This window comes from Rhinolophus hipposideros, assembly GCF_964194185.1.
Source record: "Rhinolophus hipposideros genome assembly, chromosome: 5".
In the NCBI taxonomy this organism is placed as follows: domain Eukaryota; kingdom Metazoa; phylum Chordata; class Mammalia; order Chiroptera; family Rhinolophidae; genus Rhinolophus; species Rhinolophus hipposideros.
The window spans coordinates 86,618,031-86,762,209 of record NC_138051.1 but is presented as its reverse complement, the minus strand read 5'-3'; positions in this window follow the sequence as shown (position 1 = coordinate 86,762,209).

Below are 144,179 nucleotides of genomic sequence, written 5' to 3'. Positions count from 1 at the left end.
TATGCATTTTCATTTTGCACTGGGGTCTGCAAATTACGCAGCTGGCCCCAAATATTCCTTACCCTCTCCTCACCTCCATCTATACTGAAGTATTTGGGGATTCTCAAATATACTACCTTTGCACATTGGTGGTATTTTTTTTTTAACCTGTAATAGTTTTATCCCACTTGAATATCTGGAAAAGTCTCATTCACTTTTAACATAGTGCAATCATAAATTTCTCTCTGATAAATCTACACACCCCACCTGCATTCCCCCAATTAGATTTAGATATTCCCTCGTGTTGCTTCAAGATGATCAGTGGATACTTCTGTCTGGCATTTAGCATATTGAGTTTTAGGTTCAGGCCATCCCTTTTATTTTGAAGGGCAAGGCCCATTTTATTATAATCCCAGAATCTAGTACATGCTGCTCAGATAATAAATATTTGTTGAAAACAAACATTTATCCTGAATTATAATAATTCATATTATTTATAGTATCTCAGTATTACATTGAATAACTTTTCCGTAATATATGGCTCCCAGTAAAAATTTTGAATAGCTATTAAGTCTATTTAATGTGAAATACAATTTCTTGAGAGTGGTATTTTTCCATTCTCATTTCAAGAACATTTCATGAACACACACACACTCACACACACGCAGATACATACTCAAATATAAACAGTGGGAAGGTTAAATACTTGGCCTTGTTGATGGCAAGTAGAGAAAATTAGCCAATTCTTGCATTGTTTTTGTTCATTTTATTTTAAACTTAACTGTCTATTAGCTTAAAAAATCACTAGCCCGCAATAATGTGTGTAAATTTAGACAAGTGACTTACATGATACTAAGGAGAAACTTGCAAAATGAGTTTTGAATTCATTTGGTGTTTTTTGTATTGGTTTTACTTCACATGAGCTACTCTGTCTTTAACACTTACATACAAGCATCAGCCCTGTTTTAAATTTACAACTATATGGTACTTGAATTCATGCTTTTTAGACATATGATTTCCAAACTTCAGCTATCTGAGGAACGCAGTCACAAGTTTTGCCATGTGTTTGTACCACCTATATGTTTAGCTATTTAATGTGTTATAATATATAAAAAAATTGTCTTACTGTTAATGCATTTATTTAAAAAGAAACACATGTAAGATACCCAAAGAGGAAAACCTGTAATGCTTCCCAGAAATCAGAAGAGTAAATATAACTTCAATGTAATCATAATGATGTGATACATTTAAAAATAACAAAATGCAAATAAGATAAATAAGATGAAATGTAATTAATTGTTTCAAAAGGAAAAAAAAGAAAAAGGCATACCTGATAACAAAGTCCTGAATAAGGAGGACTTTTTGTAATCAGTCTCCACTGGAGATAATCAGTTCAACATTGTTTAATTTAACAAATGATGTGGTTCTCCATCAGTTAATCCACCAGTATTCTTGAAGCCCCTGCTTGCCAGATCCTGTTCTCATCATCATAAAGTAATTCTGCTTTTCAGTTTTGAGACTCACAAACATGCAAAACTCCAAGTCATTTGTGGATATGGATTTGTATGGCAGAGACAAAGTTCTGGGATCTCCACTCACCTTTCTTTCCAAAGCACATAGCCAGGTTTATTCAGCAGCTTCCCATACAGTCAGGCTTGGCCCAGCTCCCTGAATTCGGGGAAGTCAAATGTGGCCAAAATGATATAGACTGATTTTAGGCCTGCCTTGCTATTAGAAATATCTTGAATGTCCCTCCAGATCTCTCTCAAAAAAATTTAGAGGCCATCTGTTTCAGAAACAGTAGCTGAAGCTGGAAGAGTGCAAGAGAGCTGCCCAAACTGTGGCAGGAGCAAGAAATAAATCTTTGTTGTGACAAGCCAATGAGATTTTAAGGTTTATTTATTACTGCAGCCTATCCTGGGCTATTCTAATGGAGGCAGAAAGGCAAATAATATTTCAAAGCCTTCTCTGATAAGGATAGATTCTGGCAATTAATTCACAATCAAAATGACATAAGTGAATGTTGTTCAACAAACTTCGCTTCAAAAAAGCATTTGAAACGTTTGCCAGAATATATTCTTATGAGTGCCAAACTATTAATGCTGCCATATAATGGGAAAATGTTTTTTACTTGCTAACCACATCCATAGGTTTTTAAAAATTCATATGGAAATCATTAATCATGTTTTCAAGTGTGTATTCATAATATCTTGAAAATATTCAGATGAGACAATAATACTTTTTTTTTTTTTAGGCAATAGAGGTTCTTTTGAAATTTTTTTAAACTGAATAAATGACTGAGATTAACATATATATATTCATGAGGACCTGGGCTTATTTTGTCTAAGTAATGACGAAATAATAATGATAACTCCAGTTTATTCAGCCACACACTTTTCAATGCTTTACCACAGCCAATTATTTGATTCTCATAGTAACTTTATAAGGTAGGCAGTATTATTTATCCCATTATACAACTGAAAAATGCTGATTCTTATTACGTGGATTGTAAGTCAAGGAGCCCCGTCCAGAGCTGCACTCTTGGCATACCTCTTCAGACCCAGTGGGTGCTGAATCTGCTTCTGGAGGCAGAGATCACCAGCGGTTCCTGGAGTTAGTCCCTGCACTAACTCTCACTGTAAAATTGACCCATTCAACATGTTTCTGATCTCATGTGTTTGGTTGTAAGGTATGGCCTCCACTCACTTGCCTTCAGCAAATTAACAAGAGTTAATCCTTTGCTAAATAAAAATCACCCTCATGAGGTTATTGGATTATTCTTCATTTATTGTGTATGGAGGTTTTTCAACCAGTTCTAATGATGCCACATATCCTAGGTGATCTCAGAGACACTGGCCTCTTAAGCTGGCAGACTCTGCTGTTGAAAGCACAGTTTCTAGGAGGCCAACAGTAAATGATCGATCTCTTTTCTCAAAACATCCTAGAATGCACCTCTAAACTCAGAGAAATTTGCTGTTTTACAAACATGTGCCATTGACAATAGGAGTAATCATGGTAAACCCTCGGAAGTGTAGATGTAGAAGTAAAATATAAGAGCAAAAGTCACATCTCTACTATGAAAAACTGGGCATAATTCTATGTAATTGTCAAACATTAAATTTTTATATTTAAATAAATAATAGAATTACCTCTGTCTTTATAAAAATCAAATGTATAAAAGTGAAAACAGCAAATAATAAAATAATCTCCAATCATAACCCTGTCACCAAAAATAGGTAGCCAATGTTGCTACAACAATATTGCTAATATTGTGGCTATGCAACAAATATAGTACATTAATGATATCATTTTATACATTTATTTATACTGTTTTCAAGTGTTTTTTTTTTCTGGTGAAAAATTCTCAGAAGCACCCACCAAGGCAGCATGTATAGATTTGCTTTATCTTTTTAAAAGACTGTTTGGAATTTCATTGCATTGACACATGTAATATATTAAACCTATTCCATATTAATCAACTGTTGTCCCCAGGTTTAGGCGATCACCAAAAAAATGCTTCAGTGAATACATTTTTATTTACTTCTTTGGGATTTTATACCAGAATATATCAAGAATGAATCCTTTCAAGTGGAACTTCTTGGCAAAAGAGAATGTATCTTTTACATTTTGACAGATACTGCCAAAACAGACTATAATTTTACATTCAGCCAAATTAATTTTACCGGTGTCTCATGCCAGTGATTCTGCCTTTGGTGTATTCATGTAGGCAGCTAGCTGTGAATGGAAGAATTTGCTGAGTCAATTGATATAAATTTGCAACCAAAGGCAGGCCTGTGATATCTGACATCAACGGCATTATCACAATGTAAATGAAAGAATTTAAAGACCCCAGGAGCCATGAATATTAGGCTTATCTATTCTGTGCATGTTGTCCATGGACCTTTGACTATGTTATGGTATGTTTCTCTTCTGTCTCATTGTTATAAGCAATTGCCAAACTTCTGTCACACTGGAATTGACAATTTTGATATTTCTTTCTCAGCCAGGAATCTTAGTGGGGAATATGGCAACTCAGTGGCAACCTCCAAAGGTTTGAGAGAAATCAAAACTGTCCTGGTCAGGAAGAGACAGTTCACTGGCAGATGCAAGTGGATGATCATTTACCATCAGAAGAGGAAAGACCAGTAAATCATCTTGATTTAAGGAGTATCTAGACATGCAGAGATTTCTGGTACTTCCATATGTACTACAGTTTTATCGAGGGGAAAAAATATACTAAATAGGACTGTCCACTAAAGATTTAAGTTTAAGATTTTGTTATTGCCGATTTTTTGTTTGTTTAATTGCAAAAGCAAGATTTGGAAATAAGTCCTCTTATTGACACCAGCTTGTTAGTCATTGCATCTGATAGTTTCTAGACATGAGGTAATTTCTCATCCCCAAACCCTTGAATATAAGGAATTGTGGGTAATCATGAAAGCAATGGCCTACCATCTTACAAGAACATCACATGAAACTTTCTGGTCGCCTTTTTTAGTATGACCTGTAGCTTTTTATCTTGATGTCTGTTCTTCAAAGGAAGAAAAATAAACCAACTAGTAATGCTTGGGACAATGTAATTCCTGTGTTCAGAAACAATGGTAACCTATCTGAGATCAGATTTAATTTACAAATGAAGTTCTTGTTATAAATGGGTTTTGGTCCAAGTTCATCTGACATAGGTTATTTCTCCAGTTATCATTATAATTCCTGGTATTGGTTCTTATGGACAAAGGGTCAAGTATAAAACTTGGAAGCCTGTGTACCTCCACCCTACCCCAATTAGGTCAAAGATCATCCTGAAAAAAGTGAAAGTGTTAGTATCATCACAATAGACTTCCCCTATCTTGCTGAAGCAAAATACTGTTGGATTCTTAAGAATGATGTTGGATTACTGTAAGCCAACCAGACAGTGACTCCAGTTGCAGATGATGTTTCTGATATAATTAGTATTTTACAGAATATTAACATATCACCGTGAATTTGGAATGCAATTACTGATTTGATTTTTAAATTTTTTCACTCCATTGTTTTCAGATTCTAAGAGGTAAGTTTCTTTTATAGCTGGGGCCAGAATAAGTACTTCATTCTTGACCTTGGTTGTTAAACCAACCTGCATTTTTGAGGTAAGTCTCATTTGCTCATGATGAATAAATCTTGCCATATGTTACTGGATTTTGTTGGTTAATTTTTGTTCGGGAGTTCTGTGTAAAAACAAAAACACAAGATATATTGGTTTGTAGTGTCCTTTTCTTTTGATATTTGGATATCAGGGTAATACTAGTCTGGTTTGGATATCAGGGTAATACTACTGGTTTGGATATCAGGGTAATACTAGTCTCATAAAAATGAATTGGGAACTTGTTCTTCTCTTGTGAAAGGTTGGCATTAGTCTTTGAATGTTTGGTGCAATTCATCAATGAACACATCTGGCCTGGGTTCTTCTGTATTTTGAATTACTCATTTGACCTCCTTATTTGCTATATGTTTATTCAGATTTTCTATTTATTATTGAGTAAGTTTTGGTTATTTGTATCTTTCTAGGAACTTATCTATTTTATCCAAATTATCTAATTTGTTGGCATATGGATTTTAATTGTACTCCCTTAAAATCACTTTTATTTCTGTGAAGTTGGTAATGTTGTCTCTTTCATTCTTTGTTTTAGTAATTTGAGTCTTCTCTCTTTTTTCCATTCGGACAACTGGCTAAAGATTTCCCAATTTTTTTGATCTTTCTAAAGATCCAACCCTTGGTTCATTGATTTCCACTACTATTTTTCTAATCTCAATTTTGTTTAGTTCTGTTCTATTTTTTATTATTTTCTTCTTTCTGCTTTCTTTGGTTTAGTTTAATGGTTGTTTTTTTTCTTTTCTTTGTTTTTTTTCTCTTTTTTCAATAGTTAGGTTATTATTGATTTGAGATATTTCTTCTTTTTTAATTTAGGTGCTTACAGCTACAAATTTCCATCTAAACTCTGCTTTCGCTGCATCCTGTAAGTTTTGATATGTTGTATCTTTATTTTTATCCATCTCAAAATATTTTCTAATTTCCCTTGTAATTTATCATAACTTTGACCCATTTGTTATATAGCAATGTGTTAGTTTATTTCCACATTTTTGTGAATTATACAAATATCCTTCTGCTATTGATTTCTCCTTTAATTCCATGTGGTTGAGAACATACTTTGTATAATTTCAATCCTTTTAAATTCATTGAGACTTGTCTTATGGCCTAATATATGATTTATCCTAAAGAATGTTTCATGTGTGCTTGAGAAGAATGTGTATTCCGCTGCAGTTGGGAGAAGGTCCATTGATATCTGCATTGTCTAATAATATGTTAAATTCTTCTGCTTCATTGATTATCTTCCACACAGTTCTACCCATTAATTTGATCTCTAACTATTATCTTGAATTTTCCATCTCTCCTTTTAATTCTGTCAGTTTTGTTTCATGCATTTTTGATCTCTATTGTTAGAGAGGAAATTTATTATTTCGTCCCCTATAACGTATTTCTTGCAGATATCCACACTGCTCTCTCACCTTTATTTCTTTTAGACTTCTATGCAAATATCATGTTAGTGGGAGAATTTTTCATGGTTAGCTTTACACTAGGTGAAAATAACCATGACCCCAGTCACCAAGCATATGCAACTGCTTTATTTTATCTCACCTTTTATCTATAGCACTCACATCTTTCTCACATGTAATCATTTTTATTCTTTGTCCACTATCTTAACTTGTAATTCATCAAGGAATTTCTTTAGTTCATTTCTTAATTTCTGGCTCTTAGCCAATGCTTAGCTTGTAGTCGGTGCTCATTAAATATTTGTTGAATAAATTGAACAAATGAACTAGAGCAGTGATTAGCATATTTTTCTCTAAAGAGCCAGATAATCAATATTGTATGTTTTTGGGTCATACCTTCTCTGTTGCAACTACTGAATACTGCCAATGTATTTTGAAAGCAGCCATTGATGCTATGAGAACAAATGAACATGGCTGTGTTCCAATAAAACTTTGTTTATAAAAACAAGCGATGGGAAGGATTTGGACCACTGGCTGGAGTTTGCCAACCCATGCACTAGAGGAGAAAATTACAGGAAAAATCTCAGTGACTGACAGTGACTTTAGGAAATACACTATGGAATAGCACTATAGGCATTGTCTGTGGGTGACTATTATATTTTATAATGGAAGGTGTGGTTACATTGTATTCGAACCTACCAGCACTGGATTATGTTGGGCAATAAAAATTTTGGTCGGATGTCACAAGAATATGGGCATCTATGTGTAGCACACATGGATTTATTTTTTATTCTACAAATGTTTATTGATTACCTATCTGCTTGGCTCTTTCTTAGTGGGAAACATATATTAGACATATTGGATTACAGTGTGTTACATAAGCTTTCGGGTATGTATTTCTTCCATGTTCTCTGTTCAGAAAATTTGCTCATTCCATAGTTTGGGCAATGGTTCATGTCATCTTGCTTCCCTGGCAGTAACTTGTTAGATCATGAGGAATGAATACTGGCCAACAACCCACCACATGAAAGATTCGACTTAAAAAGATGAGCTGAGCCAGAATGTTTACTCTTAAGCAATTGGAACTTGGAGGCTTAGAGATCAGGGAGAAATGGAATTGGAGTCTCTGAGTCATTTTCAGCAGTGGACAGCTAGAGTGAAGGTTTGTCAACTACTGGGAGGTTCGTAGAGCTGGTTTCCTCCAGAACCACACTGACGTCCCAGCTTTATCTATGTCTCAGTCTAAGTTTTTAAAATTAAATCTTTAAGCTTCCCTTGATTAAACTATACTAAACTAAAACACTTCTCAGACTGAACTTTATTATCTGGAATAGCTTGTATTTATAATTTTAGTGCAAAATTCAAGCCATGTCTATATCTGAGCATGTTCTGTTACTTTCTAACTTCTTGTTGTTACTCATTTGTTTATTTTCAGCATGTGGCAAGTGACAGAAGAATTTACTTGAAATCACTTATTTTAATTCAGAGGGTTTATTCTTTTCAGGTGTTTTCTTCCTCCCCAGAAATGTAAGTAATGTTGTTTCTCAAAAGAAAAATTCAGTGTCTAAAATGGTTATTTCATGGAAGAACATTTTGTTTCAATGTCATTTCCATACATAAAGAAGATATAAGATGAGAAATTATACCTCAATATCAATGCACAATTAAAGGTGGCTTGGAACATTTGGGGGTCTATTAAAACAGTTGAAAGAAAAAAAAATAGATAATTAAATGTTAACATTTGACAATAGCGCTTTAGCTCATTTAATGAGACAGACAGAGAGAGAAAGAGAGAGAGAGAGAGAGAGAGATAGAGAGAGAGAATTAAAACATTCAGCAATATTTCTATTTCTTTGAACCAATCTGTTATTGTAAATTACTTCCTGAATTCCTCCCTACCCATCCATCGGATCTTATTCTCAAAATTGTTTTCAGGTTTCTCAGTCTCTTTCCTGTACAAAGAGCCTTTTATACAGCCCTAAAAACAAAATATAATACTATTTTGCACTTGACATTATGACAATGTTTCTGTTTATATATACGTGTGTGTATATGCATATGTGTTTATGGACATAGGTATGTGGGTATTCATGCATGCCAATATACATTTAAATACAAGAGCATCGATACACAGTTTAATAGTTTCGTTGTAGAAGAAAATTTTGGATTATTTGCATTGTTTTGTTAATTAATGAGTGTTTCTAATTTCAGACACAACATGGGGCCAGCTAAATGAACTAGGGGAAGATTAGTAGGGAAGATGAAAACAGTAAGAGGGAGCTAAATTATATAAGGCTCTGTAAGTCATAGTTTGGGTTGATTTTTACTCTGAGATTGGTTTCAAGCAGAGGAGTGACAAATTCTTTTTAAGAGGATCAGTCTGGCTGCCATGTTGAAATGGTTTAAAGGTTCAAGGTTGGAGGCTGTTATAATCATCCAGGTATGAGATCATGGTGGTTTGGGTCACAGCAGTTGTAGTGGGAGGTTGTTAGAAGTAGTTAGATTTGTGGCATGTTTTGCAAGCCAAACCAGTGAGATTTGCAAATGTGTCATGTGAGAGAAAAAAGAATTTTCCTTTTTTTTTTAATATGTCCCTCCAGTGTATCTTCCTGCATGTACATGTAGACACAGTGAATTACCCAATTTATTTTATGAAGTGTATCATGCTATATAGTCTGATGTGGGCATTTATGTATTCATTTCATTTCAGAATATGTTTGGTGCCCTTCTCATGTCTGCATATAGAATGTACAGTCTCTATGTAACGTATCCCTGATAATGAACCTTTGAGTGGTTTTTGCCTTTTGCTATTAAACCCTTGGTTCCATGATTAGCCTGACAAATTAGTCATTTCTGTATGTGTCAGATAAATCCTCTGTAGTAGGATTGCTGGGTCAAAGCATAAATATATTTGTTATCTGAAGAATTAATTCTCAAAATCAATATTTGGAAAAGCTTTTTGAAATGCTGCTATTCTCTTCCACTTAAAAAAAAATTCTCTCTCTATGATCTGTGTACTTGAGTGGTTTAGGATTGTTTGTATGTTTACTCTGAAGAAGCTCAAAGAAAACATTTTGGAGGTCAACCTCAGAAATGTGCAGATCATTATGGTTGAATTATTTTATATTTACTTTTTTCCTTATCTTTCTTTATATTTCTATAATATTTTCATTTTATTGAGTGCTGTTCTGTTAAAAGCTTGTATAACAAAATTATGGACTCCAACTGTTAGCCAGCCTGGATGTGAATATGAGTTCCATTTATCTGTGACCTTGGGGAATTTACTCAAATTCTCTATTACCTGTTTCCTCGTTGGTAAAATGTGAATAATAACCATCTCATCTCATTGGGTAGTTATGAGGTTAAATAATTTAAAAAATATAAAAGCATTTAGAGCAATACTTGACAACACAATGAATACTACTCAAGTGCTGAATAGTTTTAGAATTCACTTCATCAATTTTGTAAAAAGATGTAAATACAATAAGAATCATACTACTTTGTTTATACATATCCAGCATTTATCTAAATAGGAGAGTACATACAAATAAACTAAAATTAATTAGATTTGATTTCTTTAATTTATACACAATTTCCTTACATGCAGAGTATTCTAAATATATCAAATTGGGAGCCAAAAAAAGTTTTTGGAAGATGTCCTGACTGTAATGAGACAACTAGATAGTAACTACTTTCAGATACCGAGGTAAAACCCATTGTAGGCTTAACAAATTTAAAAAGAAAAAGGGAAATATATATTTATATAATTGCATTAGATAATTATTAAAAGTTTCTTAACAGTAATTTTCATATTTTTAAAGTAAATATACATATGGATTTGATATTGCTATGTTCTGGCTCATGCAAACATTTCCAAACATGATAAGAAACACAAAGATTATTATGGATATTTTAAAAAGTTGACAAAGAATCAATTTCATTTTTTAAAAATAGAACAAACCTCCCTCTAAAAATGGTTTAAGAGACTCCCATTATTTCAAAAATTAAAAGGACAGAAGAACCAGCAGTCAATATAGGAGATACCAGCTAGGGTGTGGAATGAACGAAAGGGTTTCTGGGAGTGAATAATGTTATGGTGATTGATCAGAGTCCTTCTTACATGAGTGTCTTCAGTTCATGGAATTTCTTTTAGATGAACGCTCATGATAGGTGATCATTTAAAATTTTCATTTTTAAAGAGTAAAATAAAAGACTTAGCATATGTTAACACATGCCCTTGAGAGAGCTAAACATTCCTCAGAGGGGCGTCAGGATTCATACTGGGCAATGGATTCGGAATCTTTCAGGTGGTGATTTATGACTTATCATCCCAGCTTTGAGCAGAGCAACTTCGTATTTACCTGTTTAATATTTCAGGGTTCTGAATGTATTTTGGTACAATAAAGATAACTGTGTCAGGTTTCTAGGACTGTTATAACAAAGTCACACAAATGGATGGCTTAAAACAACAGACATGTATTTTTTTCCCAGTTCTGGAAGCTGGGAGTCTACAATGAAGGTGTCAGTAAGACCCTGGTCCTTCTGAAGGCTCTGAAGCCTTGTGGATGCAGCATATCAGTCTCTGCCTCTGTTGTCGTGTGACATTCTCCCCCTTGTGTGTCTCTGTATGTTTCTAAATGTCCCTTTTCTTATAAGACCATTAGTTATATTGGACTAAGGACCCACTCAAATCTGGTATGACCTCATCGTCACTTGATTACATCCTCAAAGACCCTATTTCAAATAAAGTCTCATACATCAGTACTGGGTGTCAGAACTTAAACATATCTTTCTGGGGAACATGATTCAATCCATAACAGTACCCAAGGCTAAAAGAAGCTTTTAAACACACTGGATTAGAGAATGCAAACCCCATAGAATTCTGAGGGATTTCTATCCAGTGTGAATAGAAACATTGCCTTGGTATGACTGAGTGTGCCTTAGTCCTGTGGCCCATTGAATAATAAAGTTGCCTTAGAACATGTTTCACTGAGGTGCAAAATCTGATTGATGTCTTCCCCAAGGGGGGGAAAATGTTAAGCTGTGCTTAACATCCTGTTAAGCTGTGCTTAACAGGTCTTGTGATGATGAAGAAATGCACTTGATCAGAGTTCTCCAAGAAGTGAGGGCTGATTGGAGGTCTCCTTTCCCCCAAGAACCTCCCTTCTCTGCCAGACTGAGTATCTTATTCCTTCTGTCTGGGCATGTAACTGGACTCGGTCTGCCATCTCCTGCTAGATTCACCCCTAAAGTTGTAGAAATCCGTGTTTTTCCCACAGCAAGATGAGCCAAATGCTTTGCTAGCTAAGTTGAGACCTGGTTAAGCAACACACTTGTGATTTATGTATAAATCAACAATGTCTTTCTGTTCGCAGCTTATCCTTTTCGTGTGGTTTAATATTTCAGCGCTATACAGAGGATTATAGATTTCATTTCGTCTGTTGAACCACATATTCATTTTCATATATTAGACCACAAATGACTGGAAAACAGTGTCTAACTGACAGGTAGCCATTGATGTGAAATCCAGTAGCAAGTGTTAGGCTCTCACACCTTACCCTTGAAAAGGCTTTTGAAATAAAATGAAAATTCATCATTCAGAATTAAATGTTTTATGCTGCTGGGAGCTAATTACCACACGCATCTCAGAAGTGTGTGCTTATCTCTCTTCCAGGCCACTTGTCTTAAACTGTAGGCTGCAGGTTCTACAATTTGTGCTAAACCCTCCAGTTGCCAAGTGGGATAAGGGCTGTTGGCACAAATTGTAATCTCCGGAGACTCTAGTTTGCTCCAGGTGAGTGGAAATGCACCTGCTCCTTGCCAGCCCTGGCAGGATTTATTCATACTGGAGTGGGATTAACAGATGTCAACTCTGACATCTACCTGAGAGAAGAGAGTGGTGCATCATCAAAACAAATGCAAAAATCCGGAGGCTGTTTTGTCCAAAAGTAGCCCTGGAGAAAAGAAAGTTGACCACTGCTGTGCTAGATTCAATTTTTAAGTCAAGCTTCTTGAGGAATACTAAGATGAGCTTGGCAAAGCCCAATCACTCGTCTCCTCATTTGTCCACCCTACCCTTTGTACACTGTCACTTCTTAATCTGGGCAAGTCATGGACTGATGGTTTTTGCCTCTTGAGTCTACAGCAGATACGAGTATAGCACCTTAACATCCAAGTTGTTTCTTGTGAAGGAAGCCATATATTGTCTCTCTGGAATACTTGGTTTTGCCCCTTCAGTTCCCAGAGAGCCCATTTTTCTGACTGCACATCCACCATCCTCTTTAATAACTGTGTACTTCTGTGTTGCACTCTGCTATCTGGCATCTGATCTATTATGTACCTCACCCTAGGCTTACCCTTGACTTGACCTTGCACGCTGTGCTTTGTTTTCATCTCTTGCTCTTAACAACCCACCATCTAGCTTTCATATCAACCCTAAAATGTTCATGTTTCCATTGACCCAACTCCACCTGCCCACTGATTTCTCAGCTTTTCTCCCATTCTTTCATTATCCACTAACTGAAGGAACTCAAATACCTGGGACTTGTGCTGCTATGCCTGCATCGCTTCATACATTGTAGACATTGCTGATCTTTCCCCTCCATTATTCCTTTCTGACATGACCTGAGCCATGGAATCCTAACACACTTTTGCAGGCACTCGCTGCCAGATGATCAGAGTTGGCATTTGAGATAGGAGCAGTTTACTGTCCCTGCCCTTGTCTGGGCTTGTAGCCAGGCTCCAGGTCCTCGCCCTAGGTCCTTAAGTGCTTAGCCCTGAATGAGTTACTGCTCAATAAATATTGGTTAAATGAGTAATACAATGAACGGATGGAAAAAGACCAGAATTCTGGGACCAGTTATGGAAACTGCAATGCTAGAATTCACAGTGCAGTTCCAGTACTAACTTCTGTAGGGCCTTGAAAAAGTTCCCAAACTCGGTGAATTTATCTGTAAAATGGGCTTAATATTAATAGTGCCCTTTGTAGGACTTTGTAGGACTATTGTGAAAGAAAACCAAATGATATCTGTAAAGTTCTGAGCCCAGTGCCTGGCATTTTATACATGCTTAGTATGTACTGGTCATTATTATTGTTATTTTTATCAATTAACTGCTATATTCACTAAAACTTATCTTTTTGCAGGGTTTCTATTCAATTTGAATCTGATTTATTTTTAATGTTTTCTTTTCTATTTCTTTAAGCATAAGAAATAATGTGTTTGCAGAGTTTACAATTTTGTCTCATTCTAGAGGGGCCAATTTGTAAGGTCATTTAAATGCTCAGCTAAGAGGAAACCCCCCAAATCAAGAAAGGCAAGTTTTTCATTTCAAATGAACTTGATCTTATCCAAAGAAAGTGTTTGTATATAGATATATTTATATGAAAGGTATGGTGAATGCTATCAGTTAATTATTTGAAATCATTTGATGCCCAGGGCTATTTATAAAAAGTGTTATTATATAAGCATATATAACTATGCAAGCATATTTCTGATGCAAGTATATGTTTTGCGATATGTAGTTACAGAGTTCCCTTTCCTCTTTGTTTGGAATTTAACTCTCCAAATGTGTCAACCAGAGGATGATGGGAAACCCTACAGTATACATGGCTTTGATATCACCTCTTGTTGAACTCTCCTAGCGATCAGACCCATGTGCCGAATTATGAATCAAGAGATATTTTGCCAAGATAATGGAATTGTATATATTGACCACTGAGCTGGTAGTTTTATGTAAAATACAAATGGCTCTTTATGCAAAGAGGATAGATGCAGTATCAGACGAAAGGAACATACAACCAAACCAATGTCTTTGGCTCCTCCAGCTGTTTCTATCATCAGTATAAAAACGGAATCTCTTATTTAGGAGATTATTGGTATGTTATGTTGCTACGTGTCAGAAGAGTAGTGTTAATCATACCACTCAAAAGGCCAAAGATGGACTTTTGCCCAACTGAACCCTGTTTAATTTTGATGATTCAGTTATTTCTAAAAGTAGTGAGACTAACAAAAATTCTTGAAGTTGATGTGCCTTTATTAACGAATATATAGAATTCACTGTAGTGATTATTTTGCCTACATTTTGAATTTCTATTTCTTCCCTCCCTGCTTTTCATAGGGATCAAACACATAAGGAAGGAGAAAACAATGATATTCTCTTACAACATACTTGCTTGTCAAAGTAGAATATTTTCAAGTATTCATTTGCGTTTTAAGATTTGCCTGATGAGTCTTTCACTATGGAGTTTCTAATGCTAATTTTTCTCTCAAAATTTAGTCTATGGTTGGACATGTTAAGTATCAGATCATTATTCCTATTTATATTCCACCCCTTCTTAGAGACAGATACAATTTACCAGATTGAATATTTCCTTTTCTTCTTTGCAGATTCCATAATACAAATATTGCGTACACATTTTTGAGCCTGGGGAAACATTCTCTTTAAGGGAAAATTGCTCTTTGGTACTAATTGCAAATAAATGATTTGCCAAAAAATCTATCTAGAGAAATAAAGGAATAATTTAAATGACCTGAAACCTCAGGCTCGACTATTAGCTTCTATGAAATAAAAAGGAAGGGGAAGTTATGTTCTATAGGGAATAGAGTTACAACATGCAATTTCAGTGCTAAATGTAATAGGAATTAGTATGATGAAAACAACAAGATACTAATAGAAATATGTATGCCTTGGGGTTGCCATTATGACATCAACATATTCCTGTCAATTACTTGGGTTATAGCTGTAATGTATTTTCTGTGAACTGAATGTAACTGGTTAAACGTGGTTATACGAACACTTCAGTACAGATAAATTCAGTGAATTAAGGTTTTACCTGTTTGAGATAAACATATCTGAGTTCACAAGACTAATTCTATTGGTAAAATCTGAACAATTTTCTAAACAGCCATGTTTTATCTATCTAGGTATAAGAAATAAATTTGGAAATTCCTAGAAAATTGACTAAATTTATATTTTTTCTCCAGGAACTGACAAAGTGTAAATCTCTAATCAATGTCACTGGTGAACACGTTTCCATTGTATTTGATCCAAATGGTTATGGATTTATGCATTGAAATAAAATGTTCCCACTCAATGACAGACTAAAGATGCATAGTTTCTTGGATGATTAATTTAATCAAAAACTCATTTAATATAGCTGTTCAGACAATATGGAAAAAGCTTGGCATCATCCCATAAACCACATCCCAGATGAGTCTAAATGAAAAACAAAATGATCCGGAAATTACTTAAGTGGATATTTTCCCACCGGAGATTTTGAGCAAATATAAAACTATCTACAAGTTTCCTAAACCTTTCTTCACTTCACTGGTTTGCAAGACTAAAGAGGCCCTCTACTCTGTTCCTAACCAATGTTCATCAAAGGAACAATATTCATAGATCATGAAATACTTTCCAGTGCATCTAGGCATTTCTGCTCTCACTGTTAGGTTGTGTATTTACCAAGGGACATTTATTAATTTAATTAACATCGATTGCACATATTATGTACCAAGAACTATTTTGGGTTCTGAGAATGCAATAGTTAAACAAACAAACAAACAAACAAACAAACAGAAACAGATTTAAAAAATACTCTTGTCTTCATGACAGATTCTATTTGGAGGATAGACAGACATAATAATAACAATTTGTAAATATAAAAGATACAGTAATTTAGATGATGCCAGTATTTACTGCTGCCTAACAAATCACTATAGACTTGTTTCAAACAACAATAATTTTATTTGTTTATGATTTTTATGGGTTAGAAATTTGGATGGGTTCAGTGGGTGGTTCTTCTGCTATAGTCATTTAATGGCTCACCTAGAGCTATATGATATAAGATGGACTTAAGTCACATGTCTTGTATTTGGTGCTGGCTATCACTACCTCTGGTCCAGGGGACCTTATTTTGAAAAGCTTGCCTATGTTTCATGAGACTCATCAACCAGGGGTCTAAGGTAGATTTCTTCGCATGATGAACCCAGGGCAGTACTCTAGGAGAGTAAAAGGAAAGCTTTGAAGCCCTTTGAGGCATAGCCTTGAAGATTCCACCATGTCACCTCTACAACTTTCTTTTGGTCAGAGAAAGTCATAAGGCTAGCTCAGATTCAAGAAACTGAGAAATAGAACCTCTCTTTTGATGAGAAAAAAAAAATGTCCCTTCAAAGAACCAATAGTCATTCTTGGCCCTTTATCCAGCAGCAACACTATCTTCTTTGGCAATCAGGGTCGATTGCCCACACCAATAGCAAAATATCTTTCTGTGCCTGCAGGACCCTTGGAAATAGGAACCCAAATGTTCAGGTATAGTGTTAATTTCAAGTTTAGTGGGACATTTACTGTGTCCGATAGGGAAAGCGTCATGGAAATGCGTTCATCTAACCCATCCTCTTGCTTCCTAGACCTGAAAGTTCTAATTATGGGGACTAAGCAACATTACTGGGCACTAGTGATGTGTATACAGTGCATTGTGGAGGATATGCGCTATTCCTATAGAATGCCCTCCAGGAGCTGATGCCTTCATTGAGCCTTTCATAGGACATTTGACTGTTCCACTGAGCTGTTTGTTTCTAGTTGATGGGACAGAAGATAAGACCAGTGGTATCCATGGAAGAGAATAAAATTCATGCATTTCATAATTTTCTAAAATTTCCCATAAAGGTCACTGGGGCATATATCATAATAGAGCTTCATGATCCCCCTAGGTAAGAAATCACGATACCTGGACTCTTTCCCCATTCTTTCACCAACTGTCTCCATAATCTTAAGAAAGTGATGGCATCTCTGTTCTAAGATTCTTCATCTATAATTTGGAGAGGTCGACTTATAATCACTAAAATCTCTTCCAACCATAAAATCAGATGATTTTAGGCTTATCAAACACAATATGTATAAATATTATTGAGCATCTATATTGTTCCAGAAATTATACTGATGACTTACATGCATTTTGTTATTGAATCCCAAAAGTCTGTGAGTCTTTGAGATAGATTGTCGTGTTAATGTACAGATAAGAATATTGAGAAACAAATATTTGATTACATGGCCCAGGTCACCTAATTAAATAATTGTTGAGCCAGGATTTTAGCTCAAATTTGGCTTCAAAAACCATATTCTTAATTACAGTGCTATACTAACTCAAGATTTCTGAACAATGCTATTGTTAATAATAAAATAATATTTCTTTGTATATAAAAAGAAATTGCTTAATAATATTTGTCACTATAGTTACATGTGAGGAAAGAAAAGTAAAAAAAAAAAATTGTAGTTAAATAAGAAAGCCTTTACAGTTGGAATTTAGCATGATTCAATTTTTTGTTCTTAATGACTTTTGGAGAGGTAATTCTACTTCCTTTATATGTATGAATGAATATAGCTATTTTTTTCTCCTTTTTAGGTCTGTATTTATCATAATATGGAAACACAGTTATATTTATGATGCGTTACTCTTCTAGCAGACTATAATTCTCTCTTTGAGCACAAAAGATTATTCTGAAAACTAATGTTCTAACTTTACCTGCTTGGAATGAATTTATGCATATACAAAGTGTACCAAAAAATGTATATACATTTTAAGAAAGGTAAAGCTGCATTAATTGTACTGCTCAATATATATGGATAACAAAAGATGAATACAAGTCACGTTTGACTTCTGCAATTACAAGATGTGGTCAAAGTGGTTACCATCAACATCCAGACACTTCTGATTACGGTGAACTATTGCTTGAGCACAGATAACATCTCTTAAAATGTGTATACATTTTTTTGACAACCCTGGTGTTTGTACTGTAAGCTGTAAGACTCTAGAAGTTAAGTCTGATGACCCCTTTTCCAGTAACATTCTCACGTTTTCAGTTTATAACACAAATAGGCCCTCATGAATCCTCCCCACCCCCCCACCACACACACACACATACAAATATTTCTCTTCTAAGAATCGGTAGCCACAACACCCTGTCTGAGTCATAAAGAAACAGCCATGCTCATATATCCTATAGATAATTTATCTTATACTCTCAGCTTCCAAGACAGTCCCAGTTATTCTTTCATTAATATCATCTACTTTGGTTATTTTTAAAATCTATCTTATCTTATGATATACTACTTAGAATTTAGTATCCCTGAATACCATTTTATTATTTCCTTCATGTTCCTAACTTCCTCAGAGCCATTTCTATAACAGATATTTTTCTGATATGAATTATGTCCCAGCCTCTCCCAATTTAATATTATCAAAAATTTCATTAACATGCTATATGCACCGTCTTACAGATCATTAGCACCAAACCTGAAGGAATCCACTGGATATTTCTCCCAGAAGGCTCTAATGCCTATTAATCATTATCCTTTACTTATGATCATTAAGTTCATTTTTAATTCAAGTGACTACATTATTCCCTGGGACAATTTGAACAGAATTTACAAGGAAATCTGCAGAAGCCTTGTCCTCCCAAGGTCTTAAAATATATTTTAAAGAATCGTTATAAATATCTTATACTGTTCTGATATATTGCCTAGCAGACCAGTTGTAAATCCCTTGACATGTATTAAAGATACTCTACAATTGCTTCTCCCTCCTTCTTTCCTTCCTCCCCCTTTCCTTCCTTCCTTCCTTCCTTCTTTCCTTCCTTCCTTCTTTCCTTCCTTCCTTCCTTCCTTCCTTCCTTCCTTCCTTCCTTCCTTCCTTCCTTCCTTCCTTCCTTCCCTCCTTCTTTCCTTCCTCCTTCCCTCCCTCCCTCCCTCCCTCCCTTTTTTCTCTCTCCCTCCCTCCTTTCCTCCCTTGTTTCCTTCCTTCATTCCTTCCTTCCTGCCCTCCTGCCTTCCCTCCCTCCCTTTTTTCTCTCTCCCTCCCTCCTTTCCTCCCTTGTTTCCTTCCTTCATTCCTTCCTTCCTGCCCTCCTGCCTTCCCTCCCTCCCTTCCTTCTCTCTCTCTCTCTCTCTCTCTCTCTCTCTCTCTCTCTCTCTCTCTCTCTCTCTCCTTTTTTTAATTTTGGCAATTTTGGCATTTATATTTTAAACTAAGATTCACCAAACGCCCACCCAATATACATTCACTTCTCTTGAGCAATAGCAGTGTCTCTGACAATTTCCTATCACGTTGTCTCACTCTGAAAATTGCTGGCCAGTTTTTCTCACCAGGAATACTTTCTTCCATACTTTTAGCCAGTGCTTTTCTTTCTCCTTTTTATTTACCTGGGTTATGAGTATGTGCCCTTCCATTTTTGCACCTCGTCCCCCTCCCACACACACACAAATTCATTCCTTCAGAGCAATAAAAATATGGTCTTTTCACTTATCATTTTACTACCTGCTATAATGCCAAACACCCAGACAACAAATTCTTGGGCGTAGTCACTATTTCAGTTACATTTAGCAGAGTCAGTATTTGTATTACTTATGTGGTTTTGTTATTAATGATAAACATATGTGTTCCCAATGCGATGCATGGTGTCATGTGCTTTGCAGTTCTACATTGAATCCTTGCTCAACAGGCTAAACAATTTGTGATTTTGTGTAATTGTTTAACTTGTCTCAGCTTTATTTACCTCAGCAATATATTCATGATTATACAATTGACTCGGTATTATAATGAGGATTAATGGAGATAATATCAATAAATAACCTGTTTTCTTTAATAGCGTGATCAGTTTTTAAAATTACATTACCTATTTTTTCCCTCCTTTCAGGCATAGCCCACTCTTGCTGTCATTTTGTTTTGTTTTCTGAATCTGCTGTGAACAATGGGCCACCTGTTTATATTCCTATATACCATTCAAATCTGACTGACATTTCAAACAACCATTAAGCCTGGCTTTGAATTCTTACTAGGCTATTTTCTAGTTGCATGATTTGGGGTAAATAACATCTCAGATGACAGTTTCATCCTATAAAGGGGAAAAATACTAGTAATACCCATCTCAAAGGGTTGTGCTGAAGTGTAAAGGAGAAAATGAATAGCCAGTTTGTAGCACGGTGCCTGGAATAGAGCATGGATTCAATCATGTCAGGACAAGTCACTGGGGCAATGAGATAGAACATGAAGATCATTTATAGACTTTGGTCTTCAGTCCTGGATTCCTTTCTCCTTTCCTCTGAGACTTGATTTTCCTCAGAGTGGAGGGACAAAAACTAAATGTATGAACTGCTTTTGTTTTTCTATGAAACGGTTGACACATACATAACTTAGCTCCTTGTATTTCTAAACAGAAATGAAATGTGCACTTGATGAGAGGGACACTCCAATGTCAATCAGCATTACACCTTCTTTATCCTTCCACTGCCAGCCTTTGACCTACCACACACCAGCAAGGTACTTCATTTAACTCTTTGACGACTTAACCTGAGAGTAAATAATGCTACATGTTTTAAAATCCACCCAGTCTACAATTTGCCTTAATTGTATAGAAACACAACTTAAAGATTCACATAAACTATTTTTTTGACACCAAGTAAAGGCAGCTTAAAAAAAAGTTTTCAGTTAAGTAGAGTGATCCCTTGGATAACTAAATTTATACTTTGAGATGTCACTTTTCTAAGGACTTGAGTCTGGGGTCATTTTCTCTTGGTCTTCCATCCCTGTGGGCCTTATGGATTATATTCTTTTTCTACAAAGTAATTCATCTCCCTCCTCTAACTCAGAATATAATCAGTAACAGTGTAATTATCTTTTTTATTATTTGGCACTTATCTAAGATTGTATTATTACAGATTGCAAACAATTCAAAGCAAGAGGCACATATTTGATAATGTTTAGGACAGCAGGGTGTTATTCTGTTTAAATCCTTTTTAACATAAATAACTAAACAAATGATCCCTAATCGTGATAACTAAGGAGCTCAGTGAAATCCCACAGTATGCAGAGGCATTTACAGTTAATTTGATCTATAAACATTTGCAAAATATGCAAAATTGTGTTTAGTAATACAAATAATAAAGTCTTCCCAATTTTAGTTCTGCATTCAGCCACATTCAATGTTTATAATTCAATGTGAGCCCAGCAGTGTGTTAGGTTAATGGATACACAGCTGTTCCCCGGCCTTGAGGAATTTGCAACTTGTTTGCTGGTTCATTCATTTATTTTTGTCAGTCAAAGTCAATCAAGAAACATTGAGAGACTGACAGCTACAGTTCCGGGTGAGTAGTTCTTGTGCTGGTGAAGAAGGACATGCTGATCCCTTAAACTTGAAAATGAGTGTTTTTATATGAATGTAGCATGGGGAATGGTGTGACAAAGAGGTAGCATTTGCCCCTATATCTATGGCAGCATTCTAAGGTGGGGGTCACCTTGAATCCTTTTCCATGAAGGGTGCTTTGTTTTGCTGAGCCCTTGGGTATTAAACCTTGGGTTCCACAATAACTGCCGTGAAAAAGACAAGTTGCTTTGAATAATACAGTAAGAAGAACAAGGATTTCCCACGGGCAATCTGCAAGGAAGGGAATGCGGGATGGCTGGATATGAAAGGAAGACAGAGCTAAAGGAGATATCAACACCGTAGCAGGCTGAGCGCTGCTCAACAAGAACTCTCTTCACGACTCTCTCAGAGTCATCATAAATACATTCATACATACGTACGTACATACATACATACATACATACATACATACAAACTCACAAACACATAGTGGGATTCAATGTAGTTGAAAACTGACCAAAAGCTCAATTCCTAATCTGAGATGGCACACAGCAAAATTTGCAAAAGCAGACCAAAAAGAGCTACAGCTAAGAAGAGAGAACCTGGTGAAGATTTGGCCTCCTGAGACCAAGCATGTATTTGGAGGGGGGATTATGGACTTCCACAGGCTAAATCTTTGGAATTTGGATCAAGACCAATTTCTAGATGTTAAAGGGTCAAACATTCCTCCCTTCTTCTCCTCAGTGGAACTCTTAGAGTATACACAACACACACACACACACACACACACACACACACACACACACGTATATAGATATATTCATACATACATATATTTCTATATATAAGTTTCTATATATGCATATATAGTATATATTATATGTATTCTATGTATATTTTCTATATTCTAAAACAATTCAAAAATTATTATATGAAAATTGTAAAATTGTGACAAAGGAAAATGGGAGATTTATCAAGAAATGTTTCCCAGATGTAGTGGCCTTGAAAAACGAATAAGATTTAGCCATGAGAAATTTATCAATTTTTAAAAAGGACATTCTAAGTGGCAAAAATAGTGTGAACAAAAGCTATAGTGTTCCCCTGTGAGAAAGCACTATAAAGTTTCACTAGAGGAATTTATCTTGCTCCCAGGAGGGGCTGGCCTTGGTTTTAGGCAACTCTTTGCATATTAGACCAACAGATCCTTTCCACCACCCCAATTTTCTTTAATAATTTCAAGATTAAAAGAATTTTAGGATTGGGATGTGAGTGAGCTGTCAATCGTTTGCAGCTGCTTGGAATACAGGAGAGTCTGGACTTAACTAAAGAATAACTCAGTGTGTGTTGTTTGAGTGAAAAGAGTTTTATATCAGCCAGAGAATCTCCAAAACTTCAGTACGCTGTGTCTGTAGCATGAATTTCCCCTCCTCTACCTAATTATGCAGGTGTAGTATAAACAGTGTTGAGAATATCCGAACTTAGTACCAAATAGGACCCAAAATAAGTTGCATTCTTATCAGGAGGTGTTACAAAGTAATCTAGAATTAACATCTTCATCACGTTTTTCATAAGATTCTATGCAAATGTGATGCTACTCTCACACTGTGGATAATAAACATATACGGTAATGTGTTCATAGCTGGTATAAGCTGAATATACAGGTTGAAGAAGGTTCACTAAATTTACATTAATCAATAATCTATTGTTAAATGAAAGTATTATTATTTTGAGTATATTTACAACTCTGAAATTAACAAAGTAGGCTAACACTGAAATATTACCGTAACAGACGCTATGCTAAACATTGTCATTGTATTTCTCCTAATTCTACCATTCTAGCCCATTTTTCTGTTAAGATAAGAAAAATAAAATACTAAAATAGTACCATTTGTATTAGTAGATAACATTTTTTGAACTCTTAACAATATAAACTTTTCAAGCATTTTATCATTTATTTTTTAACTAACTTTATGAGGTAAGATTTATTATTACCCCCATTTTTAGATGAGTAAATAAGAAATAGAAAGATCAATGAACTTGCTCCAGATCACCTGTGTACTTAAGTGATGGAGCAGAACTGAAACCTAGGTAAACTGATTTCAGAACCCATACTTTGGTCAGCAAACATTTTCTATTAATGGTCAGATAGCACATAGTTCAGTTTTATATGCCAGACAGTCTCTGTCACAACTCAATTCAGATATTGTAGCACAAAAGCAGTGGATGATACATAAAATCCATATATTTTTTACAGGTATGGCTGTGTTTCAATAAAACTTTATTTATAAAAACAAATGGTGGGCCAGATTTGGCTCATGGACTGTAGTTTTTCAGCCTCTATTCTATAATTGTAATAGTACATGCTGATATGTGGAGCCATTTAATGTAAATCCTAAATTGCATTATAACACTTTAACAAAATATTTTTTAATATAGTAGAAGGACAGCATGAGCCTCTCTCAACCACTATACTGTACAGCAACAACTACTTTTCCTTAGGAAGTATGTTTTTCAATCACAGCTCAAATATTAGGAATACAATATGAGAAATCTTATTTGTAAACCAGATCCATATAACACCCAGCTCACTTTTGGATTTCTAAGCAGTTTCTTCCATGTGTTTGCTAAAAAGTATAACACTGTTTTTTTTGCTCTTTTCTTTTGTGGTACTTATCAAAATTGTAGTTAAATTACTGTTTAGTTAGTTGCCTGATGAGATATACTTTCCATGAGGGAAAAGACTTTGTTTCATCATAACATTGTCACCTGGGCATACTATTGTACCTTGTCTATGGTAGGCACTCATCTTTTTTTGTTGTTGTTGTTCAACTTAATCATGTATGGACTTAGAGAAACTTGAGTTGAATTCCAATTTCTCTACTTCTTAGCTAAATCATTTTAGGTAACTCTTGATCAATTTCAGTTTTTTGTTTTCTTACCTCAAAGATGTTAGAGATAATATTTTTATTTGACATACTGTTAAGGATTAAACAAGATACATTTAATATGAATGCTTGTAAACCATAACACAATATACACATAATTTATTTTTCTAATTGAACATTTTTTTTCAAGATTGTATTTTAAATGGGGCTTGAAATAATAAACAAACTACTACTTGGTGATTGATACACTTGCATTATAAATGTCTCCAAGTGCATTTTTTTCCTGGTATATTTTCATTCTTTTTTAGACTAAGATGATATTAGAATCAGCTTTTTGCAAGTTGTGCTTTTCACTACATGTTTGGGCCTTGTCTGCTTTTCCAATCATCTATATTCTGCAGGCTCTGGGTGATAATCATTTTATAGATATAGGATATTATCCATTTTTAACTGATTGCCCACTTCAGCAGAGTAACCATTTAAGAATCTGCTAACGATGTCCTTTGATGGTTTTTACAGACACAGCGCCACATATGATGCATCTGCAATGTGTAAATATCTGAGATTCTTTTTAATTGTGAGAAGAGATTGTCCAAAAGAATCAAGAAAAGCACAAAAGTGAAATCAGTGTCATATAAAAGGTACAAATTAACATCAAGCAACATAATTACCTTGCAATTTCAACCCATCAAATATATGTAGATAATATGCTTCTCTAATGTGAGTACAGAGTTATTTCTGAAAGCAGATGCTTCCTATTGCTGTCTGGGATATGTCTGTGTGTGCCTGAGCCTGACTTTTGTGGCAGTCTAAATAAAGTAAAACTCTCTCCTAAAAAGCACGGGCAGAATATCCACAGACTATTAATCTTCATTCATTCTTATTTTCTAGGCAGTACATATGCCACTTGCTACATCTACTAGAGATCTTTCCAACTTTTTTCCTCTTTTTCCTTCTCATCCAGCTTAATTTTCATCCTGCCTTGAATCATTATATTTGACAGACACAGTTATCTATCCATGCAAAGGTTCAAAGTTGTCAATATCAGTTAATATTTCACGACATTGAACATGTGACTAGGTATTATAAATGCACTAAGAGATAGGGCTCATCTTAACTCATTATTAGCAGCCCTAATTTGATGTGTCTCTTTTTTTCTTGACTCTCTGGCTCTTTTCTTTTCTCAGGCACTTTTTTTTTTTTTCAGGCACTTTTTAACTTCTGCTTTTTTCCCCTTAGTTCTCAACTTCATTAATTCATTACTTTGCTTAACACCTGTATCATCATTTTAATTTCTCCCTCCCGACTTTTATTAACTCTTTGCCTATTTAATGCTGAAAGAGTTGGAGGAGCAAAATTTGGTTAAAATGATTTTACCTGCATATCTGCAAAGAAAACTAGTTGTTCACTTTTTTATTATTATTATTTTTATTTTTTATTTTTTTTATTTTTTTAGTTATTCATTTTCAATCAGTTGTTTTGAAACCATGGAAACACATTTGTTTTTTCCTTGGGGATGGAGGCAAAGGGCATAACATTTGACTTCAAATCCCCTTACTCTTTCACATAATACCCTTTCTGTTTTGGGTTTAAAATCCTTTTTCACGTTCCCCCCCCCCCCCCCGTTAATCAGTAGCCTCTAAAAGTTAAGGTATGAGAGTTTTACTTAAATGTAGTGGTTATGAACCCTCAATTCAATACTGAAATATATTGCTGATATTCAGGGTCGGTGCAGAAGTTGCTAAGAATGACTGTCAAACTTTCTGACAAATTGCAGAACAGCTATTCCTATGCCATGATCCTTTGGAACTCATCCACTAGCGCAGTAATTGCTGTGAAAGAAGACAGTGTTACAGCAATCAAAACAGTAAATTGTAGAATTAAGAGACACTTCAGATTCCCCAAGTCCCCCCGAGCCTCATATTACTTTTTTGATTGTTTCTTGAAAGGGCAGTTATAAGATGAGGGAAATAACTTTTGACATTATAAATACAGAATAGGAGATGTGTGAGTATGCTGTTTTACCCCCTTTATCTTTTCTTGAGCTATTTTGTAGTTTAGAAATGTATTTATTATGTTCTGAGTTTGTAGTGTGCTGTTCCAATTTCTGTTTTATTTCGGAACACTACCCAGTCACTAAGATGCTATCAAATGTAGACTTCTGAAGTTCCCACTTCAATGTATTAATTAGGGACAAAACTCTCAGCTATTTGACAAAATAGGCTTTACTCTAAATGAATTCACTCAAAATTGTAAAAATAAAACCAGATTATTTAGAGTCTAGATTCTAGTTTTAGTGAAGTAAATTGGCAAGTTCTGGTAATACTGAAATAGCATATTGTAAGTGGGAAGCTTTAATGTTTGGGAAAATTTATGTAGCTTTTTTTATTAGAATCTTTTCTGAATAGGGGGACACTGCCCTTGAATATCCATAACAGGATAATGCTCAGTATTTTCATCCAACTAAAATTATTTTATCTTAGTCACTAATCTGTCTACCCTCCCCAATTATCTTTTTATATTTGTCCACTCACATACCATTTATTTTTCATTTGCTAAAGGAATAACATATACTAAAAAAGGCCTTTGGTTCCTACTCAATGTTTGGCAGGTTTACTGACATGCTTCTCAGAAATTACAGTCATATTTTTATCTTTCTCTTCTTCATCCGCTTCGTTGTCTTTAGCCTCAAGTTTGGATTTTAATAAAGGGGAAAAAAACGTACCCATTTCTTCTCTCCATTCCTAATCAAGGTGCCACCCTAATCAAGGAACTTGTCATCTCATGAGGCCATAAAGATGATCCATAAAGTTTTTCCCAGGCAGAGAAACTATCACAAACAAAGCCCCTGATTCGTGTAGAGACAAGTGGAGATTTAAGCTTATGTTTGAAAAGCAATGGCTAATGTGGTGTTGAAACTCATGGGATACACTAAAGAGATAGAAAATTCTTGGTCTTTAAGAGCCTGAATGGTTGCATTCCCTTTATTATGACAGCTCGGTTTACTCTAACTAATATAAATATCTACCTCAAAGTCTAGAAGAGTGATTTGCATGTAGTAAGAGCTCAATAAATAAATGCTTCCATTATTATAATTTCTGTAAACTCAAATGTCACCCACTGACAGCTGAAGGGAATGAAATGTTTTCTGCTTTATGGATGTGGGAAAACAAGATCCTGTTGAGATGCTGACTTCCAAGGGAGCTAGACTTTTAAGATAAGTGACGCACAGCAGCATTGCAACTCAAAGGGCTGTCGCTTCACATTTGTACCTCAAAATATGCAAAATTTCACAGATATGAAGCCTGAGCATGCCAAGGATCTATGATGATTGATTTTACACTTTAAAGCCACATGCCTTGCCTCTAGACTCAGTGCAAAGCCTGGTGATTGGGACAGTTAGTTTTTGGGTAAATATACTCAACCATATTCTCCTGAGTTTTACTTTATATGTTGCCAAGAGCCCATTATTCCAATTCTTAGTTTAAGCTTGGACTAGAAATCAAAATCTGATTCTCCAAAAACATCTGTTTAGCCAGTTGTTCACTAACCTTATAGTCAGTATTCTTCCAGAGTGAAGCTGAAATATCTCCTTGCTCTTATGACACCGAGATTGCTGCCTAAGGCTTCATAATCCCCTGTGATGCTTCCAAATTTATCAATGTATTCACTTTTTCATCATTCATTGATTCACTTGTGAATTATTAATTGAACCCATTATTTTTTGAGCCTCAAAGATATGCTGGCATTGTGCTAAGAGCCAGGTAAGACTGGAGAATAAAATTGGCCACGGTTCCCTTCCTAGCAGGGGCGTTTTCTTTCAGATGTGTTGAAGCAGGGCCTCAGACACCTGTAATCCCATCAAGTTGTGATTAAGGTAATTTGGGTCTCCATATCTACTTTCATGTTTATTACCCACAGGCAGAAATTATACACCATTCAGCATTTTGTAGAACCAGCTCAATATTTAACGTGTGTGTGTGTGTGTGTGTGTGTGTGTGTGTGTATAGCTATATATGTCTTAATGGTGATGACGTTATTTTCATTTACTTTCCTCTCAATGATTAAGTCCTTAATGATTTTCTATTATAAACATATAAAATATTCATAAATAAAATGGAGGGAATAACATGACTGATTATACTCTGCATGAGAGGAAAAGAAAAAAATATATCCTTGACCAAAATATGTAAAAATAGTTCAATCAAAAATTTGACTTTTTTTAGACCAATGGAATAGAATTGAGAACCCAGAAATAAAACCACATAAATATGGACAGATAATTTTTGACAAAGAAGCTAAAAACATACAATGGAGGAAAGACAGCCTCTTCAATAAATGGTGCTGGCAGAATTGGATAGTCACATGCAAAAGAATGAAACTGGACTGCTATCTGTCACCATGTACCAAAATTAATTCAAAATGGATCAAAGACTTAAGCATAAGACCTGACACAATAAACTGCATAGAAGAAAACATAGGTACTAAACTTATGGACTTTGGGTTCAAAGAGCATTTTATGAGTTTGACTCCAAAGGCAATGGAAGTAAAAGCTAAAATAAACAAATGGGACTATATGAAACTTAAAAGTTTCTGCACAGCAAAAGAAACCATCGACAAAATAAAGAGGCAACCGACTGAATGGGAGAAGATTTTTGCAAACAATGCCTCAGATAAGGGTCTAATATCCAAAACATACAAGGAACTCATGAAACTCAACAACAAAAAAACAAACAACCCAATTGAAAAATGGGCAGAGGACCTGAAGAGACATTTCTCCAAAAAGGACTTACAAATGGCAAATAGACATATAAAAAAATGCTCAACATCACTAATCATCAGAGAAATGCAAATAAAAACCACAATGAGATATCACCTCACCCCAGTCAGAATGGCTATCATCAACAAGACAAATAATAACAAGTGTTGGAGAGGCTGTGGAGAAAAAGGAACCCTCATACACTGTTGGTGGGAATGCAGACTGGTGCAGACGCTATGGAAGGCAGTGTGGAGGTTCCTCAAAAAATTACAAATAGAATTATCATATGACCCAGAAATCCCTCTCCTGGGTATCTACCCAAAGAATTTGAAATCATTTATACATAAAAACACGTGTGCTCCAATGTTCATTGCAGCTTTGTTTACGGTGGCCAAGATATGGAAACAACCAAAATGCCCTTCGATAGATGAATGGATAAAGAAGTTTTGGTATATCTACACAATGGAATACTATTCGGCATTAAGGAAAGATGATACAGGAACATTTGTGACAACATGGATGGATCTTGAGAGTATAATGCTAAGCGAAATAAGTCAGACAGAAAAAGCAGAGAATCCTATGATTTCACTGATACGTAGTATATAAACCAAAAACAACAAAAAAACAAGACAAACAAATGAGAAACAAAAACTCATAGACACAGACAATAGTTTAGTGGTTACCAGAGAGTAAAGTTGGTGGGGGGAGGGAGATGAGGGTAAAGGGGATCAAATATATGGTGATGGAAGGAGAACTGACTCTGGGTGGTGAACACACAATGGGATTTATAGATGATGTAATACAGAATTGTACACCTGAAATTATGTAATTTCATTAATAATTGTCACCCGAATAAATTAAAAAAAAAGAAAAAAAGAAAAACAATTGGGAACTCACACAAAAAAAAATTGACTTTTTTTCACTAAAAACAAATCATTACATTGCTCTGCATGAAGTTATATAGAAATTCAATTCATTTATTATTAAGCTGTAAAATGGCCAGGGCATCTATCTATCCCAACAATTTTGATTTAAATTTTAGCAATAATTTCAGGATTTTTATCCAGTAGTTGATACTTTGTCCCAATCTATGGCTCTATGTTGCATTCTATGATGCTAAAAAATGTTCTCTTATGGCCTATGTTTAGTTATTTTTCCTTTTATTGTGATATTTGATCAAATGGCTATCCAACTTAGATTCCTGTCAAGACAGAAGGCAGGAAGAACCAACTTTAAATGAAATATCAAGATGTTTTTTTTAGAAATCTCAACATCAAATATTTAGAGCACTTTTTTGAACTGTTTTACATGCTGCATTGCAAAGCTTAATCATATCTATTTTCTTGATTTGGGAATTAATCTATCATTTTTAACTTAGAATTAGTCTACCCTTGACTGTTCACACCAAATGAAGGTGAAACAATAGCAGAGGCAGCTTTGTCAGTCAAAAGATCGTGTAGAACAGTCTCCATCTCGACTGAAAACCAGTGGTTCCTAACCTAGTTTATTCTCAAAACTATCTGTAAATTTTTCTAAACATATAGATGCATTTGTATAAAGAATCAGAACCTCCAGTTGTTGGTCTTAGAATTTTGATAAAACTACTGGCGTAGTATTTTCTTCTTCTTCTCCTTCTCCTCTTTCTCCTCCTCCTTCTCCTTCTCTTTCTCCTTCTCCTTCAATCACCTTCAACCTTTAGTTTTGGAATGGCACTATTTTTCTTCAAAACTATTCCACAAACACAATCCTGTCCATCCAATGGGAGTTGACTTCTCCTTTGACCTCAACTCTTTAGACACATTTGACTAGTCTAAGCAGAGGCAACCAGCTAAACCTATACCAAATTAGTCCAAGAGTCTTCAACTGACTCAAATTTGGCCAATTCGAGGCCTTTTCCATAATATTTCAAACCAGGGTATGAAAAAACTATGTCCTCCACTGATAGCAGAAGCTGTGAGTAAGGATGTGAAGCTCAGTAATAGTTGTGGCTCTGTGTTTGTAATAATTTACTAGGGCTGTCTACCAAAACACCACAAACTGAATGACTTAAAAAACACATTTATTTTCTCACAGTTCTGGAGGTTTGAAGTCCTAGATCATGATGTCAGCACTACTGGTTTCTTCTCTCCCCTTGGCTTTAGATGGCTGTCTTCTCCCTATATCCTTACATGCCCTTCCCTCTGTATGTCTATGTCCAAATTTCCCTCCTTATGAGGACATCAGTCATATATTGTATTTTGTCCCACTCTAATGACCTAATTTAACTTAATTACCTTTTTAAAGACCCTATGTCCAAATACAGCCACCTTCTGAGGTAGTAGGTATTAGAACTGCAACTTATGAATTGGGGGTCGGGGGTATGCAATTCCGCCTATAACATCTGTACCCTGCCTCTCTCTCCAAATTAGGTTAAAAAACATCAGCCGACAAGTTTGGTCAATTCAAGGCCTCTTCCAGGATATTTGACACTGCAACATGACAGAGTATATTCTCCACTGATAGCAGAAGTTTGGATGGGGATATGAGGTTCAAGAGGTGTTTTGGCTTGGTATTTCCCTCTATGAAGTGGAAGCCTGACTCCACTGACAGACATGTAAGCTGACAGTCAGATAAGAGAATAGATCAAAAATGGATGGAGGAATAATCTCAGAAGTGTTCAAGTCATTGGCTGTCTTTGTTCTTGAATAGAAACTACATCTATCATCTTTTGTAGTTCTGTTTCACGTCCTTTGTCTGGATATATTGAGCCAATAAATTTCAATCTGTCCAAACTACTTTGAGTTTAATTCTAATAATTTACGTAGATGATTCAGATGTTCCTCAAGATTTTGGTGTCACTGTTCTAAACCAACTTGGTCCCTGTCACTAAAGAAAAATGTCAGATGCCATATCTAACTGAATTCCAAATTTTGATTTCTCCTTTGTAGTTCTCTTGCACATCTTTTTTCACAAATCAAGTCTTATATGCCTGAAAGTTTCAGCTTGGAAATTAACCTCTAGAGTAAATGCCAACCTGTGGAAGATATTTAACGAGTTTCCCCCATTCCCCACTCCTATCCCACCCCTAGTATGTAAGCAAATTACTCTTGCTGTTTTTCTAACCCTAACTCAGTTTGGTTCTATATCATCATCCTATATAAAGTAATCTAACCCTTTAAGTAACTTGAATTCCACTTTGATTTGTGGAACTGAGTTATTGCACTATTGATTTGCCTAATGCCCATTTTCATCCTCAGTTATATCCCTATTTTTTTTCTCTAACCTTTGCCCTCCACATTTGCCCTGAGAACTTTTTACTGAGCTCCCATCCGTGTTTGTAATCACCTACGTATCAACTGACAATGTAGTTGACTACCTGCCTAGTTGACTTGTGAAACTAGTTGAAATCACCTATCTTGTTCTCTCAATTCCATTTTGAAAAGCCTCAAGTAGCACCTGCCATAAAATTCTAGAAGTCTCTCTTCTTCCGTTATGTTGTGAAAACTTTTCTTGGACTCAAAGTACTGACTGGCTTTAACCCATTTCTAAGACTCTCCTTCTGCCTCCAGGCATTAGAGGGTTGCCCCTCACCCCTAAGCTAATGGGTGTTTCCAATAGTAGGTACAACTGTTTTATCTCTCTTCCTTTTTGAGAATAACTGGCTATGCATTTTTAAATTCTCAGATGTAACTGTGCTGAAATAATAAAAGACAGGAGACAAACTTTCATGGTGGAGAAAATTGTCTCTCCTTGAATTCAACTGAAAGCAAAAAACATCTCGATAAAGTTGCTGGGAAGGTGTTGAGGTATCAGTAATTTACAATGTGATGCTCTTTTATCCCATTGTTAAAAATATCAAATTTATAAGATCTCATGTTGTTTAGACAATACAAAATCGGATGTGGAAATGTGTTGACAATTATTTTTAAAGAGAGCAAGAGTTAAAATAAAAGCAACAATGATGGTTTATTTTGTGGTCTGTTTAAGGTTGTCATCTGTGGGTAGCCTGGAAATAGAGCTTTCATCCCACATCAAGAAGCTTTTTTAGCTTCATGCTTATAGGGATCTCCGTTTGCCTGCAGTCTCTCAGTCTTCTCATTACAGCGAATCTTGGTTCTAGTAGCTGAAGACCTATTAGGGAAACAACAGTAACTGTCCAGAGCAGAGTACCCCAATTTACTGTGCCAGACCTGATCCTCTTAAAGAAAAGAGTCGAATTTTTGTTGCATATTCTTTTTTTTTCTTATGGGTCCATTAATACAATTATAGGCACCCAAAGTTACACAGTCCCTTTACTCTAGATGTTCACAGATATGTGGGGAAGACATCTAACAAGATGGTAATTAAATCAGACAGAGTACTTACTGACTGCAGATATTGCCCTGAAGACTGAGCCTCACTCTGTCTTTATCGGGTACAAGGGGAGAGGTTATGGATGTTACAGTGTCCTAGATTTCTCAGAGCAGGTTAAGCCTAACAGCATGAGTGTAAGGATGACACATAAAGGACAGTGGGTGACATAAAGTATTCCAAGGAAAAGCAATTACATGGCTAACTGCCAACACCTGATTCAGGATGGTTTGTTCAAGAAATCACGAGCAGAGACTTTTTGCTGAGGATGAAAGTATGAGGCATGGAGGTGCTTTGAAGTGGGTTGAGGTTAAGTTATAAGAGATAAACCTGGAGATAAGACTTGGAATGGAACAAAAAGATCAGATCATGAAGAACTTTGTTGGGACTTAGAATTTACCCATAAAGCAGTTATGGACTAGTGAGGGAACTTAAGCAATGAAGTGAGAACTCTTCAGGTGTCTTTTTTAAATCACTGTGGGGAGCTCAGTGAGTATAGTAAGCCTCCAGCTGATGACAAGTAGTCCAAGCAAACTGTTAATTCAAGTTAAACCACCAAAAATATAAATTAAATATCATGCAAATAATGGAACAAAAGCTTCCATGGTGGTTTTACCTTAAAAAAAATAAATGAAAGTAACATTACCCAAATAAGTTTATTTTGTCTTAGGCTAAACCACATTCAGGTTTTATTTTTAAGCTACGTGGTAATTCTTACGAACAAACACTATATATCATAATACTTTTTTCTTATGAAATTACGTGATAACATATTTTGGGTCCTGGAATTTACATTTAACTTTAATATCATTAACTTCAAAAGGGTCAAACTTATAAATATATTGGAGAGTTTTTTGTTGTTTTTTTTTCCAAGAAAGTTGTCTTAATTTCTTGATATTCCCACCATTTTTATCCTAATTAATTATATCTTCCAATATTGCTAAATGGCTTAAGTTTTCCAATTCTCATTTGAGATGGCTTTATGTATGATTTGCAGACCCCCTGCTTGGCCACACAAAACCTATTGTTGAATTAGGAAAAAAAGGGAAAGAAAAAAGAAAAGCACCCCTTTCTAAAGACAAAATTTCCATAACAAATGCACAACTATGATAACCAAATGGAGAATGCCATCCAAACAGTTGTGCCATAACTGCCTAACCCTTGTGATTGCCTTAGTATTTGCGATCTTCTCCAACAACATTTTCATCTACTCTATTAAATCGCTCTTCTTTTGTAAGATAAGCAAGATAATGTTGTAATGAATTTCCATAGCCAGATGTTTGCAACATGGAAAAAATGAACTCTTCAGAGAAGACAATCTGAAGTATAGAAAGAGACATTGGTTTTAAGCAGATAATAAAACTGAGGAGAAATACATTTGGTAAGTGGTGACCAATTCATGCCTTCTAATGACAACTGTTGCTTCTCTACACAACCTCTTAAATATGAGGAGTTAGAGAGTGTACACTTATATATTAAAGATGGTCTGAGATAAGAAAAAAGGGAATGCTGAAAAAAATGCACAAAATAATATATGTGGAATATACAACCCATATGAGTTGTTTATTTGCTGGATCCAATAAATAGCTTCACTTTCCTTTGGCCAACTTTGAATTAATTGTTAAATAAGGAGAAAGAATAACAGCCTAATTATAATGCAATTACAGAGAAAGGCTAAGATGAAAGATACAGCTTTGTGTGAAAACTAACCTAACCTGAGAATAGGCAAACTGGCCACTGGGCCAGAGGAAGCCAATGTCCCCACACTGAGGATCTTCCCTGGTACAATATATGCCATGAAGCAGCAGGGAACAACCACTCCCTGTGGATGTCCTGCTCTCATGAAGACACAGGAGCTTCACAATTCATTGAGAGAGAGAGTGAGCAAGAAGAAGAGAAAATTCAGGCAGATGAAGATCAAATCAAAACATCACCTTATACAGCTGCTTATACAGCTGTTACTAGGTATGTCAGAACAAGTACCGGCAAACACTATTCTGCATTACTTCCATTTCCCTGACTGTCAAAGCAAATCTGCATAGCCTCACTCTTACCCTCCCAGAAGGTAACTCAGTCTGAATCAGGCCAAGAGAATAGTGAACAATGATTAAGGTCCATTTCAAGGGCATGTGACCCATGCATTTGCATAGGGCTGCTACAGTCAGAGGGCTCTGACTTGAAATTTAATGATCCATGGCCACAGCCTTGAAATTCTTAATTATTTCATCTTAGAATATGTGCCTGGTTCACCTATAGACCATCTGTTGCTCTCCCTCCACTTCCTTGAGGAAAGGTTTGATTCTTGGGTCCCTGGCACTCCAATTCATCTGGCCTTCCCTTCCTCACACCTGCCCAACCCCTTACTCCCTCTACTTCCCCAAACTCACCCTTTGGGAGCCTGGATTTAGGCACAGGGAGGGAAGGTCTGGCAGCCTCTCTCATCTTGGGATGGGGCGTGGTAATGGCCATCTTGCTGAGGTCTGGGAGTGTGGAGCCAGAGCCTAGAGGTCGGGTGGTGGGGGCACAATCCTCTTACTCATTCCTGATTCTGGCATGGAGTATGTCCCAATATGGAGCCTACAACCACTTGGTGGTCACACCTTGATATACTTTGGAAAGGCAGGTGACAGGCCTTGGGAAGGGGAGATTCACTATACTTCCTCCGCACTGACTCAACAATCCTGTAGTTGAGGGGAGGGGAGCTGTGTGTATCATGGTGTCACAGGGCAGGGCCAGGCCCCTGGGAACCTGTGAGGGTATCCACTGACCCCATCGGTGTCCCAGGACCTGAGGCAGTGCGACATTAAATAGCAGATAAAAGATACCACCACAGGTTCAGAGAAAGGACCATGGGAGGAAAACATTTTATTACGTGGTACTTTTAAGGGCACTATTTTTTTTTTCCTTTTCTTTAAACAAAAGGTCCTACCTATTCATTTTAAACTTGGTCATGCAAATAATGTACAGACACTTGTAATATCCAAGATGGGTCAAACCACACATTCCTTGTTCCTTCTGTGATTCACCGATTCAGGTAGCCATTGAATGCTTGCTGAGGATGCAGAGAAGCCCAGAATATTATTCAGAGGGAGTTTTCTTCACATTCAGTCAGAGTGATGGTGGAAAAGTGTTCCTTTTCACAAGTTATAATTAACCTGCATGCACTACTTCAGGCTGAGAAGATCAGAGCTCTCTTTAGGGACAAAAACTCTCATATGACCAAGCTATTGGACCTCCTTTGTTTCCTTTCTGGTAGGGGAATTTTAACCGCACTATACACGCAATTGTTCCTGTGTTCTAGAGAACTGGGACTGAAGGCTGGGGTAGGGGTGGGAACTCCATGAAGATGCCCTTAGGCCTTGGGATCTGAAAAGATCTTATCCAGAAGGACTTCTATAAAATCTTTGGCAAAGCTTAACCTTGTCTCAGTGGTTGCGTCTGTTTCACACGTAGGGCAGAAAGACAACGATGAATGAAGTTTCTTTTTGTCTAGATCAGCCTCTCTAAGGCAGCATTTGCCAAAGGGGTGACCAGCACCAGCACTGAAGATAATCAGTTAAGCAGCCAACAGAATTCTTCAGTGGATGGTGGGAGGCAGTGAGGTAGGGTGACTGTGGCCTGGCCAGAGATCTAGTATAACAACCAAAGGGCTGAAGCTTTGGGCACAGTCCCTTTTTCTCGTCTATTCTATAATTCTGAGAGGATGTGAGGCATTTGGAGTCACCTGACTTCACTAAGGGAAAGAGGCTGGATTGAGTTTTCAGAGTCTGACCTAAATGAGCATGTCCGAATTTTTGCTTCAGCAGCAGTGGCATGGTTACAAGGATTGAATCAAGCACTGCTGGGGAACTTGGGAATTATCTGGAAAGCAAAAGTCACGGTGGGGAGGAGGGAAGCTGAGAGTATAACATGTAGGGCTTGGAGCTGGAGCAGTTTGGATACTCACATAAGGTGACTCTGGGGCTACTCGAGCCTGCAGTGCACCCATTACTCATTCCTTAGTAATAAACCTGGAATCCAGCACTCTGGTGCTCTCTGGCCTTCTTCCTCTTCTATTGCAAGTGATCAGCCGTATTTCCTCTTTCCTGATTTAACTAGCAGGCCAGCCTTTGGGAAAATGGTGTTAAAGAGAGAAATCTGTAAAATGACGTATCATTTGGTGTGATGTTATGTCTTTTAAGAGGTCTTGGAAACAGCAGCCTATCTGTCCCTCGTGTTTAACTCAATTCTCCAAGCAACAAAGTTTTGGACACAAACCACTAATACTCTTCAAATGGTTCACTCTCAAAAGAGCATTAGGGACTTTATTCCTTGGCCCAACTGAGGAGAGAAAAAATGCCACAGCACTCAGCAGGGCCATTCAACTTTCACCAGCTGAGACAGAGTTAAGCCTTTAGAATTGTTGCCCCCTAAAGGAAAATAAAACACAAGGAGAGGGAATTAAGATGATCTTGCATCATTAAGCAGTCATGTGCATTACTGAGAGATGTTGCTTTCTTATTGGGGCTATTAAGTATCACATTGAATAATGGCTCCAGAGAGCTAAATGCCAGAACAAAGGCAAAAGGAAACATGAAAATATCAGGAATTAAAAAGTCAGAACTGGAAAGAATCGATGTTTCCTGTAATAAACTTGAAAAGTCCTATTCACACTCACATATATGTACATAAAAGGCACATTGAAAGCAGAGGAGAGAATTATCTCTCTTAGAAAATCATTTCTACAATCTAATGATTCTCTCTAGCTTTTATGAACCCTTTTTGTGTTCTGCAATAATTTAGATCAGTGTGTTCAACTTTTATTTTAATCAAATGTAGAGGGGTGTACTCATCATAATAAAACACACTCTGAAGGATTGGTCTTGGAAATTTTTGCACTTAGCTGGGAGTAGATGTTTCCTTTTCAAATTGAAGGGGGTAGGATTGATACATTAAAATGTTTGTAGCATAGCAGAAATGAGAATGGTGCTGACAAAGCAGTACAGTTTGTCAAACGTCTCATGTTTGCATTAGATGAGAACTGGTTCATGTGTTAGGACTTGTGGTGGGTGTGGGTGTGAATTATATATTTTGTTTAAGACGAAAGCTTATTATTTTTTGAAAGCCTATGTCTTGGATTAAGAGCTAGTTCATGGCTCTTTAGTTTAGGGAACGTCCTAATTAGCTAACTTAAGAGGAATGTGTGTATATTAATGTTATTCATCTCTTCCCAAAGACCTTTGGAGACCAGAACACACATATGTGCTAACGCAAAGATGAAAGGGCATTCTATGGAGTACCATATTTTGCCTAAATCATAAGTTAATGACATTGTAAATAGGTTGGAAATTTGGAGAAAAAAATATATATAGTTTGATGAAGTAACACTGAAGATAATTTGATGCCATCAATCAGATAACACTCTGATTACCCAACGGCTACTATTAAGAGGGGTACATAAGACAAACATGTGAGAGACCAGGATCTAACACCTTTACTAAAAACAGGCTTAAAAAGGAACAAATAGTTCAGAAGTCAGTTTGGCAACCTTTATTTATGTTAATTGCAGCCATTAAAGGTCACAAAATACAAGTGTGCTGCATAGGATCACACATATGGTGAAATCTTTGGTCTCAAGGTGCAGTTAGGTCAAGTTGGAGTTTAATTAGTGCTGGGTCGCCTTGGTAGTTCCCCAGGTGAAATCTGAAACTAGCCCCCCATATACGGAAAGCAGGGAGAGACCAAGAAAGAGGCAGATCACTCCAGATTGGGAGGTGGCAGATTTAATAAGCCAGGGAATTTACGTACAGGACTTGGGCGGCCAAGATGAGAAAACCTCCACATTAACCACCACACCTTAAATGTTTATATGGAGGCTTCACCTGGGTTCAGCCATGTATCCAGGCCAAATTGTCTCAGCAACACGTTGCTCTCTCAAGGCTGCATCCTTGAACACAGTTCCCACTGTGAAAATGGTGGGCAGAGCATACACCTAAGTACAGGACAGAGGGGGTCTCCGACTGCCTGTCGCCAGCTCCTCCATGGCTCACCCAGCAATTGCATCCCCATGTCCCCTTCAAACAATTACCTGTCATTTTCTAAACACTTCTGAAGTTTTCTCCTTTTTATCCTGGCCTCACCAACTGATAAAAACTATAACTTTGATGGAGGGGGGAAAGAAATGGGGTCAAGATCACTGCTTCTTGTGATTTAAGGAGAATCTGAAGTCATGTTTATATTTGTACCACAGACTCTTTAAACCTGATGACTTTCAAAGATACACTTCCAGTTTTCCACCTCATGGCTATACCACTATTACTATTACTGCTACGACTAGATAGAAAGAGAGAGGGAGAAAAAAGGGGAGAGAAGAATTAAAACAGTTATTGTTTATACTAGGTGAATCAGAAAGATCCAGATATTTGGGAAAATATCAATTATTCTAGAAAGTAATGTTTAATTCCAAACACAATTAGGCATCAATGGATCTCCCCAAAATCCTCCAAAAAAACTGGAGAATTGAAAAAATACATATATTTTTTTCTCTGTAGGTTGGTTATTCTGTTTAGTTGAAGTTGTAGAAAATCCTTAATATAAAAGAAAGTCCATAAAATACAAAATGTGTTGACAATATGGGGGTCTTACTAGAGAAAACATTTTTGACTATTAAAATGTTATATTCCTAAAAATTAAAAACTGAATGATTGGAGAAATTCCAAATGTCTGAGACATTTTGTGACACAATTTAAAACGTTCTCTTCAGGAGAAAGAGTGACTAGACCATTTTAACTGAGAAATTGTCTAATACTCCATGTATTTGGGTCCATTTCCTAAATAAGGAATTGAAAATACACCCCTGCTATTGTACTCAGAGATGTTCAAATTGTATTGTATAGATTTTTAACTTTAAAATGTTAGTTATATTTCTGATTTACTTGCATCAGAAACGTTTAGTCCCTTTAGCTCAATATAGTCAAATTCCACATCATTAAGGAAATTAAAACAGAGCTTCTGCCTCATTGCACAAATCAAAATATCAGTTCTTAGAGTCAAATTCAGTCTTCTTAATGCTTGGCTTGAATTAATAGATAAATACCTTGTTAACTTTGAGCTCTTTGGCATAGAATTATTTCTACACCCTCAGGTAATTGACAGAAATACTTAAACAAATCTCTTTACCTGAGACAGTTATCTAATTACGTCAAGTGGCGGGCGTCACCTCTTCTGTTGTCTGAGGCCAATTGCCTTCATGTGGCATTTTGGCTGCTTTGTATTACATTCATGTATTTTTCTATTATAACCAACTGGATATTAAGAAAGGCACTGAGGTGTGAGCATGGACAATCACACCTTGAAAGACATGCTGTTCCAGTTTGGGGTGCAAGCTGAGTTGATTTTGAATCATCCAGGGACACAGATCAGGTGTCAAATTTCTGTCTGTGGCCTGTTCTCCATTCCCCTGGGACAGATCAAGTCCCTCACATACTTGGCGAACCATGCAACATTAGAGCTTAGCAAGGAGGAAAAAAGGTCAGTTTTTCCCCCTTTGAATCCAGCTGGCATTCGACATATTCTTTAACACAAGAGGATTGATAGCCCATGCAATTTTAATCTGGGTTAATATGCATTTTTAATCCAGCTGCAGACGCAATTCTTCTTCCTACATATCCAACTCTATAGAATCACTCGCTGCTCAAGTTTTTCCTGCTCATATTTGTTGTGGGAAATAACTATGTTATAAAATGTGCACAAGAATGTTGGCTTTTGAAATTTTTTTCTCCTCTTCTGCATGAACCCAATCCTAAATTTATTAATTCTCTGCACAGTTTACACACACCAGTTTCTTACAAGTGTTGTGAAAGTCTTCCTTGTTTGAAACATAGACAGCTGAGTTACAAAAGTGTTCATCATGAAAAATTTAGACCAGACAGGAATTTTTCCTTATGGGGAAGGCAGAAGTAGCGGTTGTCAGATGTGGCGCTGTAGCCATGTGTCTTCCTAGGGCAAAGCCCCAAGTATGTGTCACAGCTTTGAATAGTACCTATAGCAGAAAAAGTAAAAGAAGCTGTCCATTGAGGCCAGCTTGCCTGGATTTCTAGATCCACTATCTTCACTCAGTGGTACCTGCTTTCCTACCTTTGAATAGTGACCACCTGGTTGCGTTGTTTCCTGAGAGGCAATGACTCTCAGCTGCTACACCCTTCTTATCTCTCATTGGCTTTGTCTGCCTCTCATGTTTGCTCTTGACTTCTGACTTCTAAGGCGCCTCCCTTCAACCCACCCTCCATAGCACTGTTATTCTTAGCCTCTGCCTTAGCTATCTCAATATTTACCATAAGCTCTATTTCTCCCAGTACAGCAGTGGAAGGCATCAGATATTGGCACTGGTTCTCAGTAAATATTCTCCAGTTAATCTGTAGCTCACAGGAGCCTCTACTCATTCCAAACCCTGCTCCCTTAATATGTTAGTATTTGTAATATTTTTTAATTTACTAACATAAATAGTGAGTTTAAACAACATGCCATAGTGGACATCGTAGAGTGCTTGCCTTCAAAGACCATGAAGTTTGTGGGGACAAAGCCAGTAGTGTAGTTTCTAGGCTCTCGACCTCACTTGGAAAGGCGCTTACTCGGGTAGTAAATGGCCATCATCTGTGATTCGATGGCCATCAGCTGTGGCTAGTTGGTTGTCAGCTGTTACTAGTGAGACATTGGCCACTAATATAACTGCTGTGGCTACGCTAGCAGCAAATGGGGGCTAGCAAGAAGATGGTGGCTGGCAAGTGCGGACTGCAGTTAACATGGTAGAGTGCAGGTTGCAGATTACAGAGAAGTGGACAGCAGGTTGCAGATACTGTGGCTCCTGCTTCCTTGTCTCCAACCCAGCCGCCAGCAAGACTATAGTGGTATGACTCCCTTATCTATGGGATAAGGGATATCTATGGGAGTCATTCCTTTTTGGCCTCACCATGTCCTGTGTTCTTATGTGGGGAGCAGGACCAGAGACCCCGCATGACACCCTGCATGACAAAGTTAGAAAAGTTAGAGAAGTGAGAACCGAGATCACCTGCCTCTATGCAACTTACTTTCATCTTCCTGTTTATTGTCTGTGCCATGTTAACTCAACAGAACACCCAGAAGATTCTTGGCCTTTCCCCTTAAGCTGTCACCAACAACGCCCTCCATCTCCTTCTGGGACATTCTCTGCAATTAAGCAAAAATTCTACAATTCCTGTCATTCTTTTATGACATTTATATCAGACTGGAAACTGTTTTGTAGCAAGAGCAATAGGAAGTTTTAGCATTCTGGCCACTGCCTAGTTATGAGTTATTTCTTGACTTTTGGGATATGATTCGAATGAGAATGTCACCGAACAAACATGACTGTGCTTTTGGTCACAGATGAATTTTTCAAAATTAATAAGCTTATTGATTAGATAAGTTCAGATGATGTTGATGTAATGAGAAACAAATAGTATCTTCATTGTTGTCATGTGGGGCGGCTTGCGGGGCCTCTGGTCACACTCCCCACATAAGAACGCAGGATGTGGCTAGGCCAAAAAGGAACACCCACGGAGCCATAAGTAGGGGAGTCATACACTATAGTCTCATTGGAGGCTGGATTCACACGACATACGACCTGCTGTCCACTTTTTCTGCTAACCGACTGACCCCCATTTGCTAGCTGCAAATCCACCTCTCTGCAATCCGCAATCCACATTCCGCCTCTTGCTAGCTCAACCACCATCTTCTTGCTGGCCCCCATTTTCTACTAACGTAGACAGGGCAGTTATATAGTGACCAATGACTCACTGGTTACAACTGACGACCAACTAGCCACAGCTGATGGTCATTTACTACCTGAGCCAACACCTTTCCAGGTGAGGCCGAGAGCCTGGAAACCGCACTTCTGGCTCCGTCCCCACACTTGTTTTTACACAAATATTTTCTGTGGAACGACTCTCAGGATTGCTGTGTGCCATGTCCCATGGAAGCTGGCTCTCCATGAGCTTTACAGATCTGGAAGACAAATTTAGTTTATGTAACTGTCATGCGGGGCATCCGGCAGGGTCTCTGGTCCCGCTCCCCCCATAAGAACACAGGACATGGTGAGGCCAAAAAAAAACACCCACGGAGCCATAGATAGGGGAGTCAAACCAACATATTCTCGCTGGCGGCTGGGCTGGAGACACAGGAAGCAGGATCTACATAATCTGCCTAACAGCAGTCCGTGCTTGCCAGCCACCATCTTCTTGCTAGCCCCCATTTTTCTGCTAACGTAGCCACAGCCATTATATTAGTGGCCAATGGCTTACGGGTTACAGCTGACGGCCAACTAGCCACAGCTGATGGCCATCTGATCACAGTTGATGGCCATTTACTACCCGAGCCAGCACCTTTCTATGTGAGGCTGAGAGCCTGGAAACTGTTTTTTGGGGCATTGTCCCCACAGTAACTCTCCATTGGAACTATTTGTTGTGTGTTTTCTTTCAAGTCAAATACATGGCCAGAGATGAATAAAGAAGCCACAAATTTAGCTATTTCATCTTTAAAAAGAGAAAAGTGAAAAAAGAGCATGGAGGCTGGAAGCTGGCTGGAGCCTGGGACCTGTCACTTAAGTGTGTTACCTGTAAATGCCACCTCCAGAAAACCGATTATGTTTCTGGATTTGAGGTTTTGTGATTAGAAGAGCTAACATATTAAGTCTTCTGACTGACAAAATTATCCAGTATTACTGTGTTTCCCCGAAAATAAGACCCAGCTGGACCATCATCGGCTATAGTGTGTCTTTTGGAGAAAAAATTGATATGACCTGGTATTATATTTATTATATTATATTATACTATCCTATTGTGGGGACGAAACCCCAAAAAGCAGTTTCCAGGCTCTTGGCCTCACATAGAAAGGTGCTGGCTCGGGTAGTAAATGGCCATCAACTGTGATCAGATGGCCATCAGCTGTGGCTAGTTGGCTGTCAGCTGTAACCCATAAGTTATTGGCCACTAATATAATGGCTGTGGCTACACTAGCAGAAAGGAATGGGGGCTAGCAAGAAGATGGTGGCTGGCAAGCGCGGACTGCTGTTAGGCAGATTATGTAGATCCTGCTTCCTGTGTCTCCAGCCCAGCCGCCAGCGAGAATATATTGGTTTGACTCCCCTATCTATGGCTCTGTAGGTGTTCCTTTTTGGCCTCACCATGTCCTGTGTTCTTATGGGGGGAGCAGGAGTGAGACCCCGCTGGACGCCCTGCATGACAAATGGCGCAGCAAGCAGGGTCCCCTGCATGACAACTATATTATATAAGACTCGGTATTATGTTATGTTATATTACATAAGACCTGGTCTTGTATTAAAATAAGACCGAGTCTTAAGTTTTTGCTCCAAAAGATGCATTAGAGCTGATGGTCCGGCTGGGTCTTATTTTGGGGGAAACACGGTATGTGCTAATGTGCCAGTCCCTTGCCGTTGGTTAAAAAACACCACAAAGAGAGCCACTGACGTATTCAAAATAAAATGGAACAATCTACTGCAAATTGCATTCTGTGCTGGAAAGCAAGAGAGAACAATCCCCACCTAAGTGGGACAGTAAGAAGCATGAAACGTCGCGAGAAAAGAGAAAAGCCGTAGGTAGACTCACCTGTGGAAAAGACAGCTTTCCCGAGTGGCAAGGCGGTGGAGGAGGAGGAGTGCTACAGGCACACAGAGTTGTACAGCGGCATAACTAAGTCAGAGAGGGGATGCACTGGCCAGGGCGGTACTGCAGTACCGGGGCGCCTGGCTCCCTGTGTCAACAGACGAGTCAGACACCGCTAACTGCAGGGCAGCCTGTGGCTATGCTCTTTGCTTCAAGAAATTCCTGAAACCCGATTTAATGTGATCAAGAGATTACTCTTCTGAGCAAAGCAGCCTTCATCTCAGGATCACAGGTTGCTGATCTGGGCATAAATGTCAGTTAGCAAACAACTATTTATAAGACTATGACAAGATCCTCACCTCTTGTGTCCACCAAGCTTAAACTGATACCATGCGAAGGTCTGGCTGCCAGCTGCTTGAAAAAGTTAAAAATTGAGAGACAAGGTTGGTGGAAAGAACAGCAGGTTTACTCCGAATGCCAGCATGCTTGGAAGATGGCAGACTCCCATCCAAAGGCCATCTCCCCATTCTGAGATGGGGCAGGTTTTATAGGTACGCAAGAAGAACAATGGAAAGGGGGAGTGGGTCAGGCAGGTCTGAGGGCTGACATCCTTCGTGGGGTCTGGCTGTTTTAATCTAACATTTTCTCCGGATTCTCGACTTGGCCACCAACCATGGCCTGGGGCGTTATGCATCACCAATAAAAACTGCAAGGGAGTTGCAAATTGTATTCCGGTGTCCGGGCACCTGAGAATTAAGAAATTGCTCTTTGCAGGTTAGGATTCTGCTGATTAAATGGATTAACAAGGTAGTATGTGTAGCCTTGAGAAAGAGACCAAAACAGAGTTCTTAAGTCAATCAGTGAGGGGAGAAACAAAGAGAAAACAGCTGACTATTAGGGTAGCTCTACCTGCAAACTAGCTAAGTCTAATTACGTTATTGATTCCAGTTTTCTGTCTTGAAAAATCCACTTTAAACTACTGACACCCAGATTCCCAAACCCCATAAATAGCTGCTGCTGACCTTCCCCTTCTGAGACACAAGTAAAACTCTAAAGACGGTGCTCTTTCTTATTGCACTATGCTAATAACCTTGACTTTGCTTGATCAACAGGTATTCTCGTGGTCCTTTTGCAGGAGTCAGCAGTCTCCAGAAGGATCCAGGTAATTTTCTTAATATGTGGTAAATGCTAAAATAATAAAATAAAAGCATGCTTGGAAGAAATTGGAAGGGGCCCCTGACATAATCTTGGAGAAGGAATAGAAAGAGATCTGGAGATAGTGGTGCTTGCATATCTGTACAATCTGGTGAAGTAAACAAGGAGAGAATGGGGTGGGGGTGGCCTGAGAGGGGGAAAAGGTGTTTAAGAAACGATGAATGACTAGAGCAGTGATTCAGAGACATTAGGAAGCCAGATGGATTTCTGAGACTGTAGAGGCTCAGTGTTGGCTGAGGCACAGAGAGGGGGATAGCAAATGACAGGAAATGAGTGGGACAATTAAGCAGGCCCAGTGACTGGTGGTCTGGTGGCTAGACTTCTTAGAAATATTGAGGTTGAGATGCCACTTAAATTACCAAACAATTTTTGGTCACAACAGTTAAAATAAAAATTTGGGGGCTGGTGGTAGTAATGACTAAAGGGAACAAGAGAATGGTTCTAGGATGAGCTGATAGTTCTTGATCTGTGCTTTGATTATATGGCTACATTCAGTTTATGGAAATTCTCTCAGTGGTACCCTTATGACCCATTATACCCATTACACTTCAACCAGAAATATGAGGAAAGAAAGGAAGAGAGTGTGAGTGAGTGAATGAGTGAGTGAGGGGAAAAAGAGAGAGAATATGAATTATTCCTATCTATAAATAACTTACTGTTTGTAGGCTGATTTAACAAAGTTTTAAAGTTCAGGGGGTGGAAATGCAAGTACTATACGTAAATTCACAATAGTATCGAAATGACTATCTGGAAGAATATTTTTGGCTTTATTTACATTCATGGGACTTTGGAATTTGGGTGCTTGTTTGCAACATTTGATGTTCAAGTAGATTCACTGTAGGCAAAGCATGCTTTAAAAACAAAACAAAATAAAACAACAAAACATGAAATATGTTCACAAAGAGACCTTAGAAAGTGCTTGCCATTTACTAGATTTGGAAAAAAAAAATTGTGTTAAAAATGTATTGCAGTACGTGTAACCTTACAATAGGAAAGAACTATATATACCCTTATAAAAACTAGAAATGATGTCCAAAATTTATTAATGAAAAAGCAAGTGTATTACTTTCCCAGGATTGCTCTAACAAATTACCACAACTAGGTGGTTTAAAAAACCAGAAACCTTTTTTCTCAAAGTTCTGAAGGCTAGAAGTCCAAAATCAATAGGTTGTCTGGGCCATGGACCCTTCTAAGCCTCTAGGGGAGGGTCCTTCCTTGCCTCTTCCTAGCTTCTGGTAGGCCCAGCCATCCTTGGCATTCTCATTCATTGCTCCAGTCTTTGAGTCTGCCATCACATGGCATTCTTTCTGTGTGTCTCTGTATGGGTGACTCTTCACCCCTCACAGTGGTTTAATGCCTGCCCTAATGACCTCTTTTTAACTTGATTATATCATCTGCAAAGATCCTATTTCTGCACAAGGTGACATTCATGGGTATTGTTGATTTGGACTTCAACATTTCATTTTGGGGGCACAATTCAACCCATAACCACAAGTTACAGCAAGATACGTAGTATGAGCCGATTTAGATAAAAATATGTAAACATGGACATATGCATGTGGATAGTGTGGAGCTCTCAGTACTACTGGTAGAAATGTAAAACAGTATAACCACTTTGGAAGATAATTTAGCAGTTTTTTTTTTTTAAAACAGTGAACGTACACCTACCGTATGATCCAGCCATTCCACCCTTAGGAAAGGAGAGCGCATGCACATACAAAAACTTGTACATGAATATTCATATCAGTTTTAGTCCCATAATGGAAATAATCTATATGCCCATATATAGATAAATGGATAAACAAATGTGGTATATCCACACCATGGCATTCTACTCATCAATATAAAAGAATGAACGTGCTACCACATGGATGGATGTCAGAATCATCATGTTGTCACCAGCCAGACTGAAGAGGCTATATATTGTGTGGTTGAATTTATGTACCATTCTAGAAAAGGCAAACAAATCTATAGTAGCAGAAAGCAGATCAGTGGTTGCCTGGAGACCAGCAGAGGACATCACAGAAAGTAGCATGAGACTTTCAGGGCTGATAGGAATATGGTGAAGTTTCCAGAAGTGTTAAGTTATGTCAAAACTTAACAAATGTACACTTTTACTATCTGCATTTTATTGTATGTCTATTGTATTTCACTAATGCTGTAAAAATAATAATAAAAGAGACGACAAGCTACAGAAGAAAATGGAATAATGTGTTCACAGAGGTGATGTTGACATGTCGAAAAACTTGTTATTTGCATGTATGTAACTCCAAACTGTTGGGTTTTCTTAAGGTGCTTGACATTGTAAATCTAGATTGTCTAATTCCTGGCTTCTTTGGCCTTTCTTTAAGTTAGGAATCAAAAGAGGAAAAAAAAAATCTGTCTTAAATTTTTTTTGTTTGTTTGTTTAGTATTTTCCTTGTTTCTGACCAATGAAATATGATGGGAGAAAAATACCAAAAGTTTAGCTTACATGAGAGGTTAAAGAATTTTAACAATATTATCAATAACTTTTTCCTGATTTGCTTCTGTATTATATCTCTTTTGAAGGGAGCTCCAACTTTATTAGAAATGATATAGTGACTGAGAGTGGAATAGCTGGATAGGTAAGGGTTGTATTAGCTTTTCCGATAGCATGGTCCTACTACATCAGGTGGGAAAATTGCCTTGTTTGAAATAATGGCATGAGCAGATTTTGTGTTAAATATCTTATTTGGGTACATCTGCTTACTTAGCGGGATGTCTACAAGAATTATGTTAGATTTTCTAGAAAAGTCTCATCTCACAGGGAGAAAATTAATTCTATTTTACTTTAGTGGGGAAAAACTGAACATCTTAGGATACTTTGGTTGCTCAGTGACAGAAATTCAACTTAGCCAGGCTTAACCAGGAGTGGGATTTACTGGCTCTTGTTGTAAATCAAGGTGAAGTGGGGCTTCAGTGCTCAGACAGTGTCTATTGAAATATAGTAGTATTTAGGCAAAATCTGCATTATTGTATGAAATAGTACTTCATTGTGGTTAGCTAGGAAAGACCTGTAGTGTTAAGTTTTCTTAAAACTTTTAATTCATGATATATTAATTCAAACTTAACCATCTTCTATTACTTTACCTTCAACTTCACGGTATAAAGTAACGACTGTGGTGGGAGAATCACAGCCTGTTTTCTCCCCAGGTTCATCATTTTGGGAGTTTCTGTGCCCATCTTGCTGTAGTGATATTTTGACAAAACTGGGAGCTCCATGCCTGGCATCAGGCTCACTGTGTGCACTGCACCTTGCAGCCATTCTTCTCCAAGGCTTTGGAAAGCTCCCTGCAACCAGAGGTCCTACAACTTTAGGATGTATTGCAGACCATCAGGCGTCTTATGCTCTGTCTACAAGGACACCAGGGGTTAATCTTTCTCTTTATTTCCGGACTATTTCTGAAAGCATTTTCTTCTGTTACCTCCCTTTCTGAGACAATGGCTTACTCTTTTCAAAGACTTTAGGTATTTACAAGGGGAAAAATGTGTATAAGTAGTTTCTACTGTTTTCCTTACAGACAGCTCTGAGGCAAGGGAATATGAAATTGGCTTTCTGGTTGTGATGGATTAGGAGAAAAATGCAAAGTTTAACACAGATAAACAGCTCAAATACAATCTTTTTTTTTTTTTTTTTAACTGGGGACAAATGCAATCTTGCTACTGCATTATTCAGGAATGCAGGAATGTTTATGATAAGAAGTTCAACATTTGCCAACAAAGCATTTGTAAACACGAAAGAGAGCAAACAATTCCTAGTTTGGAAATATCTGTGCTTGCTGTAGAGACTATTTTTTGTTCCAGTCTTGAGATTTAAGCAGAACAAAATATATGTGTTTTAAGACTGTGCATTTAACTCCATACCCTGTTAAAGATGGATTGAAAGAAACGTTGGCAAGTAATTGCTCTGTAAGTCAACAAGCCAATATTTCTCTCCCAGAATAGAATCTGAGCCCTGATAAAATTTATCGCACACCTTGAACCCATTCTGCTTAAAAGTGAGGTAGAACTTAATCAAAGTCTATCTTACTTGATTTATATAAACAAAGAAATGCAGAGAGAATACATGTAAAACTCTTTTTTTTTTTTTTTTTTTTTGCCTAATAGGTAACTCAAGACCAATAGGAGAAAATATGTACTGAGGTGCTTTTAAGGTTTTACTTAAGTTGCTTTTAAAGCTTCTATGAGAAGAACAGAAATTAGAAGTGTTTCTTTCCTATTTCTCAGCAAAATAATGGACTTCATATGAATACAGCCACATCACATACTGGGGACTTGAGACTATTTGAAGGCTAGCACTTAGAAATACGCTGCTCAGCACCCTCACCCTTGGCAAATCAGTTATGTTCTGCTGACATAATTGACCATATCTTCACTATAGTTTTTATCAAGAAAAATAAATATGAACTATTTTCAGGTTGGTTTCTGGGTTTTTCGTTGTTGACTTTGTTAAAATTGTGGGCAGTGATTTTGCTGTCATCCTTTATTTTAATGTTTTCTGTCACCTTGAACAAGTGACAGTCTTTCCACACCACAATTTCTTATCTGTCAGGATGAGGGTGAGATACAGATAGAGTAAATGCATGTAAATGTAAATATAGATGTAAATGTAATACCTTATGGGAAGAAATTATTATCATTATACATTTTTCTAAATTCCCCTATATAAAATGATTTTAAAATGATTTCCCCAATTATTTTAATCATATAAGATGATATTTATTCATTCACTCACTCAAATACTAATTCATTTAATGACTATTTTTGAGTGTTTACCTACTAGGTATGGTGCCAAATACCAGTAATATCACTATAAACAAAATAGAAACAGTCTGACTTTTTTCCATAAAATGGACGATTGTATGTAGAGACATGGGGTGGGGGATGTAGGCACACAGAGGGGTTGTGGAGGGGTGATGGGCCTCAAGCAATTCCATGAATGAAAGATGTAATTCTAAGCTGGAAAAAGGATAGAAAGAGATATCCATAGTATAATGGGAGATATGTTTTGTGTGGCTTGAGAAGTGACATTTAAACAACTCCTGGAAAATGAGTGAGAGTTCAGTGGGTTAAGTGTTGGAGGAGGAACAGTCTAAGCAATGAGCATATATAAAGACCCTGAGATAGGAAAGAGTATAAAGCATTCTAGGATTTGAAAGAATAGAGTTGGAGTTTGGCTTCCAAAGGACAAAAGAGAGGGAGTCACTGAAGAGAGTTAGGCAGACCTGAAGTGCCTACAAATGGCTTTGGATTTTTTCTAACTCCACTGGAAGCCATTCCAATACTTTGAAACAGAATAGAGTAACACGATCCAATCTTCATTTTCAAAAGGGTTACACTGATTGCAATGTGGAAATTGGCCTAGAGGCAGGCGGAGCAAAAGTAAGGTAGCTAGTTGGTTAGTCTACCAATTTCCTGAAGGAAAGGTGGCAGGGATAGAGACTGTTACGGTTAGTTATGTGTGTCAGTTTGGCTAGGCCCAGGCACACTATTATAGATGTTTCTGTGAAGGTATATATGTGTGTGTATATATATATATGTTTAGATGAGATTAATATTTAAATCAGTACAATTTGAGTAAAGCACATTACGCTCCATAATATAGGTAGGTCTCCTTGAATCAGTTAAGGGCCTTAAGAGCAAAAAAGATTGACCTTTCAAGCCAAGGAAGAGGGAATTCTGCCAGCTGAGTGACTTTGGACATGAGCTATATCACCTCTTCCATGGGTTTCCAGGCTTCTGCCCTACTCTACAGGTTTCGGACTTGCCAGCCCCCACAATCAAGTGAGTCAGTTCCTTACAATAAGTCAGTGTCTCTCTCTCTCCCCCTTCTATTCCTTTTTGTTCCTCCCCGCCCTCCTTGGCTCTCTGCCTCTTTTCTTTCTCTCTCTCTCTCTACACACACACACACACGTGCTATTGTTTTAGTTTCTCTGGAGAACGGTGAATACTAATACACAGACCTAATGATAGAGATAAAAAATAGAAACCTTTCTTATTGGAGGTTTCTTATGAGTTAAGATTTGGCGGATTGAATATAGGCGCTTAAGGAAAGTGAGATGCTTCTAACTCTTAGGTTTTTGGCATGAGAAGCTGGATTCGTGGAATTGTCCTTTAAGGATAAAAAAAGAGCACTAGAAATGGTAGGGAAGTGAGGAAAGCAAACCTAGAAATTCAGTTTGAGACATACTCGTACTACATTCCAGACACATATAAGGTTTCCAAAACAGATGGAAGTATGAAGTTGAGTGTTACAGAGACCTAGAGAGAGGTCTTAGTTTGAGAAATCAATTTGGGGTCATCTCCATTGATAAGACGCTTAAAACTGTAAAAGCAGAGGTGGAGGATAAAGAGGAAGGAACAGCACATCCAGGGCTGTTGTGAGATACTAACATTTAGGAGTCTGGTAGATGAGGCAGAGAAAGCAGATAAGATGAAACAGCTCTATTCTTTGATCACCTTTTGAACAAAAAATAAAAAAATAAAAATGAAACAGTGGTCACAGACTCCAATTCACGTCAGGGACAGACAGATGAAGCAACCCGTTACAACAAAGTAGGTGCTTGGCTGCTTTTGCTGTTATTTACCTAGTTTCAGGGCGGACTAAAAGGATTTGATATAACAGAGCAAAAACATGCATGCCCATGAGTCCTGTAGTTTGCTAGCTGTGAATTTGAGACCTCAGCTTTAAGTCAGTGGCAAAGATGTTCTTTTAACTTCTGTTATGAGCTGTGTTCCAAGTTGATTAAAGATAACATGGCATTAGAGTCACAATTAAAGATTAGTTTTTCACACTAAGAGTATTTGAGAGGAAGATGCATTCCATTTTTATTCAATCGTTTCTTTACTTCCATCAAACAATATGGCTTCAAAGAATTTCCCTTTTCCCTCTTACCAACCTTTTGCACATTGATATGCAAATGTGAACTTTCTTCCCAGTTTCTACAGCACATCATACAAGTTAAGGGTATTTATATCCTAATAATGTATGGTGGAATAACCCTGAATACATTTTTGATCTTTGAATTTTAATTATGTCAGTGATATTTACTTTGATGTGAATGTGTTTTTCTCAGAAAGACCAAGGTTTAGAATAAGTAGTCAATTTAGTAAAATAGCCTTTTCATCATTTTTTTATTATTTCTTGAGTTTCCTACAGTGTTCAGCGTATTTCAACTTATGCTTAAGACTCAGGTGGTATGTAGTGATCAAACAGTAATTTGGAAGCAACATTTATACATTTGAACTCGCTCAGTTTTCTGCTTATACACTCATGATGCTACTGAAATGACCACAGCACACTGATGGGATGTGTGTTCTTGTCTTTGTCATCTATTGTTTAACTAATTTATTTATTGAGCCTCCACGATGTGTAGAGTACTATGTCAGATTCTGGGGATATACAAATGAAGACCACATGGCCTTTTCAAGGAAGGGAGCCACAATTTGAGATAATAGTTATAATCCAATGTGAGGTACATATTGTTTATTAAGTGCAGTGGGAACACGGAGCTGGGAGTGTTTAACATAGTTTGGGATGGGGGATGAAAATGGCCCGAGACAATTTGCTTGGGAAGGGGGAAACTGAATCTTCAAATATAACTAAAATATTCTCAGCAAAATGGTCTAGGAAGGGATTTTAGACAAAGGGAGCAAATACTCTATGATGATTAACTGAACTAGAAAATACTACGGCATTTGAACAAGAGAACAAACAATATCATACGATTATTTATGTTACATAAAAATTAGAGAAAACATGTCAGTTTACATATTGTCAAGATTCATATGATAAAGCATTTAGTATTTACTTTTGTGGGTTACTGAGTTGGTTTGTTGAGACAGTTTCGTGGCATGGGCTATACTTTTGGGGAGTTTATAGGATGAGAGACTTACATTAGAAAGATGAATATCAATGCCAGTATATTAAAATGGTCTTGTAGAGGCATAATATAATAGCCTGATTATACGACTTGTATGAAGATTTAAAGATGTCTTTCCTTTGGAAAGTATTATTTTATATTAGAATAAAGGAGTTGGAAATTTTATATGCTTTCTTGATTATATTTGTTAAAAATATGGTATTTGCAAATGTTGATATCTTTGATATACACTTTTCATCTATTATAAATTGGCAAGTTTGGTTCCAAATATATATGTCACTTAATGAGGCTTCTAAAGGGCTAGGTACCTATTAGACCCTGGAAATGCAAAGATAAATGAAGCATTTCTCTATATTTAGAGGCTTACAATCTGATGAGGAGCGCAAATAATCTTGCCTTTATATGAAACAGGAGCAGAGGTAGCATGTGGTACTGTGTGATGAGGGGCAGCAACTAATGCTCACAAAAGCCTGGATCGGCTTCAGGAAATGAGGTCATTTGATCTGAGATTGAAATCTGAGTAGGACATTACCAAGAAAATTCCGGGCACAGCAGGTGTGAAGGTGGGGAGAATGAAGCTAATTTTGATGTCTGCTTATAGTTTGGTATAGCCAAAATGCAGGATATGCCATGGAAGAGCAGGAATGTAACACAGGCCTCAAACCAGATTATGAGAACTTTGTACGCCCTAAATTTGTATAACTACAATAACATCTCGAACATGTTACTATGGTAAAGGTAATAGATACTTTCCATACTAATTTGGTTTTATTTTTGTTTTTAATTATGTAAATTTCAAAGGCCTTTTGTTTATCAGACTTGAGAAAATCAATTTCAGAATAAGACAAGTTAAAAGGGAAATACATTTCTTATTTTAAAGAACAATGCTGATACTAAATACTGTCCTTATTTCTTTAAATTTGAGAAAACGCTTTGCGCATTTACTTTATTGTAACTCTTCACCTTCTCTAATTTTCTACTTCTTGGGATTTATCCAGTATGGGGACCGCTTATAAAGTCACCACAGGGTCACAATACCCTTTGCATTTTTATTCTCCAACATGTATTTAACTGGAACACATTCCGGGGCATCTTGAGATCTTTGGGCTTGTTTGGCAGTGGCTAATGTAGCAGTATACCTGGGAATTCATTTCAGGGAGACTCTTTTTATAACCCCAAACCCAATGAGAAATGGAACCAAGTGTTGTGTTCACATTTGGCAAAGGTCAAAAAATGTAATCATAAATTCCCACATTTGAACAAAATGGTGTCTTTGTACAAGTTTCTTACACATATTCCTTTCAGGAATCTTAGCCTGTGGAGCCTTGAGAGGGGACAGATATCAAAATTATTATAAGCAATTTCCAAAAGTATATGTGTACTAAAATTTGTATGTATATAGTATACATAGGCATGCACACTGTTTTTGCAAATATATAAACATGTATTTCATGATATTGTAATTAATATTATAAAATTACACATCTGTTTCAAAGAACTGTTGATTTCAATACTTTTTAAATCAAAACCCATATTCTTAGGTAACATATGTTAAGATTATGATGATTATTATGTGAGATGGCCCATGAGACATTTTTGACATTAAAAAGGCTACTTAATCTTATAACTTTGAAAAATGATAATTTAAAATTATTTCTATCTTTGGTTGTTAGAATTAGTGATATCCTTTTAAATGTTCTCCTTCATTTGAAAATTTCGTTCTGATGTTTTAGGACTACAACAAATTTGATTTTTCCAAAAATATTGTAAAAAAGACAAAGGCACAGGTAATATTTCTAAGATCTCCTTGAACTTAATGCAATACTGTTAAAGAATGAAGTGATGGGATTGTGGTGATTTTGCTCCCCTAAACTTGTCCTCCATCTGCGCTTTACAAAGCAAAAGAAAAGGCCAGTATGCTCCCTTTTGACCTTTCCACCACCAAACTCAGGGACAGGACCAAGGGTCACCACATAGATATTGTAAAATCTGGAGCAAAACTTGTTCCAACATTATGTACTTGAGAATGTGCTCTAACTGTATCTTTCTTGTGACTTAGAAATTAAAGTTATTCATTCATTTTTGAAAAGTAGGTCTTAAAAATCCTGGCATAGATAACAAGTTCAGAGTACAGCTGCTTGGTCAAATTTTACCCTCTGAAGCAGCAGTCTGGTCATTCAGTTACCCTTCATCATCATGATTACTATACACAGAAGGGGAATGATATTCATGAAGATTTTTCTTTTTATGCAATGTTGACTTTCTTAATAGGAATACAGTGTTAGCATTGGGATAAACTTCATCAAGTCTTAGAAACACCAGAGACCACTCGGCCTTATGTGAGAGTGTGCCAAGACTGAGGACTGCTAAACCCAGCTGTATAAGCTGGAGTCCTTGACCTAGAAGAGCCCAGACTTCTGTGAGTAAATAAACAGGGACATCATGATGCAATCTAGTAAGAGCTGTTCCACAGATATAACAAATTAGGTCAAAATGATCAAAGTGGGTATTGTACTCCCACCACCATTTTTAGAATAATGTAAAGAGCTTTTGAACGAGCCCAAGGAAAAGATGAAATTCTGCACTGGTTTGTAGTTTGTAAAACCAACCTCCTGTTGCAAGGCATCTTCTCTGTTTAGTTAGAAAGCATAGAAATTTTAGTCTCCCATTACCTTCTGACTTCTGATTCTAATGGGCCATATGTTTCCCGATTCTTCTGTAAGTAACTCAATGCTTTGTGTAATTAAGAAGGCATATGCTTCCTGGACGAAATCACTGTTAGATCTCCTTTGCATGGCCGAAACCAACATGGGCCAGGTTGCCATATCAGCTTTTATCTGCTGCCAATACACTTGAAAATTGCTTAATAAAATTCAGAGAAAATTATGATACATCTTACAATTTTCAAGATAACCACATGCATTATTCTAACTTATTCCGATACTCTCTGCTCAGGAGACCTTAGCACCTTTTTACTTTCTACATCTCTCTTCCCACCAACAGGCTTTTATGGTGACAATTTGACCAGATATCAGACAAAGCTACAATTCTCTTAGAATCATTTTACTCTATCCAAAATTTATGTACTCTATAGTAATATTCCAGCTCACTGATTTTTTAAATATCTCACATGGAACTTTTAAAAAAAATTTTATTTAACCTAGTCTCTGCAAAACAAGAACTGTAGGTGTACGGTCAAACAAATGTGAGTCATCTGTTTAATTTTATACATGAAGGGGACAAAAAGTCATATCACTTTTAGTTTCACGTCTTGAGAATTGACTGTCTTAGATCTTAACTCAAAATAGTTACAGAATTGAGTCCCTTATCTTGAGTCCTTTTTCTGCTTCAGGGTGCTGGAAGGATGATCGACTACTCCTTTCCTTTGTTCTGCTCAGCACCGTTTAGAGATAACAGAAAACACTAATTTTACTAAAGTAGTCATGTCAGAGACCCGACTAGGAGTCACATGTTGGGTTTGACACATATCAGAATCCACTATAGGTACTGGGAATTTTGAAATTTAGACACTAAAGTGAAAAGCGAAGTGATGTATGAGTATATGAGATAATTTTTATCTGTTCTATAAGGACATGTGTTAGATTGCAGCAATGACCATTATTATTCTTCACCCCTTCTCATATCTGTGCCTTTGGTAGGTAACTGTAATAACCTTCCACCACAATTGGGGAAAACTTCTCACCTTTTGACTCTGGCCTTGGCCATGTAACTTGGCCCAGTGAAGGAGGAGAAGTAACAGTGTGCCAATTCTGAGCCTAGGTTTCAAGATACATTGCATGTTTCTGACTGAGTTCCTGTGCTTCTGCTATAGCCAGAGAAGGACATTCCTGGCAGTCTGCTATTCTAGGAGAAAGCACAGACATGTGAGCAGAGCCAACCCACAGGTAGATGAGGAACTCACCTGAGATGAGCTGAACTCGATGGACGCCTGAGAAATAGTAGTTGGTTGTTGTATGCTACTGAGTTTTCAGGTGATTTGTTTTGCACCAAAGGGCAGTAGTCTGCATGTGATGTGCCCTAAAGAGAAATCTGCCAGAAGTTGCTGGAAATAACTTTTTTCCACTGCCAGAAGTGGCCGGAAATAACTTTTTATGGATAAAATGGGTAATGTTCAAGATATGTCATTATAATTGTTTGGATCATACCACTCAGATAACCCAGTTAGCTCAGCAAGCTAATACCTTTAGATAGGTCTAGAGATTCATTGTTTCCATGTTGTCTGTACTTCATGTGGGACTATGTCTTTTGACCTTATTCTAGGACTGACTGGATTACAAAACAATTTAAAATAGATAAGTCATCATATGACTTATTTTGTGCCTGATTACTAAGATATGTTTATAACATATATTAGTTATGTTTGGCAGATTTCTAAGACTTGCTTTCACTGTGAAATGTGGAGGCTGTCACTGATGCTTTGCACCAAACGTTTCTGGCTCTTCGTCTCCCATGGCACATGGTGTTCATGGTTAGTAAGTTGTAAGAGTCACTTCCTGACTGAGCATTTAATTGTTGCTACTAGAGCTTCTAGGACTCTTTCCCTTTGCCCTCTGCTATAACCTCTGACAATGTTGGGTCCCCAAGTGAGAAGAACAAGGACACGGTCAGAGCCTCAGGCAACTTCCAGTGGACATAAACCCTTGTTATGTTAACCTCTGAGATTTTTTTCCCCATATTGCCGCATAGCCTAGGCTCACACTCTATTTGGTGACAACAAAGCTATTGAGGAGAGGAGATAGAGTGCTCACCTGTCTCTAATCACCTCGAGTGAATGATAGTAATGGAACCTGACAGTTATTGAATGGGTAATTTGGCAAAAGTGAGGTTGATATATTTCTATACCTGTGACTCAACTATAGCTCCCTTTGCCTAGTTGGAAATACCTATTAAATCTTTTCTGGACTGAAAATCAGCTGATGGGGCTCTAATTCCTTCTCAGTCAGTATGTAGATTGTTTTAAATAAAACGCCTGATTTCCCATGACTGGGCTCTACTCTGAAAATGGGGAGAATATCTGGTTTTAGAAGGCTCCAGGTGGTTGAGGAATAAATCATATATGACATGGAAAAAATATATTTTTTGGAAAGTTAAGATAGTTAAACAAACTTAGGATGTTTTCATTTTAATTTTTCTCTCAGCAAATACTCTGGGCCAGTCCTGGAGAGAGTCTTTGCGCCCCAGCTGGAAACTTCACCAGCTCACAGGAAATGGGGAGTCTCAGAAGCTTTCACCTCCGGGGGGGCTGAGACAGGAGATTGGAGCATTTGCTGAACATATGCATAATGCATTTCAATATGCTTTTCATGTGGGTGATCTCATTTAGTCTTCCCGCAGTACTCAGCCTTAAATACGAGACTTCCTCTGAAGGATTCTTCATAAGCAGTTGAAGGTAACATTAGGCAAACTGGCCAAGACCACACAATGAGAAAAAATTAGCAGAACTTCAACTTCAACCCATTCCTTTTTCTCCAGGGTCATGCCTTCCTTCTGCTACAAGTTGCCTTATGTTCCATCCCCACCAGTACTTTCCCTTAAAACACATGGATGACATACTCTTAGTTCATTTTGGGGTATCATGAGCCTTTTTCCTGGGTGACCAAGTTCAGGTAAGAGGTCACACACAATATGCAGTGGCCCTGCAATTATGTCCCCCAGGAGATATGCACCTTTTCTGATCTCTCCCATTGATCCGCTTGTCTTTCTCATTCTTCAGTTTCTTTTCTTGATGCTTTTCCCCCCTTTTTTTTTCTTTTTTTCTTTATACTTTCTCCATTTAGTACTATTTCTTTAGGGACTTGGTGAGAGGAAAATGAGTTAGGATTAGATCATTGGGTAAGTAAGTGAGGGAAGAATGCTGAAGCATTTTAGCTGTTCTTCTGCTCAACCGAAATGAACTAAACATGATTGATGGTAGCTTTGCATTATTTCCAAAAGCCAAGTGGTTAAAAACCTGATAAATGTCCTTTCTTAAAATGCAATTTAAATAGAGTAGAGTATAGCTTATCTCTTATCTCTTTATACAAATCTGATTGTGAAAGAAAAGAGCAGAAAATGTGTTAGCCTTGTCTCACCCCAGAGAAACCAAGTGGAATTATGCAATACTTCTTACCCTGGATATTCATGAAATATAGACATTTCAAGCTTTGCTATCCAGAGGAAATTTACCACTACTTTACATGAGGATTACATTCAAGTTCAGTTCTCAACACAAACGGTCAGAAGATATGTTTATATTCCTTGGGATGTCTTTTATAGGGAAAAAAAAATTACAACTCAATCCAACTGCTTTAAATTTATGTCAGGAAGTGACAGTAGAAAGTTCTAGGTTTGATTTGATCAGGGCCTCAACAATGTCAGCAAAGATCAAAGTGAGTCTTTTTTCCTTCTTTGTGATTTGATGATTGTCCTCCAGTGTTCAGCTTGGCTGCCTGAGTTCCAGGCATTGCAGCAGGCATGGCAGTGTGCTGCAGCAAGTGAGCCTGTCCTTTGATTTGACTTACATTTTAATAGTGAAGCAGCCTTTCCCAGGAACTGTGTCGGTGAAACCTTGTTGGCCTGTATCACATTCCATGGTCATGCTCAAGCAAAATAGATTGAATCTTGAGGTTAGAATAAGACCACATTCCCTAAGGGAGACATAGGTGAACTCCATCAGACCCTATAAGTAAGAAAGAAGGAAGAATGTCTATAGTATAGATACAAATATGAGGCATGATAAAAAACTATGGTGAATGCTGCTGCTGCGTGCCATCCAACAGAAAGGTAGGGATCTTCAATAAGGGAAGCTGTGTGTCGAAACTTAGTAGCAGTGTGTGACACATTTCAACTTGTTCCGTGCAGTCAGTTGGGCATGAGCTACTGTTGAGAGAAGGTGTCTTTTAAAATGTGCCATAAATCATCCTCCATCATGACAATGCTCCGTGTCACACATTGCTTCTGGTATATGGAAATTTCCAGCAAATAAAAACATTACGGTGTATCCTCATCCACTTTATTCACTGGATCTTGCACCGTGAGACTTCTGGCTCTTCCCCAAAGTCAAAATGACCACGAAAGGTAAGTGTTTTGAATCGGTTCAGGACATCAAGGCAGCCACGACAGCACAACTAAAGACACTCACCAAAGAGGACATTCAGAACCGCTTCAGAAAGTGGCAAGAACGATGGGATAAGTGTGTTAGAACAAAGGAAGAGTATTTTGAGGGGCGATTAATGGCAATGCATCTTTTACTGTTAATAAATTTTGTATTTAAACATTCACCTTTTTTTTCTTTTTTTTTCTTTTTTTTTTTTTTAAATCACACCTTGTATCTCTAGTGGGCATATAACAATGACTACTAGGGCATTTGAATTTGTTTCCATATTCCTGTTGTCATTTCTACTGAAACTCATGGGGGTATATAATGTCATACTTGTTTGCATGAAAAAGAAAAAAAAAAGAGTTGATTCTTATATTGTTAGCTTCCGCAAGCTCATTGAAAGTGGCTTCTTGAATATTAGGAATACGTATAAGAAAATGATTTTGTTTCAGGTGGTAAATTCCTTATATTTCATTCCAACTAATCCTTCTTCATTAACCACATTTCTCGTTTGTTTTTTCTCTCATTATCTATGTTTCCATCTTTAATGTAGAGATAACACCTTGTTCCATTTTGCAGCCCACATATAGCAATATCATCATCATTACATGTTTAACTTGTTCCCAGGTTGGTTAGTCATGGGTATGTATTGCCAAATACAGTATGTTATATAGGGAAGAAATTACTTTGGGCAAGAAGAAGCTTATGCATATGTGTGTATGGTGGTGGGAAATATGTATTGGTAAAGATTCCATTTCCTTAGACTGAAGAACAACATCGAGAAGACGATCAAGTTGCTGCAGGAAACAATGAAAGGAAGGAAATGTTAGTCAAGGGTGAAAGGCACCATATGTCCACCAGTACCTGAGCACAACAGGGAGTCGTCCTAATAGCTGTCTTAATGCACCCCGCTGTGTGTAGGTAGTGAGGACATATGGTATATTTCACCCCGAACTGTGAATTTCCTGAAACAGCTGTAATGTTCTTTTAATGTAGTTTGTGTGGGCCATTTTATATATAAGCAGAGATATTTAAAGCATCCCCCTTTCTCCCACTCACAATAATCAAAGGACATTTGTATGTTTTGAATGTATTGCTTCTATTAGACTTTTCCAAGTTTAAAATGTTACCTGCCCATCCCCTTCCTTTTTCTCTCTTTCTCCATAAATCTATTTTTCTCTCTCCTTTTCTCAGTCCTATTTCTCCATCCTCTTTCTTCAGTAGTTAACAAAGGGCACGATCAAGGAAAGGAAGTAACACTTTTTTCAAGTTGTTTTTAAATTTGACAACTTGCATATCAAAACTGTTTATGTGAATTTTTATTCGAAAAAATGAATAAAGTTTGGATCTCAATTTCAAGTATGGGATTTCAAATATATTATTAAAAGTAGCAAGGCTGTGTTCATTATCTCCTACAGGGTCAGTTTTTTTTCTTAGGGACATTTTGTTTCTCAATTCAGCACAACCAGTACTGATTTTCAACCTATGACTTAGAAAAAGTTTAATGGGATTCTTAGATTCAAACAGTAAACTATATCTCAATTGTGAGAATGAGGAAAAAAAAATTATGAGGGCCGAGTTCGGAGTAAATTATAATAAAAATTATATATGTACTTATAGTCAAGGATATGGATGAAAGATATATTTTCAGAGGGACATGTTTGATGTGAAATTAATTTAGAATAGGTGTAACTACTAAAGAGACATTTACACCTTCCAAAATCAGTGAAGATGATTAATAGCTCAAATAAGACACAAACGACACAATCTTAGAGAACAATTATTTCTCAAGATTCGCTGGGGGAAAAAATAAAAATATATAGCACTCAATAAAGACCCAAATAATTGCTTACTTAATAATGACTGAAAATTTAAAAAGAAACAGCTAGTATGTAATAGACCACAACATTGTGATTTCACATAAGGACAGTTTATTCTACGTTTTGACTTATGATAAATGACAGAATTACCTCATTTTAATGGGATCTGCCTAACTTAAACATACTTAAGTCTATTCTTTGAAAATCAATTTTTCATATTTTTCTTGGTTGTGGAAGTGGGTGATGTGTAGCCATTATTCCTCCTTAATGATTATGAACTGAAATGCACACACAAAAGTGATAGAGCCAGTCGTGATAAACAAGACCACCTGCTCTCATTTCTGAGATCTTGACTTTTGGTAACAAATGGATCTGGATAGGTACAGATTAGGTTAATAATTCTTCCAGGCATTTTGTTGGGTGAAAAAAAGGTTTTTAAGAGCACATTCTATGACCTAACAACATACAAATGTTTTAACATCAGTCACATAGCTTCTCAGAAGTGTAAAATAGCATTAAACTAACTCTACAACCATCAAATGTATGATACGCTATGGCTACAAAAGGTTTACTTTTGTTCAGTTTCTGATAAAAGGATTAGCCAAGTATTAGGTTGGTGCAAAAGTCATTGCTCTTTAAAAGGTTAAACATAATTGCAAAAACTGCAATTATTTTTGCAATTATGGTGCTATATAAACTTGCACCAACCTAATGAAACTAAGCAAAAAAAAATATGATATAGGAGTCTTACTTGAGAAAACATAACATGATTGGCATAAGTATTTCTAAAGGTATGTACAAGGTCTGTATGACAAGAAAATTTCTATATATTCATTAGAATAGGACCAGATTATCAGTATTACTCAGGCCTTTTTCTATTATTTTTCATCTCTTTTAAAGTATCTCTTTTACAGCATTTTATAATTCTTACTTAGCGGTAATGTACATTCTTCTTAATTAGTCCTTGTAGGACATTTTTTCCCCCCAGTTTGCATCAAGCTTCCAGTCACTTACAAATTGACAGTTCTTCGTAAGGAAGAGCAGTAAGGAAGAGCATATGTGGCAAAGTGAAACAGTTTAAGATAGAGGAATGTAACACCTGGCTTCTCAACCCAGCTCTGTCCTGGTTCGCTGCACCGAGGGCCCACCAACTTAGGGTGAATGATTATTTAACTTCTCTAGTCTTAATTACCTTATTTACAAAATGAAAGTGTGCATCTACAGCAGTGCTTCTTCAACTTTAATATGCATACAAATTACCTAGGATCTTAATAAAAATGCAGATTATCACTCAGTAGGTCTGGGATGAGGCCTGTGATTCTGTACTTTTAAAAAAGCTCTCAGGTTATGCTGGCATTGCTGGGTCGTTTGAGCAAAAACACCCATCCCAGTTTCTCACATCCCTTGGCTGCACAATAGAAACACCTAGGGAGATTAAAAAAATATATATATAGCCTGGGTCCTACCTCAGACAATACAATGAAACTCTTGATGTGGGGTCTAGGCATCAATGTTTTTAAAGTTACACAGGTGATGCAAAAACTAAGCCAGATTGGCAGCAACTGTATGAGATGATACCTGATTTCTGTTAAAGTTCTCTGATGACCTTAGTAGAAAAGATATACTTTGTAAAATCATGTGTTCTACTGCAAACTGGAACAACCTGTCAACTACAGGAGATTGGATAAGAAAATGAATAATTTTTCAGATAGTGAATTCACATTCGTGCTATGTGTCTCTCACTGAAAGGAGCAAAACAAGAAAATTGAAAAATGTAATTGAACACCACCAAGAGTACCGCAGGGAGAGTAAGAATCCATTTAAAAAAAAATGGTTTGGCTTGGTGTAGATTGTAATATGAAGCAAGGAAAAGACAAAGGTCAAGGCCACATTTAATTAATCATGGGAAAAGCCACATGTAATTAACAGCTGTGTGGGATAAATATCCCTGTCTGTGTGCTTGTAAAGGTGAAATGAATCTGCTCGAGGGTGGGCCTGTGACCACAGGAGAATGTTCAGTTACTCTTAGTTGCGCTAACCGATCCTTTGGTCCTCTGGGACAAACAACGTACCTAAACCACCATAATTCTAATTACAATCAACTTTACCTCCTGCACCCTCTGCCCAAGCGCAGGATTTAGTTTGCTCCTTGAAGCTTAGCACCTTTTGACATACCCTGGTATGGATTTATTTTGTTTACATTAAAATGTAAGGGCAGACACTTTTGTGGTATTTTCCTTCCTGTATCCATGATTCCTGGAGTAGTGCCTAGCACAAAGTATGCATCTTGGGTGAATATCTGTTGAACAAGTAAATAAATGAAAGAAAGATATTTAGAAGACAATGAACAAAATAGCAAAGAAAGAGGGAGACTAAAGATTGCAATCTCAGTAGATGTAAGGATCCAATGATTCCTACTGGCCAGAGAAATCATTTTATTGGAAAGCTTTTATATGAAAACTTGGCCTGATAAGCTATTGTGTCTTGAATATTTTAAGATGTTTATACCATAATGCTTTCACCAAGTGCCAAAATATAATTAAAAATTCCAAAAAAAAAACCCCTAACATTTTATGAGTAAAATATTTCAAATATCACACTAGGTACTTAAATGATGAAAATCCTTAACTTAATTCAATGGCAGGAATTTATTCTTGCATGTTTGCAAGATGAACCAACAACTTTCAAGCTATGTTTCTTCTGTTTGTTTTTGCTTTGTCTTTCCAGAGAGCTCGATTTTCTGATTAGATAGCCTATCATTTGGGGACACAGTTGATTCCACTATAAAATAATGGCACTCTTATTCTATTTTGAAAAGACTTTACTCTAAATTGATCTTAAATTCTTAGAAGAATTTAAGGTGGCAATATTGAGAATCTAACAGTGAGCCAAAAAGAGTGATACCTTTTCCATGTCCTTGCTTTTGAGTCAGTACCATGGGAATTTTTCTTTGCATGTGATATGGGTATGAAAGAAAACATGTGTGTTCACTGAACATACGTAGGAAAGGTGCAGTCTCGTACAATCCATTGTTCTTTAATGTTATGTGTGACTGAAAACAAAGAAGGTGAAAGGAGACACTGGCAACAGAGGTGTGGTTTACGTTTATTTTCTGGTTTAATGGGATCTTCGATAGCCTAAAGACTTGTTAAATAATGGAGAAGGGTCAACTGAAATGACGATTTCTTGATAGTCTTTATGGATATTCCACTTTACTGGTGCTGTTTTTCTTTCAGTTTCCTTTCCTTTAAAGTATGTACAGGAGGGGAAATATCTATTTAAAGCAGCTCTAGTTAAAGACTCTAAACATTTATGGTTTGTTGTCTGTAATGATATTTTGGAACTTGATTTTGCTAGTGTGTTTAGATAATTACAGGTTCTTTTCTGCTGGGCTATTCCTCCATTCTGATTTTCTCCACTCCCTTCCATATTAACATCTTTTGGTTTCCAAAATCTAAGTCAACAGCAATTATCTTTTCTTTAAGTGGTGCTGAAAACAAACAGTTGAGTTAATACGTGTTAGCTTTAGTTAAAAGATACTTGAATAAAATTATGAATTTTAGGGAAAACATATTATTATTTGTGCTTAATAATGTGGTTGGATCAATGGAACAAGGAGAGGACAGTTTATAAAGAGAGGCCTCTTTCCCCTCCATTAAGTTTAATTGCAAACATTTCAAGCATAATGAATCACTGCTGACCGTAGGCTACCTCATTGTCATTCTGTGGTCATTGTGGCTGCTTGTGGGTGCAAGTTTTATGTCTTCAATGAGTTGTGAGAAGAAAACTGTAAGCCTAATTGTGGATATTGTAGGAGCCCTTTGCAAGTTGCTCATGAAACTGGAAAATGGGGGTAAAAAAGCTAATAACTTTTGAGAAAACTTTGGCTCACTAAAACCTAAAACTTTACTTCATGGAAGTTAAAAAAAATAATAATCCCTTTATTTTGGGTTCTCTGTATTAGTCAGGTAGAACAATTTGAAAAGCCATTTATGAGCAACTTTAAAATGCACTTTGAGAAAACCACCATAACAATATTTTTGAAAATTGTTTTGAAAAGGCTTGGATGTTCAAAGAGCCAAGCAAACAAAAGATGTAAAATTACTCTAGTTGTTGTTAAGCATACAACCAACCAGAATAAAACAAAACTGGCTGCTTTGGGTTGATTGTAGAACGAATACAGACATGGACGCCATTACATAGCAGAGTGTACTAGTCACTAGAAAAGAGAAAGAAAGTCATGGTTACTGGGGACATGCTACCTGAAGCATCATGAACATGCAAACATTTGCTGATAGAAAACATTTTAATAGACATTGACTCGCTAGAGTCAGAAGGAAAAGATGAACAGAGGGGGATCACAATGGTGATATGTCCAGAATAAATTTTCTTCATTAGTAGGTATAATTAAGAATTTTGGTTTGTACCTATTTGGATGAACTTCACTATGGTAAATTCAGTATTTAAATGAAGAAGGAAGGAATAATAGGGGTGGAACAGTGGAACTTATTCCTCTTATCTGATTATGAATAGAAATGACTACTAATTCTATGGTGTACATAAGTACAGCGATCTAATGTCATAGATACACCTAAGACGACAAGAATAGATGTCGTCTTAGATATAAAAATTGAGGTGTAATAGTAACAAAATATATAGGCCAACACACACATACACACACACACACACGCATCCTCTCCGTGTGTGTGTGTATTGCTGTATGTATAGGCATACATATAAATGCAAGAAGAAAAAATGTAAAGTAACAATGTATGGAAAGATTGAAAGTAACTGAAGTGGTTACTTATAAAATGAGAGGTGAGATGGGCCCAGAGAGGGGAACTTTTGTTATGTAACTTTGATTTTGTTTTTTTTTTTTACTTGGAGTCATGTACTGATTTTGTAATTTTCAGCCTAATTATTAAAAGAAAAAAGTTAAATAAAATTAAGCCTTTGAGAGGGAAAGTATAAAGCTAGGGGATTAACATTTCCAAGCTTCAAAGTTAGGTAGGGTGGCCAGAAGTAGCAGATAGAAAAGTCATAAGTTTGAACTTCATAAACATATTCCTTTTTCATGGTCTTTGTATGTGTTTGTTCCCTGACTACCTCCCATGTAGTCACATGGCTTGAGACTCTCCTCACAGGTAATTAATTACAAGGCGAATTCCTTCACTTCATTTTTGTTTCTGACAAAATGTTATTCTTCAGATGGCCGTGACCCCTTTTTCTAAAATATTGCCGGCTTTGCTTCCCTATCGCATTATCCTGGATTGGTTTGCTTTGTAGCAGTTTTCACCGAATCTAACATACATTCACGTATTACGTTAATACGTACTTCTAGCACTGGAACGTAAGCTCAATGAGGGCAGTGCTTTTGGCTTCTTCTCTCCTTACCAGCACATAGTGGTTGCTGCAAACAAATTCATTGGCGAGGAGAAGGAATCATACAGATGATGTCTTCTGAAATGCTGTCCAGGAGCAAAAACCAAGTAGGATGGAACATAAAATAGGATGCCAAACATAATATAACCAACTCTTTTGAAAGTTAACTTGTTCCGCTTTCAAAAACTCTTTATAGTTTATCTTACATTTCACGTCTCTTAGATATATGACTGTGGCTGTTTGTATTCAATGGAGAATTTTCAGTGAAAGATGGGTATAGGCAGGATTATGGCTTAGTATTAAGTCTGGACTGTCTCTCTTCCCAGGAAGGATACTGCTGATGTGTATAGTAGTTCCTAACTTCTCATCTTTTTTACATATGGCTATCACAGAGTGTCTAAAGGAAGAAATACATTAAGCAGTACTTCAGTCATCGTAATGAACTCACATTTTTCTTTTTTCTGATATTTTCTGTTTAATTCATTATTTGCTGGGCATTCTTAATAGCATACAGCAACAAGAACAAACACGCTCATGTGTGGGCTATTTGATTAAAAAAAATCATACTTACAGTGTCTATATCTTATCGGGGAAATATCTTGAGTTTTTTATGCCAAATAAAAATCAATATGAAAGTCTATCTAAGGTTGTTCAAAATTGTAGGTTTTACAGACCCTCTTGTCCTTATACATACTTGGAAATACAGCATGTGCCAGCTTTTAGAGCAAATAGCACCTGCTTTAGATACAATAAATCATCAAGATAAAATTTTTCAGAACTTTAACTAAAATGCAAATATTGGTGAGGCTGATTTACGGTTCTACCTACAGTGCAAGAAAAAATGCAAGATGCTGATTTTTTATTGGTGTCTCCTTGCATATTTTATCAACACTCCAAAAATTAATTTTATTTTTGTTGCTTAATTGAGTAACTAGATTTATCTGTAAAAGATGTATAACATCACTAAAAAGAAACCCCAAGTGAAACAGTGAATTTAAATTGCAAAGTGCTTCAAATAAGTGTGTGAGATATTATTAATGTTATAAAGGCTAGACAGCATAGGAAGATTTTAAAATAACTGAATAAAGAAAGAGAATGAATGTTCAGGTAAATATAAATTTCTGACATTGAGCATTATCTAGGGAAAAAAGTTTAATTTGCTGTAATTTGAATAGTTTCTATTCTGAATGGTACATGTATATGTGTGTGTGTGTGTGTGTATTATTCGCCATGAGAAATACAGTATAATCTTCATGTGGCAGTTTAGAATCTTAGAATCACTCAGGGCATTTTATGACCCCCCCCCCCACATTACCAGTGTTGAAAATGTGTCTAATTATGTGGAATTACTTGTAAGAACACAGATCCCAGAACCCCCCAAATCCTAGCACCCTGGGTTTTAAAAAGTATTTCTGTAATCTCATGTACCCACAATTTTGAGAACTACCATGTAGCTAAATTATAAAAGAGAAAATAATACAATAACTATAATAATTATAGCAATATTAATACTAATATTTAATATTCCAAACATGCTTATTGTGTACCACCATTCTACTCATGTTACTTGTATTAACTCCCTTACTCATCGCAATGACGCTGTGTTCTAGACACTACCCCAAACTCCATTTTACTATTGAAGGAAGTGTAGCACAGAAAAGTTAAGAAATTTGACCAAGTAACACAGTGTGCAAGTGGCAGAGTCTAGTTGGCAATGGAACTAGGGGAGCTTGTTTTCAGAATTCCCCTGTGTCTGATCCATGCCAAACACTGTGGGTCATTGGTGAACACGGCCCAGCCCACTTCCAAAGGGCTTCAAAAAAGTGCAGAGGGAGATAGACAAACACTGAGACTAATGCAAACTTGATTTAGGCATACTATGATCAGGAAGAGAGAACAGTCTTTCCTCTGTTAATCTCTATAGAGAAATCTTTACAGAGAAGGAAATTCAAAAAGTCTGAGTGGACATGGCAGGTAAGATGATAGCAACAATCCAGACAGAACCAGACGTGTCTGCTAAGTCAAGGAACATTAAAGCACAGCACATTTAGGAAGGAGTAGTTTAGTGTGACACAAATAGAGAGTGTAGAATGAGGCCAACTGAAAGGAGCTGAAGCTTGAGAGGTAGACCAGGGAAAATCATGGAGAAATGGGCTTTTACTGGCCAGTCCAGGTCCACAGGCCACAGTTGTACAGATTGTATTCTGCGACAACAGTGCCCTCTTGAGTTGTGCAGGGCAAAGCTAGCATTAATATGGGCAGTGGGGGAGTGGTCCTGAGACAATGTTAATGAGTGGGGTTGATAAGATTGGATTTGCTGTCCGTTTCAACTGCTGCTCTATAAAGCATGCACTGGCAGACCACAATCCACCTAACATATGAGTGAATTTGAGGAGACCTGGTCAAGTATGATGTGCTCTAATGGCAGGGGATATTTTTCAAAATGAACCATTTCAAGGAGTGAAAACAGCCCTCTATTATGAAGTTCAAGGTTCACTGGACTCTTCCCTCAGGTTTCTCAAATATGTTAATACTTTTATAAAGTCATCACTACTGAGGGCAAAGACTCTAGAAAGAAATGTTACCTTCTGGCAGTTTAGCGAGTTAACCAATTTCATGAGTTCTATTATAATCAGGTTCATTAACCTGTTACACATAAGGCCACATTTTTTCCTCAAGGGAAGGCGCTACCCACCTAACCCACTTGGCAGGTTGGGGCAAGGGGTGACTGTGTATAGATAAAAGTGAAATGGAATACATGATGCATCTACATTTGCAAAACTCTGCTATACTGCTGTTCCTTAAAGGGAAATTTTTAAAATTGCATATTCCTGAAATGAGACAGGTTTTGTTAGTAGATTTTGTTTTTTATGGAGACACTTGATTTAGATACAGGATAGCAATGAAATTGTATTTGTTTGTATTAGGAATTATAAACACAGAGGGAAAGTATCAATACCTATGTTTTAAATTACTTTATATTTAGGCTGGAGAACCAGTGAAACCTCTAAGTTTATACTTGAACTTAACCCCTGTTTAGCAATGTAGAGTCAACCTTATAAAAGTAGATTGTAAGAATATCCCGAGTGTTTGGGTGACTGGGCAGAAAAGAACCTCATGAGTTTTAGTGTCAGCTAGTGCAGTGTAAAGTAGTGAAGAATAAAACAGTGAAACTGTATGAACTGCATACAAAAGGCCTCTGAGGTATTGATTCATATCCTTGGCTCATAGTTCAGCTTGTAGCATTTGCCTTGCAACTGCCCAGGCTTTCTTCTCCCCTATATTATCCTTATCTGTCATTGCATAACTTGGGCCAGCACAATGGCTTGAGGGGATCAAGAAATGGCTTTAAATTGAGCAAAATTTTCCGAAGTCATTTTGACTCTATCAATCGCTATGTAAGTGGGCCAACAAAATATAGGACGTTATCAGGAAGGACATTGGAATGCAAATAGAGTATTTTCCTGCTGGCAAGGGATACGTTACACATATACAGAGGGTGCCACCAAAATATATACACGTTTTAAGAAAGGGAAAAAAAAACATTAAAATTATGCTGATGGTAACCACTTTGAGCACCTCTTGTAATTGCACAAGTCAAACGTGACTTGTATTCATCTTTTATTATTGGTATATACTGAGTATTACAATTTTAATATAGTATTTTCTTTTCTTAAAATATGTATACAGTTTTTTGGCATCTTCTGTATACTTGAAATAATGTGTGCAACAGTGCTCTGTGTTTCAAGGGAAAAAAAAGAAAAGACATACCAAGCAAGTGCAGGACACATAAGATGGGGGCCAAGATGCTACACTTTAAATTACAATAAAAAGCACCAGTGAAGGTGAGTTAAAAGTATAAATAAATTCTTGAGGTTGTAAGTGGAAAAAAATATCCTAATAACATTCATATTTATTCTGTGTGGACTTTAAATACATTATATATTTCCTCATTTGCATCTCCCACGAAGCCTGTAAAATAGAGAGTATAATCCTTTCTCTTTATAGGAAAAGGAGTTGAGCCTCAGAGGGATGTCAGAACAGGCCACAGTCAGTGGAAGAGTGAGTTGAACTCAAGGCTGACAAATTTACAGATTTTTAAAAATCAAAACCTGAAAGAAAAAATAAAAATTAAAGCTTATTTTAAATGCAGTGTTTGATATTATGTGTAAACACTAGGGAATGCTAGTCCACATGATGAAGACTACATATGTGTGTGTATAACATATTTATAATATATTCATATATGTATACAAAACATTTTTTATATAGGAAGAAATAGAAATAGGTTTAAAAGCATTTGAAAATTGTATTCAATATCCGCGGCTATAATTTGGTGCTGACTCTGTTTTTACAGCTGCACTTAGGAAGACCCCCTGTTTTCCTGTGGAGCTGACCTTGAGCTCCTCTCGGGGAGACCTGCAAGGCCAGTGTTTTCTAGAACAACCTGCATTGTCTTTGACTTTGAAAACTGAGAATTTTAAGCTATAATTGAAGTTGTGTTTGTGGTAAGATTGATCAAATTGGTCACCCAATATGATCAGAAAGGAAAAGAACATGGGCAAGGTGGTGGAGATAGAATATCCATTAGAAATACCATTAGCTTCACCGCAATTTTTCTAGGAGTATAAGACAATAATTACAATGTAAATATTCCTGATATATGTCAAACTGTTATGGTAATACAGTAATAGGTGTTCAGTGCCTGTATCATTATAGTGATGAGATAGAGCAGAATCAAAGACCTTGAAGAATTTAAACACATATCACCATTTAAAAAAAAAAATATTGAAACATTGTTCTAATCTCTATTACCCCATGAGAGAAAATATTGCTGTAAAAATCCAAATGGTTTTCAATGTACAAGGCTATAGAAAATAATCCCTTGGTAAAGCTTATATTTACATTCTTGGTGAGGGTTTCCTGGGTTGCAAAATTTTGCTTCTTGAGGATGGTAAAGAATGAACACACTGAGAGAACACATTTTACGTTTTGATTGCATAATTGGATCTAATTCGTGTATTTATAAAACTATGTTTGTGAAATAAATAATAAATCATGATGACAGGTAATGCTATCCTTAAACAACTATTTTAAATGTTTAACAAAATGATCAAATCCATCTGCAGCCTTTCTTCTTTATGTGAACTCTAGCAGTTCAGTCAAGCTTTTCAATGTAGAGCAGATTGAGAGACGGAAGGTGACGCATTCAGATGCACGTTATGTCAAGGCACCCAGGTCACACATGTCTGTAGCAATAATTATAATTACATTTAAAAAAAAAAAACCCTTGTTACGTGAAAAGCACTGTGTTAAGTATTTTATATACACTGTGTTATTCAGTTCTCATAGTGGTTCCATAAGGTGATAATATCATTATCTCCATTTTTAGCAGATGAGGGAATTTAGCTTATTATTAAAAATTAAAAATTAATATTAATTAACCACATTAGGCCAAGAGAGGACATAACATTTTCAGGTACCTTATTATAAATCTATGCTCTGAACCATCAGGCTATTGTAATACAGGGATGTCATAAATGAATTAGAAGAAGAAATCCAGTGTCTGAAATAAACAATTAAATCACATTTACTTTTCAAATTAACTGCCAGCTCATTATGTGTATGATGGGATAGGTGAGAATGAGAAGGATTGGTTATTCATATACATTAAGGTATTTTAATCTACATATACAAATAATATAAAAGGGAGTGGAGAGTTTTTACCATATATACTGCTTGAAAAAGCCTCTTAAGGCTCACTTTTAAGTGTACAGATAGAAGGTTATGAATACAGAAAAACTTACAGATAAAGCATAAATATCTCCAGGCAGTCCCATACCAGTGGTCAAGGAAAGGAATAATTGATGTTAGAGAGTTATTTGCAACATTTCAAGAAGACAGCAAATAAATAAATAGAAATTCCATGGAATAAGAATACCTGGTAAAATGATTTTTTTCCTTTGTGTTTATGCGGGTAATAATTAAACTTCTTGCTTGGTGCTGAAAATATCTATAACAGAATAGCTATATGTTATCTATTATCGGTTTATCGATCTGTCTATCATATATTTGGGGATATTTTTCAAGTGATATAAATAAAAATTAGTGTGTGATAAATGCAATTAGAATTTGATCCAATTTATGTAACACCTAGTAAGTAGTTCTATAGTTTCTGCTAAAGTATTTTAAAATACAGTGCACTGATATGCCTAAGGATGATTTATAAAGAACAGAAAGCAGGTTGTTGTAACCACTGATACTTTAGTAGCTGCTGATAAAGTAGCTAGAGTAGAATTAATTCAGGAACAGTTGGCTTTCCTTGGGTATCAGGTGAAGCTGACTGGGCAGATGCTGTCTAATTGCTCTAGGCCTGTTTGTCTCACAGTCTTCTCAGCCAACATACATGTGCCTGGACATGGGCACAAGTGACCCAACCCCTCTTCATTTCTACACTAATGTTGTTCAAACTGCTGAGCACCATGTCGTAGGAAGTTATGCAGTCTGTTTAGGAGGTTTTGTCTGTATTTTTTAAATGAAAGATATATGAAAGAACTGGCACTGCCCGAATGCATCTCATAGACTAAGGGTAATAGTTTTATGAAAACTTTTGTTTGGAACCATAAATGTGTGTTGATGGGTTGAAGTTCGGCAGTGGAGAGATACAGAGACTTGTATATGGGTCATAAAGTAAAATGTATTTCTGACTGAATGGGGACTAAAAAGAAATGAGTAACATTGCCCTAGACCGTCTATCTTTATGAAAAAGCTGATAAAATCTTGCAGTGTAGTCCCCCCTTTAAATTGGAGGTATCCCCAGCCAACTTTTCAGACTATATTTAGGAACTTTCTGTGTCTGTAGATTCCATCCTTACTTTCTATCCTCCTATGATATAAACTTTATTTTGGCACATAGACAGGGGAGCTTTCTAAACTCTCTCTTAATTGACCAGTCCAGCTTTTATGCTGTTTCCAAATTAAATTTGCCCAACTGCACACTTGATTAAGAACTCTAATATTTCTCCATGTAGTCCAGGTTATTTTTAAACTCTTTAATCTGACTTAAAAAAATCTTTAGCCATTGGCCCTTGCCAAAGTTCCCAGCCACATTATTATTATTATTATTATTATTATTATTATTATCATTATTATTATTATTATTACTATTTACAAATAGCTAAGATTCAGCAGAACCAAAACACCGGCTGGACCCATGCTTTGTGAGGGTATTTCACACCTCTGTGTTTAGGCTTGGTTCTGGCCTTGTTTACTGTTTCTTCTTTTCTTTGTTTAAATCGGTAAACCTTCGTTCTGTTCTAGAAGTCTCTATTCATGCATCCTCTCTTCTGTGGGAACTGTATTGACACAGCCCACTCCAGCAACAATGAGATGGTTCATCTTTTCAGACTTCATGATCCTTATGATGTTGTGTTTTCTATTATATCTTATGCAACTTTGTATTCCAACAATGTACTTGTACCATTGTAAGATAATAACACATACTTGTTAAATGAACAAATGTCATGTCTTATGTGTGTGTGTGTGTGTGTATAATTTCCTGGACACATGTATTTGATTGTTGCTCTTTTTTTTTACTAAAGCTGATAAAATATTAATTAACATACCAACACTGTAAAATTGCAAATGAATCTCTACATGATATAATGAAATCATCGTCTAGTAGACATGATGCTTTGTGCCCTGCAAGTAACTACTCGCCTAAGCTGTTCTTGATGAGTTATGATGAGTTACTATGTTAGTCTGCAGAACAGTAAAGCGATATGATTTGTTTGTGTATGTATAAATAGTGGCTGTATGAAGTGTGTTTTGGGGGTTTTAGGGAGAGGAGAGAGAGAAGCAATGCTATAGGAATGACAGTAGAGAACATGGGGGAGAAAGAGATGGTAAAAAGAAGACAAAAGTGTTCTTAATATTTTTTTCACCAATAAGTTTGGTTCAAAGAGTATTGGTGACTACCAGGAAGTATAAAATAAGATTCAAGGCTCAAAAAATTTTTGAATTAGCCATTCACTTTAAAGTGATAGGGTTATAAATACAAACTCAAACTACTTTCAGTTTTTTAAAACAAGCTCAACTGGATGAAAATGAGTGACATGCTTAATTATTCAAATACAAAGAGAATGATTACCTAAGATAAATTAAAATTTTGACTTATTATTTTATAGAATTGTACTAATTTTCCTTATGGAATAGTAATTTGCTTTACCCTTTAAATATACACCATAAATTAAATAATTTTTCTTGGCATGTAGTTTTTCAGCCACACTACTGCTATAATAGATCATAAAAGGGGGATTGAATTCGTATCTTAGAAATGTAATCATAAATAGATATTTCTCACTAATGTTGGCAAGTGTGATCTGAAATATTGGACATATGTGTAACGTACGAGATTAAGCTGACATCTGTTTTTCTGATACTGAGGTGTGGATTTCAGAGACATAGAGAGTTAGGGGATGATGGACCCAGATGTCAAAGTACAGTGTTAAAGAGCAGGTTGGGGAAGAGAAGGCAATGAATACATTTTATGAAATCTTCTTTATGAAACCTCTTGCGCTCAACAGTGTACTATGTGTGTATTATCGTAGATTATTTTTAAAGAAAGGAAGCTAACATATGTTAGGTCTTGTTATAGATCATGACTTTCTCAAAATAGCCCTGTGAACTGGATAGTCTTATACTCTTTTTATAGGTCAGATAATATATTTTTTTATGGGTCAAGCAATATGTGCATATTTCTCAACAAGCATTTCCCTCAAAACAGATTACAATCCTTGTAGGCAGGGACTTCACCCTTAGACTGGATAATGGGGTTCACTTTCTTGAAGTCTGTGCTGTAGAGAACTTCCCTCTGCCCCTGCTCTAGCTCTGCCCTTCCCCATGGAACAAAAGGTCCATAGGGCCATGGGGATTTATCCACTTGGAAGCCATGTCCTACCTATCTCATTTGTAGACTATGCCTCTAGTAAGTGAAAATAAGCATAAACTCCTGAATCCAGTATTTAAGATGTGGGCATGATTTATCCCTGCCTCCTCCATCCTGGTACCCTCTATCTTGCTCATCAAACTCTGGCCAGGCACCGGTCTCATTTTATTCTTTGAACACGTCAAGCTCATCCTTGCCTAAGGATCTTGCACCAAATGTTTCTTCTACTTCCCTTGCCAAGATCTCCATTCTGAAGGATGGATTTTTCTCCTGTGGACAGGTTTCAGATGAAATGTCACCTCCTCAAAGAGGCTTTCCTATCTATGTCAAAATAACTCTTCTGTTTCTCCTTTTTAAGTTTTCTAGTGTGTGTGTGTGTGTGTGTGTGTGTGTGTTTGCACGTGTGAGTGCATGCATTGGTCTGTATGAAATACAAATTCCATGAAAGCAGAACTTTGTTCTCCTTTTCATTATCTTATCTTCTGCCAAATCTCTCGTGCCCAGAATGGCACCTGGAACATAAGAACACTCAATAAATATTTGATGAATTAATGGTTATTGAATGAATTTTTGGTAATAATCTACATGTTCACTGAATATACTATGTTTGAGGGAATTACTCAATGAAATAGTGAATTAATAAAAGGTTATATAATTCTTCTGGCTCCAAAGCCTATCATTGTTGCACTGTTACAGACTACTTTTGAGTGACTTGTAGTGGAGTGAACCCTACTGGACCCCTACACTGTCACAAAGTTTGAGACAAGAGGGTAGTTGCACACTGTAAAAATTATTGCAAATTCTTTTCTTTCCTGTCCTTGCGCTGTGAAATGACAGATTCTTCCATCAATATGCTGAGTCTGTCTCTTCTCCCTTTGCATCTGGGTCAGCCATGTCACGTGCTTTGCCCAGTAAGTCACTCGCAGACATGGTGCCATCAGAGAAGCTTTCCTTCTCTTTCTGCCCCAGGAAACCCTGAGACTGTTATGTGAAAAAGCCCAGGGTATTCTACTAGATGAGAAATATGTGACCAGTCTCCTCTGTTGCCCCAAGTGACTGGCTATAAACTGCCAGATGTGTAGGAGTGACACAATCGTTGGTCATCCATCCTTCAGCTGAAATTCCAACCAGAGACATATGATTGAGGTTAACAGTGATCAGCTGAGCTGGCTCAGTGTAGACGAATCATCCACCAACCAAAAGAATTGTGAGTCAAATGCATGGTAGTTGTTGTTTTATTTTACTGAGTTTGCAATTTGTTACACAGCAACAACTAATTGATACTGAGGCTGTAGGAAAGCAATAAAAGATAACTCCTGCTTTAACCATGCCCTCATAAGTTCAGGTAGACTTTTAAAGTGTAAATATTAAGCTAAAATACAGAGAAGTCAGTTTTCAATGGCCACTTCTAAAAAAAAAAAAACATTAATGAAATGCTTCAACTGTTTGACAGAAGGAGAAGAAGGACTAGGATTCGCCTTGATATGGATGAATTCAATAATGAATCATTTTCATGTATCTCATACATAGTATTTGAGTGAGAAACTGAAAACAAGTCTCAATTTAAATAGTTTAGAGGTTGAATTAGAATAGATGACAGCCAGGGTTTCTCCTAAATGCTGACATCGCAGGATTTTCCATGAGCACATGACTGAGAGTGCACTTTTAGAATGTTCGGCTTGATCCGGTGCTCAAATGAATTTGGATATTAAAAATGACTCTAAAGTTCTGGCTGAGCATCACATCATTTTAATATCACTGAACAGCATATTTGATACACACACTGACAAACATCATGCTATTTTTCTTTAAAAAAAATAACTGAAAGTTTTGTTGAGAAAAGTTTTGGCCACCATATTCTAGTGAATGATTCCAATGCCACACTAATCTATGATACTTGAATTTGAATTGGTGATATTAATTTGCTGCCCATGCTGTCACTGTTGATGCTCACGTCTGCTAAACCAGATGTCTGTAATACGTCCTGTCACCTACTTGTTCAACTGCTAATCTCAAGGAGGACAAAGTAGCTTGGTTTTGTTGTTGTTGTTATGTTGAAGAATCCCTAAGACGTAAGGTTGAGTCAGATTTTTATCATAATGAAATTTTTGGTACATATTCACTTGTCTTCTCATTTCCCTAGCCCACTGGGATGCTTGGAAGAGCCAATGGCAACATGGTTCAGTCTAGTGTTATGGCTTCCCAATCAGAAAGTCATGTATGCTGTTCCCATGTCTTATATAAGTGATCTATCCAGGCCATTCCAAAGTACCATGTGCCAGGACAGGCACTAGTCATTGGAATAAAGGAGTTTCTCATCATTTACTAGACAAGGAATCATGGACAATAACAACAAAAATGACCAGAGAATTGAGAATGGAGTCTGTCTCTTCCTCAGTCAAGTGAAGACTTGAAATAGGCTGAAACTTTGGACATACATTCAAAACTTAGACATTAGTCAAATGATACAGTTTTACATTAAACTATTTTCCTCCTTCTCTCAAATAACAGCCTCTTACATTGACTCTCCAATGATGGAAATCATGATTTACCCTGTCTTGGCTATGTTTTTTTCTAATCATTTATCAAATACTTTACATATTCCTCCTGTGGTAGTTTTAAAATATAGCCAAGTCTTAAAATATAACCAAGTTTTAAAATATAATGAAGATGTGCCCCTTAATTCCTCTCTCTTTAACTGTGGGGAGTTGGGAGAATTATTAATGACCCTCTAATAAGGAGAATGTGGCCAAAGTGATGGCATGTGACTCCAGAGATGAGGTCATAAAAGACACTGTGGCTTCTTGGTCTCTAGTGGCTAACTCACTCCTGGGAAGCCAACTGCCGTTTTGTGAGAATGCTGGAGGAGTCCTATGGAGAGGACCATGTGGCAAGAAAAAAAGTCCCCTGCCAACAGCCATGTGAATGAACCATCTTGGAAACATGCCTTCCAGCCCCGGTCATGTCTTTACATGACCACAACCCCAACCAACATCTTGACTGCAATTTCATGAAAGAACCTCAGCCACAACCAGTCAGCAAAACTGCCTCTGAATTCCTGACCCACACAAATAGTGCAATAATTAATGTTTATTGTTTTAAATTATTAGGTATTGGGGTAATTTGTTACTTAGCAATAGGTCACTAATACATCCATCAAAGTAATCAGTAAACTCAGTAAAGCTATCAAATAAAAATATTTCTCAAATATTGATCGTCAGTACCTTTCCTCTCTTAAAAATGGGTAGTGTGTCTAAAATGTCTTCTTTCTCCTTCTATAGAATCTTGAGGACAAAGGCTTCATGTATAACTAAAATTATATAAAGAGTATAGAATTGAGAATACATGTATAATTTATGTATGCGTGTAATTATCTGATTCAAGATGCTGGATTAAACTTGCTGGAAGAGAAGCATCTTTTCCCCTGTATCCCTAGTCCCTATACATACATCCACTGGTAAGTCAGGACATTCCTTTCTTTCTTTTTTTTTCTTTCTTTTTTTTTTTTTTTAAAGATGAAAGTGTTTAGGACTGGGAGTTGATTGGGAGTTGATGCGAATAGTGAAAGACTGAGTAAGATGTGAGAAATTGTGTGGTTCATGGCCAGCTTCTTGGGTTAGATTTGATTTCTGTGGTAGCAAAGAAGGGACATTAGGCTGACCTATCCATTTAAGAAAGATTATGTCACCTAGCCTGACAATCATTTGTTCTTTTGCCCAATGTTCCATAAAATATGAAATTTAGAGAAGGCCATTCTCCTATCCTTGCATACAAACCGTCAATACCATATATTTCAAGTTTTTTTTCGAATATCTTGATATACATGGAAGTTGCCTGTACAACATGAGTTAGGATCCTTAGGGCAAAAGCTAATTGGAGGTCACATAATGAGGTCACATAATCAGTGTCCAGACTTTGGCTTTACAGGCATGGCAGGAGAAAAATAGACCTAAGAACAAGAGGAGATAGGGCAGAACCTATGTGGTGACTGTACTAGAAAAGTTGTTTGCTCATATGAAACATCCCTTTGAGGATGCCCAGAAAAACTAGAATATTCTTAAGGGGACAAATCTTTTAGTAATTAGGAATTTGGTGGATAAGAAAAATGCATTTATTTGTAACTATGATCTGGGAAATTTGGATATACATTGAAGTTGATAAATATGCTTCCAACTTCTAAAATATTTCTTCCTTTTATCCCTCTCCTCTTTCCTTTCTTTGTTCCCTCTATGCTTCTTTCCCTCCTTCTCTCCCTCCTTTCTTTCCTTCCTGTCTTTGTTTTCCTCCATTCTCCATTCTTCCATCTAAGCCGCCACCATTTTTGTCTCTTCTTTAGTCTACATTGTTTACTTTACCTCTGGAATCTGGATGCCCTGGCTGAGTTAGGTCTCTGATTCCAGTTGGCCTTGTTGACATGGGCTTTTTGCCATACGTGAGCTCATGGGCACGTACACACATCCTATTTCATGTTAGACACCTCTGTCTGTTTCTTAAATCTACTAGTGGTGCTTTTGACCTTATTCTATGGTCTATCACACATCCTTGGAATTTAGAAAATTCAGTAATTATCCTATGTCATTCCAGACTTCTATTGGTGGGGGGTTGAGTGTTACCTTGAAGTCTTTCAGTTGCAGCAGGTTGAAACTTGGCATAAGTTTTGACAGCCAGATGCAGTATTTCTTCCTGATTGCATGGCTCATAGTCAGTTAATAATGCATTGTTTTCTGAAGTAAAATTCAGGGGAGGTGCAACATCTGGTTTCTAGCGAAAAAGCCTGACTTAATTTACTCCAATCCCTGGTGTGATTTACAAAGCACCAAAGAAGGTGGAATGCTTTGACACATTGTGGAATACCGACTGACTATGTCTACATTGGCAAGGGTTTGCTAAATGGCTCATTTAAAGCAATCAGTGAATCTTTTCTTTGGTACCACCCTAACAGCCAAAATGTTTACATTTCTAAATGAAAACCTTTTTCTTTGGGTGAAAACATTTCCAAAAAAAGTAAATGCTTTGGACATTAGAGGCAAAGACTATGTTTTCCTTTGAACAGTGGAGATTGTGAAATGTTTTCCAAATATCCCCAAACATTATGAGGAAAATGCGAGCATTTGATAAATTTCTGCCTGAATACCATTATTAGTAAAATTTCAAGCAAGTTCAGATTTTCCGACAGGCTACCAATTCTTGCAGTGGAATAGTAGGATATTTGAAAAAACATCCAAATTTCAATGGTAAATTGAAAGCTGATGTGAAGAAAATCACCAGGGTAATTGAGCTCAGCACTCACGTATATGCATAATTTTTATAAATTACCAGCAAAACAGAATAAAATACCTTAGTTTTTTTTTTTAATCTCCATTTATTTATTTGAGATGAGCTCAGAGTTGGAGGTAATTCATATTTTAATTCATATTTACTGAGCACCCACAGCATAACGTAGTAGGTTGTATCAAGAAAAGGTCAAAACTTGATATTGGACTATGAAAACGTCTTTGCCATAATCATTTTTTTTTTTTTGTAACTTGTACGATAATTGGTACACGGAGGGAAACAGGTGGTTACCACCAGGTTTTATGCTTGTTGAGTTTATCATAACAAAATCAGTCAAATCTTAGTGAGTTAAATAAATAGAACTAAATTTTCTATAACAAATATAAATGAATAAATATAATTTTCTACAAAAATAAGCAGGAATTATTGTCTTAGGTTCGAATGATCTATGACAATAAATCATTGTAGTGAAGGTAGAAGGTCACACAAGAACTTCTCATAAACTGTACAATTTCAGGATAGAATAAGTATAAAACTCACATGAAATAACCTTCATGCCATCATGGCTAATTATATTCTTACTGACATCGAGGTCTGTACTAGTTAGTATTTTTCATATTTGGTCTCATCATGTATGAAATCATAAGGTCAATACGTGTATTGCATTCTCATAGCCTTGTGTGAACATATATATTTAAAATTTACATCTTTGTTTGGCTTTTAAAATCAAGAATGAATTTGAAGAATTCAAACTTTATCATTTGCCAATTCTACATCTGTTAATGAATTATGATAGGATCTGTCATATAAATTATTTCATGTAACTCTTTACAATCTCCCTGGCCCATAATATTGTTCGTTTTTAGCAAGATGAATCAAGGCGAAATACACTCAGTTGAACTGGAGATTTAATAAGAATGGAAGAATACTTGTTCCTTCTCACTGTCTACATTTACTCTAGCAGCAAAGTGTATATTTTAATCTGATTTGCTATTAAATGCAGTCATCTGCTCAGCCTTATAACAGAATTATGCTTTACCCCATTTCCATTTTGAACATTAGTTTTCTTTTATTTTAAATACAATATGATGCAATTTCTTACCTTGTAAGATGTTTATGAGTATTAAATGTCACAAATTTGAAAATTCTTGGCACTTACTAAATGTGTACTAAAAGATTGTGGGGTTCAATAAGAACATACACAGAATGACATTGCTGATGAATTTTACCCTTTGTATGTGGACATATTCAGATCATTTCCTAAAAGTATTTGAGCGTTTCCCCCAAAGCCTACGGCAAATTGTATAAGAACTTCGAAGCCGTGATAAAGACTTTGCTTTTATTCTGAATGAGATAAGAAGTCAATGTAGTATGTTGAGTAGAAGACAGATATGGCTAGCAGTAGTTAAATGACATAAATTAGTGACCTCAGCAGAAATAAACATATCTTGGACTACAGTGGTAATTGTGAATCGGATACTCAGAAAAAGAAAAGAGAGAAGATAAGGATGACCCCAAGTGTTTCTTTGTATTAAATTTCTAGAAAAGTAGAGTTGCCATTTACTAAACTAAAAAGTCAAGACAGCGCTGGTTGGGATGGGAGCAAATAAAGAGTCAACTTAGGGAGAGACTTCTCAAATATCCAAAGGGAGATGTTCAGTAGGAGGGGAGAGGTAGTTATTAGAGACAGACATGAGCTTTCTTAATTTCTTGATAATGTTTAAACTCGTGGCATTTCAATCACTGGTAGAGCTTAGAAAAAAAATTAAAGAACTAAGTCTTGGGATATTTCAATGTTTAGAGTTTGGAAAAATGAAAAGATCAAACAACAGCAAAAACAACGAAGCTGAAACTGAATAAACATCTTGAAATTGCAAGTGTAAACAAACATATAATTCTAAAAGTTTGTCCAACGTAATGTTTCCTAAACTACTGTGGAATTTTCCTCAAAAAAGTAGGTTTTGTGTTCAAATATATTTTCAGCATCCTTCATATTATATCAACCTCTGTGAAATTTTTGATGAATATTTTTATATGAAAAGTTCTGAGAAACCCAATAGTAAATGAACCTTTTTATACTGTTAATCACAATGTTTCAAAAAAATAAACAAACAAAAAAAACTGATCTCTAAAGCCTGTGCTGAACGATTTCATGGTTCTAAAATTATTTTTCTGTTTCTTTGCCACATATTCCTAGAATGCCTATTTTGATGTGACTTGGCTATTCCTTTAAAATTAATAGCTAATAACATTGTCTCCAAATGTGTTTGCATCTACAGTAATGGAGATGGGGAAAACTGTCTAGATTTGGGCTATCTTTTTAATTTTACAATGTATAGAACTAGATCATAAACTGAACGATGAAGGTCAGGGAAAGAGACAATTAAGGATGACTACTAGATTTTGATGTTAGCAGCTGGTTAAAGTTATTGTCCGTAAGTGAGATGCGAAAGGCATGGAAAGTGAGTATGAGATCATGATAGCTTTGTGAAGTAGGAACCGTGTTTCCCCCAAAAATAAGACCTAGCTGGACAATCATCTCTAATACATCTTTTGGAGCAAAAATTAATATAAGACGTGGTCTCATTTTACTATAATATAAGACCTAGACTTTATAATATAGTATAATATAATATAGATAATACTGGGTCTCATATAATATAATGTAATGTAATGCAATATAATGTAATATATTACCGAGTCTTGTATTAATTTTTGCTCTAAAAGACACATTAGAGCTGATTGTCCAGCTAAGTCTCATTTTCGGAGAAACATGGTCATTGGAATGAGAAATAACAGTGATTTTGCAGTAGAAATTTTGATACCATCTTTATAATAGTAGAAAACCAAAAGTTAGTAATAGTGGGAAAAATATTACCAACATATGAATCCCTGCTGTGGTCACTTGTAATCTTGTGATGGGTGGTTCAAAGCAATAATTTCAAGTTCCATCTCTTCTACCTTTTCTAATCTATCCTAATATAGCCTGCCCACCTCTCTCGCCCTTCCTCTGTCTCTCACTCCCTCCCCATCTCTCCTTCTCCCTCCCTCTCTCTCTCTCTCTCAATCTCCCCTAACTTGTTCTAACGTAATTTATTAGAAAAAGTGTCTTACATGCAGTATATGGAAAGTTGAAATGCAGACTCAGAGCATTTACTTGACTTTAAAATTTCTACCAAACAAATCATTTAAAATATGATATACCAGATAATTAGTTTTTTTAAGTATTATATTCAGTAGATCATTTTCCCCATTGCATTTCCTTGTTAACCAACTAGAGAAGTTGGAATACTTTATAAATGTAGTCATTTTTGTCAAATATCACTTGAATGCTATTGCATTTTTATCTTTTTTTTTTTTCTGTGTTGATTGATGTTTGGCTTTATCAAATTAATGGTTTTGGAATCGTGATACACAGTTACATATTTGGGACAGAATCATCAAACATGAAGGGAAGGCTGATACCATTTGTTAATGACTTGAATAATTATGTTTATTTTTTAAAGGCAAAAGTAAACAGAGGAAAGTTGGAAAGTCAAATTTTGTTAATATTAAGTAACTACTCTCATCTTCACAGTTGCAGGAAAAAAAGCAAGAAATTAGTCTTACATTTCTCCACTGCAAAATGATAGCATTGCACTTGTGGAGGCCGCTTGCTTCTCTGTGGGAAATGAAGTTGCCCAGTGTTGGGCCTGTGATCCTAGGTCCTGAATAATGCATGTGATATAGACAATGTTTTCCTCATTTTACACAGAGAAATCAGACTCAGAGAGGTTAAATGGTGTGCTGGTTCAATAATTGTCAAGTTAAGCTTTAAACCCCATCTCTAAGGTCTATATCAGGAGCTCTTTCTATGGTATCCCCTTTCAGTCTATGAAGCTCTTAATGTGACTGGCTGATTCTCATGCTGCAGGGCCATGGTCTTCCTTTTATACATGCTGGTCAAGAGAAGTCATACAATTACTACAAGTTCATGAAAAAGGCACTATAAGGTAGCAGAAAGCTATTGATGCTGATCAGGCTCTGACAAAGCTTCCTGCGTTCTATATTTGCTCTCTGCATATAAAATGAAAAGAATGAAGAGGCTGAAAGTCTGAAGTACAAGATGTCTTCTAAGAAATTGGAGTATTACCCAGGGCATGGAAGAGTATATGGTGTGCTTGACTTTGATGGTGATTCAGGGAATCTAAATGAACCATGCCCAAGAGTATATAGGAAAGCCCTCAATAAAAAAGCCACATTTCTAATCATATAAGTATTTCATGACTCCCATAAAAACTTGGAAAAATACAGAAGTAACTTCTGATTTTTATAAAGAGACATCATTGAAAATATTTTTTGGCATATTTTTAGTGAATTATTAGTACCATTGATTCCACATTTATACAGGGTTTCCTGCATTTTTTGTCATATTTTATTTTAAGCATATTCTCAACTTATTAACATCTATTGGTTAAAATATATTATAATGAAGCAATATTATCACACGGTATATAAATGCTCTATAATATATTTATTTTGTTGCCCTTCTGTTGAGGTTTAGATTGTTCCACATCTGTTGTGAATAAAATTTTGATGAACATGTTGATTGTTAAGTCTTACGATACTTAATATTTAAATATAACATATATTTTTAAAATTATGTTCTCACATTTGTCATTTAAGTTGGCACAATCAGGAGTAAAGGCAATGACATTTTATAAGCCCCATTCTTTGAACTAGTTTATGGGACATTGCCAATACTATGAAATATTTCATTGGATTAAAATAAAAGCTCTTTTGTAAAGATAAAACAGAAATATGCTTTGAGCCCAGCATTTTGCAATATTCAATTCTGAGCCCGGAAAAATAGCCTAATGCCAATTGTAAATACTTTAGCATGATTAAGCTGATCTCTTCAGAAGGAACCCCTGCTTTCTAGTTAAAACATAACTAAACCAAATACCTTCATGTATCTTTTCTGGAATTCTTACTTTTCCCTTTAGGTATGGTGTTAGTCATTATGTTGCAATTTTGATTATGTGTAGAATATTCATATTTATGTAGTTGGTGACACCTCACCCTGTCATGTTTTGAATGCACATGAGTAGATAATGATAGTAATTTATTATGATAAAAGTAAAAAAAAAAAAAATGACTTAAATTCACCTAAAGGAAAATCTTCATTCTGAAGATAGATGGTATATTTAGGGCAATTTTATAAGCTTTATAGCTTTTTTTGTTTCCTCATTTTCTTAAAAAATAGAAATGTTAACCCTTATACATATGGAAAAAAAATAAATGGAGAGAGTCCTATTAATTCATTCTCTTAGAAACTAACAGAAAAGGGGAAGAAAGGCCATTAATTATTTATTCACAGATAATATCTTGATTAGTTGGCATGTGTAACTTACCATGACTCCAAACTGAATCAGAAATTTAAATATTTCAGGAGCTGGATATCAATAAGTTGTACACTATGTTCATCGATCCACCAGTGTAGGTGTGGTGTTTATGCCACTTGTCATCTCTAGCTTACATAGGACAGTTTGCATCAGTCATGTTGGTAAATTGATGTTGTAATGACAATCATATTGTGCCAGTCCCTCCTTTTCATTAGAGTGAAGCTATTGGATTTTGTTTTGTTTTACTTAACTGAAGTGTATCCGAATTGGCTAAATATTTTCAAACATTATATACTGAATTAAATGGGCTCAAATTTCCAGTATGAGGTAAATATAGTAATAGTTTATAATTGATGCTATAGAATAATATATTTATTATTACATACTCTGCAATCGCTCTCATTCTTTGTATATTTGATTTACACCTTGTCCATTCTCTTTTGGGGCATCAGACTATATAGATTTGATTTTCTCATGTCCCTCATTGCATAACTTCTCACATTTGCTAGTCACTGTACTTTCTCATTTCCAGAGAATTATTTACAAATCCATTGAAAGAATTCTGTTGTATATTGAGCAAGAAATCTGACTGCAGAGTATTTCTTATCTAAGGTATCAATGATTAATTAAAATGTCTTTAGTAATACATGGCTACCAGAGAAATAAATCCCACAAATGGAAGCCTGTTAATTGTTCTTACTGGGGTGATTCGTATGTGAAAATGTAGGCTGTAAATTTGCCATTTGGGAAGTGTTTCTTGATTGTTTATGTTGAGACAATTCTATAATACTGACTTGATTCTGTGTTTTAGCCCTGGACATGGAATGAGAAGGCCTGGGTTCTGGTCAGGTCATGAGCACTCTCTGGACATATGGCTTTGTATAAATCACTCACCTTCTATAGGGCTTGTCTCTCACTTATGAAATGGACAAAAAACTACTTTCTGTTCTGACTTTTAGCAAGTTATTGGGAATAATACCGAATGTGATGTTTTGTAGGCTACAGTGCACTGGAAATTCACAGTAGTATTAATAATATCACTGTTGATACTAGAGTATTACTGACTCTATCTTAAGAAACTTTTCTCTTAACACATATCTGCATGAAAAGTAACAAATGCCTGCAAATATGCAGTATATGACTTTATGACATATAGTAGTTTTCCAGGACTGCCATGACAAACTACTGTAGACTGGGTGGCTTGAACAACAGAAATTTTTTTCTCACAGTTCTGGAAGCTAGCCCTCCAAGATCAAGGTATTGGCAGGTTTGATTTCATTTTAGCACCCTCTCCTTAGTTTGTAAATGGCCATCTTCTCTTTTTGTGTTCACTTGGTCTTATCTGTCTTAATGTCTTCTTCTTACAAGGATACCAGTCATACTGGATTAGAGGCCACCCTCATTTGACCTTAATTAGCACCTGAAAGGCCCTATATCCAAATACAGTGTATTCTGAGATACTAGGTGTTAGAATCTCACCATGTGCATATTTAGGGGAAACAATTCAGTCTATTATACTGTATGATGACATTTCCCAAAGAGTGTTCTGATGAACACTAGTATCCAGATGTATTAACACTTTAATAAAAAGTTGTGTTCGTGAAATACATTTGGATAATGCTAAGTAATATACAGAGAACTGTGTGTTTGTTTGGTTTTGCTATCTTGGTGGGTGTTTTTACAAATGAAAGCATGGTAATTTCTAGGATATGACTATAGCAATCAGGCTATCCTAAATTTACTTGACCAAAGGATCTGAGTTTGTGCTTTGGAAAAGGCAGCTGGCGTATACATTCTAACTCTTGTCATTTTTTTTTTTCAAAGAGAATAGTAAGAATCTGACACAGTTGAAATATGTATATATCTTAAAGTGGGCCCAATTGTAGTTGGGTTAAATAATCAACTCTACCATATTTGTGGAAAGGAGCAAAAAGCCCCACTTGGTTGACGACTGAATATAATATTGTTCTGCTATAAGCAATTACTACTAATTGTCATTATATTTTTCTTAATACAAATGTTTGTATCTCCTTTTGTTTTTTTCCTGGAACAGATAATGTTGGTATGTCATACAAATAATTAACACTTAAACATAGATTAATAAAATACTAATTTCCCTTTTTCTCACAAGACCTGGAGAGAATAGAACAAAGGAAGGTAAGACTAAATGGGAAGAAAAATAAGGAAAGGCCTAAAATAGTTGCTTTCAAAGCATACTCTGCGTTTAAGCCCCCAATAAGACTTTGAATTATGAAACTGTTCTGGCCTCATCCCTAGCATTTCTGATTCAAATGGTCGAGGGTAGGACTGAGGTATTTGAAAGCTCTCATCATGATTCTGATGTGCAATCAGGAATAAAACTAAGTCTCAGAAGAAGGAGAAACGTTGTGCAAAAGGCATGCTAGTTCTATTGGGGAAAACTGCAGAAGCATCAAGCACTATGGTAAGATGACCAAAAAGAAAAAAAAAATGGCAGTGACTATAGGAGGTGAAAAAACAAAGGTCAGCTGATCAAATTCCCTGAATCAGTCAGTCAAAAGGAAGTGATCAGTTGGCACTTAGAGCAGCTAGAACAGTTTACATCTTGCAAAAGTCAAGCTCTAACACATTAAACAACTCCTCATTACCCCCATCGTCAACCCCTGGAAACTACCATTCTATTTTGTTTCTACATTTGTCTACTCTAGATGCTTCGTATAAGTGGGATCATACAGTATTTGCCTTTTGGTGACTGATTTATTTCACTTAGCACAATGTTCTCATGGTTCATCCATGTAGTAGTACAGTGACTCCCTCCCCCAAGGATTTTGTTAACCAAAGGTAGGACGTACATTTTTCAGACAGAGTTTCACAGCCATAGGGTTGTCCACATACTTTTTAGGTAGGGAAGGCTCTGAAGAAAACTGTTGCATGGTGCTTATTGCTTTTATCAGGGATTATCCAGAAATTTAGTGCAACATCTGAAAAGCAGTGCAGCCATGCTTCCTGTCATACTGCTCAATGTGATTGGATCTAAGTTGAATTTATCTCAGTGCTCAATTTAAAATACAAAGTAATATGTAAAGTTGTGAACCAAAGATGTGACGTGTCATCTGTACTTGCTAACCATTATTTTGATTATCTGATGTCCTACAGGAAAGCATATGCTTTAGTTGCTTTTCTGTTTTGGTTCTAGTATGCATTTATCATAACCCAAGAAAATTTGAAAAGTCAGAATAAAAAGATCCGAGTCAAATATGCACTTCAAAATGAAGAAGAAAGTCATGTGGGTATTAGTATTTTTGGCCTCACTGTCTTACTCTGGGAAAAAGAGGCTCATTGAAACCCACCGAAGGACATTTTTGGGTTCTTGTGGCCATATGCTCAAGAAGAGAAGCTGACTGAACTTAAAAATAACTGCATACTGTGTTTAGATAGTGGACATCTATCTATTTGTAGGTTACTGACAATATTAAATAGTCACTGTTATCTTGGTTAGGATTCTTCGGTAAAAATGAAACAAAGAAAATTAATGCTGTGATCCAGCTACTTTCTCAAAATTATCTAATAGATGGATATACAAGAATGGAAATTTTAATATAATTTGGTTTAATTTAATCCAGTGTTTTCTGGGATGCTAACAAGATGGTAGTTTTCTCTGGTGTTTTTATTTGTTTATTGGTTCTATTTGTTTTGATGTCTGTGTCTAGCTGAAGGATCAGAATTAGAGCAGCTGAATTATGTATTTTTTGTAATGATTTATTTTAAAATGTATCTTACTAGTTCTTAAGCTCAAAGTGAAAATAAAGACCATTATTTTTTTCCTCATACTCCTGCTTGATCATCTCTTCCTAAGAGATGGAAAGAGAAGCAACTAAGATAAAAGTAATGGCAAATATTAATATTTTTAAAAGTATATAGTTTAATACTAGTTTGGATTAAAATACCTGGGGTAATTAATTTTTTCTTTATGTAGAGAGCTTTTATTGAAAGAGTGACTAATACTCTTATTTGTTTCTTACCACTTTTTACAAATAACTCATTTTGCCCCAAAGCTAACTGTATTGTGCTCATTTCCCAGATGAGACATCTAAAGCAAATAGTTTATGTAGATTGTGAATCAAATCCAGATCTTGTTAGAAGACCAAGACAACTGACATTGTAGCATTTTGCCTCAAAAAGCAAAATCCTTAAGAAATTACTGTTACGTGAGTTTTAATTTGTTTCAGAAACTGAACTTTAGTATCATGTAAAATGTATTTCACATATCTACCTCGGAGTGATCATGTAAAAAAATGCATAGTTCCAATCGGGTTTTCAGAAAATTATTAAAACATTGCAAAATAAATATATGCATACACTGATAATCCAGGAATCATTTATTTATTAAGGGATGAAAGGAAAAGAGTAATAGAAGAAAGACTAAAGATCAGATGAAATTCTCCCATTTCTGTGCCAGACATTTTCATATATGGCATCCAAATTCGTAATCACAGCACGGTTTTAAGGTGCAGTTATCCCCATTTCAAAATGAGGATACTGAGGATCAGAGAGTTAAGTTAGAGAGTATTTATTTGCAAAGCCTAGATTTAAAATAAATTCTGATTTAAAAACCTTTGCTTTATCCATATCATGGAATATGAACAAATTTCTCTAAATATTTAGTGTTGGTGTAAATTACAGAGAAATCTCATCCAAACATTTTTATTACATTTACACCTTTTATAAAGTACCAAAACAAATGATTCTCCAAAAAAATGGAGAAATTGTACTGCAGATGATGATTTAAGAACTCAATTTTTAACAAAGCACAGTTTTCTTTTGAACTTTCCCGTTGTATCTTGCTTCTGAACATACACTTCCTAAAATCTTCATTCACATGTTAAAAGTAGATCTATGAATTCTTATTTTTGTCTGTAAGCTTTATGTTAAATTATATGAGACAAAGAGTGTGGATTTGTACATTTATCTTGTAATTAAACTATTAAGAAGACATGTCATAATTTTTTGAGACCTCCAAAATTACTGCCTTCATCAAAACATACTTTCAACCTCCAGTTCAAGGGGAGTAGATCCAGGGCAGACTTCTTTCTGTTTCTCTGCCCCCATTACAATTTAGCCTTGACCTTGGCTGACATTTTAAGGCATAAGGACAACTGAGCAGGGGTCTCATTTAATGAAAGTCAGAGGATAGTGATGAAGTCCACATGGGATAGAAATGGGAGGAGAGTTGATATTTTTACAGAATGATGATGATTAGTAAAAACAGACTCTCTACTCCCTCCCCATGTTTCATTCTGTATACAGATTCAAGGCTAGGACCCATGATCTCCTTAAATTTATTGTCTATTGACAGAAATATAGCAGACGCTTTCAACACAAATGTATCTCATTACAGGGAAATTCTTATCCTTATGCAATGTTACATTATCAAAGAAAATAGCTGAGAGAACAGGTAATGCAAAGTTTATTTTATGGTGCAACCTCAGGCTAAGGTTGAAGGAATTAGCAGAATGTTGAAGATTAAGCTGAGAATCAGCTTTCACAAGTGCATCAAGGACAGTGCAAGATACATATTTAAAGAGAATCAGACTGTGGATCCCTTGTATCTTAAAAGAAACCCAATTAAAACATCTTCATAACTATGGCGATGTGTGTGGAAGATGGAGATAAGGGCATAGAATATATGAGAGGAATAACATCCTGCATTTTTCTGCTTTCACTGTATAATCTCAGACCTGGTGAAAGGTTTCCCATATAGTGGAACCCATGTTTAGTCTCCATCTCTGCTACTGTGACTACTTTTTTTAAGCCACGTTATCAAGGTATGATTGCCATAAATAAAAGGCTGTACATATTTAATGTATACAACTTAATGAGTTTAGAGGTAAGTGTACATTTGGGAAACCATGACTACAATTCATGCCATAAACCTAAAAGTTCTCTCCCTTCCTCTTATCTATTATTATTATTGTTTGTGTACATGTGTGATAACATTCAGTATAACATCTACCCTTTTAGACATGGCTACTCTTTGCAGTTCATTGTGCAACCACGAGTGAGCCAAGTAACAGAGCTGGCTCACATTTACTCACTGATTCATTCTGTCACTTGGCTTAGCGCCACTTCTGCAGTGGGAGTTCTCTGGTGGGAATTAATGTTTTGTGCAATGAAACTCATCCTTTGTTCCCACATCTCCTTGTCGCTGACTCTCCAATCTCACTCTTCCAGCAGGTCATTGCCCAGCCAACTAAGCCATTTGAACCATCCCCACAAGACCCTGGCCAGAGTATTAAGCAGGCATGTGTTAATGAACTCTCCCTAATTCTTTTTTCTATACTGATGACCCAGGACCCTCAGGATCCATTGTTAAGTTGTCCTCTGGGTGCCTCGGAGCAGGTCCCGGCTAGTCCTACAGCCCCTTTGTCAAATTATGTCTCCCTTCCTGTAACAAGCCCAGCAATCTCCAGATGAGTTGGCTGAGCTGTGACTCTGATTATGAGTATGCTGCATAGGATGGCAGCAGATCCTCAGGAGGCCAAGCATTGTACTGTAAGGCATTGGCACATTTGAGGCCTTTGTGGACTCATCAAGAAAAAGGAAAGACTTGATCTTCCAGTAGGGAGTGGGTCACGTCTGCAGGTCCACAGGGTTTGGGGCTTCAAGGTTCTTGAATATGGAAAATTCCCCTTTCTATATATCCACATGTCTAGTCTGAGGGTGATCTCCTTCCTACCAGGGTTCTGCATCTAGTCTATTTGCTAGCCTGAGAGGTCAGCATCTCTGATCTTCAACTGTGTGTGTCCTCCGACCTGCAAGACATAGATTCTCATTGATTCAAGGAGTCCTTCTGACTTTCACACTGTGCTTCAACTTGCTGATTCACGACCTAAGCCTGTTCTTTTTCTTTTCATGGAACCAGTGATGCTTACTAGTTCTACTCCATCTCCCATTATACCCAAAATACTGCATCAGCCAATGTATCCCCTTCCATCTGTACCCAGCCCATCCCTCATGGGAAAATCCTAACACCCACAAAGCTGCAGCATAGGGGTGATCAAACTATGAAAACTCCTCCCACGACCAGTAATGGGGCCATGGTTTCCACCCATCCAGTGAGAAATCAACTCCATAATTCCATCCGTGATGTCTGCTACCTAGAACAATGCCAGGTACCAACTCTTTGGGTAGGTTTCCTAGGAGTAGTATCAGAATCATTGAATCTTATTTAAATGATTTATTTGGGAAATGCTCTCAGGAAAGGGAATGAAGGAAGGAGAATAGGACAGGGGAAAAAGCTAAACAATAATGTGGTATTGGCTGGAGATCAGCTTTGTTATGATCCTATGAGAAAGCTCTCAACTCTAGAGCACAAATTGCAACACAATCATTCCCACATGTTGTACTCTTGAGAAAGCAGCATAAATTTTTTGGGGAAGATAAATGTTTTAGGCTTTCTGGGCTCTTTAGTATCTTTTCCAACTACTTTGCCATTGTAGTTTGAAAGACAATGTATAAATCAATGAGCATGGTTGCATTACAATAAAATCTTCACAAAAGCAGGTGATGGCTTTGGTTTCAGCTACAGGCTATCTGTAGTTTGCTGTATCCTGCTCTAGGTAAGAATGGGCTACCGTTTGGCTGAAGGAAATTCTCCAAAGAAGAGTGAAGCTGTGAGATCTGATTGGCCAACATTTCCAACAGATGATAGATGCAGTACACTGGCAGTAAAGGGGATGTGGATAGGACAGTGTCAGTATTCACTGCTGGAGGAGAATCAGGGAAGGCTTCCAGGGGGCAGTGACAGCTAGCCTGATTCTTTAAGGAGAGCTGATGAAGTAACGACATGAGCAAAGGGGTGAAGGCCAGTTACAGTGCCTTGTATGTAGAGAACTACAATGAGTTTGGATTTAAATGTGAACAGTGAATCTGACGCTGCAGGTAGATAAGAAGCAGGTTGTGGAGGGCATTATATACTATCCTGACAATATCGACCTACCTTGTAAGAAATGAAGAGCTATTGGGGAGTTTGAAGTAGAGAAGCAGGTTGGTCTCTCCAGTGAAGATACAGGAGCCACAGTCCTTTGTTGCTAAGTCTATCTATCCATATAGAGATTTTTAGTAATTTACTGTCCGTAGCACTTAATAAAACTTGGCTTGTTTTAATTCTCTTCCAAAGCCAATGTGTGATGATTTAGATCCAGCTTTGATGCTGCTGGCTGATGGTGGCATATATCCTCAAAGTGACTTTCCAACAGTGAAGTGGGATTTGCATCTTTGATCAATATGCTTCCCCCGACCCCCACCCGCTTCCTTTGGAATAGCAACAGATGTTTGAAAGGTGTTTCTCTACATGTCAGGGTAAAGTTTATGGCCATGAAATGTAGGCATTCGCTCTTGCTGAATGAAGCCAACTGGTCTAGCTATAAGCCATACCTTGGTCTACTTAGTCGATGCTTTGGTGAATAATCAGATTCAGTCAAGTGTCAGAGAACCATCAGTTCAAATCAGAGTTCAAATCCCGTAACGTATACAGCCTCTTGTGATCTTTTTGAAAAACAAAATAACAACAAAGACACCCTTCTTCTTTTTTGTAACTTCCCTGACTAAACCCTTCATACTTTACCATTTAGACCAAGACCAAGGGAGAGAACTAACAGCCTTTTAATACTCTTCTGTGTATATGTTGGCTGGTTTAGGATAGCAATACCCCAAAGGAAGGGAGCGCCAATAAGCGCTGTATTGATATTTGATGCTATAGATGACAGTTATTTGAACCAGGAGAGTCTCAGTGGCAGAAAGTTTAAGAACGCCAAGTCTCCAGAAAAGGGACCATACAGATAACAGTAGTGGCCTTTGATAAATAGGTCAAAGCCTAATTTTTTGTCTCATTTTCTGTATTTGCCAAATACACACAACTATTTATTACCTTTCACAATACGAATCAATAAACTCCCTTTCAATAAAGAAATGGCATTATTTTAATCTGAATCAATTATCTAGCTTTAAAAAAGTCTGTATTCACAAGCATGTGGCAGGCACATGCACTGGAAAGTTGTTAACATGCTCTAATATTTATGTAACACCTTTACTCCAGAAAGATGACTTCAAGTCTATATGTTATGTAATAGAATAGGAAAAATTTTATTAGCTGTTTTTTTGGACCCTAAAGGTCCTGCAAAACTCTGACATTTAGTAACAATGTGCTGTACAGATATCAGTCCTCCAAGCACTTAACTGTTGTTTCTGAAATAAACACTGAAATTTTCTTCTAAATATAGGGCAGTGCAGTACTCAATATCAGGTGTATTGATAGAGGACAGAGGTTTCAGTAACCAGAATCAGGCATTCTCTCAGAGTTATGCATTAACATTATATTTATAAAATTGTATTGGGTAGTAAGGTCTTGAGCAAAATTAGAACATTTTTAGATAGCACATAAGAGGTAAAAAAATTTTTCAAAAACACTAAAATTATATATATATATATATACACATATATATGTATATATATATGTATATATATACACATATATGTGTATATATGTATATATATATATATATATATATATATATATATATATATATCTCACTTTCCTGATTACAATATAAAATAAGTAAATGCTATTTAATGATCACTACAGGAAAAAATACTGTTACTCCCTTCTCTCCATCTGACATTCATAACTCTATAGAGGTAAGGCAACTTGAACCCTAATTTAGATTGAAGATTAAAGCAACTTTACCCATTATCAGATGAGAAAACCATGCAAATAAAGCAGCAACGTCAATTCTTCTCCCAACACTCAGGCCCATTCCAGTCTAACATCAAACATGGTATCTGGCTGCTAACTTTTGTGAAAGCATAGTAAATTTGGGGCCTGTGGATAACGTACACAGTTCTCATTCATAAGCAGGGTTCCTTCTTACCCCCTCCAGTGCTCTAAGTTCATGGTCTTAAATCCCTTCTATAGACACTTCCTTCTCCCTCCTTGTCAAGGAAGGGAGCACTTCCAAAGCCCAATGTGCTTGACTTTCAATTTCTTTAGGACCTATTGCAATAAGATAAACTACTTAATCCCCATTTCATCTGTTTCTATTTCCATAAGGAGTCCTTTGAATATGATTTTATACATACAAAGCTTTGACAATTAAGTTCACGAACTCATCCTAGAAAAAGTGCTACATATTTCATTGCTGAATATCACTACAGTCACCTTCGAAGTACTCCATTTGCTATCCACTGATGCCAGTGCCTAGTGCACCCTTCAAAGCAATTTTGGAACTCTTTTCTCTGGAATGGCCATCAGAGATGTCATCGTATTACCCTTGTGTCTTGAATGTCATCAAAAAGTCTTCCTTTCAATATTTCCTTTATCTTTGGGTAAAGAAAGAAGTCATTGAGAGCCAGATCAGGTGAGTAGGGAGGGTGTTCCAATACAGTTATTTGTTTATTGGCTCTAAACTCCCTCAACTCCCTCACAGACAGTGCCATGTGAGCTGGTGCATTGTCGTGATGCAAGAGCCATGAATCATTGGCGAAAAGTTCAGTTGTCTAACTTTTTCGTACAGCCTTTTCAGCACTTCCAAACAGTAAACTTGGTTAACTGTCCAGTTGATCCAAATTCATGATGAATAATCCCTCTGATATCAAAACTGTTCGCAACGTTGTTGCAACAAGTTTGTGAATTTAATTGTCTGACCTTGTGTGTGTCTTATAAATAAAATGAATATAATTTATTTTATAAATAAAATTTGTATAATTATTGTAAAATTCATACATATGTATACACACACATACGAAGAGAGAGAGAAACAAAAAAAATACACATTTTAAGAAAGGAAAAAAAACTATATTAAAATTAGAATACTCAAATTTATACTAATAACAAAGGAAAAATACAGGTCTTCTGTATACATTTTTTGGCACCCCCTGAATATATAAAACTAAACCATTAGTCTATTCCTGTTCTTTTTATGAAATGTATAGCATGTGAGACGTGTTTAAAAAGAACATTTGCAGTGTAAGCTCAAATAAGTGAACCAAAGTAGTTGAACCACCTGTCCAGCAAAATTGTCTGTAGGACCACCTGTCATTAGAGTTACTGATAAGTGAAAAAAGAGTGGTGGCCAATCTGAGTCATGAGTTACCTCACTGAAAGCTGTGTCAAGTTTAAGAGTGAAGACAGAGGGAGAAAAGAAAGCAGAATCTGTGCTTTATAACCTGAACACTTGACTAGTAGGATCAATTCCTCTTAGTTGTTACTATTTCTATAACTTTATCATTACCATATTTCTCTACTCAGGAATGAGATGAACACCACATTTTAGTCAATTACCTTTTCAAACTCTTGTTGACTTGGGTGACATTTGTTTTCCCAAGTCTTTCCCAGAAAAATGTTAGTATACATTAATTGCAATTCCCTTTACTTTAGATAGATATGAGAAGCAAAACAAGATTTTATGTTGCACTCATTATTAGAATAACTCCTGTAGAGACTGTCTAGAGCCCAATCTTTGCCACTGCAGCTAGAGAAGAAGTAACACTACCTCTCACCAAATCTAACAGGAAAATCATAAGAGGTCAGTTTCAAGAGCATCACCAAATTTGGGGAGACAGATTCCTACCTACAGTATCTAAGCTCTGGATTGGAAAGTATGTCATTGCCTGCTGACTCTTATGGGACCAAGGTCATTAGAAATGTGGCATGAGATTATTTGCTAGGAACAGACTGGACTTTGGTGACTAACCCTTAGAAGAGCTGATAAACAGTTAAATGCCCCCTATGTCCCTCCCCCATATCCGTTTGAATAATATGATATGCATGAGGAATTAATTAATTAATTTATTTACTTGATAAAAAGATGAATCTGGTGTCTTTGTGTCTTTGGAGGGAAAGAGAAGGTGATAGAATAACATGAGAGCAGTTTTTCATGAATAACATGAGAAGAACCTAGGAGCTTTGTTTGAAGGCTTGGTTTTATGCCCTCTGGAGAGAAAGCTGTTGGAGTTGTATTTTTGAAAAAATATGTAGCACTGCAGATGACAGGGTATCAGAGATTATTTAGGAGAAAATGCATCTTTTTAAACCTCCATCCCTGTTCTCACCGCATACCAGAGAAGAACTTGGGAATGGCACGCTGAACAATCTAGGTCTGCCACTAACATTATTTTCACAGGACGTTATTGGTGGAAGCAGTGAATAGCTGCCTAAATAGGGTTGCTTAGGAATGAAATTATAACTGAGGAAGACATGAGGGTTGGGATAGGCCATGTCAAGGCACAGAGCCATCTAACTTAGACCTTATTATGAATGTGGCCTGGGGAAATGTGGGTTACGGAAGTTACAATAATATATCTTTTAAAACAAAGGAATTTATGATGAGATAAGCCATTCCTCAATTTAAAGACTCCTTATTTACACACTGTTTTAGCTTTCTTAATGACCTGCATGTTTCTCTTTTCCTATCATGAACTGCTTCTGGCTACTCCTTTGTTTCAAGTTTTCCAAAAATTTAGCCCACTTCATTTTCTTAAGGTCTTTTTTCTTGAAAAAATAAGGCAAAACCAAAAATGAAATGCAAATACACTTCAAAACAAGAGCATCGGCTTCTGTGATTCTCAGTAACTTTCTTCATTACATGTTTAAATAAATTTAGCCTCCAATGTTGGATCCCCTTGTTGTGATGTCCAATTCCATTTCTTGTCTTTTATTCCACTACTTCTTGAACTCCAAATTAACAAACACAGAGAGAGATAAGACATTTATTTCTTACTACAACCCATTATAGCATCTCAGAGAAATCTCTCAAGGAAAACATTTTTCCAACTGGTAAAATCCATATTTTAATTTAATTCTGACTAAAGTGACTTACACACTTTAAAAGTCGCCTTCACATGAAACTATATAGACAAAGAGAAATTGCCTAAATATTAAATATCTGACTGACATTCAAATATTAAATTAGAATGAATAATTGAAGACTTAGCATGTTTCTTCTGAAAAGTTGCCTCTGGTATGTCTCTTAGTCTCTCCTAATACAAATATTGATGGAACACCATATCTGTTTATTGATTTCTTAAGGCAATAATGAAAACTTATGATTTTCTGAATTTAGCTCTCAACATCTAGTCTGTTTAGTCTGAGTCAGAAAGGAAGTGACATAATTTAATGGTTATCCTTAAAGATAATTTCTCTCTTTTTCATTTCTTCTAATAGATAGAACTGATTTTGTTTTTCTTTATAAACTTAGCACTTCACAAGAAAACCACTATAAATATGACAAACTTCACAATGAGCACGCTTGAATAATGGCTGGGGATTATTCAGTTGCCTTAGCTGGAGTTCTTAATAAAGACATATATGAATGCTTTAAATTGTCTTTTTTCAGATAAACAAAATTGTCTATACCATTCTTTTCCAGTATCCCTGATTGTATTAATTTGCAGTTACTTTTTTTTTTTTTCACTTCAGCAGTGCTCTTCAACAGAACTTTTTGTGAAGACAGAAAAATCCTATATATGTGCTATCCAATATGGCGGCCACAAGCTACATGTACCTATAGAGCACTTGAAATGGAGCTAGTTTGAATGAAGAGTTGAATCTCAATTTAAAGAGCCACATATGGCTAGTGGTCACCAAATTGGAAAGCACAGCTCTCTACAGACTAAATTTTGATTTTGGTTACTGGTAGCCTTAACTGATATGACTGGTTTTATTGAAATGATAAGTTAAGCTTTAACATTGGAACAAAACAAAAGATATGGGGCAGCTACCCTCTAGTGTAGGGTCTGCATTTTCCTATAACATTGTGCAAATAAGGAATATCTATGGGTTCCCTTTCTCTTTATTGATTTTGAGTGAAGAACTTAACTGTCAATGGAAAGTGTTGATTGTCCTTAATGAGATAAATTCATAATATGTCCTGAAGATGATTTTAGGAGTAAAATTGACAGGTGTTGTTTAAGTAGAAAGAACAAAATTCACATAAATCTCTGCCCATTCGTTTGGAATGAGAGATGGTGACATTTTTGGAGAGATTCTCCCCCTTCAACTTTAGAGATAATATTATTTCAACAACTGTTAGAAAAGTCATCCCTCTCAGCATTCACTCTGGCTGAACATGATTCCCTTCTCCTGGGATATAGAATGACTCTAAAGGACTTGCTCTATGAGTTTTTTTCTTTCTGTCTCTGGAAAAGCTTCATTCAGAGAACCAATGACTTTGGCTTGATAGAAAAAATATTGGAGAGCGGAATCAAATAGCATTCTTCTCCATGCTTCAGTTAGGGAATGTGATCACCCCTTCTCACTCTTCTTCCACGCATACATCTCCCATTTGGTGGTAAGAGACTTCAACTCAGTATTTATTTTCTTTTTCTTTCTTTCTTTTTTTCTCTTTTTCTTTTCTTTTATTTTAAATTAGTTTCAGGTGTACAAAACAATGTAATAGTTATACAGTTACACCCCTCACAAAGTGATAATCCTTCTCCCCCAATCTATTACCCCTCTGGCATGCTATATAGATGCTACAATTCCATTGACTCTATTCCCTATGCTATACTCCACATCCCGTAAATATATATATATACATATATATATATATATATATATGTATGTATATACATATATATATATCCATATATGTATATAAAATTATAGTTGACAGTATTCATTTTCAAAACATTGCATCCTTTACACTAGCAGCTGATTATCTTTTTTACTTAAAAGAGTCCTGAAATTTCACCCTGTAGTGTTTAGAAGTCAGTCACTGTTCACTGGAATGTTCTCAAGAGCTTACTGATTAGAATTTTATGTTTTCTTTCTGTCACCGTGGGCTTAGAGCAAAGTAGCCTGGATAAATGTTGACTCAGCTATATCCACTTCTTAAATTAAAGTGCTTTACTTGCTGTGTCCCAACTTTTTAAAGCAAATACAGGAAACAACACAAGTGAAACAGCCTCTTCATATGCCATAGTTTCAAAATCAATAGCACTTCAATTGCCAAACAGGTTCTTTAAACTTTAATGAAGAATGGATTAGTTGGTGGAATAGGGGAAATTCAAGCTTCTATCACTAGTTCCTTTCAATATTTCCTGAAACCTATTAAGTCACACTTTTTTTGTGTTTTGACACAAAATTTTTAAGTAAGAGGTGTCTAAATTATTTCAAAGGAAAAGGATGTCTTTTCATGAGCACATACAATTACTCTTTTCAGTAAAATTCACACATCTTCACTTTCAACAGATTGCTAACAAGGAAATTAGATTAAACTTTGAGTGAGCATGAGGTCAGTGACAATACCTCTCTTATTTCATCGTCCATTGTCCTAAAATTAAGTTAGCTCCAAATACACAATGAAAGTTAATATTTATACAATCAATAGCAAATTCTATAAGGAAACTGGCTTTCTGCCTATCCCATCTTAAAATGAGTTTAATTAAATAAACAAAAATAGCCTAAAAACCAGGTATAAGTTCAGTGTTCTGTTTCAATTTAGATCTAGTTAAAGGTTTTAAATTTTATCTTCAAAAGATCAAAGGACTACATTTGAATATATAAAATTTGCATAATTTATGTATTTGCTTAATGAAGGGAGGACCATAGTGGAAATCAATAGTTCTAGATTCCCCGCATTTGATGTTTTTTCACCTGTGAGTCATCTGATCCAGCCAAGGAGATTTCTGTAAGTGGAGTCCTCACAAACAAATAAGGAAAGAATTGTCATTTCTGGCTCTCTGTGGAAATTTCATTTATTCATTCATGGAACTGATATTTAAAGAGAACATAATATATTATAAGACTCTTCCTAATACTTTGAAAAAGGATTCAGACATCTCTGTGTTCATAGATATTCCATTCTAAGAGAACAAGACAAGTCAATCAATCAATCAAATATTTATCAATTGAGAATAGTGCTATGAAAAAAAATAAATCAAGGAAGAGGATAGGGAATACCATGACGGGGGTGGGGGTGGCCACAATTTTAAATATGGTGACCATGAAATTCCTCTTTGGGAAAGTGACATTTTTTTGGGGGGAGGGGAAGTGAATGAAGAGGGAATGTGAGTCTGGCAATATCCAGAAGGAGGCCACTCCAGCCAGGAAATAGCAATTGCAAAGGTCCTGAATGGAAGCATATCAGGTATGGATAGAGCAAGGAGGCAGTGAGGCTGGAGATGACTGAGCAAGATGGTATTAACATTAGTTGATGAGGTCAGATAAATGAGTAGAGTAGGAGTGCACATTGGGCTATGCCGAGTCTTGTGGATGCTTAGAGGGACTTTGACTTAAAGCAAGATGGGATGATCTTGGAGGATTTTGAACAGAACAAAGCAATGATCTGCCTTCTGTTCTAATAAGCTAACTCATTGCATTGTGTTGTAAATAGAAACTGTGTGTCAGAAAACTGTGGTGGAGAATAATACAGTACAACTCTGACAAAAGACAACAGTTGTTCGGACCCAGCTGTAATGTTTAAAAGTAGCAATATCCTGGATATATTTTGAAAATAGAGAAAACATAAATAGCTGCTACATTTAAAGTGTGGTGTTAGCCAAGGATCTGGCTAATTCTGAAGAATTTTTTGACCCGTTATCTATTCAGTCAAGTGGAGATGGTAGGTAGGACAGAGATATGAATCTGTAGTCAGAGAAGTCCAGCCTGGTGATTTCAAAGTGGGAATGATCAGCTTATTTAAATGCATGAGGCTGGATGAGAGCTCCCCAAGCTCTCATCCAAGGTAACAGATAAGAGAGATGCAAGAGTGCTCTCTGGTCATTCCAACTTTTAAAAGTTCAGAAAATCATGAAACATAAGTGAAGGCAACAAGGAAGGAATGAGCAGCATCGGAGTATTGGGGGACAACCTGTTGACCTGGAAGCAAAGTGAAGAGTGTTTGAAGAAGAGGCAAAGATCAACTGTGTCAAATGCTGTTCCTAGATGAAGTACTGAGGACTGAGAACCTACCTTTAGAACTTGCAGCTCATCAGAGGCATGACAACAGCAGCCTTGATAATGTCTGGTGGTGAAAGGTGCTCTGGAAAGTTCAGGGGAACAGAGACATGGTAGCTGAAGTGGTATGTGTGTGCAAGAGAATTTTTTGTTGTTGTTAGTTTATTTTTAATGGAGAAAAAGAGTACAATTTCTGGAGGGAAGTTTTGAATATATGAAAAGGTTATTACTAGTCCATAAATGGGGGTGTTGGGATTATACAACAGAAGGGACAGCCCATCCATTACAGAAGAGGGAAAGCCAACACATGGGCCCAGACACAAGGAAGTAGAGAAATAGAAGGGGCAGGTCAAAATTTTCTCCCAGTGGCTTCTCTTTCTTTGGTGAAGTTGGAAGCAAGTTTATCAGATAATGGAAAGAGTAACAGAAGGAACCAGAAATTTGAAAGAAAATAACCATCTATGACAGTAGTCTTTAAAATGCTGCTTGGATTTTCCCTGTAAATGAATCTTGAGAAATACTGTTTATTTTTCTTAAACATTTTAAAATAAATATCTATAATTTTTTTACTATAAATTTTAAGTATAAAAAGGATAATTTCTGACATGTAATTATTGACATTTATAAATTAAAATATTGTATCACTTTAAAAACGCATTCAGTGGAATCTGCATAACAATTCTAAACCCACTATTATCCTTATTAAACTATAATATGAACACTTTTCTCTATCAGAAATGTTAACATTACCCCCTTTTTTTTTTCTATTGGGAGTGGAACTCCAGAATTTTAACCTTGCATATCTTTTATTTATTCTTGCATATCTTTTATTACTCGCCCTCTCATACTTCTCTTTAAGTAAAGTATGTACACAAATAAACTTTTTAAAATTTTATTGTGGTGTAAGCCAGGTAAACTCCTGGCTTTTTTTTCTGGAGTTAAACAACTTTAGAAGAATTTCTACTCAATTGATACATGTAACAATATATAATTATTACACATAATATAATTATAGATATGGTATACACACACACACAAACATACATACACAAGTACACAGAGGGTGAAAAAAAATGTGTATACACCCCTAGGATATCTATATCTGTATCTATATCTATATCTATATCTATATCTATATCTATATCTATATCTATATCTATATCTATATCTATATCTATATCTATATCTATATCTATATCTATATCTATATCTATATATATATCTATCTATCTATATCTATCTATCTATCATCTATATCTATATCTATTCGGGGGATGGCAAAAAATGTACATATTTTAAGAGATGTTATCTATGTAATACTATTTGAAGTGGAATTGAATTACAGTCGCAGTGTGTAGTATGACGTTCACTCAAAAGATGACATTAATCAAATGAATGCTAGTATCATTCATTGTATTACAATTTTAATACAGTTCTTTTTCTTTCTTAAAAAGTGTATACATTTTTTTGGCACCACACACACGAACACACACATACTGTATTAGTTGGATCTGCTGGGAGCACATATGACACAAATAAGGCATAGACTCTTGCCATAAGTTCTTTTGATGAACAAGGCACTACCTCCTTCGACTGCTCACAGAACTACCTGGTTCAGTGTAACAGGACACTCCTTCAGGAATGATTCTTTCTTTGACAATAGCAAGAGGAAGGAAGAAGTGAGGTAGTTACATGAAAATTGTCAGTACTTACCATCTTCTGTCCTTAACAGAATAATGTAGGAAAGATAAATGCATGTCTCCCCACAAGGTGCCCCGATTACAGGACACCTGTTACGAAGGCTTCATATTCAGAAATGATCCCTTAGTTTGGTTTCCTACAGTTTTTATATGTGAGGCAATGCCCTATAGTGAAATTCAGGATGGTTGTGAGATGGACATTTTATCCATTGTTTGAAGGTAACTGTGTAGAGGGGATAGGAAAGAAAACATTGTGTGATGCCGATATTGCAGGCATGTTCTTAGATCAATTTAAGGATTAGTACATGTGCAAGTTCTATATCTGGACCTTGATTTCCTTAGAACAAGTCATGTCATGGAAAAGCTTTATGTACTCCCTGGGGTACACGTACTCACTCCAAAGGGAAGCCACTCACTGGTCTGGAAGAAAGGGTGAATTGATATTCTGGAACAGTGGTTCTCAACCAGTAATGATCCCCCCTGCCACAAAGCCCACCCTAAGAATACATTTAGCAACATCTAGAGACATCTTCGTTGTTATAAGGCAGGGATGCTGCTAACCATCCTACAACACATAGGACAACCCCCACCACAAAGAATTATCCAGTCCAAACTGTCAGTAATTCTGAGACAGAGAAAACTCTTGTAGAGCCTCCAACAGAATGTGAGGACCAAAGGCCAGTCTCAATATCCACGTGTGAGTGTCTTAGAAAATGCAGAATCCGGAGTCCCAGATGATTCCTATTCACATTAAAGTCTGAAAGGCCTCGGATTAGGGAGGGGCAGTAGGATTTGGAGCAGCACTGGTGGGCCAGTTGGCATGCATTCCAGATGTACAGTGGAAACTATTTTATACACCTCTAAAAGTTCGATTTTTCTTCTGTTAAATTTGTAGGAAATGTGATGAAAATATTTTTGGATTAATTAAATACAAGATAAACATTGTTCTTATGCATCTTTAACAATGATGACGAATTAGATATAAAATAAAGCCTTTGTGAAAAAAACAATTTTACATTTGAAATCAAGACATCCATTATAACAGAAAAATAGTAACGTTTTTGTTCTTTTCATTTCCAAAATTGAATTTAAAACTTTTAAGCTACTCAAAAAGACAAAATAACATCTGCTAACACATCTGCCTCACATCCAATTTATATGTAAACATTGCTCCTATTCCTTTTTTTTTTTTTTTTTGGACGATTTGTTTTCTCACTGTTCAACTCAAGTCCTCAAACCATAATACTTATTTTCCTTTGCTTTTCAATTTAGAATTTATTCAACTAATGCAAAAGAATAGGGATAAAGCATATAACAATTATTAAACTAAACTACTGCACATATCACAAGATAAAATGATAGTTAGAGCTAAATTCATAATACTAACTTATTGTTATCCTCTTTCAAACTATTTCCTGGTGATAAAAGTCATTATCTGTTTCAGTTTGAAAAATGGTAATTGAAAAACTTCAGTTTCTGTTCACTAAAATGAGCTTTAAATTCGATCAAGGTACTTGTATCTGAACTTCTTTAGAAATGTCTAAGATTCTCAAGGAGCCTTTACTCCTTAAGAATATTACCTTTGATTGAAAACTGCAGTTCCTTGAAAAAAGTTGAGGCTGTTCATATTATAGAACGTTTGCTTTCTTATTAGTATAGCTACTAGCATTTAAGCTTAAATTTTTGAATAGAATTCCGTCGGCTCAAAGTAAATGTTCAATTCATTTATAAATCTTCTGATAAAAAATATTCTGCAGTGTGAAGATTTTAAAAAATTCATTAAAAATAATCTTTATTATTTACCTCACCGTATTCTTATTCAAGACCCTTCATGCCTGAATTGCTGTATTAAATTGTTAACTGCCCTCTCTGATTTTGGTCTCTCCTCCCGCCTATCTTTTTTGGGTACCTTTATATAACTTTCAATATGCCATTACTCTTCTCAGAGTTCATTGTTCTCTTCTTCAAATTGATCTAAGATTATGCCTGCACTGTCACTGTAGGCTTCTCTCTGTCAGAGCTCTCCATTGTGTAGCTACAATATCTCCATCTAGCTTCATTCACATTGGCTGTCTCTTCCCTTCTTTGGAACATGCCATCTTTTTATCTGCCCCTTATATACGTACCATGTCAGTTCTGCTTCTGTAACCTTGCTCTTTGTTTGTTTGTGTTTTCTAAGATACCCTGGTTTCCGTCTTCTGCTGGGCCAAATCATAGTCCTCAGTGAAAGACTCATAGCCCAAATGCTTCATGAAACCCTCCCTGAAGGATCTACTTCTGGTTGATAATAATACCCATCTTTTTTTTTTAACCATCTCCAGCTGTCACTGTATTACCTAATGTATTGCATAATGGGAAACAAATATTTTCTTCTTCTTCCTAGTTAATAAGGTGTAGCTATGGTTAAAAGTAAGAGCTTCCAGTTCTACCTAGTGTGAAATATTGTCTTAATCAATCATTCACTAGCCTAGTATAATGCTTAAGTTGCTTAATTTTTAGGTGCCTCAGTTTCTTCATGTATGTGACTTTACCTAACTGGTACGCTCATTGTAAATACTTATTCTAGGAAAAGTACCTGTCAGAGTGGTCAGCACTCAGTTCAGATTGGACATGTATCATCACACCATGTTATCATCATTTTCATCATCTACCTAATAGAATATAAGCTCATTCAACGCAGACGTCAACTTGTCTACTTGCCCTGGGACCCTATAATTAGTGCTGAACATATTGTGATGCCAATAAATACTCAGTTATTAATGTATTTTATTCTTATTTGCCTCTAGCTTTGATTCCCCAGGCTGTACTGAAATCGCTCTACTCTTAAACTGTGTGATTTCATGTCAGTATGTACTGTAAAATCCCCCAATCTTTATTTTTCTGCAAAGGCAGCGGACATTTTTATCAGAAAATTACTGTAAGCTGGACATTCAGCATGTGTTCTCCTTAGATCAGGTCTTCTGCAGGCAGACATGAGTATGGAGTTTCATTGTAACCATTCTGGAATGAGATGTGCTTACAACAAGCTTCAGAGCACTGTAAAATTTCAGTGCAGGCATATTTTCATTTTCCTTTTTGTATATGTCTGTTTTTATTTCAATGTCTCTAGAATTTCACATACTTTGTTTATGTCCTCTTTATGGAAGATCATACATTCACCACTGCTAATTCACCATCCTTCCTCATCTCTCCTTCCTCACTTCTCAATAACCCCAGCTATTCTGTTAAAGGCAGTTCACTTGTAAAATGAAAAAGAAAAAAAAAATATATATATATCTCCTGCAAAAATGGCAGTTCTGGTGAGCTAGGGGTTAGGGAGGAGAGCTTTGTTTCTAGGAGAGCTTTGTTCCAGCCAGTGACGGAGAGCTTTGTTTCTAGGAAATCCAGACTGAAAAATAGTCATGTGCATGTGTGCATGTACACACACACAAACATGCACACACACACACACACACACACATTTATCCTTCAGAAGAGTGTGTCTACTTATGAATCTCACAGGCTCACAGGGTCTTAGGTCTTAGGATGTGTTAATGGAAATATGGAGGGTGGTAGCCATAGTGTCTTCTGTATTGATATGCTTCTGGACCACTGTATGCAATCATTGCAAATATAGTTATTGTGGGACCTATATATGAAAGGCAATGTAGTGTGTGTTGTGGGGGATACAAAAGTGATTAAAACTCACATGCTCCTGGCAAAACATTATCAAGACTATGTATTGTTTGATTCATGGCTACAATATGGACCACTACATCTAGGGGATGTTGTAAATCATATTAATCAGGATGGTGGAAGGAAAAGACATTTATAAAAAGATTAATTGTTTGAAGTATATGAAATTATTAAGCCAAGAGAGAAGACTGAACAACATATATGATAGTTATTTTCAAGTTCTAATAACTGTATCTGGAAGAGATATATCCTCTGGATTAGTGTTTTATGGATATCTCCTTACATAGGCATGAATGATTAAACCATTGGCTATTGGTGATTAACTAAATCCCCATCTCTTCTCCCTCCCCAGCCTCCTCCCATGAACCTACAGACTCCTCTTCTCATTATTTCTTTGTTTCTGATCCCACATAACTTGGGCTTCCCATGCAACCTCATGGCTGTGATCCCACCTACATCTGTTATCTTTTTAGTTTCAGTTTCCATGACTACTTTTTTCATTACCTCTGCATTTTTAGGTCAAATTCTTTAGAGAGAATTCAGTCAGGTCCATCTTATCTGAGCCAGACTGTGTCGCATGTCTATGAACTTCCTGCTTCCAGGGTCAACTGTCCTCATAATCTAGCGGTGGGGTCACTTTGTTCTTTTGAAGAAAGTGTTTGGATTTATGATTAAATGTTCCATAACAAAACTATGGTCCCTTATGAGATGCATGAGAATTATTTGGGACTGCTTTAGAGAACAAAAGAAAGAACATCCTCATTACTTACTAAATGTCATATAGACTTTCTTAATAACCCAGATGCCATACCACTAAGAAAGGAAGTCAAATACACATATTGTAATGGACAGAAATTGTGAGTCTTAGGTAACTTCAGAACCTTCTTAAACAAAAGCTGTTTTTCTACGCACACTTCTGACCTATCAAATGCATGGATTTTCCACCTGAAGCAATTCTTTCCAATTCTCTGCAAACACCAAATGGGAGTCCTAGAATTAAATTGAATCCTGACACTCACTACCCAGATTCAGTGCAGATTTCTCAAGTTAAGGAGGCTTAGTCCTACAAAACTGTCCCCCATTTCACACAGCAATTGCAAATAGTGGGTCCCTACGTTACCCACACTTTTGCCCAATTTGGCTACAAATCAGAAGTTCCAACAACTCCTTCTTCAGGATTGATAATTTGCTTTTAGGACTCACAGAACCCAGGGGAACACTTTACTTACTATTATTGGTTTATTATGAAGAATATTATAAAGGATACAAATGAATAACCAGATAATGAGATACATGAGATGAGGTCTGCAAGCATCCTAGGAGCTTCTGTCTCCATGGAGTTTGGGGTGTGCCAGCCTTTCAGCATGCAGATGTGTTTACCAACTTGGAAACTCTCTGAATTTCTCCCTTTAGTGTTTTTATGGAAGTTCCATTACATAGATGTGATTGATGAAATTACTGGCCATTGGTGCTTAACTAAATCCCCATCTCTCCTCCCATCCCCAGAGTTGGGAAGTTTGGGGGTAGGCCTGAAAATTCAGCACTCTCTAATCACTACTTTGGTTCCACTGGCAACCAGCCCCCATCCTGAAGCTAGCTAGAGGAACATCAGAGTCACCTTATTAGCATAAACTTAAGTCTGGTTGAAAGGAGCTTATTAGGAATAACAAAAACCTCTCCTCTCCTATCACTCAAGAAATTACAAGGGTTTTTGGTGCTCTGTGACAGGAATTGGGGATAAAGACCAAATGATATTTCTCATTATAGCACATTATCACACTTGTATTATAAGGAGATTCTTCTGTGAAATACGGTAACTAGAGCCACTGATTTACAAACTAGACATTTCTCATTCCATGGTGTTCCACAGAAGGTTGTCCCTTTAGGGAGGTTATACTCAGAATCCTTAAAAGGGCTGTGAACTGGCAAGAACTGTGATTAATTTACAAAGAAAATACATTCAGTGATCCATCAAGAAGAAATGATAGCTTTAATGAAGATAGCATGCAATTCTGGACAGTTCAGCATGAGCTAAGAATAAGTCAGGTAATACAAGGTCATTTAGACCTCAATAATGCACTATTTAAGGGGATTTCTGACAATATAATTATACCTTCCTTTTACTACAATTTTACCTCTTGCATGTTTAGTTTTTTATCCAGATGATATTCATCAATACGTGCCAGATAGATAGTAGAGAATAATGTGTTGTTATCAGTTACACTCTTTCTAATCATCAGAAGCACCTTGAAATGTTGGACTTATTTTTATTTTATAGAGGAAGGAATTAAAATTTGATAATTCATTTCCCCATATGTGGGATCAACAATATGTAGGCCCCAATCTAACTCCAAATTTAGGTTCTTTCACTATATCATGCCCTCTCTATTTATTTAGAAGAAGAAAAAAAAATTGGCCAATTGGCCCTATCAGAGAGCATGCACCACCTTTGACTTGGATTGACCATACAGTTTCTCCCCCACTTTTCAATGCCACTGATGACTAAGAAGTGAGTGTATCTTTTCACTCTTATAGGGTATCAGGTCGTTCCAGCCTTACCATGCATTTGCTCAATAAAACATTTGATCTCAAGCGCTCTGTACCCAAGGACCTCAAAGAAAGTTATTTGGTGGAAAATGCCCTAAATGAATTCAGGAGCTTCAATATGAATGGAAGATGTGTAGAAGGAAAGAAATAAAAAAATATGCTCTGAAGGCTTTTTTAAGACTGATTAGGCTTTTCCATTTGTGTACTATATAAGATTTTACTAGAATGTTCAAAATTAAACCACATTAAAATAATCAAAGCACTCTTAGAAATGACTCCATAATAATGATTGGGACTTGAAGACACAGCTGGTTTTGGTTAAATACTGGCTCTTGAAAACTATTTGAAGTAAAATGAAAAGTAAGAAAAAAAATTTCCTTTTTAATTGTGCATATTTTAGAACATTAATATAGAGTGTGATCAAGTGGGAAATATGGCACACAAATAAATTGCTGTAGTTTTTAAACTCAGTGTCCTTTTGAAAACATACATATTGAAAGGCCTGATAATTTTGCAAAGCTGTTTATATCAATCAAATATCACCAGATTTTGCTCTCCGTAAGCCAGCAAATTGCTCCCTTATTTTGCTTCCGGCTATTCAGGCAACCAAATTATACATAGTGCTCTTCTCCCCCACCCCCACCCCTTCCTTCATTCAGAGGGCTTTGTTTATACATCTCCAATTATCATATAGAGGAAGTTTAGATGCATTATACCAGGAATGACCTGATTTTGATGCCACACCCTGAGTTTAACAGGCTCTGCCTCTTCTTCCTGAGCAGTTTTCCTGTAAAGTATGCCGGACTAAAGAAGGTAGCAGGTTATACTGGAAATGCTATGCAGCAGATCGAGGACTTTAGCTTCACTTATAGGTATAACATGATTTAGAAAAATATTTTAAAGCAGTAGTTTCAATGTAATTGTAGTATTCCTGATGATGGTGAAGATTCGTAATATTGAAAATAAGAATACTTAATATGTTACAATTTGCATGTCATCTCAGATTCTCAGGGATAAGCAGGACTGAAGAAACAAATTATTGTATCAATTCTATTTTATCTCTTTGGACTGACTGCAAAAGGAACTGTCATCTCCCCAACGCATTTTTTTGTTTGTTTGTTTGTTTTAGTATTTGCATTGCCCCATTCTCTTTACAAGGCCTTGTTTTCATATATATTCCCAATTCTTTATTTCGAAGACCACGATTAGTTTTCTGTCTTCCTTTCGAGCATTCCTAATTTCTTGGGGGAAATGTTCTTTTCTTCATTTTCCCCTGATCTCTGTCCAGCAACCCTTCCCCCTTTGCCCATTACTTCTACAATGTGAGTCTCTGGCTTAGGAATTTCACGAACTAGTTAGTCCGCGTCTTTTGCCTGGGGAGGTGAAATTATTGACTAGCTGGTCAAATGTGTTGAGTGGAACGCTCAACAATCATTTCTTTCCTTTCCTTGGTATTGAGACTTTATGGAAAGCTAGCTGAAAACAGACTACTTTTTTTCTTTTCTTTTTTTTTTTCCTACCTGTAATTTGCCATAATATATTCAAAAGTCCCCCAAAGAGAACCAATAACAATTTTTATGTATTTACTTTCAAAGACAAGAGTCTCCGTTCAGATTAACATCTGACCAGGTGCCTCACTTAAAGACAATTGGCATAATCTGGTTAGTTGCCTTCTTACAGTTCCTGTCCTGATTAGAAACTCATATTCTTTCGCCATGCTCAAGCATGCTAAAAATATGTAACAAGTTGGAATTCCTCTCACTTCTTCAAAATTGCAGGTCAGACAGCTTTCTAATCTTTCAGCACTTCAGTTTATTCTATAAAATTTGCTTAATTCGTGAATAATGTATACTGTATAACCTCTTCCTCCCCTTTCGCTTCCCCCACCCCAGTTTTTAAGGATTAAGTTAAAAATTCTGTTGAGATCTATGTGAACTGACACCCTATTTTCAGAAACATTTCTTATGTCTTAAAAAATAAAAAAAAATAAAAATCCCACAAGAAATGTGCATTCTTAGCTAAGAAACTATTAAATGCCCTAATGAAAAGTGGAAAATTAAGTCACTTCTTGAAATACTTCTGAATATCTGGCCACTATAAGACTAAGAGAGTTGGCCACATTTTTAATTTCATTTCTAAAGGTTTTATCATCAGATAGAGTAGAATTTTTTTTTCTCAAAAACGAAAAAAAGAAAATGATACCCTTCATACACATGTACTCACCTCTCTCATATTTTTGGTGTGTTTTTCCTGTGCTTTTATAGTTGTATGTAACCATGAGTAGTAGGTAGAGGAGACAAAGAATGATACAGAATCATGCTAGCTGAAAGAACTTTGTTTTGGATCTTAAAGAAAAAGACATTCTATTCTTATGAGAATAGGTTAATATGCAAAATATTAAGAACATCTTTTAATAACAATAAGGAACTAGAGGCTTCTTTTTACATTTCTGTTTTAAAACCATTTCAAAGTATAATTTCACACCTACAATAGAAATCATGAATTCTCTACTATCACTAATACCATAAAACAGGAATGTTAATTATGTTTTGTACTTTCAATTCCACAAGACAGTCATTCTCTCTACTTTGAAGATATGCCAAGACCACAAGAATCTGAATGCCACAGAACACCTGCAAACCAGGCAAAAAGGAAAGAAAGAATTCCAAAAGTCAGAATTTTATTTACTTGGATTTTTGCTGTGAAGTATATATGAGTACTATTAGTTTATTTCCTTGAATGGCAACATTTTAAAGTGTAGAGGCATTAGAAACATAAAACTACACATTTTAATTATAAAAAGATCAGAATTAAGCTAATATTAAACGTCATTACATACAGCATAAATTACAGCATTATAAGTGTGTATTGGGGTCTCTCTTTAAATTGTTGTTGGAGATAAAATGATTTGTTTAACTCATGCATTGTGATAGAAAATAGTTAAATGGTTTTTCTGGATAATTCTGGAAAGGCAGAATATGTTTGAAAGGCCGCAGCTGCAAGACTAATAGCAGGGGAAAGAATTAGAGCCAAATAGTAATGCATGCACGTGTGCGCATGTGCAGCACACACTCAGAAAAGAGGCAAGAGAAGAGAGGATTCTTCTTTCTTATAAGAACCGTTTTCTTGGATATATTTTGTCCCTACTTCCACTACCAAAGTCTTGTGAAGGATAACTTAAATTTGGATAATTGAACACACGAGGAACATAGAAGGTGAAAGATCAAGGCTATGAATGTAAAAGAACCAGCAGCCAATTAAATCAAAATGATCCACAGGACCTTAGAAGAAGAAAAAGATAATGATAAAAAACATTTGTAAAATTCTAAACAGTTTACAAGTCACTTTATCCATGCCTGCCAGATTATTCCTTTGTCAAATGAGGATAATGAAACTAGAATCAATGAATAGGAAACGCACCTAACCCAGTGTCTGGTACATAGTAGATGCTGAATAATTCGTTGCTATAATGACAATAATAATGAGACTTACTAGCAGTAGTAGTAATAATAATATAGTATAAAATATATTCAGATTTTTATCTCATTTGTTCTCCCAGAGAGACTTTTGAAATACATGTTTTTTAATTTGGTATTTCACACAGTTAAAGTGATTTGGACAAAAATCATAAATTCATAAGTTATCAATTATACTTATAAACTTCATTTATTACAGACAAATAAAGCATAGGTCACCTGACACCATGTTTCATCTTTTTCCACCCTTCTCCCTCCCCAGCTGTGATCAGAAAGTCTATTGTTTATATGGCCATGAGCCAAATTTGGAGTCCTAGACTCAAAACTAGAAAAATCAGTGTGCTCATAATCAAAGTAAAATTAGATTATAAATCTGCTTATATTTAGGTTTTCTTTATCGTTAACCTTAGATTTGATCTATAGACAGGAAATGTGTCTGGGTAGGTAATAGTATGGAGAGGTAAAGGCAATCCTTCAAGAAAAAAACATTCTGATGTTTTCTAAGGTTGGCAGAAATGCCACTTTTTTTTTTTTATAAAGGAAATTTGCAGTAATACCGTTAAGATTTTTACAATTGTACTTGCCCCTTGCCAAAAAACAAACAAACAAACAAACAAACAAAAACAACAAAAAGAAAAACTTTGGCTTAGAAAAAAGCCCATTAAAATTTGAATGTAATATAATTTGAGCAAGCGTTCAAAGAAAGTTATTTTCAAAGTTTATATTCATATATATATATACATATGAAATCATATTAACATTACATTAATTATATGAGGATCCTATGAGTTATAAGAACATTATATGAATTATAATTATATATGAAATTGCTTCCAAGGCCTACATTATTTTCTTTTGAATATTCTCAATGATAGTACAACTTGGTTCCAGAAAATAAATTCTTCCCTTAAAGTTTAGTCTGGTTACTGTTAATATGTCTGTCTATCTGTATACACACACACACACACACACACACACACACACACACACACACACACACCCTCTCTCTCTATATAGGTATATGTGTGTATTTGTTAATGGGTAGTATGTAGATTTCTTTGAAAGGCCATTGTTGTCTAGCTGAAGAAGAATTGGCTTTTGCAACAGAGGACTCACCTGTCTTCTTAGCTCTGGCCCAGAGCTGCAAGGGCTCCCCGTTTGAGGCACTCCCACCTTCCTTTGACTTCTGAAAGTCTTTAAATTTTCTTTATTTTTTTTGTCCCCTCTCACCACAGGGTACACTCACAGAATTTTTTTTTTTTTAACCAAGGTTTGATCTAAATCTTAACGAGATGGTAGTTTTGTTTATATTTAACTCAGATTGTTATTCTGTGTTAGAGAAAGATGGAAGAGATACCCAGCTTTCTTTTGTACATCAAATGTCTTTTATGGCATGACATTTTGATGAGTTAACATGTAAATGAATCAAAAGTAGACTTTGTACTCCTTAAAACTCACATAGGCAAACTGGGACAGATGTGTTTTCGTGAGATATTCTCAAGACATTTGGAAAGAATAATGACATTTGTTGAGTATCAAATGGAGCAGAATGTCTTCAGGGGCGTGTGTATGTAGAGACAGACCTGCATTTACATGCATATGTATTATAATAAAATCATAAACTAGACTTTATTGAAAAGTATTGAAAATTCTACGTCCAAGGAATATTTGATCCTTCAAAGTAGTCACAGTGGGAGGCTCTAAACTTATTCCAGTCAAGTTGTCATTGCACAAAACTGTTCAGGAATTTCTTTTTAGAATTCTTTACAGTGGTTTGTTTTTTGTTTTGTTTTTTTCGGGTGGGGAAGGTTTGTTGTTTTTTTAACATATTCTCAGTGGTGGTACAACTTGGTTACAGAAAATCAATTCCATTCCTAAAGGTTAGTCCAAATGCAATTTGAATTGGTGTGAAATTTGGCATAATGCCTGTCTGTTCAGCCCTCACTGAAGAACTTAATCCTGGCAGCAGCAGCAGCAGCAGGAGCTCCTCATTATAGAGCTTTTCACTTACAAGATGGCCCCATGGCATGGATCCCAAATATCATGTTCCGATAAGCCCCATTTGGCACATTGGTAAAAAATTAAATACGCTTTATGCTTTAAATCTGCAATGGGAATGCAGTGGAATGTGAGAAATATTTCTTTTTTCAGTTTGGAAGGCAAACTCATCAATCACCTATTAGATAAAAGATGCCTTCACATTGGACCTGTCAATAAAAGGATTAATTAACATTTCCAGGTCCTCTCTTGTAAAAACACACCTGGATACTACTTTTCCTTGACCCTATTAAGAATTCAGAGTGTTCTCTCTAGTTGTCTAGTCAAATGTCTTCATTTTAAGAAAAATGCTGATTAATAATTATAAAGTAATATAAAAAGGTATTAGGTTGGTGCAAAATTGTGTTTTTTGTGATTATTTTTAACCTTTTAAATCACAATTACTTTTGCACCAACCTAATATATATCTATATTATATTTATATAATAGAGATATAATAGATATAATATATATCTATATAATTATATGTGTGTATATATGTAATTATATATGTAATTATATCTATATAAGTATCTCCTTGGCACCTGGAACAGAGATCCTAAAACCCTTGTAATTCTCGAAGTGATAAGAGCATTAAGAATGTCTTTTATTCTCATATCTGGTTTTTGACCCCAGTTCCTGACACAGAACTCCTAAATCTCTTGGAATTTCCCAGGGGGATAGGAGAATCTTTTGTTCTAACAAGGAGATTCTTAGTAGGCTCCTGGAAAGCTTCAGGAGGAAAGCTGGTCACCAGAAAGACCAAGCCATGATTAGTAGCTTGAAAACTTCAGCCCCGCCCCAAACCCCTTCCTCTGGTGAGTGGAGGAGTTAGTGGTTGAGTTAATGATCAATAAGGCCCATGTAATGAAGCCTCCATTAAAATCCAAAAGCACTGGGTTTGGAGAGTTTCTGTGCTGGGAAGGTGGTATTCCCGACTTCTCAGGGACAGAAATTCCTGTGCTTGGGACCCTTTTGGACCTTGCCTATGTATCTCTAAATCTGACTCCTCTGTATCCTTTATTATATAATAAAGCAGAAAATATAAGTGTATTCCTGAATTCTGTGAGATGTTCTGGTACATTATTGAACCCAAGGAGGGGGTCATCAGAACCCCAATTTATAGTTGCTCAGAAGTCCTGGGGACAACCTAGCACTTGGTAGTTAGCATCTGAAGGAGCAGTCTCCTGGGGTTGAACTCTTAACTTGTGGGATCTGATGGAACCCCAGGCAGATACTGTCAGAACTGCACTGAAGTGTAGGCACCCTGCTGGTGTCAGAGAATTGGTGTGTGTGGGAATAAACCCACACCTCTGGCGTCGTAAGTGTGAGTGTCATTCTAATATGAGAGTAAAGAGTGACGCAAGATTTTTTTCCTAGACAGTAATTCTGAATGACTCCTGTCATGTTTAAAAATATTCCCTCTGACTATTTTTGAGTGTAAAATACTTCTTCTCTCAGCTTTCTTAAAAATGGATTCCCTCAATTTCTGCTCCAATGCAGATCTCCATGGAATTCTCTACTTACATTAAAGGCAGCAAGGGTTATCCCAGTCAATTAGGGGAGAAAAATAATCATTTTTGACTATTCCTCCTGTCCTGATGGCTCATCAGTCCCTAACTGTGCTTGACCTGTGGTGACAGCAATTTGCAAACCTGTCCTCCTCTCTCTGCCCCAATGTGTGGTATTGATTTTCTCCCAGACTGTTGCCATTGCCTCCCCGAACATGGTTCTCCAGGACGTTTGCATTCATAACCTAAAACAGTGTTTGGTTCACTTTATTTCCTTATTTTAAGGAAGCCATCTAATCACTTCCATTCAAAACAAACAAACAAACAAACCTCCAAAGTCTTCTCTCTCCTTAAGTATAAACGCACCCTGATGTAGAAGAACAGCCATGTCTTCACCAACCCTTCCCATTTTATTTATCTTTTGCCTTCAGATGTTCTACACTCCATGCCCATACCCATGACGGTTTGTCATGTTATCCCCTCAGCCTAAACATACCAGTCATGTATCTCATGTTTATGATTTTCTGTTTTGTTATTTTAGAACTCAGTTATGATGCTTTATATATTAACACAACTTCTCTGCCCTGCTTACTTGGAGGTTCTATCTTCCTCATCTAATTTATACAGCCAATGGATTTGCCTCCACTTTTTGCTCCCCAGTTTGCTTTTATTCCCATGTTTTGTATGATCTTTTATCTCCCCGAGGAGATGGCAAGATCATTCAGGGCGGGAACAAATCATTATTCGTGGTTTCTGAGTTTTGCTGTATCTTTCACAGCATAATTGCTCAATAAATATCTGTTAAACTGAATCCAAATACATAGATAGTATGCACACAATGTTTACATTCTTAGGAAGTTTCTCAGGCAGAGGGTAGTTACTGTAGGAATTCAGAAACAGTGGGAAGAGAGAAAACTTTGAAGCTCTGTGCAGTCGTGCTCATACCCTTTCACCCAGAGGCGATACAAAGGAAGGAGCCCAGAATCAGAGGCTTCTGGTCAGTTCCTCAAACTACACTAGTATTCACATCATACAGACAAACAGCTTAGGATCTCAAGGCATCCGTTTCTGTCTCTGAAAATGAAAATAATATTGTCTACTATATGTACTATACTTACTACAGAGGGTGGCGAAAAAATGTATACACATTTTAAGAAAGGAAAAATCTATTAAAATTGTAATACTCAATATATACCAATAACAAAAGATGAATACAAGTCACATTTGACTTCTGCCATTACAAGAGGTGCTCAAAGTGGTTACCATCAGCATAATTTTAATGCAATTTTTTTCTTTCTTAAAATGTATAGCCATTGTTTTGGTACCCTCTATATATCTACTCAAAAGGGATTTGTAAAATATAAATAAGTAGGATATTATTCAATAGCAATTCATAAACTTTGAACAATTATCCAAAGGGAAATCTTTAAAGAAAATTTCAGGTAATAAATATCCATCTCCTCAGAGCTTATAGTTTTATAAACATTAGTCTCCTATTAACAAAATTGTCTGGTGTGGTGCTGACTGAAGGGGCCAGTCTCTCTTGTTCCTTTCTTTTTTCCCCTGTTTCATTGGTAATTCATGTATCATTGGTAGTGCATTTTGTATTAGAAAGCTTGAAAAGCTAATACTTATCATTTTCAAAATGAGACTAAATGGGAAATTCGTTTTATTTAGGGCCAGTGTGTTGCCTTAATATCCATTATTTTTTTCCTAATCAGTCTGAGCTGGAAACACCACGTTTCTTCCTCACGTACTTTTGGTGTCAACCACCAAAAAAGATGAATTTTATTAGAAGAGGTATTTTTAACAAAATATAATTTGATTTCATTATTTTCTTTGATTTAGCTGTCAACAAAATGAAACCCATGATAGGCAGAAAGAAAAGATCATTGGGTTTAAATCAGAGAATTAAAAACAATAAAATAAACAGCACTGTGATATTCAGACGATACTATTTCTTATCAAAAAGGTGAACACTAGTGTCTTAAATCAAATCTTACCTGAGGGGAAGGTAGAGGACAGCTTTAAGGGTAAGTCAGTCTATGTGGGAAGGTATAATTGTGCAAACCTTGTACACTCTCCTTTCTGGAAATTTCACCTTCCATTTGCAGGAAGCTTTTAATTTTTTTCTTCATTACTTACATGTGATCAGCCTTGTTCTATTTCTCTTCCCCTTCATCTTTTAGTTTTGGAGTCAGGCCATAATTTTCCAAATTTTTTATTTTTTTTTAATGAAAAGGAAAAAAAAAATCTAATGAGAGACGTGTAAAGAGTATTTCACTTAACCTTCTTCAATAAAAAAATCTCCTGAATTTTCAGTGATATTCCTACATATCCCCAGCTCTAGACTCCTGCTTTTACATCTATTCTTTTCCCTTCCCCTTTTTCAAAAAGGTAAATAAAATACAGTGGGTTCCTAAGATGTGGTAGGCATCTGGAGACCAGAAGATCAAGGGTAGCCAACTAAAAGGAGGATGGTTTAGAAGATGAAACATGTGCTTTGAATTCAGTTAACTGTCCTGAGGTTTTTGTAGTTGTTAAAAGTCAGGTACTGTTTTTGGTGGCCATATAATAAGGATCCAATTGCTAAGGAGGGCTTAGTCCCAGGCAGTGGCTACCACGGAATGTCAAAAATCTCAGTTCTATGGAATGGAAATTAGGGCCTGATTCCTGGAATTGATGGTACATGATCTGAGAAAAAAAAATCTAGAAGATAGAAGAACTGGCACATATGAACTAAGTTTATGTACTGTGGCTGGGGCTGGGAGGTTGTAGTGGGGGGTGTGAGGGAATCTATGAATGGAGGGATCCTGGACACCCAGATTTGACATTAATATCACCAGTTCTAGAGTTTACCAGTATCTAATGCTGAACTTACTGGTGTCCTGAAATGGTAAAGTTCAAGTACCAAATTCAACTAAGAATTCCTGTGAAAGGAAGGGAATTTTTAAAGAAAACTTATGCCTAAATCTATATTGAAAGTACAATGTTGTCGAACCATTTTTCAGGGAATTAGGGTTTGTGTATGTTCAATTATCTAGTCAGTTATCTAGTCAGTATGTGCTCATACTGACAAAACAATCACTCTTGTCTACTCTGTCTGAATAGACAGTTTCTTGTTTATTAGTACATTGGTAATCATGAGGAAACTGGCATAAATGAAAAACTAGAATTCTAATTTCATGTTTTCCCACCTCATCGATCTGAAAGAAAGATTTATGATAACAAATAGCTTTGATTAATAGTGAAATCATTCTTATATATTTGCTTTAATAATTACGTCACCATAGGGAACTTTTCACTTACATTGTCTCAGTAAACAAGCACATTATACACCAAGAATGTTGATAGTTTCCCCCAAAGTAAGTTTTATCTCAATTCCTTTCTTATTACACTCACCTAAACATATATTAGTTTGCAGGTGAAGGTGTGAAATTTTGTAATATTTTATTTCTACATGAGATATACAGTAGGAAATAAAAATGAAGGTTAAATTAAAAATAGATGTGGTATTAATTTCACATTATAATTAGAAATTCACATTAAAGACAGAACACAAGTTTGTGAAATAAAGATAATGGTGGAAATGTGGGTAATAGTTTTATGTTACTTTTCATCTTAGATGTGTTTTTAAAATTACTTGTGAACAATGCATTGCTTTTATGACTGTCTTTGCTATGCCATATAAATCATTGTCTAATTAATGATTAAAGTAAAATATAATTAAAACTGGTTATTTAGATGAATTGATTTGGTTTGTTCAAATAGATTGGTCATTTCCACCAAAATAGTTAACTAGGAATGCTTAAATAAATATTTCATGGAGAATTAGCTTTCGTATTCAAATCATAAGACCATAATACAGCATTTGTGATTAAAAGCTGGATTTTTCTTCTTTTGTCTCTCAGGATGTTTCTCTGTAGCCTGCGACATATTAGATCATTAAACACAAATATTTTAGGTAAAATCACTACTTATATAAGCAATGAACTAGATAGAATTCAACCTAGTAGACGAGAAATATTTTTCCAAGAATACTAAATAATCGACATTGAAAAATTGAGCCTGAGGGAAAACTATAAAAAGCACTTTTGAAATCTTCAAAGAAATAGTCTATTTTACTGGGAGTTCTTTTGATAGCAGCAACTTTATTCTTTTTCTGCTCCTCTTGTGGTATTAATTTACTATTAAAAGTAAAGCATGAAAAACTTTAATGACATTTTAGTAGGATTTGTTATTCATGTTTTATATTTGTGGTAACCAAAACACAAAGAACTGAAGTTCACACTGATGATTTCAAACCACAGGTTTCAAATTCTAGAGGGCTGTGTTTAGTGTGTTCATGTGATTTAACTAGCTACCAGGTTTAATACAAATGTAAAAGAAATGAACACAGTCAAGACAGAAGTGATTTCTACTTAACTTGCATATTTAAAACACAATTTCTGAAATTGTAGACCTAGATAGTATTTATTATTATAGTGATAATTAGGGTACAATAAATCCAGGGTTTTAATACATCAGGACAGGATTATATAAATAATGTGGATCTTATATAAAGACCTTATTTTAATTTGGATTATTTAAATTACTGCAAAATAGTTATTTTGGGCCTCCCCTTCTCCTTTCATTTATCTTTTCTGCCTTCCTCATGCAATTACTCAGAGACATTAAGGGTTTCTAATTGATTTTTAGACGCTGTCTTTTCAACACTGTATACACTTACTATCTAATAGAACTGCATAAACTTCTTGAATATACACAATTAACTTTAAATCTCACAACCGCAGATGCTATATAGGATGAACTTTTCAAATCTTCAGTAGTTTAGAATTATATGAAATACCATTTAAATTGATAACAAAAATAACTACAAATTTTGGAAATATTTAGATTTTATTTTAAAAAGAGTTTGCCGAGCATCGAGCATCGCCAGAAGAAAGCTTGTATTTTTGGATATAGTTACTTACCTCCCCGTCCCCCCCATGTGTTCTTTGCTTCTGCCTCATGATCTTGTAACAGCAATTCTAAATAATATTCTCTGTTGCCAAATAGAAACTATTTAAAACTTACCTCTCTTTCTGCTTATAAAAGAGTAATATCTGTAACAGAAACATGAAGAACTTCTGTGCCCAGGTGAAAATTTTATGCCCACCTCATGAGATTGTCAATCTGCAGGAAAACTGTATTGGTGTATGTGGATAGGACAACTTTCAGACATAAGCATTTAGAGCTAGTAATAATGATTTTGGGAACAAGATGGAAATATCACAAAAAAGAAAAATTAATATTTCAGGTGATAAAACATAGAGAAGGAAACTGATGAAAGGAAGTCCGTATCAGTATCGTCTTAGGAGACTAATATTTATAACACTGTTTCTTATACCCTAACTCCAGAAATGTGTATGTGTGAGACTACATACATATGTACATGATGGGACTCTAAAATCAAATACATTTTAATATTCCAACATGGCTTTCACAGTTAAAATATGCTTACCTATAAACAGAACTTTAGTTTGTTTCCAGGCACCAGATAAAAACAATATAAAAACTCTGTTTTAGGATTGCTTTTGATATTGAAGGCTGAGAATAGAAAGAATAGAAGCAATATTTCTTTCTTTCTTCTACACAGTAAATCGTTCCTTTCGGTTTCTTTGCTAATAAACGGTGGCTGGCTGTGTGAGAGGATAGACCCATGTGAGTGTGAGTAGGTTAGGATGACTGTGATATGTGCTTCTGAGAGGAGTGGGCCTGCACCAGTGTGTTAGTTTCTTCAGGAACAGTTATGGGTTAGTGAGAGGCAGAGCTATGCAGTTCTGAAAGAGGCTTTAGAAAACAGGGAGAATGGACATATCACCAACTAATCTTCACATAGAGCTTGTCTCTAAATCATGCCCTACCCTGGGTAAATACTGGAAAAAACTGTTCAGATATCATCTCTTAGGATAATTGGAATATCACAGGCTTGAGTCAGAGCCTGGCATTTTGTAGATAGCACTAAAGAGAATTATATCATGGGAACAAGGGCTTTAAAATATATTCCTTCACTAACTTGTAAAGTAGTGAATGGGAAAGGAATCAAGATATGCTCTTTCTTGGGTAAAGGCACTTCATATAGAAAATAAACTTTGAAAAGGCAGAAACAATGGAATCTTTCCACATGACAATGCAGCCTTTGTGAAAATGGAAAGATGATACAATATCTATTCCAAAGAATTAAAAATAACAAGTGTCTTAAAAGGTACAAAAGAATTAAACAAGATTGATGTTAAAAAGAATATGACCTCAAGTACCAAATTCAGTACCAAGTTCAAGTACCAAGCTAAAGGGGAAGAATAAAGACGCTGAATTGAAAAAAACAAAAAAAATTGCAAATGTCATTTCTGAAAAAATAGAAAATAGAGTGCCTTACTTATGCATTTAGTAGTTTGAAATGTTAAAGGCATCAAATATTGAATAAAATATTTCAGCAATGTTAAAAATAATTATTTAAAAATGAGAAAATAGCATCTCCACTATTATTTTAACCCTCTGTATGTGTTACTGATATTCATATGTATCTTGAAGGGTCATTTCAGGCCACTTAATGGGACACAAATCTATACCTTTGATTATAAAAACAGTATTTTATCTGTCAGTACTACATCTGGTTTTTTCCTCCTGGGAGCTCTCAATTTTAGAGTTAAAAACAAAAAAATGAACCAGACCAAATGGATTTGCTTAGTTGCTCTGCCTTCGTGGTTCTCAAATCTTGTGTCTGGAAAAGTAACATCAGCATGACCTGGAAACTCATCACAAATGCCAGTTTTCTGAGACCTACTGAATCAGAAATACTGAGGACAGAGTCTAAGAACAAGCCCTCTAGGCAATTCTGATACACGCTGAGGTGTGAGAACCACCGCTGCAGGTCAGCATGTCCCCAGGTCCTTAACTATCAAAACTCAAATGGCTTCTTCATGTCCAAGGGCCTGAACTATCAACACCTCTCTGTGAATGTCCTAAATGTCCAGGCACTCCTTTCCTTCCTCAACAGCCTGCTCCAGTCTTAATCTGTGCTCAGCCTCTTTGCTTCAGTGTTAATTCTTGAAAATGGCATCATTCTGTATTTCTATCCATATATACTCGTATGTGATCCTGGTGAAAATTATTTAAATTTAAATCCAATTCCCCTGAAGATATATAGTAACTTAGCTTGAAGGATTCTTCTTTGAACACTGGACTTTTCAACATCATGATGTTTCAAATAAACATAGTGCATGCTCTTAGATACTATTACACCTAAAATTTCAGAGGGGATTGAGGGGCACTACAGTTATATAGTAAAGTAAACACAAATATATTGGCAGAGAAGTCAAAGTTTTCATGAATTTTTATAGTAAATATGTCTTTATAGAAGTATCAGGATGGGGCTGTGGCTTTAGAATCTTCTCCCCTACCAGGTGTAATTGAATGAAAAATGTTTAGCAACCCTCATGGGGGTTGGACTAGATGTTCTCCAAGGCCGCCTTTAATTCAGACCATAGAATTTCATTTTACAGAAGCACTGACTGTGCTGAATGGCTATCAGGGGCTTAAGAGGGAAGGTGCTATAAAGAATTTAGTACTTAGAAAAGGGGAGTTGAAAGTGAAACTTCAGTGAAATATCTCTTTCAGTGAAGTATATGAAGATCTATATTCTGCGCTTTGTTACCGCAGACAAAATACTTTTGAAAGGTCTCAGAAGACTCCCAAGAAGGAAGCTAGGGAAATACAATTCTATGATTTTCTTTTCCCATTGAAATTTATTCTGTAAAGTGTAGCATATCAAAGCAGAGAACCTAACGTTAGTTTTGAAACAAAGAACAAAATGAAGAAAGAAAAAAAAAGCAAACTTATCACAAAGATCCTCTCTGCCTTAGACCTAGATGGTTCACTTTTTCTACAAGATAGTTAATGCTGTGGCCAAATGCTCTGGTTGTCACTTTTGACAAGAATAACTTGGTGATAAGGCACGGCTTCTCTGAAAAGCAATAGGTGCACCAGTTTCAGCTGGTGTCTCTCTTCCTTTTAAACAGTTATAATTTAACCTGAAGGCTATAAGTAGGAATATGGGTAGCATTCATCTAATGAGCTACTAACTTGTTTTATTTGTTTTGGAATCAACTGAATAAGAACATGGAGGGCCACGGTGTGACTTGTTACACAACTTTTAAAAAAGGTGAGACTTATTAGAGTTTTTGAAGGATATAAGCCATACTAAATACTTTTACACTTAAGTAACTACTATATATAATAATAAAGGACTACCCAGAATGCATTTAATCAAAGGCATTGTCTTTGTTTTCTATTGCTGCTGTAACAACTTACCAGACACATAGAAGCTTGAAAAACATGAACTTATTATCACACAATTATGTTTGATAGAAGTCGAATGCGGGTCTTGTTAGGCTAAAATCAGAATGCCAGCAGCCCTGCATTCCTTTCTGGAGGTTTTAGGGGAAAATCTGTTTCCCTGCCTTTTCCAGGTCTTAGAAGCTGCCCCATTTCTTGGCTTGTGGTTCATTTCTCCATCTTTAAGGCCAACAGCAGTGCATCTCTCTCTAACCATTTTTATGAAGTCTCTTTTCCCTCTGATTGCCCTTTTCTGCCTCCATTTTTAAGGATCTTTATGGTCGCTTTGGGCACGTGTGACTAATACAGGATAATTACCCCATCTCAAGGTCCCTTCTCTTAATTACAGCTGCAAAAATCCCTTTTGCTATCCAAGATAGCATATGAACAGATTCCTGGAATCAGGGTATGGAGCTTTTGGGGGATCCTTATTGTACCTACCAGAGGCAGTGATGAAATTCCCAGAACTTTAAATCTACTTCTCTGACTACCATTTGCCAGAAGATGGCTGCTCAAATCTTACAAATACAGATTTGTTTAGTTTGCCTTTTTCTTCTTTTGGAAATACAATTGGATGCTGCTGTCGCTTGATGTGTGTTTCCTATAAAGCATAAATGGAAAAGGTGGGTAAGGCAGCTTATCAATTATTTTGTATACACACATTTATTGAGCATCCAATGGATGGCTGACATTATGCTGGATGTTGGGTACACAATGATGGATGAAATGTGAGCTGGTATAACTGATGCTCTGGTCCAACCTGACCTTTTCCTAGGTGGAAACAAACACAACAGTAGATTCCTTGATGTATAAGATGAAGATAAATAACACGATTCTCTGATTCATAGTAAAAGGTAATTTAGACTTGAGTTTAAAGTAGGGTCAGAGGAAGTAACATTTAAGCCAGGAGAAGTGCTAGTGGTAAGATTGATCAAAGGACCTGCATTGATAATGAGCTACCTATGTCTGAGGAAATGAAAGAAAACTCTGATAATTGGTATAGCTGGAACATACAGAGAAGATTGGCGAGAGGTAAGATTTGCAGGTAGTCCTTTTTTCAGGGTTTGAGTTGTATTACAATTCAACAAATAATACTGAAAATTTTAAGGAGGAGAGAACTCTGAGATGATTTATATTCTTAAAAATTATACTGAAAAAAAAAGAGAAGAGATAATTAGGAGATGAAACCATTAGATAATTAATCCAGGTGAGAAGAAAATGGTGATTTAGGTGAACAGAATATTAATAGGGATTGAGAGACATATAAAGAATTTATATTTTGGAAATAGAATTTTGATTTAGACTATAGTGTCAAGATTTACTCTCAGATTTCTGATTTTAACAAATAACTTGATGGACATTTAATTTACTGAGCTTGAGAAACTATTATATTTCCCCATTTGTGGGGTCTGGATGATCTTAGAACAATACCAGGGGTGCCAAAAATGTATACACATGACTTGTGTTCATCTTTTATTATTGGTATATATCGAGTACTACAATTATAATACAGTTTTTTTTTTCTTTTCTTAAAATGTGTATATATATATTTTTGGCACTCTCTGTATTTACAATTTTGAGGAGTCACAGACCAAGCTGAAAGTTTAAACACAAAATTTTGCATGCAATTTTTGGGGGTTAAAAAATCCCCTTTATTCTCTCTGTTTTACTCTCTAGAATAAAAAGCTCTGTACTTGGAGACCTTCAGCAAATTGAACTATCCTTCTGTAAAATAATCATCTACATATACAATGAACTATTACCATTTTAATAGAGGCTTAAGTTCCTTTGTGACCAAAACTTAATTTTACTAAAACTAGCTCATCTAATTTCTATCATTCATGATCTTAGAATTACATTGAATCCCTGGTAAAAACACATTTTTTTGTATTGGTGCTTTTATTGCCCTTTCCTCTTAACACTCGGTCTCTTTTCATGAAATTTCTACCCTTTTAGAATTTATCTCCAGTGAAGCTTTTTTCTATCTTTCCAGTTAGCGTTAACTATTCCCTTCTCTGGTTCAAGAATATATTTATGATCCTATATGTCTCCTCAACTAGAATACAGGCTCACCAAATAAAGGAACACATCTGGCATCTTTGAGTCTCTGTTACTTAAGAAATACTATTAAATATGACGATTGAATTGATAATATGGGAATATTTTCCCATAGATGATAGTACACCTTCCAAGAATATATATTTCTTGAATCAAAGATTTACTTAATAGCTTACAGAAAGTGTTCCTCTGTAAATAAAGATACATTATTTATCTTTCAATAAAAACACTGAAAAATGACCATCCTTGGATCCCATGCAAGTGTGTGTCATTGCAGTGGCACTAAGAACTAGCATCAGATATCCAGAATTTAACCAGCCTTCTTGAGGTCATAACAGGTTCTCAGCAAATGCAGTATACTTTAACTTTTCCAAAAAGTCTGATAAACTGTTAACTTACCTACAAATGGTCTTATTAAATCAAGACTGAACTATTAAAACAAATTTCTATGGAATTTGTATTATATTTGTATATATATATATATATATAATTTTTTTCTAAAACAAATCAAAACTCAAGAGATTTTCAGGGGAAAAAATCTCAACTGGGACTCTACTCGTTCAGAATGTTATCATTAGATCATACCTGAATTAATATCTCATTTCAATCTCCAGAAAAAACATCTTGTATATGTGTAATTTAAATTCTTTAGCATGAATCCAATGTTTCATTACAAACAAAGGCTACTGGGAAATTTAAATTGTGATCAGACCATAGGGGAGGATTTAAAGCACCTCAAAATAAAATGTTGTTATCAAAGAAAGACATCTTAGGAACAAACATCCTTTATTGGTCTGCAGGGGGATGTTTGTGGTACAAATGAGTATCCTCATTTTATATTGCATGAAAATATGTTTCTCAGTTGAATAAGTATATTGAAGAAATATAACTTTAAAAATAACTAACACATTTCATGAATTTATATTCATTTATCTTCATTTGGTACCAACATATTATTCTGATTTCTTCAACTTATATGGAATAATGAATAATAAAGCTGCTAGGGTCTTAGATAAAAGGTGGGTCTCACCCCTCATTGCACAGAATATGGTGTACACTCAAGTGGTGGTAAGTCTTGCCAGTTTCCTCTCCTGGAATATGTGACAATTCTTTGGCTCAATCACAGACCCTTTGGTTCCTAAGCAAGTTTTCTCTCTACTGCTTTATACTATCTCTATGACTCTCAACTGTGTCTTTGTCCAATTCTTACATGCCTTTTAAAAATTTGAGCTCATAAGAAAATGTAAGGAACTCTCTTGCTGTGCCTCATCTGTTTCTTTTCCTCCCCCTCACCTCCCAGTCCCCAGTTAACAGCAAGCTTGTGACAGGAGTGACAGTTACATTATCTATCCATCCGTAGCTATCTGTTCTCCATCTATCAGTACCTATCAGTGGCTTAAGGCCTGATCAATCAGAAGGGAAAAACCGCTGCACACAACCAGCGTGGCTATGGCAGGGCGTCCTTGCTCTACTGTGGCTGACTTGAACACTGGGGCATTTATTGAAAACTTGGTGTTTCAGAGGATTACTGGGAGCTGGAGAAGTGTGCTTGGAAATGGAAGTAACTAAGTGAAGTCTGAAGCACTAAGGAGCCCCGGACCAGGCTGTCCAGATGCTTCTGGCTACTGCAAATGCAAGCTCTGAGAAACAGAACCACACTGCATTCAGATACAAAGTCTCAGATAATGTGCATGGATGGTGTAGAGGAGGAAATCCAGTTGCTTCTACTAATCTGACTAGGGAGAGCATGCCCACCAAGCAAAGATAACTTCCCCAAAGGAAATCAGGATGCACTTAGGAGGGAGATGGGGTGCTGGACAGCAAAACAAGTGACACATTTTCACCACTGTTTAATGTAATGAAGCACATGGTATATCATACCTAGTCTTAGTCCTTAAAACTTAGTTTCTTACTTTTCCTTGTCTGCCCGTTGTTAGTAGTCTATCCTGTGAGACCTGTAGCCGTTGTTTTCAATGGTATTCATCCAGAGTGTTGTTTATGTTACCTATTTTATTGTATTATATATTATCTATTGTATTGTGTATAGGTATTCAAATATATATGAGAAAATATATCTCCCAGGCGCAGGGTGAGAAAAAAACAATAACTAGCATTTGCAAGCAGCTTGTGATTAAACATTGTGTAAGCTGTGTGCCCATAAATACCAAAGAAATTTAGAGAAGGAGCATAAATGCCAGAAACACTTAAACTATATTCTCAACTATGCCAGAAATTATCAACACGTCTGAGTAAGTGATGAATCAGTTTACCTTTTTAACCTCAGGTCTTATAGCCTTCAAATAAGGATATTAATGTAACTAACTCATGGGATTCAATTAGGTAACTTGAAACATGCTTATCACAGTACATGGCATGTTAATAGGTGTTCAAAAATGTGTGCTGGAATTATTCATATTATTGTACATTGTTATTATTATTTGAAGTAGTATGGTGTAGGCAGTGAAGTTCAAATTCAGCAGAAGTATCCCAAGGGCTGGCTCTAAAACAACCCACCAGAGTTCCTCTGAGAGCCCCACTGCAGTGGTGGTAATTGGTGCTGTGGGAAATTGCAAACAGGAAACCTAAAGCTCATTATGGTGTGTTGTTTCTCCGTGCTGAATATCACAAATGCTGGGCTCTCTGATCTGGAATAAAGACAATATGACCTCCTACTTTTTATTGCAGTCGTTGTTACAGCTGCTCAAAATATCTCCTGCATAGAAGCCACATAAAGAAATGTTCTTGTGTTTATAGTTAAGCATTACTTCTCAGCCAACAAAATTCATGTTGTGTGAGTTGTTGCAAAATACATTCAGACCGAGTGCTCCAAAATAGGAATTGCAAAAGGAGCTTGGTAGAGAATAAAAATGACATTTTTTTCCCCTATTTCTTCTTTGTAATGCCACAGATCAACTGAGTGGGAACATTTTTTTATTTTGATGAAAACCAGGAGAAATTTCGTAGAAACATTTAAACACAACTTCCATTGACTTTAGAATGGGAGTTCCAAAGAAGGATAAAAAAAAAGTATATATTCCTTGTGAAGAGATCATTTTGGAAGCAATTATACAGCAGATACTTTTTTTTTTCTTAAGAAAAATTCCTTCCTCTTGAAATGCTTTCAACATGTCATGACCTTCCTTGGCCCTTTAACTTTATCTGGAAAAGATCTACAGGTGTCAGTCTTTGTATCGGCCCACCTTCTTCTATGCAATACTGTTTCATGAAGCACCTACTGAGTGCAGTGGGCTTACGGAGCAAGGATGGGCCTCACAAAATACATGAAAGGCTTAAGCCACATTCTGTTTTTCAAATGACTTCAAAAAACCGTGGAGCATTTTTTAGAGGTTTTCAGGTTAAGAACCCAGGAGATTTATAGACATATTTCTGCTCCTAGCAAAATCAATAACATGAACACCCTTTGTTTACTCTTTAGTTCTGTATATTAAAGTAGAATAGTAATTTCTTCTGTAATAAATCATGATGATTTAAAAAGCATTTTGCTGTAGCTAATTGCTTGGTAAGTTTTACCAAGCAAGTTTCAGTGTTTTTGGTATTCTTTTCCTGGAAATTATTTTCAAGGAATTTTCTCATGTTGCTTTCACCTTCCAGAAAAACATATATAATTGAAAATTAAATTGTGTTTCTCTTGGAAATTAATGAAAAACCTTTATAGAAAACTTGGAAGATTAATTTTCAATTTTTATTTTATTCCATATTAAATTCCATGCTATTATTCACCCTTAAAATTGTAAATTGCTTTCTATTTTTTTATTGAATATTACTCAGCAAGCTAAACAAAGACTGACAGGGACTGTTTCTGATTATAGATAATGCAAAGGATAAAAGAACATGTGGACTTTGATTTCTTATAGATCCGAGCTTTGCCATTAAAATCATCTAACTTCTGTGTTGTCACTATAATGGTATTACGTTTGAGTTCTAAAAGGATAATTTGCAATATACATATATTTTAAAAATATAATTTCCATAAAAAAAAAAACAAAACTTTGAAACACCACAGTTTCTGCAATAATAAGAATTCTTTTAAGGATACCTGTCAGCACTTCTCAAAGATATGGTAGAAATGTATTAAAGTTTTTTTCAAACAACTTTGAAATAACATAACTGAAATAATTTGTTAATTCTTTTCTTCTGAGATTTCTTTCTAACAACCCAAATTCTTGTTCATTAATGATGTTGAGATTCCAAGGTCTAGAAATTATTGTGTCCACATATTGCCACCAAATCAGACTGAGAACTAATTGCCAGCAAAAAATCTATTGCTTAGTGTCTAACATGAAACGTGACATAAATGAAAAAAAACAAAAAGAAGAAAATGAAAACGCAGCATGCAAAATATCTAACATTGACATGAGGAGGCAGAGTTTCGTATCATGTGAATTAATCCCATCCCACCGCATCATTTTGCCTCTGTTAGGCAAAATACTTTTTTTTTTTTTAAGGAGTGTTTTACTGATCTACCAATATATACTAGACCATCGTTTTTTATTCTAAAATATTTATATACATTTTTAAAACTTAATCGAATATTGATTAAGCTTCTCCAATGTGATATTTTTAACTTCAAAGGTAACTGTGATGTAGCATAATATAGTAAAGAGAGAATGGAGAACAGAGTTATATATGTGCACAAATCTCTACTTCACTCCTTACCAGATGTATGGCCATGAAAGCATCTGTTAATCCATTCTAAATCTGTTTTCTCCATGCTAACCAATACTTAGACTTGTGGGGATACATTGATATAAAGGCTATAAAGCAGCTTGCAGAGCATATAATAAACACTAAAGAAATGTGATCTGATATTCCCCTTGCCCCGTATTACGGGAAGGCAAATCTGGGTAATGGGCTTGTTGCCAGTTCGTTTGCTGGAGGAGACTCGTAGTTGTGAACAAAATAGCAATTCAAATGGATGGTATATGGAGCAAGAAGCAATTCAGTCAGTAGACAAGATGACAACATGTAAAAATATAAATACAATTGACATACAATGCCTCTTTTTCTCCTCATCAAATTCAGAGAAAAGCTGCTGGAATGCTCTTTTGCCTTTTTATGAGGAATATTATCCCTTTATTATTCCCTTTGTTTTCCAGACTACATTTGGTGTATCTTTTGAGATGACTTCATTGGATAAAAATGTGACTAGGTAAGAGGAACAGGGTAGGAAAACTCAGAGCATGATTTGTTTGGTCTCCCTGACCTTCTCCTTTAGGCAACTCCTGATAAGAAGTTGTTCTTTCTCTTTAAAAAGGAGCAAGTGACATCCAATAATCAAATGCAGTTTCATTAATTCATGTATTCATACAATAGATATTAAGCACCTGTTCTTCACATTGTCTTGTGCTATGGGGTGGAGATACAGTGACGAAAAATGTAGATATTGATTCTTCCCTCCTGACATCTATAATATGAAGAGGCGAATAAAAGATTTGTGGTGGCAGTGATAAGGTTAGGTTTGTGGGAAACAGTATGCGGTATCATGGGAACAGAAAAGGGTGATCTCACTCAGAGCCAGGAGGGAAGCAGGCCATTTAAGGGAAAGTGGAATCTAGAAAATACCAACTTGTGGAGGCAAGGGTATTTCAAAGCCAAGAAATGACCCTAGAAAGACTGTGCAGAAATAGTTGGGAACTTTTAAGAAGTTGCCATGGCCAGAGTTTATGTTCTAGCATGAGATGAAGGAGGCATTAACCGAGAAATTAAATAAAGGTAAGCTAATCCAAAGCTGCAGAGGCCATGTTAGCACATTAGCAAATGATTCTCAGGGAAATGGTCCAAGAGTGAGACATTTCCAGCATGTATGTGAAATAAGAACATTTTGCTTCGGAAAAGAGTAATTATTAGACAAGAGAACTCTTCATTTCTGGGGTGATTTTTAATTTTTGATCAATATATTTAGTATTTATGAAGTGAATACCTAGAGAGAAGCAAAGCAAACCCTCCACATTTAGTATTTAATGCGCATAAAGCCTCTGATATCATCAAGATGGTTAGCATCAAACTTTTCCATTAAAATCAATATATTAATACCAATATATCTTCCTCAGTCATCTCTTCACTTCTTTTAAACTTTATCAAGCTATGTTATTTTCTAAATTCTCAATCACTGAAAAGTGCCCCCTCATTATCTCTCCTAACTGATCCTTACCAGATGAGAGAGTTTCCAAATGGAATGTTTTGTTTTAGTAAAAATGATTTTTAAGAATTCTAAGAATGTTTTGTTTGGTTGGTTCTATCTCATTTGAAGTCTCAGTTTTCTTATTCCTGGTCTCCGATGAAACTTAAAAAACTAGAAATCTAAGTCACCTATACTCAATATGTTCTCTGTAGATGAAAAGCATCAGTGTCCCTAGGGAGCTTGTTAGACATTCACACCTTCAGCCCCCATCACAGAAATACTGAATAAGAATTTCTAGGAGCAGATCCCGGAAAGTCAGTCTTTTAAGAGATGATTCTTATATATGCTGAGGTTTAGGAAGCATTGGTCTACAAAGCTTTTAAAAATAAATATTGTTCATTTAATAAATCATACTAAAAATTAGAAGAACTGAGATTGGATACAAAAAGCGCAAATCATGAAATTTAAAAATATCAGTGAACTGACGTCATCAAAATTAAATAAAAAAGTTTGCTCTATGAAAGCCTACGTTAAGAGTATGAAAAGATAAGCAATAGACTGTTAGACACTGGAAGACAAAGGACTCGAATGTAGAATATATATTTTTAAAAAATGTCAGAAAACAATGAAAAATAATTCATTTAGAAAATGGGCAAAATTCTTGAATAGACAGTTCACTAAGAAGATAAACATATGGTAAATAAGTACATGAACATATATCCAACATCATTACCCACCAAGGAAATGCAAATAAAAATCACAATGATATATGACCAAACACCTTCAGAGTGGCTAAAATTAAAAAAAAAAAAAAAAAAAAGAAAGAAAGATAAAAGAAAGAAAAGAAAAACATTACCACCAAATGCTGTCAAAGATAAGGAGAAAATGGTATACATATTCCTGATGGGAATGTAAATGGTATAGCCACTCTGGAAAATAGTTTGTCAGTTGCTCATAAAACGAAACATGCAATTACCATAGGACCTTACAATTGTACTCTTGGGATTTCATTCCAGAGAAGGGAAAACTGTTTATACCAAAACTTGTACACATATGTGAATAGTGTCTTTATTTGTAATATCCCCGAACTGGAAACGATGCTGATATCCTTCAACAGGTGAATGGTTAAACACACTGGTACAACATACCATGCAATACTAATGAGAAATATTTACAGAGGAACTGTTCATATGTGTAACAATTTGGATTTCATTTATATAATGTTCTTGCAATGACATTTTAGAAATGGAAAATAGATTAATGACTGTCATAAGTTAAGGACAGTGTGGAGTGTGTGTGTCAAAGGATGGTGGGTGTGGTTATGGAGGACAACATGAGGGACCCTTGTGCTAGAATTGTTCAGCACAATGAAAACCATCTATGACAACCCAACAGCCAGCATTATACTCAACAGTGAAAGATAGAAAGCTTTTCTTCTAAGATTGGGAAGAAGACAAGTGTGCCCACACTCACCATTCTATTGAACATAGTACTAGAATTCCTAACCAGAGAAATTAGGCAAGAAAAAGAAATAAAAGCCATTTAAATTTAAAAGGAAGGAGTAAAATTATCTTTGTTTACAAATGAGATGTTCTTATATAGAGAAATTCCTAAAGACTCAGCCCCAAATCGCTTAAGGCTAATTAACATATTCAGTTAAGTTGCAAAATATAAACTTAACATACAGAAATTAGCTGCGTTTCTATTCACTAACAGCAAAACATCTGAAAAGAAGTAAACCAATTTCATTCACAGTAGCATCAAAAGCAGTAAATTTTAGGAAACAATTTAACAAAAAAGGGGAAATATCTATTTGTACACTGAAAACTACAAGACTTTGATGAAAGAAATGGAAGAAGATAAAGAAATAGAAAGATTTCTCATGTTCATGGATCAGAATAACTAATATTGTTAATATGTGCATACTACTACCTAAAGCCATCTATAGCTACAATGCTGCAATGCCTAACAAAAGTCCAATTGCATTTTTCACAGTAATAGTAAAACAATCCTAAAACTTACATGGAGCCACAAAATACTCCAAATAGACAAAGCAATTCTTAGAAAAGGAAAGTTAGATACATTATACTTCCTGATTTTAAACTATACTACAAAGCTATAATAATCAAAAATAAGTATGGTATTGGCATAAAAATAGACACATAGTCTAATGGGTTGGACTCAAGAGCCCAGAAATAAATCATCACATGTACGGTCAACTAATATTTGACAAAGGAGCCTAGAATAATCAATGAGGAAAAGATAGTGTCTTCAATAAATAGTGTTGGGAAAACTGGATAACTACATGCAGAAGAATGAAATTGGACCCTGTTCACAAAAATTAAAGACTTATGTATAATAACTAAAATTTTAAAACTTCTAGAAGAAAATATAGGGAAAAAGCTTCTGGACATTGGTCTTGAGAACATTTTTTTCTAAAGAAGGCATACAGATGGCCAACAGCTACTTGAAAAGGTGCTCAACAGCACTAATCAACAGAGAAATGCAAATCAAAACTACAGTGAGATATCACCTCACACCTGTTATAATGGCTATTATCAAAAAATCAGGATATTGCAGATGAGGATGTGGAGAACAGGGAAGCCTTGTGCACTGTTGGTGGGAATGTAAATTGGTATAGTTACTATGGAAATCAGTATGGAGGTTCCTTAAAAAATTAAAAATAAAACTAATGATCCAGAAAGTCCACTTCTGGGTATATATCCAGAGGAAATGAAAACAGAATCTCAAAGAGATATTTGCACTCTCATGCTCATTACAGCATTATGTACAATAGTCAAGATGTGGAAACAAACATACAGGTCCATCAATTGATGAATGGATAAAGAGGATATCGCACACACACACACAATGGTATAGTATTCAGCCATGAGAAATAAGCATTTTCAATAACTTGGATAAACCTTGTAGGCATGATGCTAAGTGAAATAGATGAGGCAGGGAAAGACAAATACTGTATGATATCACTTATATGTGGCATCTGAAAAAGCTTAACTCATAGAAACAGAGAGTAAAGTGATGGTTACCAGGGCTGAGGAGTGGAGAATTGGGAAGATGTTGGTCAGAGGGTACACACATCCATTTGTAAGATGAATAAGTTCTGGGGATTTAATGTACATATTTATTATAGCTAATAACACTGTACTGTATTCTTGAAAGTTGCTAAGTGATTGCATCTTAAATGTTCTCAACATAAAAAACAGTAAAAAATTGTGTATGTGATGGCGGTGTTGGGTAACACTATGGTGGTAATAACTTTGCAGTATTAAGTGTATCAGATCAGCATATTGTGCGCTTTACATTTACAAAATTTTATATGTCAATTATATCTCCATAAAGCTGGGGGGGGAGAGAAAAAGTAGATTATGCTTGTTTTTCTCCATTAATGACTCATTCAGAGAACCTGAAGCGCATACACACTAGTTCAAATAATAAAATATCCAGAAAGAATTTTGTCTTTTTTTTTTACGTCATTCATACTTTCTTATTTTTTCAAAAAGACTGTTTAAAGGGAGAATAATAATTTTCTTATTGTCTAACAAAATTTGCTAAAGATAATAATGTCTAAATGTAGATTGATCAAAAACTGCGTTTTGCAAAAATAAGTAAGATTGAAATCTAAGGAAAATGCCTTACCGCATTGTTTGTAAGAATGGTTGAGAAGTCATCTGGAACATCCCAGAAGTCAATATTTATTCAGATCTGATGTAACTTATGGTTCATTTTTTTCTTAACCCACCAAAACTAACTCATTCCTTCTATTTTCTGGCTAATGTTAAGCATAATTTGAATGTCAGTCATCATTTTGCCTTCAAAATGACTTTGCTTGGTCTGCTGTTGCATAAAACTCAAGGGTCACAAAAGCCGTGGACACTGAAGCATGACAAAAGGCAGAGAAAGGCTGTTATGTTTCTACTTAACATTTCTTTTCTGTGGATTCTAAGAAGGCCCGCTTTCTGGGAGCTGCTTTGTCCCAAAGAATAAACTGATCCCACGTTTTCCTTCACATCATGACTATTTCATCCCTTCTACCTTGCATGTGGATTCATCAGGAGGATGCAAGATTGGTGATTGATGTTGTATTTTGTTAATTGGCACAAGATACCACATGGGTACTCGGCAGACAGAACAGATGATTCATGACTCAACAAATAAACTGAAAAGGCGCTGTACAAATGCCAAGGCATTTCATGATATTTGGCATGCTGAATTCTTCTTGTGACAAAAATATTTGCTATGAAAATCTTTCATCAACATTGTGAGATAGAACTCTATGATAGATTTCCTGCTAAAAAAAAGGGGACATATATATTTGTATATGTATATATAAACTGTTTTTTAATAATGAAGATTTATGAATAGAAAAAAGTTCTTGGCATTTTAACTATCCTCAATGATACTTTCTTCCGTTTATATAGAGAATGTCAGTCCCACTGAGAGGTTGAGACTGAGTTCAGCTTATTTTTTTCCTTAAAATTTTGTGAGGACTGTGAAGACAGTCTTGTAAATTCCCTCCAGTGAAGAATGAGGGGATTATAACAGCTAAGTCCTTCACATGATGACTCCATTTTACCCATCAGAACTCCAGTTTTATCTTTATGTACAGTAGAATGTTTGTCACAGTATATTCAAACCCTTGAGAGAAAACTTTCCGTGCCTTCGGGGTTAATATTTAGGGAAAACAAAAACAAACTAGTGTCAGGAACCAAGTAGAACAGATCCCTCATGTTCACCTGGATCCAGAAGGAATGAACTTGATACACGCTACTCATGAAATGTGATATTCTCTTGGCTCAAAACCAAAGAAAATAGGAAGATGAACTAGAGTTTGAAGATGGTGTTTACATATATCATCTCCATACTGAATCTAGGCTTGGCTTCTTGGGCTACTTTCAAAGTTTTTTTCTGAATTGGGAAAGAATCTGATTGAACTACCCAAATGTAATTTGCTGTTATGTCCCTTAAACCTTGGGTATCAGTCAAGCCTGGGGCTGAGCTTAGATAATCGTCATCAGCAAATCCAATTCTGAATATTTTGCTTAGGCCTGAAGTATTCTCCATGCTTAGGGAGTGCATGATCATTTCATCAATATCCACTTGACTTCTGTTCATTGTAGAGCTGTCACAATTTGGGGCAATGAACACCAACATGTCAGGGCTAGACTCTAACGGACAGTGTCTCTGCACTTCAGGGACCAGGCTTAAACCAACTAGGGCATAACATTCTCCTGGTGACAACACATTTTCAGGACCTAGTAAGGTCAAAGAGACATAGGAAAATGTTTCCTGGGGATTTTGTTTTCTCCTTTGTGTGAGATAGCAACATAATGGGACTATCTCTTTCCCTCACTTTTTTTTTTTTCTCCAGAGATGGAATCCCAGGATTGTCATATTCATTTTCTCTGATTAAGACACCAATACAAACTTAACTAGAAGCACAGAAACAAGATCAACCCTGAAGTCTGCCCTACCTCCAAACTTCCTATTAAATAAACCAGAAGTCCCTTTTCATTTAAAATACTTTGACTTTGGTTATCTGTTACTTGCAGTTAAGGTCATTCTAGTGTGTATACCTCTCTGCCCATTCTTCAGAATTCAGGTCACTTCTATTCTATTCACTTCTATTGATAATCACTAATATTTATGGAGTTCGTATGAGATACTGGGTGCTGTTCTGAGTACTTTTTATGGACGTACTAATTAATCCTCTCAATAGCCTTGTAAACAGAGTCTATTATGTTCTAAAATGTATATCATCACAGAGAGATTAGGTAACTGGCCCAAGGTCCTACAAGTAGTAGGGAGAATAAGATTTAATAAACCTGGGAAGCATTACTCCAGAAGTCTCTTCTCAATCATTATATGACACCGTCTCATTCTATGCTAATACTCATATTACTGTCATATAAATTCCTATTTTCAATTGTTTTGCATTTATTGTCTTAAAATTATACAATTAATACCTCATGTTAAATTGTCCTGGGCTATTGTCACCCTGTATTTCTCACCAAATGTATTTTATATTTATTGTTTCACATGTGTATGTCTACACCTTCCTTTTTGCCCGGTTCCTTTGTAATGGACTCTTGTTAACAAAACTCTTACATTCTATAATGTTTTGTAAACACAGGGAATCCAGTATGCACAGGGATATCAATACAATCTCAAAATCATGACAAGTTTGGCTATGATAAAAGTAGTCACTGCATTGTAGCACACTTGGATAATGGGCTACAAACATTAACCAACCCCGTTTCCACTTCCTCCCCTTCCCATATAAAATTGGGAATCATAAGACAGGAATTCCTTGAGTATTCTTCTCTCATCTCCACCATCCTCTAAACTCAAACACTTTAATCACCACTGTCTCTTCTCACACATTTTGTCTAAGGCAAATTCTTCTATCTCTGATTCCTATTCACTCTTGCCTGTTAGTTGACCTTGGTTCATTGGCTCTTGCATTTTTTTCTTAGATATTCAACTTTTTTTTTTTCCTTTTTACTGACTCCTTTAGCTTGTCAACAATGTTCAAACCCTATCTTGGGAAAAATTAAAAGGTACCCTCTATGCTACACCCTCCTCCCACATACCCTCTTCTTTATAGCTCGTCTCCTTTTATAGCTAAGCTCCTTGAAAATATCTCCTTTCTCATTTTCTGTTCCTAATTCTGCCTACAACTCAAGGGAAACTAAGTCGTCATTGCTAACATCATCACTGGAGCCTTTTAAATTACTGGGCTGTCTGCTTCATTTGTTCCCATTAACGGCTTCCTTCTGGAGTACTCTCCCTTAGATTCAATACTGTTGTCTATCCTTATTGACTTCCCATTAATCTGCTTCTAGATATCACTCATGGGATTCTCTTCCTCAATACTTTAAATGCTGATATTTTCCACTCTTGTGCTTGGGAGTTTCATATATTACCACTTTTTTTGCGTTGTTGTTGTTTTTCATTTTTGTTGTTGTTAATCAGAAGTGGCCGTTTTTCAGACTCTCTGAAGAGAAGTCCTCTGCATGAATTCTTTCTAGCCTGATACCTGAAATCCCAACATTAGTGCTGGAGTATCAAACAACATATTCTGATTTCTAGAGGAATGAAATATAGCCTTCTTTGTTTATCTTCCAATATGAATAACATCCTGAGCAATGTGGGTTCTGTGTAGTGGATGTCAGAAAAGTAGAGAGGTGAGCTATGTGGGGAGGATGTGAGGCATATGTCTTGCACTCTTGATAATTGTGTTGAGGACTTTGATTATCTAAAGAAATCATAAATGTTTCCAACATAGATGTGTCGGCTAAGACAACTTGTTCAATGCCTGCTCTGAGGCTACATTCACTCCATGCTAAAACAGCTAAAACAAAAGGAAAAAACCTCATTGTCTGGTGTGAAATATCATATTTTAAATGCTCTAATACTTGACAAAGGGAAAGAAGCTTTAAAATGTTG